A 144,179-nucleotide genomic window follows, 5' to 3' on the forward strand; every position below is an offset into this window, starting at 1 on the left:
CGTTTGGATTTATCGATGGTCCCGGATTCAAACCCTGCCCGCTCCCATCCCCCGTCGTTCTGCGGGAGGTTTGGACTAGGAAGTAAACAATCTTCAACTCTGAAGGAACATCCGAAACATGTAAAACAAAACATTTTACAAACAAAACAACTTCAAACTCTCTAATGACTTAAGTGTACACGATAAGCGAATTATTTTAATTAACAGCGTAATATATTTTTTGCACTTTAGCGCTATAGAAAAAAACAAACAAACCTCTTTTGCTTGAAGCACAAAGCAATTTTTATTATATAATTGTCCATAGAGCTCTTTCACTATGGCGTCCTTGACATTGTCGATTTTATCCATTTATTTCGAAGTCTTTCAAAATCTTTCGCTTTTTTTTCTTAGGCCTCTACTTTTTTTGTTTAGCTTACATGAGGACAAAACGCTGACTATCATGGGCGGACCGTGTGTTAAAATCGGCCCGGGCATTTCTAAACAATCCGGTCCACAAATTGTTTGCCATATGACGGGTATCCAATAATACCTGTCCTCAAAAACATTGTGTACAGTTTAACTAAGTATCGAAAGTAGTATGAATAATTTATTAGATGATAAGTTCTATTACTAAATGAATAAATTATACAATTTGGAAAGAAGAATCTCTATATGCGAAAAATTTCCTGCTACCATATACATTAACATAAACAATGTACTTGATATTCACATTCGAGGCATCTGAAGATCCCCCATCAACAAACAAATCTAATGCAAATGGACTTCAATTAACAAATACAACTCCTCATCCTCCATTACTGCCCATCTCATAAGCTCATAAGGGCGCAGTGGCAGAGTGGTTAAGCGCTTGGCTTTCGAATCCGGGTTTCTGGGATCCTGAGTTCGAATATCGGTGAAGACTCAAACGGGTACCCGACTATAGTTGGGAAAAGGCGGTTGGTCGTTGTGTTAGCCACGTGACATAAATCGCAAGGTCTGAAATGGGAACCTTACTCACAAGGTCATAAACTGCTTTCTCAATAACTTGAAAACCTAGTTTGACTGTCTGCATCTTCATATTTTAGTAAAGCGTCTTTGACTTAATTCTATATATTTTTCATCTTGGCATTAATGTTTCATATGGCGTTGAGCGTGTTCTTAAATGCTGTCATTATAAGGTTGGTGAATCTCTGGTGCTTGCGAGGAAACATCAATAATTTACTACATTTATTTCCATCAATAGTTGCTTTTTATCTTTTTCTCTGCTCCTTCTTTTTCGATTCTTTTGCATTTTGATTCCAATAATAATAATAAATCAACGCATTGCTGCAGTGTCCAAGAGAATGATTGTGATTGTAGCGGGGCCAACTCGAGATCACGCGACAACTCCACCAAACCAATTAGAATTCCTATGTGACTGGACATGTCATCTTGTTTTTGGTCCTTTTATAGATTCATCCGAATTTATTCACTACATATACACTGACGTCGATTACTATAAGAAATACATGCCTAAAGTTTCTTGTTTATCGTTTAGTATGTAGGCCTAAACATAAAGTCACAGTGCTCTATTATGTTTGAGATCGGATTAAAATTTCGCAATTTTTTTCTCTATTTTTTTTTTTACATTCCTGTGCGAAGCCCTCACCAATTGGAGGTTCTAGGCGGCTGCTTAGTTTGCCTATGCCTAATCCGGCCCTGTCACCACAGAAGGATTTCTTAAATCTTAAAATTATGTAGACCTACTGAATTAACCAGCGTATAATTTTAATATCATGGAGTTTCAATTAGTGGCGTAGCTAAGGTGGAGAAAAGGGGCCCGGGGATCCAAAATCGAAAGGCCACCGGGCCCTCACTAGAGGGTGGTCCTCAAATGAATGTCCTAAATTTATTTTTACATTAAATATTAAATATTACTCCACTGTCACATAATCTAGCTATTCACGTGTAGTACAAAATACTAGACTGATGATTTAAAATCTAGATGATGTTATAGATGACCTTTGCTGCACAGAAAGCACGACGTGAGGCGATATGAATTGAGATTTGTCACTTGTGCATTATCTTTTGCCAATAAACAACAGCATTATTCATTAAAAGATTCTTAATGATTTTTTAAAAAATTCTTATATACTGTACCAATTGGAATTTAGACATATATTTATTAAGCAGTGGCGTAGCAAGGCACCCGTGGGCCCGGGTTCAAAAATATGTTTATGCTCCCCCCCCCCAACGTATGACAAATATTTTGTGTGACAAAGAAATTCAGTAGTTTTTATGTATCGGTACATTTACTAAAAGACATTCCAATGCAAGTTCATGAGCACAGCTGACAGAATCATTGAAGACCATGTTTAAGTACTGTTTAGCACAGTGAACATAATGCGTAAGATGCCGCTCTTGTTGAAACAATACCTTATGGCTACTGTCCGCTCATATTGAAAAATCATCATTGCCTTGGCATCGTAAGTCATTACTTAAGAGTGTTTAGTCAATCCTGCAGACTCCTGATTCTCACAAATATAAAAAAAAACAACAACCTACAAATGACTCTCTGGTTGCAATTCTTTTGTGTGTCTCAACACCGGAGCTCACAAAAGAATTCCAGAAAATAATGTTAATTTAATCAACTTTTTGAGTGCTGTCAACCATGATTGAGAAAAATGGCGCAGATTGGATCTCCTTTAGTATTTTTGCTAAAATTTCATTGCCCAACAGGCCTATTATCTCGTTTTGAATCTGTGGGTCGAGCTAAAGGGTTGTGTTTTTTTTTTCAAGAATGTATCTTATCTTATCTTTTATAATACAGACGTTACATCAAAAAAGAAGATGATTACCTCCTACGCGTCATGCATTTAGTCATGCATATTAACCAAGTCACTGGTTTTCCTGTCTAGCTCAGGCAACCCATTCCATGCTCTACTAGCACTAGGGAAGAAGGAGTATTTGTACAAATTTGTCCTAGCATATGGAACGAGGAATGTGCCTTTATCTTTGTGTCTTTCAGAGTATTTTATTAAATTTTGTTTTTGTATTTGAAGATTACGGTTCAGTTTTTTTATAGAACATTGTCGTAGTTACTTGTGTCGCCTAAACTCTTCGCACTGACCACTAAATGAAAGGCTGTTGCAGTCTAAAGTTAAAACTAACATTCACTAGGCGATGAATTACTTTCAGTCAGTAATTGTCAACTTTTTCAATGTGCTCCTTATTTTACACCATCCACCGTTCTCAGTTGTACATGTTATCTGTATGTTTGGTGTAATGAAACAACAAATACTAGTCTACCAATCACATGGCTTTATTCGACAAAATTAGACTACAGTAAACAGTGAATGAAACCAGCACGTCTCGCATAACACTGATGCAGTACTATACACACACACACACACTGGACATGAAACACACACACTGGACATGACCTTCTGACACGTTAGACGCACGCAGAAAATCAACTCAGTTACACTACATTTGGCAAGCTTAAGTAATTAGTAGGCCTATCTTTTTTTGTTTACCAATTTCTTTAAAAACAAACAACATTTGTACTATGTTCTGTGTCAGTGTATAAGCCCGAGACCACGGAAACCATCTGAACGACTTTCCAGTTAACATACCAGACGACAAAGCAGCCATTCAAGTAAAAGACATCGTTCTATCTTTAAATTTTTGTTACAAACTTCCTGCCTATTCAGTCACGAAAATTAGCTAAAAAGTCTTGAACGTTTCCATAAGTAACGGAGTACGATGATTCTTTTGCTTGTTTAATATCTAATTTTAAGTCTAAATCTAGGTTTCTGGTAATAGAAAAATGAAAAAAAAAATAGCTTACTTAAAAAAAAAAGCAGAAAAAAAGGTAATACTATCAAAGGTTTAATTAATGCACTTCTCCTCTGAATAATCTTCTCACTTCCGCTATTCAGAGTGTTTTGTGTTCTTTTCTCATTTCACTCACACAATTTTCATTAAATAATCTGGTTAGAAGAGGTTTATCATTCTCAGGTAGGGCACGAAGATAGGCTGTCCATAGAGACGCTGTCCATAGAGAAGCTGGCTGGACAATGTACAATAATGGAACTGGCCTCTCTCTTGATATCCTGCGACCTGCTAAGTAGGCCCTACAGGTGTTGACGGAGAAAAAAGGAGGTTGAGCGAACTGTTACAGCACCCTTCGACGAAAGTCAAGGGACAAATAAAATGATGATCATTATTTTCAAGGCTGGAATTGTTAGTAGCTCTAAGTGCTTGCATAAGAAGTCTACCTTCTGGATTCTTGCCAGTCAGGCAATATTTTTATTTTTCGACCATCACATGTAGGCCTCCAAATATCAATATAACTTATATTACATACGTTACCTCAAAAAATAAATAATTACGTCCCACGATTTCATGAATCAACCTAGTCATGTTTGTTAATCACTTAAACTCTGCTAAGTCGTTGGTTTTCCCGACTGATTCAGGCGATTCTCTCAGCCTATCGCTTGATTAATAATGTAATCATTAACACAGATGAATCAATTTCTCTTGTAGTAGCCAATGTCAACTAAATATGCACACAGAAGTAGATCTTCTAGCTCAGTGATGCCCAACAAAGTTTGACCTGCGGGCCAATTTAATTTCCGACACTTGTGTCGAGGGCCACATTACCAAAAAGGTGCAAAAACGAAATAAAATAGAAACCTGTAGATCTAGTAGGGGAGGGGGGGGGGGCTACTTACATTAATAAATCTGATATCTGAAAGTTATCTTTTTTTAGGCGTCAAAAATGGCTTCATTTCTGTACTTGAAATGTAAGCAACATTGTAGTTAGCTTTACCACCGAATTATTTTCTAGACGTCTCTTAAATCCTCCTATCACTTTGTGTAGTTTAACAATCTTTTATTCTCGTCTCGAATGCCGCCATATTTGTTTCATTAGGCCGTTTATGTGTCGTTGTTTAAACAGTCACACTTTCTTTATTACAAAAATATGGTGGCTTATTATCAAGTTCCACAAAAAGGTAAAGATCTTCTCACTTCTCCTGGTAGATTCTAAATTCAGAGTCCGCTTGTAGTTTCTTCGGTTCTCCCAATTAAAACGTCATAGTATCAATCCATCAGAGAAAAAGTCAGGGTCCTTACGTAGATAAGATACATTTTTCAACGATTTTATTTTTTTTTTAGCAAAAAAAAAGGGGGGGGGGGGGATTTTTTACAATTTGTGCCAACGTTTTGGCGGGCCGGATGGAACCACGACGTGGGCCTGATCCGGCCCGTGGGACGTATTTTGGGCATCCCTGTTCTAGCTGGTCCTGCGACATCTGTACATTCACTCATTAGCAATGCAACTTCGTTACATAAATAAAGACAGTAAATGAATTCTTAATCTATTCAAGTACAAATATCTATACATAGTAATACCTTAGCCTTATAATATGGCCTGTACATTATATAGGCTCGAACCTGTAGTTGTCTTCTAGTTTTGGTATTTCTGTTAAAATGTCTTGTCTTCTGGCTCAGTATAAAAGACAGATGCACTCAGTATTAACCTGTTGTTCTCTAGTTGAAAAGTGATTCCGGTATCTTAACATTACTTTCCTCATATTGTTAAATACGTATTTGTCTGTTGCACCCTATCGGGTGTCACCCGGTGCGGCCAGCACCCTGCACCTCCCTAGGGACGCCACTGATACTAAACAATAAACAAGAAACTTAAGGTTTATTGCGATCGACGTAAGTGTGAATATATTTGAATGAATCTATAAAGGGACCAACAACAACGTTCCAAGTCATATAGATGACATGTCCAGTCACATACGAATTCTTATTAGTTTGGCGGAGTCACATGATCTCTAGTTGGCCCCGCTACGAAGTCCTTTACAAATCACAATTATAATCTTGAACGGTGTATGTAGTAAAATTATTCATGTTTTCTCACAAGCACTATAGATTCATCAACTTTATGATGAGCATTCTTGAATGAACGGTTTCAAAAGAAACAGTAATACCAAGACTACAAAGATATATAGACTTATGTCAAAATACAAAGAGGCTTTGCTAAAATATGAAACAATCTTGACAGAATCTGTTTTACTTAAAGTAAGGATATAAAATTACCTTTAAACAAGTGTTCTGTTGTTTTTTTTAGTCTCTGAAAGACACAAAGATAAAGGCACATTCCTCGTCCCATATGCTAGGACAAATTTTGTACAAATACTCCTTCTTCCCTAGTGCTATTAGAGCATGGAATGGGTTGCCTGAGCAAGCCAGGAAAACCAGTGACTTGGCAGAATTTAAGTCATTGGTTAATGTGCATGACTAAATGCATGAAGCGTAGGACGTAATCATCATCTTTTTTTTTTTTTGAAGTAACGTCTGTATTATATAAGATAAGATAAGAAGATAAGATAATATGCAGACAGCCAAACTAAGTTTGCAAGTTATTGAGAAAGCAGTATTATATGATTTAAAGTAAAGTTCCCCTTTCAGACCTAGCGTTCTACAGGACAGATGATGTTAAGGTCATATGTTTCTTCGGTTAACAAGCATGGTGTCACGCGGCCAGCACAACGACTAATTACCTTTTACTTTCCCCATCTAAAGTTAGGAACCCGTTAGACTTGAATGGACTAAGGGGAGCCCTAAAATTCCCGAGACTCAAAATCCAATTCTTCATCGAGATCCGAACCCAACACCCAAGGTTCGGAATCCAAGCTCCCGTGACATTGTGAGATGGGCAGTTCAATAATGGAAGACGAAGAGTTGTATTTGTAAATTGAAGTCCATATGCCTGAGAAAATGGCGAGGTGATACTTTGCCAAGTACAATAAGTTCGTTGATGGATCTTCATGTAGCCTAATTGTTTATGTTAATGTATATGGTAGCAGGAATTTGTTTACATTAAGAGATTCCTGATCCCAATTGTTATGCTTTATTCATTTTGTTATAGCGTTTAGGCCTATCGGATAGTTTTAAAATCCTCTAATAAATTATTAGTTATTCATATTGCTAACTTCTTTCGAAACGTTATTTAACTTTACACAATGCTCTTGAGGACAAATATCCAAATGAAATAACAAAACTCTGGGTTTTTTTTTTAGATCATTTTCTCATATTTGAACTCTCGTGTTATGTTATCACAGCACCTTGAGCCTACATTGTGTTTGTTGACAAATGTACGCCCCTTGACTTTTGCGGGTTCAACTTTCACTTACCACGGTGTTGTGTTTGTCGTTGAGTATGAGTGTCACTCTTAACTTATGCCCCTGTTCAGATCCAGTTCAGATCGCATAACACACGCATAATACACGTTGCGCATGGCAATACCTGGTCGTATGGTTTGCGCGTTTGGATTTATCTTATCTTATATAATACAGACATTACTTCAAAATAGAAGATAATTACGTCATATGCGTCATGCATCTAGTCATGCATGTTAGCCATTGACTTAAATTCTGCAAAGTCACTGTTTTCCTGGCTGGCTCAGGCAACACATTCCATGCTCTAATAGCACTAGGAAAGAAGGAGTATTTGTGCAAATTTGTCCTAGCATATGGAACGAGAAATATACCTTCGTCTTTGTGTCTTTCTGAGTATTTTATTATTATTTTTTTGTATTTGAAGATTATAGTTCAGTGTTTTATGAATAATTGCTACTTTACTTTTGAGTCTTCTCTCCTGAAGGTTTTATCGATATTTTTAACACATTTATGCAAACGGTTTTAGATTTTTTGTCAAATTTTTTTTTTTTTTACATTTGTATTGCTAACGGGACGGACGTACAGACATTCCACACAAAACTAGTAGTACTAGTAGCGTCTTTTTTTTTCCCTTTCGGAGGCCGCTAAAAAAAACAACCTCAGACCACTGACCAATGCAAGAGACAATATATATATATATATATATAGGTCTGTGTAAAAAGCTTTTTTGTCTCTCTTTTAACAGGGGGGACTACTCTACGAATGCTTATCTAGCCTAACAACAATAATAGTCAACAGATGTAGATCTACATTAGCTCTAGTCTAGATCATCAACATCATTATTAAAATATAACATTTATCGTAAGCATGCTATCGCGATTCAAAGGTTGCCTTGTTGGTGCAGTGGTCGGTGACTGTATTGGGGCTATTTATGAAGGACATTATGCTAAAATTCAAACCAGTTTAATAATAGAGAAACTCAAGAAATTAGACAAAGGTAAGTAACTTCGTAATATTAATATTCATCGGTGTCTTGAGTAGAACTAGTCTACATCTAAGACTTGATGACACTGTCACACTGTGACAGACTGAGACTCTTGAGATAAAAAATAAAAAAAAATAGATATCTATAAAGACTAGAGATCTAGATTTTATGTGAATGGAGTTGAATGAGCTAGATCTAGATCTAGATCTATTTTTAGTATAATAAAATATTCTGAAAGTGAAAGTAGTGAAAAATTATTGAAATATAAATAATATAATTTATAATATACAATTTTTAATATACATCTATATTCTATATATAGTCTAGATTTAGAGTCGAGATTCTAAATCTATATCTAAGTTGACCAAGTTTTACGTCAAATTTAAACATTAACATTAGTTATAAATAATAAATGTTATTATTATTCAATTTAGTCTAGTCATTGCATAATGAATGATAATGAAAAGGATCTCGACTCATTTGGTAGATGATGTTGAGTAGCTCAGTTACTTCAAATGAGAAGATAATCATGTCCTATGCATGTCCATGTGTTTATCTAGATCTAGTGGCATTCTAATCACTGAATTTTATTAACAAATATTTACAATCTTTCAATGTCATTGTAGAAATATTCTATATCGTATATAAAAAATATCAAAAGATGTAAAAAAAATATGTCCACTTAAAAACTTCTGTTCTCAGCCTTGAGTATTCATATGTCTCTGTCCCTTTTTCATTAGCCCTCTAGATTACATGCTGTCAGTCCTTCTAATAAGTACATCTGCCAATACACATATTGCACACACACTCCATGGCAGTAGTTTTAGACTAATTAGTTATAGCTTAGAACTGAATGTAGAGCTCAATCAAGAATTAATTTAAAAAAAAAGAGCTAAGAATAAGATAAAACATACCATATTTTTGCGCATATACCCTGCACAAATAACAAAAGATTGTACAACCCTTATATACCCACGTGTGAATTGTCAATCTATGACCAAACTGCTGCTCCCAACATGCTTTGCTTTTTGGAAGAAGACAGTGAATAGGATACAATTTTCAATAGCTTAACTCAGTGATGCCCAAAATACGGCTGGCCCGCGACGTGGTTCCATCTGGCCCGACGAAATGTCAGCACAAAGCGTATAAAATCCGCTAAACCCCCCCCCCCCCCCCCCCCCCAATCCTAAAGAAAACATTTGTGCGTTTATGAGATTGGACTCTTGATGTAGAATTTATGAAAAAAAAATAGAACCTTTACTTTTTGGCAGAACATGATAATAAGCCAATATATTTGAGTTGTAAATAAAGTGTTTTTGTTTTTTTAAAAGAAACGCAATTATAAAACAAATTTGACATCATTTGAATAAAAAGATTGTCAAACTACGTCTAGAGATTGGAAGATTAATGTTAATATTTACCAAAAAGAGTCAAGAAATGAGTCGTTGGTAAAGCTAGCTACACTGTTGCTCATATTTTTAGTAGAGAAATAAAGCCTTTTTCTGAAACATGAAAAAAAAAAGATAATAATATCCCATTAATGAATGTAAGTGCTAGATCCATGGGTTTCTAATCAAATAGTTTCAGGTCAATTTCATTTCGTTTTTGTACCTTTCCTTTATGTGGCCTGCGACACCAGTGTCGGAAATTTAAAAGGCCCACAGGTTGATTTATGTTGGCATCTCTGGCTTAAATATAGTGAGGACAGTGACATTAGTGAGACTGGCAACTGCAGATGTATTGCATGTCTGCACCCATTGTAGTCTATACCTTTTGACATAACTGGTATTATCTTGAGGTTTAGAATGAGAAGCTTTCCAATGGACATTTCACAATCACACAGCGAACTAGAGGAGGTACAAAGACCCACCTGTATGTCCATAGTTTCCGTTATGCTATGTTTATGAGTAAAATAAATTTTGTAAACCCTGCACCTTTGTATACCCTGCACAGCTGTTTCTAAGAAAAAGTAAAACCCGTGGGTTATATCTGCAAAATCACAGTAATGTCGTTATTTTATGCTTCCATGCTTGATTTGTATCAGCCATGTTACCACGTTACTGGGTGGTGAATGAAGGGCCATTTAACATTGTTAATGGGATATATATATAAATATATATATATTTGACCTTTGTGGTGTGCATATTGTCATTTAATTAATTGCCATACTTCAAACATTTTCAGCTAGAGAAAATTTAAAAGAAGGTGATGAGAAACCATTGTCATATACTGATGACACTGCCATGACTCAAAGTGTTGCTTTGTCACTCATTCAAAAAGGGTCATTTGATGCAGCAGACATGGCAAAGAGGTATTATTTTATCTTCTTATCTTATAGATTACAGATGTTATTTTAAAAGAAAAGATAATTACGTCCTACACATTTCATGTGTCAATCTGTCATCGCATTTAAAAAAAGAATACACACATATTATTATATGAAATAATGGATACTTATTGCTCCTTATATTTCATGGTAATTAGCCCTTTTTTCAACTATAGATGTTTTACTTAGTTTATATTTTTTCATTATTTACACACAAAACTTTAACTGTTTGTTATAGTTTTACAAAACATATATCAACTCACTCTGACTCCCATTTCCCATTCTCGGATCAAGGTAAAACTTTGCTCAACTATTCATTAAACCTGACAAGACACGAGTCAATAAAAAAAAATTAAACAATAAGTTAATTAATTTTTGTTTCATTTTAAAATAAGGGAAATAAATGGGAGATGTGGATACCCGGTATATATTTATGGATTTAGTCCCCTTGTTACATTTTAACGTTTTTTCTCCCACTTCCCATTCTCGGATCAAGATGAAATTTTGTATAATCATTAATAGTCAATGACAATTCACGAATCAATCCAAAAATTAACCAATTTGTTAATCATTTGGTACTAATTAGTTAATTTTTTTATATACCAGAAAGGGAGATAGCCCCCATAATTTTCACATAAATGGCAGTACTAAACGGTTAATGGCAGTATTAAATGTTACTTCCCTTCTGAAAATATGAAGGCCACAACAACCTCTGAGGGTGTCTCATTGTGTTGTTTGCGTTTTGGGATGTTGTCACTCTGGTTCTGAGTTTGAACCCTGCTTGGTGCTACCTCTGCTGCTGTCTTGCAGGTGGTTTGAGCTAGGCATAATAATCTTCATTTCTGAAAGAACATCTTAAACTTTTACAACTTGAAAAAGACTCTTTTATTAAAGTTCATGCAAGTATAAAATTCAAATTAAGAATTTTTTTATTTTGTCCTATTTTTCTTTTGATAAAAAAAAAATTATATTATCAATCTCCTACAGGTTTGCTGAAAAGTTCTTTAAAGAACCTAATCGAGGATATGGAGGAAATATCTATAAGGTTTTTCAGGAACTCGAAGATATTGATCCTGAGGATGTCTTTAAACCAGCAGCCAAACAATTTAATGGATCTGGTTCCTATGGCAACGGAGGAGCAATGAGAATATCTCCTGCACCACTTTTTGCTTTCAATGAAAACAATGATACAAAACTACAGGTAATACCTCTAGTGTTTTCAGTGAGGAATTAATAGGTGGAGGCATTTCTTTACTAAAAGCAAATCTTACAACACTATGCTTATTATTCTGTTTCTACCAAGTGACACATGGGAAGATGTAGCAGACAGTCTGTCACTGAGTGTGAGGCAAGATAAAGTGTGAGTATTGGAATAAAGATTGATCTCACTAGCCTGATATTTGAAAAGAAATAATAGAAAGCTTTGGTAGCAAATCTAGCTAAACACTATATCTTCATCTCCAGTAGGGGTTATATCAGATTTTAAATGTCACCAAAAGTTTGAGATTGATAAGGATGTTTATTTACTCACATCTTTGGCATTTCTGAATCTGTGATATGATGATGTAGGTATACAAGCATACAAAAGATTGTAAGATGTTATCTTTGTCATGGCTGCCTGGTCAAGTGGTATTTGTCCTGTAACTGCTGATGGATTGTTAGGGGATTATTAATATTTCTTTCACAAGTTTTCATCATCTATATTGATTCTTTGTTTTTCTTTCCAAGTCTACTAAGGACAAACTTATTAATCCCTTTTTCAACATTACTTTTGTTATTCTTTCACCTAGTACTGTGCTTTGTAGGATTTTTTTTTTATGAGAGACTGCTAGATCTTGTTTGCATATACAAATTACGTAACCCACTTATTTAAAAATGCTGAACATCAGAAGGACCAACTACATTTATTATTTTTCCCTGTAAGAAAAAGGTTTAGAAGTTTACCGAAACATCCTTGTTCTGCAAAGAAGAGGGTATCCACCAGTAGATCTCATAGAGCTTGTGTTCCTTTACTTGTAAGTCTTCCATCATAAAGTTGTTGTTTCTTCATGATGGTACTATATTCTGTTTACTAGACATTTTTCATTGCCTGCTATATCAGGACATCCAAACATAAGGTTGGGATTATTTCAAGCCATTTTTAACTGATCTAATATGGCTGATAATGAATCTTGAAAGATTGTCCCCTTTTACTTTGACTGTACCTCTTTAAGGACTAGAGGAAAAGACAGAACATCTTAGCACAGCATTATAAGTGCATCAACTACAATAGCATGCCTGATTTGTAGCAGAACATTCCGGGTCTCACCAGCCTCATGTGAAGACACAGCAATGCAGTGTAAGCTCTCAGGATGATAGAAGGGGTCATCATCAACTAGAATGAGCTAATTTTACAAACCTGACATATTCTAAAAGTTGAAGATTTTTTGTTATACAAACACCATTGTACATTAACTGGAAGTACTAGCAGACACACCAAATTCTTCAATGGCTGCCTAGCCATGAGGTATGCAGTTTGGACATGATGGTCCTAAGTTTAAACCCTGCCACATCACATCCTCTGCCATCAAACTGGTTTGGGCTAGGATGTAATAATCTTTTCTGAAGTTATGTTCAAAACTTTCTAAAACAAAACAAATTAGGTTTTTGGAAAAGAATACCAAATGTAATTGTAAGGATGATAATGTCTATTAGATGTCATGAAGACTCTATACATTAGCATTGTTTTACCCTAGGAACTAGTATGTCGTAGAGACTATACATTACCATTGTTTTACTTTAGAAACTAGTATGTCATGGAGACTCTATACATTAGCATTATTTTATTCCAGGAACTAGTCACCTCTATCACTAGACTGACTCATACCCATCACCTTGCTATACATGGAGCCATCCTTGTCGCCCACGCCATAGATCAGAGCTTACGATGTGACGCAGAGGTAGATGTCAATAAATTCATTGATGATTTGATAACAAAATTGAAACCCTTGGAGGAGAAATATGTTGCCAGCAGCCAGGATGAGCCACCAACTAAGAAATCTGTCAAGAGGTAAAAGTATTTTTTTCTAGCCCTATAAGTTGCACTAAGTAATTGTAATCCAAAAATAAAAATAAAAAAAAAAAAAATAATTAAATTATTTGGAGAGTAAGGTTTCTTGTAGATTTTTACATACTGGTATTTTTTAAAATTATTATTGCAAGGATTTAAAAAGATTTGATTGCCATGTATCACATGTATCATTACTTTCACTGCTAGCATTGATTTTGAATTCCTTATATAATAAATACTGGTGGAAAACTGTGGTTTTAATTCTCAAACTTTTCATCTAGATCTCTAGATGAAGAAGAAACTCCATACTGTGCTAAACTAGCTAGGATGAAAGAAATGTTGCAAGATGAATCATTACAGAAATCCACAATAATTCATGACCTTGGTTAGTATTGCCATATAGTAATTAAAGTGGTTTATGGTAACCCCGCTAACTTTTGAAGCATCATTTTTTACTCTCTTGAGCACTTGCACAGTCTGAGCCTCTTATCTATTCTACACTAACATAGAGTTTTGTCTAGATTAATCAGCTAGAGGCTTTGAGAAAGATTTGATTATTTACAGCACCAGTAGACTCAAGACATTATTATTTTTCCTTTTGTGTTTTTTTTATACAAGGGACACTTCATATGTCTCAATATGTATTACATTTTTGGGGAGCTGCCAATGATCTAATTTGGCCCATTTCTCTGTTTTTTTTTTTAATCTCATCCTTTACCTGTTTTGAAGTGGAGCTGTGAAAGTGAGCTTTCCAGTTCATGAGGTCAAAGGTCACCAGGAGCCAAAGTTCAGCCTTTTTTTTTCTAGGGACTGGGACTGCTTTCTCTAAACAAAGTGGAAGGATAATTTCAGATTAGTACTACTTATCTCACAATAACTATCTAGTTTTGATCTCTTCACAATATTGAGGGCTCATATTCTTAGTCTGCTGTATTGTAGATCTGTGACATTCATTCATTTCACATCTATCGAATGCTTATAACCTTTTGTTGCATTTACTCTCAAAGGCTTAATGTGTCTCTCAGTGTCAGTCAAAATTTTGTTGATTTAAAAGATTATAGAAACTTTCAGTGATGAGGAGTTGTATTAAGATTGTACAGCTGTTCATCATCATCATCATCATCAAACTCCATTTGAGTGAGGGCTTGAGAGGCTCAAATCCTCTCTTGCAAAAGCCCTGGACAGAAACCCTGCTGTCTTGCATAGTGCATAAATGTCGCCTTACAGGTCGAGAATTTTTGGTTTCCCAGACCTTAAACCCTGTACAGCTGCTAGTGCTGTTATTGTCCTGTTTTGAGAGAATGGAATGGGGCGCATTGTTTCTGCTGAAGAAGATTGTTTATAACCAAAATGTTTTTGAAGCTCTTCATGAGCAGAAGCCAACACACGACTTTGTAAATAAAGTTTTATGTAAGCAACTACAATAATCTTGTATTAGGTGAAAACAAAATCAGTTATTGTAGCAATTTAACAGTTGCATCAAAACCAAACTACAAAACGTTTGAGAAAACAAATGTATTTAGCTTCACTTTTGATACTGGTATGTGGTTAAGATCATTAGAAATGAAATATATAGCCCATGGTATGTATATTTGCACATTTATTTGTTGTTGTTCCAGGGCATGATGTTGCAGCAGTCAGCTCAGTCCCAGCAGCTGTTTTAAGTTTTCTGATAGCAACTCAAAAGATTCCGAAACTCAAAGTGAGTTTTGCAGCATTAGAATATATGTTTTTTTTAAAAAATAGAACCATGTTTTAAGCTCTGTCCTAGTATCCCTAATAACAATGTATCTATTCTCCTGTTAAACGTATCTGTTGAAAGTTTAAAGAAATGCATTTTTAAGTAAGTGCCAATCATTCAAAAATTATTTTTTTTTACATAGGACTTAAACCAATTTGAACAGACAATCATCTATGCAATATCACTTGGCGGTGACACTGACACTATTGCCACAATGGCAGGAGCCATGGCTGGGGCTCTGTACGGGATAGAAAGCATTCCTGAAACTTGGCGAGCTTGCTGTGAAAGTGTGAACAAAGCTGAAAAAATGGCAGAGGATCTTTTCAACCTAAATAATAGGTCCTCTTCATCTTAAGTTACTTGCTACTTTGTGTTACATTTATTGATTTCTCTTTTGTTTATTTTATGCATTTCAAGAAAAGTCAAAACAGTTCACTAATAAAAAGATCATTGATCCGTGTTGGCACAGAGCAGAAATTAATAGATTTCTTGACTTTTACTGTATTTAATTATGTATTTATTTCTTGTATATGTACTGAGCAACATAAAAGTGTTTTGCTATTTATAATGTGTTATTTTTTTTTCATTTATTTTTATTTATTTTTGTTCATTACTGTGAGTCAACTTGCATTCTTACACAGGGGACTGATCATTTAGGTCTACCTATCAAAAACTCACCCTCTTAAATTAATTTTTTTTTTATGTACAAATGCCTCAATTTTATTTGAAAGTTGTGTTGTTCACACTATCAATGAGACTTTTATCTCTCATAGTAAAGCAAAAGCTGCAGGATTGAAAGTGACTATTAAATGCAGTGTTTAAATTGATCCAGATGCATTGGACAAGACACCAACAATTTTTTTTTAAAAACAGCTTTTCAGATTTGAAACTTTATTTAAAATGACTAAATATAGAAAATCACGCTCCCTCGCTCATTAATCAAACACACAAAGTCAGTGCATTTAAAAGGTACTCAGCTATATGCTTTGCAAAAGTTACATGGAGTTTGATGATGCAAGAGAGAAGGAAAAAAATACATTTTATCATCAACTATGCTTTGCAAAAGTTACATGGAGTTTGTTGATGCAAGAGAGAAGGAAAAAAATACATTTTATCATCAACTATGCTTTGCAAAAGTTACATGGAGTTTGATGATGCAAGAGAGAAGGAAAAAAAATACATTTTATCATCAACTTAAATGAGAACAGTTTTTTTTTTTTGTCATTTGAAGCCTAGCCAACCAAAATCTCCAGGATAAAGAAACCATGACAGTCTGCATAGGGTTAAACTGAAGGAATGAAGAGAAACACAGCCAAACAAAACCATGTTATCTTTCAAATCTTTTCTGGTAAATAATTTAAACCACAAGAAACTGATCTCAAAAACTTTATTTCCCTTAAAATAATGACTAATTTCTATACAATGAAACATGTGATGAAGTGAGCTTAGTCTGAATCGGAATCTGATGAACTGCTTTCAGAACTTGATGAAGTACTTTCAGATATTGTTTTTGATGGAGCACTTCGAGCTAATCCTTCTAAGTACATTCTGCAAATAAAAAGCCATTAATTAATTTACTAGTTATTAAGTGAATCATTTAGTCACATTATTTTAAATTTCTACGTGTGCTTAAAGTTAATAAAACAAATGAAATCTAATTAACTTTCTGCTTCTGCATGAACACTTAGATCTCTGTCGTCTAATACTTATGAAATTATTATACGTTGTTTTTTTTGCTTTACACGTTGCAGATGTTCCTTCAGATTATTACTTCCTATCCCAAACCTCCCACAGGATGATGGGGGATGGCAGTGGGCAGGGACCATAGAGACGACATGACCATGTTATGTAGAACAAATAAATAAGTTGCTTTTGGTAATATTTTTAAATACACTGCTTACTAATTTAATAAGCTGCTAGGGCGTGATAATAATGTGTTTCAGAAATAACAGCTTGTTGTCTTGTTCTCTTAAAGTGTAAATTTGAGTTGTCACAGGAACATTACAATAATGACGACAATGAATAAGCCAAATACTAGTACAAAGTCATGAGTTAAAGGTACAAACAATACATAATTAACAAATGTGTTTGGTCTATACAGAATTTTAAAAAAGAAGTAAAAATGAAGGCCTACCTTTCTTCTTCTGGTAGTGCTAACAAGTCTAAGCATGTCTCAACCAAGTCTGGGATACCTTCATAATCCAATGCTAACATTGTTGTCATTACATTCTAACAAATAGAATAAATACAAATGTTGAAAGAAAAAAAGTCAAAAAAACTTAAAACTTATTAAACATTTGTATAACGTTTAGTGCTAAGTTTGAAATTCTACCAGGCCCTTCAATATTCTTTCAATCTAACATTGTCAAGTCACTTCTATTACTCATAATAAGGAAAACACAGAAAGATTTCCATTATGGAATAAGCACTTCTACAATAGAACCAGATCTGATCCTGTTGAAATGATCATTTTCGATGTTTATGGTGAGGCTACACTTTTTTTTTTTAAAACCCTCCACTCATAACCATTAAATCACAACTATCTCCACTCATAGCCACCATACAATCACACAAGTTGGAATAAAATATACTAGTATATGTGCACCAAATTTATTTTTTGCTTACAACTAATTAGAGGAGTGGAAGTGTGAGGTGGCTACACACACATAGACATCAATGAAAGACCAAGGAGAAATGGGAAATTAAAAAGGCAGGGGCTGGGGAAGTCCAAGTCTTATACCAGTGGCAGGCTGTGTGAGTGTCTCCAACCAGTACTCAAGACTGATTTAGACATTTCTGAGACCAGAGTCAGTGACTTCAATCATCCCAATTTTCATTCTTTAAATGTGTTGAAATAGTGTAATGTATGATTGAAATATACCACTATTCTCACACTGCACAACAGAAAGTGGTCTAAAGCTCCTCCTGCCCCCCCCCCCCCCCCCAATTAATTTATGAATGATGACCATAGCCTCATTTTTGACTTATCACTTTGAATAATAAAGGATTAAAATAATCAAAGCAAAGAATGTTTAGTACACAAGACGACTGAGATGCTGAACAAAGCAAGACAGCTAATGAGACTAACCTTTGCAGCATTGTAATCAGGCACAGAGATTAATTTTTTGGCCAGCTTGCTCAATGACAGTGCACTAAGAAAAAAAAAAAGATTTAAAATCTTTATTTTTTTTTTATGCATTTTTAAAATTACAATATGAAATTAAAAAAAGTGAGACAGTTTTGAAAACAAAATTTTCGGTTAATGCACCAAATAGTTTTTAAGTCCAGCAGCAAAAAAAATAAATAAATAAAATCATAAGTATGGAGTAAAATGTCATTAGAATAAGAATAATTTGAACTAGATAAACAAATAGATATGTGAAGGATATTTTCTTCTTTTTATGCAGCTCTTTTTCTGGCTGTAAATTGTAAGACAATGTAAAAATTGAGATTCCTTGAATGTGTCATTGAAAATGGGTTGTCTTACCTTGGACTTGTTTTCCTTAGGCTTCTTGTGTGTTTGTATAGCTCAAATAATTCACTGAGAAATAGATTTGAATGCTTTTAAATAAACATTGATTAAACAACTTCAGAAAATTGGTCGAATGGGGGAAGGGAAATCTACAAACTTTTAATAAAAGGACATTTCAATTTAAAGGACTGCTAACGACATGCTCTATAAATATAAAAATATGAGTAACATATAAATATTTTATACCAGTATAGAAAAACATTTCTTATCCTATCTTATAAGATACAGATAGTACTTCAAAAAAGAAGATGATTCCGTTCTATGCATGTTTTCCTAGGTCAATCTAGTCATGCAAATTAACCAATGACTTAAATTCTGCCAAGTCATTGGTTTTCCTGGCTAGCTCAGGCATCCCAAACCCCATTCCATGCTCTAATAGCCCATAAGTTAAATTAGCTTGTCATATCTGTTTTTAAATATCTTTCAGCATCTACTTTAATGACAAATCTTAAACCAGAATCTCATTTTTAAAGTTTGTTACGTTCCAACAAAACATTCTTTTTAATCTAAATAAGAAACATCCTCTTGGTGAAGTTAATGTGAAATTGTTTTTTAGAAACGCAGGCTGAATAATTTAGCAGTAAGGACTGGATCAGGCTAGCAGAACCATCAAGGAAACATTCAAACTTGTTGTTTTGACAGATTATATGAAGCACAATGAAGTAAAAATGTATCAACCGAAAATAACTCCAAAATATGTAGTCAAAGCCAAATAATCAATCAGACCACATTGAGATATGATCGTTTTGATCCTAACAACCAGCTGGTCTGCATAACCAGATGTGACTGAATAGGCAAGTACATTCAGGTAAAATCTTTAAATGAAGCAGAATGAAAATTTAAAAAAAAATGTATCAACCCAAAAAAAACAACAACCCTCTCACTATTAGTCAAATACAGATAATCTGACCACATTTAAATGTGATTGTTTTGGTACTAATAACCGATTAACCATTGTGACTATTTATGGAAGTAGAATTAGATAAAAACTTTAAAAAGGAAAGCAAGTACATACCAAGCTTTGACATGATCATCATTGTTTAGGTGGATGATAATCATTTCTCCTATGACATCCCCATCAATGCTAGGAATTGAAAACACAAGTATATATATATACACAATAAAAACAGATACATGCAAATTCTTTTACAAAAAATATATAGAACAAAGTAAATCTGAAGCTTAATCTAGAGAGGAAAGAACAATTCCCTCGATGGGGTTTCACTTACGCTGGAAGTTGATGCATCTTTTCTTGTTTTAGTTTCCAAACCGCCAACAAAGACTGAACAATATCACACAGTTGTCCTTGAAGCTGTAAGGAAATAGATAAAACAAACTATCAAACTGTTGAGTAACAAACTATTGTAACAAAAATAACTAGCTCTGAAACTGTAGAGTAACAAACTACTTAACAAAAATAACTAGCTCTGAAACTGTTGAGTAACAAACTACTGTAACAAAAATAACTAGCTCTGAAACTGTAGAGTAACAAACTATTGTAACAAAAATAACTAGCTCTGAAACTGTAGAGTAACAAATTACAACAATACAAAAATTCTAGCTTGGAAACTTGTAATTACAACAGTAAAACAATGTAAATGACAAGCTCTCGATATCTCTATACTGACTTGTATAACATCAGACTGTAATTCACTATCCGCTTCATTCACAAAAAATTTATACAAGGGTAAGCAACTATTAACTTTCTCTTCAATGTTCCTCTCGATGATTTGAACCTGTTATTTCGGTCAGATTAACCCATTGTGGATGCTTTAAAACTCTTTTTTTTTCATTTTCTTTTTTCCATAAATGTTTTTCATTGCTTAAAACTTTATGTTGAATAGTTTTCCTTAGCTAAACATCCAAAATTATTTCCCCTTTAACAAATTTTGACAGTCTACAATTTCTATAAAAGCAGGTTGCTTAAATATTCTATTTTTATTTAACATGGTAGTAACATGGGATAACAAACTAAAGCTCTCCATTTTATGTGTTTTTACATTGTTATTAGCTTTAAGTGAGTAAATGGACATATATATATATATATTCATTCAATTTGGATCATAAAGTTTTTCCAAGATCTAGGCGTCTTGTCCACAAGTCAGTTAGTTTTCCTTTCTATTTTCATAATCAAAATTCAAATAATTTTTTCTTTTATACAAATAAAGATCTACTATATAAAAAGGGCATGCTCCTCGCTTTAATTGTATACTAAAAGTTACATTTTAAAATTTGGTCTCTTTGTATAAATAACAAATACAAAAAAAAGGGGTTACTTTCAGAAGACCAAAAGTAACCATAGCACCTAAACTTAGTAAGCCACAGAATATGGTGAAATCAGGTTGTCAATAGCTTTTCTAGATTTTGAGATCTAAATGTCACAGACAGACCACACAAATGAACAGCGGCTTTTCCTTTGATGGGAGCAGCCAAAAACACAAGAGGTGAGTAAAAAAAACAACTAGACAAACCGTTGGTTCATGTTTGTGTTGGGCAAGTGTTTTGAAAAATGTCAGGGCAAAGTTCTTGTCAACAAAATAGTTGCCTCTTTGAATGTCTGCAACACATTTGAAAAAAAAACAACAACATTCTTATTAACGATTGACATAAACTGGAAAGAAGTCACGACAAGTGATAAACAAAAATATTGTTTTTTGTTTTTTTTAAAGATTAAAACTATTTCTACTATACAATATAACTAAATAAATAAATATTAGCTTTTTATATAGTGCTACTTTCATGCTTATAGCATGCTCAGAGCGCTATGTTCCAATCTCATGTGTGGACCAATGGTTTTCCATGCTTTAAGGCGCTCAGTAAACACAACTCTGCTCGAGTCGGGTTAGCTCGAGCCCCCTTCATAGGTAACCAAGCCAAAATCAAGTCTCTTGACCACGTTTCACACAATATCTTGACAAATTATTAATGAATTAGAAAAACTTTTTTTTTTGACGTGGATAAATAATAATGAGCTAGATAATTTTTAAAATTTTTCTAAGAAAATACCATGTATAATATTATGTCAATTTTTAACTAATTGAATGATTTTATATTTGTCTTTACATGTAAAAAAATAATTAAAATCACTTCCAGAAAAAAAATACATGCAATTGAAAATCCTATTCTCTGAACTTTAATACACCATCATAAAAAAGAAAGAAAGAAATATAAAAACAAACAGCAACAAAAAAACAAAACAAACCAACCTGTATATATTACTGGTATGTACTGGAAAGTGTTGTACAGTGAAATATTCTCCAATATCATTAAGTAGATATCAGATGTTGGGTAGAATATCTAGACCAAAATAGAAAACAAATATACAAAAGATTCCATAACTATTAATTTAAAAAAAGTACAACAAAATTACAATGATCTATTGACAAAGAGACATAGACAATACATGTAACCAATGATAAATTGGCCATTCTACAAATTCTAGAAGGTACACAGTTATAGTACTTCATCTTGTGTCAGTTTCAGGGACATACTTAATAAATGAGCTTCTTTAAACACACACTTAACCTATATATCAATTACCTTTCATTGATTTGTATTTAATTTAAACTTAATAAAACCAGTTTTAAATTTATTAAATCTTTCCATACAAGTGTTCTATAAAACCTAGCATCGAAGGACTGTAGTATTCCATAGCACATCTTTGAGTCTTTAACAAACACAAAGTTATGTACAGTAGCACATTATTGCTATGTACACTCTTAGATACAAAACTTGATTTTTTATTCAGTCTGACAAGCACATAGCATTATATAGCACATGATTCAGTCTCTGTCATGGACATGGCACTACATAGCACATGATTCAGTCTCTGTCATGGACATGGCATTACATAGCACATGATTCAGTCTCTGTCATGGACATGGCATTACATAGCACATCATTCAGTCTCTGTCATGGACATGGCATTACATAGCGCATCATTCAGTCTCTGTCATGGACATGGCATTACATAGCACATTATTCAGTCTCTGTCATGGATATGGCATTACATAGCGCATCATTCAGTCTCTGTCATGGACATGACATTACATAGCACATGATTCAGTCTTTGTCATGGACATGGCATTACATAGCACATTATTCACTCTCTGTCATGGATATGGCATTTCACAGCACATCATTCAGTCTCTGTCATGGATATGGCATTACATAGCACATTCATACAGTCTCTGTCATGGACATGGCATTACATAGCACATTCATTCAGTCTCTGTCATGGACATGGCATTACATAGCACATTCATTCAGTCTCTGTCATGGACATGACATTACATAGCACATTCATTCAGTCTCTTGTCATGGACATGGCATTACATAGCACATTCATTCAGTCTCTGTCATGGACATGGCATTACATAGCACATTCATTCAGTCTCTGTCATGGACACGGCATTACATAGCACATTCATTCAGTCTCTGTCATGGACATGGCATTACATAGCACATTCATTCAGTCTCTGTCATGGACACGGCATTACATAGCACATTCATTCAGTCTCTGTCATGGACATGGCATTACATAGCACATTCATTCAGTCTCTGTCATGGACATGGCATTACATAGCACATTCATTCAGTCTCTGTCATGGACACGGCATTACATAGCACATTCATTCAGTCTCTGTCATGGACATGGCATTACATAGCACATTCATTCAGTCTCTGTCATGGACATGGCATTACATAGCACATTCATTCAGTCTCTGTCATGGACATGGCATTACATAGCACATTCATTCAGTCTCTGTCATGGACATGGCATTACATAGCACATTCATTCAGTCTCTGTCATGGACATTGCATTACATAGCACATTCATTCAGTCTCTGTCATGGACATGGCATTACATAGCAAATAAGTTCGTATCAAACTATTGAGACAGATCCTAGAAAAAAAAAAATAACAAGGTATAGAGCTTAAGGTACATGTCATGGACATGGCATTACATAGCACATTCATTCAGTCTCTGTCATGGACATGACATTACATAGCACATTCATTCAGTCTCTTGTCATGGACATGGCATTACATAGCACATTCATTCAGTCTCTGTCATGGACATGGCATTACATAGCACATTCATTCAGTCTCTGTCATGGACATGGCATTACATAGCAAATAAGTTTGTATCAAACTATTGAGACAGATCCTAGAAAAAAAAAATAACAAGGTATAGAGCTTAAGGTACCCCCCCCCCCCCCATATTTCTACTTACAAAAGGACAAACTGACTGGTATAGGTTCATGACAACATCTGTGTGCTCTAGCTGGGCGATTAGTGAGATCAAGTCTAAACTGCAGATGAATTACAATGCTTGGTTAAAGAGTAAGTTGTAAGCAAATCATACATTGGACCAAAGAATATGAAAACAATTAAAAAAAAATATATTATTTATATATTTTTCAAGTTTTTAAACCTTATATTTTTATTTAACAAAACTTTAGTTTCTCTCATTTCTGCTAAATTAAAAATTTGTAACAAACAATAGTGTTTATGATATGATCATGCGTATGAGCACTTTATGATGAATCTATAACCTGTGGAGTCTGGGAGGGCATGAGGTGCTCTGACCGCACTTCCCCGTGGTGGAGGCTGTCCAGGCCTGAGCAAGCTAATATAGCACAATGCAGGACTGGTCCCTATGGCCTAATTTTGACTCATGTGCCCCAGATTTGCTAATCTCCATCTTGACAGGTCTGGGACCTGGATGATAACATGTATGCATTATGCATAACAGCAGGGTTTCTCTCCAGGGCTTTAACAAGAGAGGATTTCAGTCTCTCAAGCCCTAACTCAAATGGAGTTTGATGATGATGATGAGGGATGTTAAAAATTCCCCTGGCATGTAATATCATCCTAAAAGAGTTAATAACTTATTTTTTAACCTGAATGTTTATGAATTGTTCTCCAGCTTTTGTGTCTGTTGATTTGAATTTTTATGTGCACCACTATTATGTACAAACACTTTAGCAAGTTACATTTATTTTAGTAGGATAGTATATTTAAACTGACCCACAAAAAATAGTTTTGAGTAAAAACCAAGTTATTCTAAAAAAAAAAAAAAAGAAAATGAATTGATGTTTAATAACTTAATGTTAACTTCATGTACTTACTAATAGGTGAATTGTAATTGTCTGTGTCCAACCAAATCACTATTTTTGCCAGTTTTAAAAATCGTGTGTAACCGCAGAGCAATCTTGGCATCAGGAAGATGTGTCGTAATCTTAAAAAATACAAAACAAAACCTTCTAAGTGCTTAAAACTGTATATGATATATGCAATGTTTCAGGTAAATAAAATGAAAGAAAACAAGACAAACATAAATACTAGGCCAATCAAACTCACAATTATAAAAAGTTCTAAATAAACACCCACAGCTTATTAAAATCTTGCTTTGACTTTAAGTGCACACACTATGCATGCTTAGTTTATTAAAGCAAAGGGACACAGTTTCAAACCACTTAGAAACACATGAAGGAGATATTACCTTGGTTTGAGAAATATCAAAACTTTACATATTTGTGTTACACAATTACAGAAGAATAAATGATTGTTTCTTTCCCGTTACATTCCCTAAATCGCTTTTACTATAACTATATAAGTATTCTAATTCTTGTAAATGAATAAAAAACAGTTTGCAGTTTTCATTTGAACTCTGCAGTTTTCATTTGAACTCTGCAAGAGATTACTTTCATAACCAAAACTTGAGTAAGATATTTGTCACAACTGATGATCTTGGAGGAGATAGGAACTTATTGAACATGGTAATGTTTGAGACTTTTGATTTAAAATGACAATATTATATAATTTCTACAATTACACAATTTTTAGTTAAAAACAAGCTAAACATAAAAAAATATGTTTTAAAAACCTCTCTTTTATTGATTCAAATGGCAACAATTATTTTGAATCAATCATAACTGTACAAAATTGCATCTGTTACTCTCCTGGTCTTGCATCTCTCATTATTGCAACGCTTATCTTCCATTAGCTTAGTACTTTTTCCATTTTAAAAAATTAATTAATTAATTAATTACAATGACTTATAACTTACAATTAATTATAATGACTAATTGGTTAATTTTTTTATTGATTCATGTGTTGTCATCAACAAGAAATAATTGTGCCAAGTTTCAACTGCAACAGAAAAAGGAAGTGGGAGAAATAACATGTCAAATAATTTTGACCAGACAGACAGACCAAATGAGTTGATATAAGCTCTGTAAAAATACCTTAGCAATGTATATATAAAGACTACTAAAAATCAACAGAACTATAGATCTAATATATTTTTTCAGCTCTAGATGGATCTCATTTAGAGTCTTATTCAAGAGTGAATTAAACACTGATGTGGACATTATACAATTAATACTGGCTAAAAATATTGAACTTACCACTCTCATTGCCATTCTGAAAAACAGCACTGTGGAAAGTGAAGAATAGTGTTAAGTAAAATCACAGCTGAAGTGAAGGAGCACAGTTCATAAAGAAAAGAAAAAAATTAGCCAAATAAACCAACAGATGTATGTACTGATAGCCAAATAAACCAACAGATGTATGCACTGATAGCCAAATAAACCAACAGATGTATGTACTGATAGCCAAATAAACCAACAGATGTATGTACTGATAGCCAAATAAACCAACAGATGTATGTACTGATAGCCAAATAAACCAACAGATGTATGTACTGATAGCCAAATAAACCAACAGATGTATGTACTGATAGTCAAATAAACCAACAGATGTATGCACTGATAAAATGTTGAATACATGGTGATGTTTTTGTTGGGCCATATGCATGCTACTTCACATGACAAACCTTTCATCATTCCTTGTATGGTTTATCAAGTCTGACTTTATGCTCTATTAAATCATCTTATTTCAAAAGCAAGGTAACCAATGTATAATTTTTCACCCCGGAACCAGACACAACAGAAAAGTTTTACTGAAATATTCCCCTGTGGAGTGACACCTGAGAATGCCAACCATGTCCTTTAAAACTGCATTCTTCACTGAGAGGCCCCAATAAAGAAAAAAAAAAAAAGTCTTATAGAAGAAAAGCTATACTGCCTGTGACATAAAGTGAACACGGTCTTTCAACAAAGATATCATGGCGGAAAGAAGACACAACAGACATGCACTCTCACCTTTGTTGCCAAAACATTTTTTCTTTTTGCATTTATTTAAAAAAAGACATAAAAAAAAATTTGAAAACCAATACAAATATATGAAATACTGATTGACTAATAGAACTGTTAGCATAAAGAGATTATTTTATCCTGGGGAATAAGTTTAAAGTCTTTAATATGTGGACAAACATAATAATCCTCCCTCATCCTTTAGGAAGCACCTATAAAAGCAAACACATACACACAAATATAAGGGTAAAAAAATGAAATATAACTTTCCAGATGTACTTTCATCTATTAAGTAATGTCCACTAAGAAAAAATAATAAATAGTTGATAAGAGTTTCTGCAAAGAAAACTCAAATTTTAAGTCATGTCCACGAACATTCTACTTACAGTCATTCTCGCAAGTCAACTGGTATTCTTTACTTTCCATGTTGTTGAGTATATCAAGAAACAAATCTGCATTTTTGGTTTTGGGTGATTTGTCTAGGTAAAAAAAATATATACACAAATACATTTAAAGAGGGGAAATTAAAAAAAACAACATAATAATAAAATGGTTATATTGTTATTCTAATTCTGATGTACAACAGCAAAATAATAAATAAAATAGAAAATAGGAGAGCATAATGAAATGTAGAACATTTTAATTTGGACTGACCAATTCAATGAAATAGTTCATTTATCAGAATATTTTTGGGCCTACACTTTGATAGTGCTGGAATTTCCACTAAGTTAGAAAATTTTTATTTTTTTTTAAATTTAACAATCAATTTTAACATCCTATGGTCTGATTTAAAGAAATTATTTCTGTTATCACTGGCCACTGCACACCACCATCAAAAGTGCAGAAGGAACTTTCATATACACAAACAAAACACAAAATGTTTTGGTGTATTGATGCATTCTACCCAAGTATTAAAACAGAAGAAAGAGAGCTGAGTGGTAACAGTTGACCACTGTGTGTGCTTGTTGGCTGTCATCCCATCTTTCTCATTAGTGACTAGACATCCTCACCCAGCCTAAAACCCTTAAATCCAAGTACACACATTTATATCACTTATTGCACAATCACTTAGAAACAATAAGACAAATTTCAACTCAATGCTACTTTTACCACAAGTAAGGCTTCACTCAGTAAATAGTTACAAACCTTTGATATCATAGAAAATTTTCAGCATCTGGAGGTAGGTGGCTAGCGTTGGTTCTGTTGACGAATCAAACGGATTCACATTTAGAGATTATAAACACTTGTCATGATCATTCACCAAAAAGAAAGTGACACAAGAAATTAAAATGTGTAAATGTGACATGAGATTCAATAAAATAAATAAATAATGCTCAAAGAAATTATTATCATAAAAACAAACAAACTATGACATAACATTAGAATGGGTCATGACAGCTATATCTATGGAAAACCAGAATGGTAAAAAGAAGACATCATAGTTCATTTTTGAACAGCTAGACAGAAACAAATATTTGTTAACAAGTAAATAGGTTGCTTTATTTGATCAATGAATTCCCCCCCCCCCTCCTTTCTTTTCATTATAATTCTCCTCCTAATTAAAATTCATCTTGCCAACATGTGTGCTGTTCAGTTACATTAAAGTTTATAATATAACAAAGTATATACAGAAATCATAAACTTTTTTTGTGTTTCACTTCTGCTTTTCAGTTATAACCTTAATGTCAAGGATTTCATTTAAAAAAAAAATGTTTATAAGTGATTATTCAGTTTACTTCCTATAGGTTGGTAGTTCAGTAGACAAATTCCTTTCAATAATAATGAGAAAAAATATAGTAGCCCTCAATGTATGTTTCAAGCTGGGGTAATAAACTCTGTAGCCAGCTACAAATGTTTAATTTACTTTCTGCTCAGTCTGACTATAAAATTTACAAGGAGAAATTAACCTAGTCTCTCATTAGCATGTACCACTGGGTTAACACATGAATATGCCTAACATGTAATTAAGCTTCTTTGAAGGAATGTCTGTAGCTCGATAAGACCAACCAATAATAATTCCTTTTTCCTTCCATTTTTTAATTCAATATTTAATTCTGACCTTAAGAATCACAGGTGTGAAAACAGATTAAAATTAAATAAAAATGTTTTCTAATCAAATTTATTTTTCAGTCATAAAAGAAATTTATTTTTTTAAAGATTAAAATTCTGTTAGTTTAATCCGAAAATGTCTCATCATTTACCGAGTTCAAGTGCTTTCATTTCCGACATCACAGACAATGCAAACTTCTTGCACCCTGACCAGCGAGATACTCTGTTACAGCTGAAGAGAACTGAGTTGAAAGTCTGGACATTGGGCTTGACATTGCTGGCAGCCATGTCTTTCAGAAGAGTCTAAAGTAAACATCATCAAGACAATAATGAAGTGAACAAATAACCAGGATACATACAGAAAAAAAATTTGTTGACATGGACGTGTCTCTATAGATCAAGAATTTAATTTGATTAAGATAGTTTGAGGACAAACATGCAACTACTCAGAGACCTAACAAAAAAAAGTCACTGTTACAGTCAGTGCGCAGAGTAGTGTGAATGTGGAAAGGTGTGAATGTATGTGGAAAGGTGTGAATGCGTGTGGAAAGAGGAAGTAAAGAAATAAAGTTCACTTTACTTTTAACAGTACTATTTTGTTAATGTGTTTCTAATACACTATATCACTGACTATATCTGTGATATGCAAGTGAAGACCCACGGGTAATATCTGGCTAGTATATATATCATATATATAAAAACCACATTTTTTTTCACTTTTGAAAAGATGTGCTTCGACAAATATATCAGTGTGTAAAGGGTGTTTTCGATATAGCTACCCTGTATCTTAATTTATACAGTCTAAGCTGCTTTAAATTTATCGTATGTAAAGGAAATCTAGTACCTCTATTTCCAAAATGACTTCTTCCATGGTTTCTAGATCAAGAGAGGCCACAGACAATAAATCATTGTAGGTCAGAACATCCGCTGTAGTCCAGGAACAATAAGGACAAACAATTAGCTTTACATAATGCCAAAAGGCAAAGAATGCAGGAAAACAGAGCATAGGATAACTAGAAAATGTGTGTAGACTAGCAGATGCCTTTGAAAATGAAACTATAATAGGTCCAATCTCCTACCTCCCATAGCTTGACTAACACTGATTAATGTAGCAGCAAGTCTACAATTAAAAGTGTGCTCCTTTAACAGTATAACATAGTATCATTATCTTTGTACTGAAATTTTATCATTATCTTGAAAATCACATGGCAAGAGATAGTGTGCAGTTCTAAAATCCTTGCACCAACAGGTCTTCCCAGCATTGTCCCAATCCTCAGACAGCAACACCTGCGCTGGCTCTGTCATGTTTACCAGATGGAGAACAATCGCATTCCAAAAGTAATTCTTTATGGGTACTCTAACATCTTGCTGAAGAAAAACTGGTCACCCCAAGCTCCTTTATGTGTATGTAATCAAACAGGACCTTAAAACAGTGAACATTGATACTACCATTGGGAAGACAGCACTAGACTGCACTAGGTGAGAGTGATGGTGACCAAAAAGTCAAAATAGCCAAAAGTCTTAAATTTAAAACCAACTACAAAAATTACTTTTTTGTGACTAAATGAACAATGTTGAAAGATGATCCTATAACAGTATCAATTTTTGTTTTAACAAGTGACTGAAATTTTATCCTAAGAATTAAAAAATTAGCCACTTCATCAAATTATTGTTTCATCTAAACATGCCTGAGTGAGACAGCAAAGATATATTATTTATTAAACTATACAATGGACTGTTTACAATTTCCTGTCCAAAAGCAGTAGGAAGTTTAAAAAAAAGAATTTTGTATATATAATAAAAGGTGCCGAAATATAAGGCTTGAAATACCTGTCAAATTAGCAGCTCTCATTTCACGGAACAAACTCATTGCACCATTTTTGTTAAAGTACTGAAATAAAACAAGAACATAGTAAAGCACATAATAATAAAAAAGTTCAATCGACATGTACAACCAAATCTTTAAAAAAAAAAAGACTAAACATATATACTTACTGTAGCCATCCCTCGTATCAAATAACAGTAAGCCGCTGTGGTTTTAACTGGTAAATCTCTAAACACTTGTTCAGCCAGGCTTTCTTTTCTATAATAACATGAAAATTGTATTATGGGGCATTCATAATGATATCCCTAAATAAATAAATGAGCTCAAGCTTGTACCATTAGTGGAGAAAGTACATTAATACCAATTAGACTTTCATTACTAAACAAAAATGTTGCACTCACTGCCATGTAACAGCAGGAAAGGGAGCATCTTTGATAAACGATGGAGGTTCTATAAACTGTTGGACATCACTGGGAATCTCTGGACTCTGATTGTTGAATACGCACAAAAGTTCCAAAAATTTTTCAATTGTCTCTTGACTTAATTGCGATTCTGAAATTAAATTTGAATAATTTTTTATTTACATTTTCAGACAAGCATTATAATATGACAAATTTGCATTTGTGTAATGTTGTTCCGCATGGTTGTCATTGCCGGAAGTGGTAATGGATGTTAGCACTCCACTACCTATAAAAGGCTTCCTAATGGCATGCATCTCAAATAGCCTGACAACCAGTCCAACTCCTGGCCTTCACATGTGGCTCAGATATTGAGTCAGGCGGAACTTGTTCTCACTAACAGAAGAAGGGGCAAAGGCGAATAACTGGTGCCTAAACCAGTAAGCTTCAGGGAGGAGGGGCTCGTTAGCCATGGCTGGCTACCCACCTAGGAGAAGGAAAACTCTGAATTCAAACCTCTGTTGCCTTGCAGCTATACCCAATCATGGGAAAGGCTTCGGGAGTCAACCCTGAGGAAAAATCATCAGGAGCTGGCGACCCTAAGGCAGTTTGCAGCACCCAGTGCTACACTTTGGCAGAACCTGCGATGCCACTGACCCCAAACTGTATCAGCACTGCCGTTCCTTTGGATACAACAGCTGCATGGAGAGGGGGGAACTGTTGTTCCGACCACAGCCAATGCCCAGGCATTCATCTCATTTCCATGAGATGATCCATAGTCGTATTGCGGTGGAAGGAGGCCATAGAATGTCGTTCTTTAAACAAACAAGTTTTTTTCTATTCAAAAGGCACATTAAAAGACTAAAGAGATATGTTCTGACAAAACTGACTGCAGCAGTGAATTTTTTTCCCCATTTTTTTGATGTAGAAAATAATTACCTAGACCAAGAGTTAAAGGGAGGGTATAAGCTTCACCTAATTACAGGGTTGCTGTTTTTTTCCCTAAATTTATTTATGAACCAGATTTGTTGTATACGTATAACACAGAAGACGCTCATTTAAATTTAAAATAGACTCCTGTATTCTTAGGGAAATTTAAATAAGCATATTTCCTTCTCTACAAGTCAAGCTGCCAGATGTTAAAAGCAAGGACTTATGCTTGCAAAATATTTATATACATTATTAGCGGAGATAATAATTTATAATAAAATGATCAGTTATGAATCAATTTTTTTTCAAAGTAAAATACTGATGATAATATAATCTTAACATCAATATAAAAGTCAATTTACTTGGATTAACTGCTTCATAAACTTGAATGGCATCAGAAACTTTTCTCTTTGCAATCCTCTCCAACAGAGCAGCTTCACTTGGCTCCTTGTGGACATAGCCTTGAACAATGTCTCGCCAGACCTGCACACAAAGGATGAGTGGATAACTGACTCGTCTTTTATATTGGCAAGAAAAAATAATTTATTTGGCCCCTACCTGTCTTTAGAATGACTTTAATGTTAACAATTTATTAAATTTTTTTTTGTTTATTTCTGTGATTGAATTTTTTTTTCTTCTCAACATTGAGAATATCACACAATCTGGCTGTTTATTTTTTTTTTAGCACTGATGGGCATTGTCATGCCTGACCCCACTCAATGCTGCCTACCATTGCTCATGAAAACTGACCAGATATTTCACATTGTCTATGTGTAAAGAACCATTCTTTTTTTTTAATGTTAGTCCAGATTTTTGGAAGACCTTGAAAAGATATTGATGTAAAAGAGTCACAGAAAAGGGTCAATGAATTATTTAACTATCTAAAAAGTTGTTTTTTTTAAAGGAAAGGAAAGCTATCTATCAGGGTTCAGTGGTCATTATCTTTAGTTATTGATCGTCAGTATTTTCACTGTGTTTCATTTACTCAACAATATCATATGTCAGTCAGGTTATTATTCTAATTGTACAAGAGAATGTATTTTGTGTGACTTGGTTCAGAACTGGATTACTAGTTTTGTAATAAAAAAATATTCCACACAGTGTTTCTTCAGTGAGTTTAAATATATGTACAGAGTTCAGACAGAAATGTCTTTCAATGAATTTGAAAACTAAATAGAGGACATCAGTCCTTTGGAATGAGTGAGAAAGATATTTTTGAAATCAATTACAAAAGAGAATATATATTAGCAAATTCATTTTGGAAGGTACCTCCCTTGCTTATTAAATATTTCAAAAACTAAAATAGGTAATTTTTTTGTTTGTTTTTTTTTTGGTAAAAGGACGATGAATAAATTATAGAAATTGGCATCTATGTAGTAAAAAAAATAAATTTTGTTGAACTAACTTCTGGTAGAGGTTCTTCCCAGATTTGGGTAATGTATTCAGGATACATTGACATCATCATTCTGGCAGTCTTACGCCCACTGTCCTTGGCAGCCATATTATTTTTCTGTATAGAGAAAAAAAAAAAACACACAGCATTTTTACATATTAATATGTTTTTATAAGAAATATTTGTGAGTCCAGAATGTTCTCTTCTGCCAGTGATGTTCTCTAGTCTTCTGTAATTTTATGATAGTTTTCACAGTGTGATGCCATGAAGCTCTATCATGTGCTTCTAACTACCAGGTGGCAGGTCGAGGGATGCTTTGAGGGTGTCCTTGAATCATTTTCTTCTTCCACCTTGAGAATGCTACCAAGAAAACAACTAACAGATATATATTCAATATCTCCTGTAGTCTCTCAAAAGGGTTAAATTATTGAACTGTGGTAAAATTATTTTTGTCAGTTAACACTGGAAGAATAAAAAAATCAAGATCTGTTTGCACCTTTGGAGAATCTAAAGGCTAGTTTCACAAAGCCCGCTGTGGTCATGGAGATCAAGCTATAAAAATAGTGCATTACTGAGATTATAAAGTAGGATGTACTGATTAAGACTGGCAGGTTTTCAAAGAAAAAGTGTTTTTATTTAGCATAATTTTCTTTTTAGGTCATCAAAAATAGTTTTGAATGTTTTGAAGAATCCATTACTTTCATGGCACTGGAGGCCACAGTAAATGAAGGTCCCGGGATGCATGGCAGAAAACAACACAGAAGCAGCTAATAAATATGCAATTCTTTTGTAAAACCTGTCACATCAAGGCCAATAGCCTTTAGCATTCAATATTATTGAGCAAGTGGGCTATTGGATGATACAAAAAAGAAAAAAAAAAGATAAATACCTTGAGAAAGTCTGAGTTGCAGTAAAGATATGGATCATCGATCGAGCTGTACATCGGCTGGTTAATGTCCTGTGAACAAAAAGAAATTTCTTCTATATTGTTTTATCTCAAATACAATAGCAAATCATTTCAGATTGATAGCCCTAAGAGAGTAATCTACTGGGTATTCTAATATAAGATATAAGAAAATATACTTACATTTCGCACTGTTGAGGCTAGAGCTTCTAAGATGGCAGTAGGGCTCCTAAACAAAAATAAATAATTCTTAGAAATTTGCTAATTTCATGTAAAATAAGATTTAATAGTAGCATAATAAGTGTCATTCTGTACATTAGTCCTATAATTTAATTTTTAAATCCCTCACAAAATGTATATCTCTAATAGTCACACACCAAGCTGGAAAGAAACTAATTATCTCTAATAGTAAACACCAAACTGGGGGAAAGAGCCATTTCTCGATTCATGTATCTCTAACTGGATTGGTAAGTAGGGAGATAAAAATAATAAGAATATCTGGATCTGGGTTTTTCTAGACCTAAACTTAAATCGAAAAGTATAAATAAGGAAGACAATCATTGTATAAAGCATTACTTCATAGTGGATTTATTATTTCCATTCATCATTCATGTGTATATTGTTCCATTAAATATACTATTAGTGCTTTTTGTTGTCTACAAATCCAAATTTGCGATATAGTTAATTATCTTATTCAAAATTCTAAATTAGATTCAGGTTCAGTAAACACCAGCGCACATAAAAATTAATAATTTAAGAAAAATTGGTAATAAAGTACACTTCATATAACAGTAAAGTTACCCTTTCAGACCTTGTGGTCTATACAGCAGATAATGTAAAAAAAATCATCTTTTTCTGTGGCCTACAGTTAACGAGGGTGTCATGTGGCCAGCACAATGACCAACCACATTTACTTTTCCCCAACTAATGTCAGGTATCCAGTAAAGCTGGTTGAACTCAGAGATGCCAGAAGATCATGAAATTAATAATCCCAGTCTTCACCAAGATTTAAATCCTGGACCATAGTACGGAAGCCAATCGCTTTACCGCTCATCCACCGTGACTCACAACTCACACTTTAGATTTATCATTTATGGCATTGAATATAATATATATGTCAATATTCTAACATTCCTACAGACCCTCATTTCTCTCACCTTTCAATTTTGTCTGGAATAACTATTGGCTGGAGTTCAGCTGAGGAGAAAAAAAAGGTGACAATTATTGGTTTTATTGATTTTATTGGTATTAAAGTTATTATTTATATATAAATCTTGCCAGTGAGTGACATTCACTTTCAGTTACTGAGAGTTACTCTAATTCTTAACTCTAAATTTTAAGGTGTGAAAAAAAATACTAACAAACCTTCTGGAGTCTTGTCTATTTTAATAGGATGCTCCACAGGAATAAAATCTTTCTTTTTCTTAGCTTTGTCATAAATGAACCAAGTGTTACCAAGTAAGCTTTGCCCAACTGTAAAATGTCTAGGGAAAAAGTCCAAGTCAAGTCAGTCAAGACATTAATTTAATAATTAATTATTTAATAAATTTCAAATGAACACATTTTTAATTTTAGATCTAGACAAGTACTATTATTACTAATAGACTTAAATAGACCTAGTCTAGTAAATCACCTCAGGTTCTGTTCAATAAATTTAGCTCGCGACAAAATAACCTTCGAATGTTTTCTGATGGCGGCTGCCATTTTTTTTTAATAATTATAAAAGTTGGAGTTTTTCTATGTTCTTCGTTTTGCAAAACAGTCATGACCTGTATATATATTATTTGTCGGATATCGTAGGAAATGTTGACTTGTTAGATTTTAGAATAATTTAAGATCATGGTTAGATGAACCGGATTTGCAGCAGTGCCCAGAAGTAGGGCAGAAGCCATCCACAAACTCCAAAAATTATAAAATACATATTTATCGAAAAATAAGTAAAATGAAATGAAATTATTTTTTTTTACAAATAGGCCTATGACTTGCTTTTATATGTATTTAATAATTGAGGGCGTTATGTTTTTATTTGAAGTTTTCAATAAACGTTAGATAAACAAATATCCTAGACAGGACCTCGACTTACTTAAATCCGACACTGAGGTAGTGTCTCTGCATTTCTCTCTGTGACATTCGGGCAAAGCGATCCAAACATCGTGTGTGGTTAGGCATATATAGCCTACTATAGGCCTAATTCGTTGGTATTGGCACAAACCATTCTCATATTAGGCCTATGCTATAGTTTCTTCCATAACTGTTTCTTTTACATTTCTATTTTAACAGGTGAGATCTGACACTGGTATTTTAACGCTGGGTAAAAAGTTGGATTTCAGAAGAATGCCATTTGTTTCAGTGTTTGTATAATACATCTGGATTCCTTAATCAATGCGATATTTTATCATATGGCTATAACCTATAGGGTGGCTGCCTGGTTCGACAGCGTTAGGTCGTCTCGATGGTCCGGGGTTCATACCCTGCTCCTGCCATCCCCCATCGTCCAGTAGGAGGTTTGGACTAGGAAATAGATTTTCTTCAACTCTGAAGGAAAATCCTAAACATGTAAACATTGTAAGGGGCCTACAAACAAACATCCTTGAAGATTCTTAAAAACAAAATAAAGAAGGCATTTATACGTTACACGCGTATTTATGCGTTGATGTAGCATGTTAATACACGACTGAAACACTGCTAAGAAATTTGTTTTTCCTGGCTGATTCAGGCAACTGGTTTTGGCTATGTAAAAAATGTGCCTTTTATCTTTGTGTCTTTCGTTAAGGAAGTTGAGTTTTTCCATTTGCGAATTATGGTTCAGTTTTATGTATTATTGCTATTTTACTTTTTAGTCTTTTGTCTTGATGTATCTATGTGTTAAGTGATTTAACTAATGCTGTGTTCCTGAATTAATGCATTTGGGTAGGCGGTAGGTCATTTGCGTTAATTAAAGACAGTAGTGGGCCTATAATAAGTAAGATTGTTCATTGAAGTACATCTGAGTTAACTATTGGTTTTGATTTTAAACCATTTATTATAACAGTTTGTTCTCTTCCTATCATGTTATCATGCTGGTGTAATGGACCTTCACTAATGCCAAAATATTTTAATTGTGTAACTATTTAACTAGGGCGATAATAATGCCTTAAAGAGTTCCCCCTTTCCGACCATTAGTTCTGTAGGGCAGATGATGCGGTCCAGGGTTAACGAGGGTGTCATGTGGCCAGCACAACGATCAACTGCCTTTACTAATTGGTAATGTCAGGTACCCCAAATAGAGCTGAGTGGAATCAGGGGCGCGCTAAAGATCCCGAAACTAAAAGCATAGTCTTCATCAGGATTCAAACCCAGGATCCTCCGGTTCGGAGGCCAAGCGCGTTACCACTCAGCCACTGCGCCTCCATGCATCAGAGAAAAAAATTACATTTAATAAATCTTCAATTTAATCTATTAGTTTCACTTTCACTTTGAATTTCTTAAAGACATAGTGGTATAAAGTATAGATATCTGGTATACAGTAGAGATATTATCTGGTATAAACTAGTAGAGATATTAGGCCTATCTGGCTTTATTGTTTCTTCAATGTAGTTTATTGAGCTTATCCGTACATTAGTCATTATATATGTCTACCCGATATTCTCGAAGTAATGTATTCAACAGACAATAATAAAGCTCCCCTTTCAGACCTTGCGATTTGCTCCCCTTTCAGATCTTGCGATTTATCTTATCTTATACTATACAGACGTTACTTCATTTAGTCATGCATGTTAACCACTGACTTAAATTCTGCCAAGTCACTGGTTTTCCTGGCTGGCTCAGGTAACCCATTCCATGCTCTAATAGCACCAGGGAAGAAGGAGCATTTGTACAAAGTTGTCCTAGCATATTAAACGAGGAATGTGTCTTTAGAGACAGATGACCTTAAAACATCATCTGCCCTGTAGATCAACAGACAACAGGAAAAAAATTTGCTAACATATTTGTTTTTTTATTCGTCTAAAATGTATTTTTTTTTTAAAATTCTTTGTATGTGCTATTAGCTTTAACATTTCCTATAGTATAGGCCTATGTCACATTGGTTTCTGAAAGTCACAGAATCACATTAACTTTGATAAGCTTGATGTACAAATTCACGTAATTTCAAAGCATTTTGAGCATTTTGTGGGAAGCGTGGTCGAGAGGCCAAGTACGCTTGGCTTGGCTACATAGAACGGGGCTCGAGGTTCGACACCCGACTCGGGCAGAGTGGTGTTAACTGAGCGCCTGGAGGCAGCACGGAAAACCAACTCCTAGATACCCGCTCCCCCCCACTGGTCCACCCAATTTTTTTTTGACCAAAAGCGCTCTGAGCATGCTGTAAGCATGAAAGTAGCGCTATATAAAAAGCTATAATAATAACTTAAGCGTACTTCTTTACTCAATTATGCTATTATAGTTCAATTTCACTGTAGTCTCGAAAAACAAGGATCACTCCTGCCTTTTTTCAAGTACTGGTCTTAATTATCAGGCATAGTAGGTTTCTTAATATGGTATTCACAAAAAGTGGTTCCAGGGCATACAACATAGAAGAGCTCAACAGTTACTTGAAGAAACACGTGAAGAAAAACTGGACAGCTGCTGACCAGGAGAGTGGTCACAACACCCTACAACTCCAAGTGACTGATAGAACTGATGATGACGATGAAACGAGGAGGGGGGATATACTCCTTTCAGTTTCGACATCAGACGCTATAGTGTGTCTTTTTTTTGTTCTAAATTGTTATTAGGGATGTTTTTGAAAAAAAAAATAGAATACCTTGTCATGTATTTGTTGCGCAAATAACTGTCTAAAAAAGGTGTTCTGGCTCCCCTTTGTGTCTGGTGGCAACGATGGGAAAAAGAAAAACGAGGGAACGCAAAAGGGACCTGTTCTTGAAAGGACAGCATTCTCCCGTCCCGAGCAGGCGCTGGCCTACGAAGGCAAGCGCTGTGACCGTAATAAGCAAGTCGGCCGCCGGCCGGCGACGATGGTAGCTATCTGGTTGATCCTGCCAGTATTTAGATAAAAGTACAAAATTCTCAATAACAAAAAAACAACAACATAAGCAAATAAATAAAGAACAAGATAAAAACAGTGTTGAAATGATTTTATTTATGTCTGTATGGGACAAAACCCTGACATGCTAGAAAATGGCGTTTATGCATAATAATGATCGTACAGTAGACTCTGCTAATAAAGGTCCCTATACTTTCTACTTTAAGACATATATAGGCCCTGTAACTTACATGTACATCTAACTAGGCATCCAAATGAAATACGAACAATTGCAGCCCTAGGAAAAACACTAAACTAAATGACATTTTGTATACCGGTTGTAGAAAAAACAACAGAAAAGAGAAGAGTCACAAGCGTTCTGAATTATGAGGCTAATGACGATGATACTTATTGACATACGGTATGATGAATCATTGGCAGGCTCGCCCTGCAAATGTGGTCTCTTATTATGGGGACAGTAATGAAACATTTGAAATATTAACAGTTCAGTCAGACCAAATAATGGCACCCAAACCGAGACCGCTCATCACAATAGCCCTGTACCCTGACCTGTGACGTGGCAACAAGCTATGGGTCTAAAATGACGTCGCAGGTCAGAGTTCAGGCCTGCTAAAACGATTGGTCTCTATACAACTCAATTAGGCACAAGAGAGTAATTGTCATGAACTGCTTTGACAAATGTCAGTTAACGGAAACCAAATAATATTGATCATGGTAGCGAGACAAAATACGTAACAAAACAAAAATAATTTGGCAAATAAATAAACAAAACGTAATAAGCAGAAGTGTAGAACGTAAATGAAATTGAGACATAAAAGTTTCACTATTTAAATCGTTTACAAATAAGTGAAAATAAAATGTAAATGAAAAAAAAAAACTTCATTTCAAATAATAATAAAACTGTAAAGCAACAGGAAGTTTACAGTAAAATAGAGAATACAAATGAATATTTGTTCTTACGTTTCCACAACAAATAGCATTTATTTCCGATTTCTCAGTTTTCGTTAAACACAGCTAAACTTCTGCATAGTTAAATCAACTCAAACCCTGTTACATTTTGACGACAGCATGCGAATGTTATCCATACGGTCCATTCAACACAATTAGGGTTCAGAAAATCATATTAGCGAGTATTGTAACAGTTGCACTGTAGCCAACAGTATAACATTAAGGTGCACAGGTGAATAAGATTGCATGTTAGCCAATACCAATTTTAAAACATCAACATACTTATAGTATTAAAAGTGGCCTTATCAGCACAGCATTGGCAACACAGAACATGTTCATATTAATAATTTTAATAATATCCAAACAAATAATGACTATTGGTTGTTGATACCATTTCCACCATTGGGCACTACTAATCAATCTATAGAAGTCTTAATAAATACTTTGGAAAATGAACAGCTTTAACATAGACTAAAAGATATAATTTTAATGCATTTTCATTTGTGGTTCAGTCCTAGGTGCCCCAACAAATACTGAATTACTCGGGGGGAAAACTCACTGGAAGGAACAGAAGTAATGATAAAACTCACATAGGTACAGTCATTTAGACCAGTGTTTCTCAAACGTTTCATGTGATGCTCCCAAGACACACAAAAATAAATATAATGCAAAAGCATCCCCTTAACCCGTGAGGTTCATGGGCTTATCGGCAACAAGCATTTTCTTGCAATCTGAAATTCTTTCTCTTGTTGTCTACAACGCACAATTTCTCTGAATAAGAAGAGCGTATGTAAAAAAAAAAGTTTTGTTAAAAAGGAATGAAACGAACCGATACTTAGGTACAAGAGACATTCGAGGCAGTAGAGTTTATACGTCTGAAATAAGCTTGATTTATGTGTTTACATATCTTCAAACGGGCCTATTTTGATCACGAGAAGACGTCAATAGATAGATGGTACGTCACTCGGGAGAAATAGGAGCAATGTGACACAAGAAAGACAACTCGTAGAGCCTTGTTGCTTTGGTCTCTCGCGAAAATAGTATGAAAAGTCTTACTTAGGCGGAAAAATCAGATATATAATTTAATGATTTAATGTGTTAAACATACGTGTCATTTTTTTTAATAATTAAATTATCCGGATTTATAAATATACAATGTGATTACAACAGATTTGCGTCTCCCTGTAAAAGAAAAGAGAGGCTTCACTCCCCCTTATTCTCACACAACAGTTTTAGAATCGCTGATCGAGACAATGCATATTTGTGCCACTTTTGGAGATCAATGCAGGGCACCCAGAGCACATTTGGACATTTTGTGTTTCTTGGTACAAACTAAAAAAAACTAAATCAGATGTTTATGTCGAATATGGATTCCCAGATTTGTAGGATTCTTGTGGCTGAAGGCTTTCTGCAGAAGGAGCTCTGCCTCCTGGCTGGTCATGCCATCCACAGATGTACCGTCGATACTTGTTATCTCAACACCAGGCTGTAAAGAAATATAAGAATTTAAGAAACACAGCTCCGTCCTAGTCATTCTTTTCTGAACATGGTTATTAATGCCTGTGTTTGCATAGTTCTACTTTAAAAGCAAACATTGTTAGTATATTTCTACTTTAAAGGAGGCGAGGTGGCTGAGTGGTTAAGCGCTTGGCTTCCGAACCGAGGTCTCGGGTTCAAAGTCTGATAAAGACTGGGATTTTTAATTCCTAGATCTATGGGCACCTCTAGGTCCACCCAGCTCTAATGGGTACCTGGCATTAATTGGGGAACGTAAAGGCGGGTGGTCTATGTGCTGACCACATGATACCTTCGTTAACCGTGGGCCACAGAAACAGATGACCTATACATAATCTGCCCTATAGATTGCAATGTCTGAAAGGGGAACATTACATTATTTGGATGTTTTTTTTCTATAATATACTTTTGAATACTTAATATAATAAATATAATAGACAGCGGTAGATTCAAGGTGGTATAGAATGATTCTACAAAGACCGCATAACAAATGAGAAAATCTAAAACAAGTTCACAATGGTGATTGGTTTAAGACATAAGACCATATCTCGCCTAGACCTTTCTGCAGGGAACAGTACCAGGAAAAAAAAAGGAGAGGCAGAAAGAGGAAGAGACGGGAAGACATCAAGGAGTTTGGGTATGTGAAGAGACTTTAATCTTGGCAAAACCGAAAAGAAATACGCTTTAAATTGTACAAAGTTAGTTAAGTTTTTTTTATGTAAGAGTCGGGTAAACTGTTTTAGAAATTCAGAGTAAATTCACCTGCAGTCTTTGATCGTCTGCTGCAGCGCCGTTGCTTCGAACATTTTGAATTTTAATCGCTTTATCGTCTGGATGGTTGCGCCCTCCAGTGAGTTCAAGTCCTGTGAAATGAAAAAAAAACAAACGGACGATATGCCAATAATAATCATTTTAACGAAACAATTTTGTATTTCAGTCACACTTTCATGTACACAACCATCCCAACTCAGTCTTTAACACACACACACACACGAAAACAAACGTATGCTTACAAACATAGCCTTTACTTATTGGAAATCTACACGGCTAACCAGCTTTCAAGAGAATGACCATAATCTATGAAGCCAAATAATTTTAAATTTTTTAACAGAATGACCAATCTATGTAGATTAAGAAGGCTTTTTAAAATCTTCTAAAACTAAAATCAATGTAGCTGCGTTCAAGCAAGGAACAAAAAACAACAAAAATTACAAAAAAAAACAAAAAACAACAAAAATTACAAAAAAAAAAACAAAAAACAACAAAAATTACAAAAAAAAAACAAAAAACAACAAAAATTACAAAAAAACAAAAAACAACAAAAATTACAAAAAAAACAACAAAAAACAACAAAAATTACAAAAAAACAAAAAACAACAAAAATTACAAAAAAACAAAAAACAACAAAAATTACAAAAAAAAAACAAAAAACAACAAAAATTACAAAAAAAAAAAAAAAAAAAAAATTACAAAAAACAAAAAAAAAAAAAAAAAAAATTACAAAAAACAAAAAAAAAACAAACAAAAGAAACAGGAGATGATTTTCTTACCAAGTATCATTTTATGTTTTGATATGTACACAACTTCCTCATCTTCTTTGATCACTGGGTTTCCTCTCGGCCTGCTCGTATCTTCTGATAATACACTGAAAACGAAAATATATTACCCGGAGACTTGTAAGTATTCATGCATCATTTGTTCTAATACAGCGGTTCTCAACCTTTTAAGCTTGGCGACCCCTTTTTACAATCCCCCACTCTGCCGTGACCCCCCCCCCGACACACACATACAATAGTAGAAGAGTAGACAATAACAATCCATAATTTCGATGGTCTTAAGCGACCCATGGCAAATGGTCAATCGACCCCAAGTGTGGTCGCGACCCACAAGTTGAGAACACCTGTTCTAATACATTAAATAAGTTGTAAAACTAAATACTCTCAAATAGTCTTACATATTTTTAAAAAAAATCCATTTTGTTATACATAATATACCACTTCGTATAGATTAAATCATAAGGTGATTTTCATAAATTTGTTTTATTTATTTCCTCATCATTGTATTACATTTCCAAATTTATTTTTACCCCCAAGGATCAAAATTTTTGATATTCCATTAGAGAAGTGAGAGTCGGGAAGAGTCCTACCTTATCACAGGTCAAACTGATCTAATTCTAACACTGGTAGAGGCTACGATCGACCACTGGTACAGTGGTGAGCTTATTGGGATCAAACTCTTTAAGGAGACTAATTCAAATTCTATAACACTATTGCAAGATATCGTCTGCCACAGCTACCGCCATGCTTCTGACCTACTTTGTATAACCAAAAGCTGCTAAATTGTGCTCTATTATATTCTGATCAGTTGGGACAGTTATATTTCAGCTCTATTAACAAACGCAAAGAGTAGACATAGGCCTGATCTTTACATAATTTTAACATTTGCAACACATTTTTGGGCCCTAGATTACATTAAGAATTCAGAAAAATACTCAGTACCGTAGTGACCTAGTTTAGTTAGAGAGTATGTTAGGTTTGTGGATAAATATATTGTGCATTGTTTGCTAGCGACGGTAAAAGTTGTGACGTAGTCTGACAGACGAATGACATAGTCAGACAGACGAATGACGTAGCATAATAGGCGAACACGAAGAACAAAATGGCGATAGCTTAGAGGAGGTTGAGTGTTAGAGACGGATAAGTAACCACGGATAAGTGGAGACAAGCATCCCATTTCTGAATAAATCCATCATTTAAAGTAGCATGAAGGATTGACTTCTTTTATCTTGTTAATTGTAATATTCTTAGCTAGTTTGAACTAAATGACAAAATAGTATTGGATTTGCACAGCACACAAGATACTGACCAGAACAGTATATAAGAATAATAAGCAGATTTAGATCTACTAATAGGCTACTACAACAATTGTTGTGGCTAACCATACCCACACATCAATTATGCAAATCCTATTATATGATGACACATCTACTCACACATTTAATTGTTTGTTTCTAAAGTCATCAGTAGTAAAGGACAGCGTTCTACTCGACGGGGATGTTCTGGATAGCTCCGTCAGATCGTACGTTCCAGTTTTTCCATTCATCTGATTAGCTGGCTTTGACCTGGCTGGTTTAGGAGGCTTGTTACCTGATTTTTCACCTTAAAACAGAAATCCAAGCTTGAATCATTTATCAAAAAGAAAATCTTTTGGCAAGGTTTTGACAGTGAGAGGCAGTATCGTATGGCTGCATGGTCGTGAGGTATGCGCGCTGGACTGTCGTTCGGTTGTCTCGATGATCAAAGGTTCATACCTTGCCAGCTGCCATACCCCGTAGTCCTGCGGGAAGTTTGGACTAGGAAGTAAATTATCTTCAAATCTGAAGGAACATCCGAAACATGTACAACATTTTACAAAACAAACATCGTCACATATCTTAAAGATATACTGAATAAACAAGGTTGTAATTCACCTTTAAAACAATGTTTTCAAATCTCTTATCTTATCTTTTCTTATACATTAAAGACGTTTCTTTAAAACAGGAGATAAGTACGTCCAACACGTCTCCTTGTGTTACTATATGTATGCACGTTAATTAGAGACTTCACAAAGTCTTTGGTTTTCCTGGCTGATTCAGGCAACCCGTTCCATGCTCTAATCAAATCAGGGAGAAAGGAGCACATAAATACACATTTGTTCTAGAATATGAAATAAGAGATGCGCCTTTCTTTTTGTGTCTTTCTGTTAGGATGTTTTAAGATAAGATAACTTTTATTGATCCAATACATTCAAAGTGAAAGTCTATTTAGATAGTTGGCAATATTTCTAGTAAGTGGTTCAAATAGTCAAGATTTACGACTAAAATATCATGAAAACACTACCATTGATATTTTGCGATGACTCTGACTGTCTGGCAACTAGCTGCACACGGTTTGTCTCTAGGAGAGTATCAAATTGATTGAGGTGACCAGGGGAGACAACATTTCTGCAAAATATATGAAAAGAAAAAAGACATCAAGGAATGAACGGGCCTGCTAATGAAAGAAACTTTAATACTGGCAAAGAGAGAAATGGATAGAGACGGTTGACAGATCATGAGTGGTGCCTCAATGGCCTAAAAAAAAGTCAGTAAGGAACAGAAACAAACAACATTTAACTCTTTCTCTCCATAATTATTTACCACATTCTGATGGAATCAATGTTGGTATCATCAGTTATCTTATCTTATATAATACAGTTAGGAGAGAAAGAGTTAAAAAATTATCAATTTATAGTATTACTAAATGTAGCCTATAAAAGTATATGTTACATAGACTACAATTTATAGTATTACTAAATGTAGCCTATAAAAGTATATGTTACATAGACTACAATTTATAGTATTACTAAATGTAGCCTATAAAAGTATATGTTACATAGACTACAATTTATAGTATTACTAAATGTAGCCTATAAAAGTATATGTTACATAGACTATAATTTATAGTATTACTAAATGTAGCCTATAAAAGTATATGTCACATAGACTACGATTTATAGTATTACTAAATGTAGCCTATAAAAGTATATGTCACATAGACTACAATTTATAGTATTACTAAATGTAGCCTATAAAAGTATATGTCACATAGACTACAATTTATAGTATTACTAAATGTAGCCTATAAAAGAATATGTCACATAGACTACAATTTACAGTATTACTAAATGTAGCCTATAAAAGTATATGTCACATAGACTACAATTTATAGTATTACTAAATGTAGCCTATAAAAGTATATGTCACATTGACTACGAAGTGCGTACATTTTGTATCCATTACCTGACGTCTGCTAACAGCGTTCTCTTTTCAGGTCTGTCAAGGATTGTGAGCAAGAGGCGAACAAATCTTTCCAAATCTTTGTCGCTTTGATACTGAAAATAATTGGAGTATTACTTGTGATATGAATCCTCAATAAAAAATTGAATGTTTATTGTTTATTTTAAATGTTAGATTGCAATAGATGGAAGTGAATTAGTAGAACTTAATGAAATCAGACATTAGGAGCCACCCAAAAGTGAATTAGTAGAACTTAATGAAATCAGACATTAGGAGCCACCCAAAAGTGAATTAGTAGAACTTAATGAAATCAGACATTAGGAGCCACCCAAAAGTAATATCGAATGAGTCGTTAAATGAAAAAAATTAAAATTGCCATTAGATGGAAGTGAATTAGAAAAGTGCAAACTTTCATTAACAGCTGCCTACGTAGAATCTTTCACAACCGTTGGTCAGACACCATCAGTACCTCTTGCAAAGTACTACTACTACTACCACTACTACTGTAACTACTACTACTTCTAATAATAATAATCTTTATTGTCCGTATGGAAAATTTGTCTTACAATTGGTGCATTACACTAAGCAAAAAACATTATAACTATAAGAAACTAAAAGGTACATTCACACCAGACTCACTCATAATTTACATGTGATAAAGTTTATATCAGATTGTTCCTAATTAATGATTTGATTGCCAGGGGAACAAAAGAGTGTTTGTGTTTGTTTGTCTTTGCTATCGGTGTCTTGTATCTCTTTTGTGATGGTAAAATCACAAAATCCTAACACAAAGGGTCAAACCAAACCCATGCAGAAGAAGGCAGAAAGAGAAGATGAGGCTGGATTGGAAACACTCTGCGCATAGCAATAACTGCCACTAAACTAGCATCACAAGGCAGGCATTAAAGTGGAACCCACAGGGCAAGAGAGAGGGCGCCAGAGAATCACCTGGCGACGCGAACTAGAGGCTGACACTTTAAAGTTTGTTTACACCTGAAACAAGATCGAAAGGATGGTCCAGAACAGGGGACTATGGAGAAAGTTTGGTTACACCTGGAACAAGATGGAAAGGATGGTCCAGAACAGGGGACTATGGAGAAAGTTTGGTTACACCTGGAACAAGATCGAAAGGATGGTCCAGAACAGGGGACTATGGAGAAAGTTTGGTCACACCTGGAACAAGATCGAAAGGATGGTCCAGAACAGGGGACTATGGAGAAAGTTTGGTCACACCTGGAACAAGATCGAAAGGATGGTCCAGAACAGGGGACTATGGAGAAAGTTTGGTCACACCTGGAACAAGATCGAAAGGATGGTCCAGAACAGGGGACTATGGAGAAAGTTTGGTCACACCTGAAACAAGATCGAAAGGATGGTCCAGAACAGGGGACTATGGAGAAAGTTTGGTCACACCTGGAACAAGATCGAAAGGATGGCTCAGAACAGGGGACTATGGAAAAAGTTTGGTTACAACTGGAACAAGATCGAAAGGATGGTCCAGAACAGGGGACTATGGAGAAAGTTTGGTCACACCTGGAACAAGATCGAAAGGATGGCTCAGAACAGGGGACTATGGAAAAAGTTTGGTTACACCTGGAACAAGATCGAAAGGATGGCCCAGAACAGGGGACTATGGAAAAGGTTTGGTTACAACTGGAACAAGATCGAAAGGATGGCTCAGAACAGGGGACTATGGAAAAAGTTTGGTTACACCTGAAACAAGATCGAAAGGATGGCTCAGAACAGGGGACTATGGAGCTCTGTTGTTGGTGGCCCATACTGCAATAGGGGTGACGTAAGTAAGTCCTTAAATGAAACATGAAAAAATAAATTTTCAGTCTACAAAAAGTAGAAAAACAAAAAGTTGCCCTTTCAGACATTCCGATCTATGGGGCAGAGGATGTAAGGCTCATGTTTCTATGGGTTGACGGTAAATGATGGTGTCAGGAGGCAGCGACCAACCATCCTTACTTCCCCAAAGTAAGTCAGGTACTCATTAGAGTTGGGTGGACACAGGGGTGTCATGTCAGGTACTCAGAGTTGGGTGGACACAGGGGAGTCATGTCAGGTACTCATTAGAGTTGGGTGGACACAGGGGCGTCATATCAGGTACTCATTAGAGTTGGGTGGACACAGGGGTGTCATGTCAGGTACTCATTAGAGTTGGGTGGACACAGGGGTGTCATGTCAGGTACTCATTAGAGTTGGGTGGAATCAGGGGCGTCATGTCAGGTACTCATTAGAGTTGGGTGGACTCAGGGGCGTCATGTCAGGTACTCATTAGAGTTGGGTGTACGCAGGGGTGTCATGTCAGGTACTCATTAGAGTTGGGTGGACTCAGGGGCGTCATGTCAGGTACTCATTAGAGTTGGGTGGACACAGGGGCGTCATGGCAGCTAATCATTAGAGTTTGGTGGACTCAGGGGCGTCATGTCAGGTACTCATTAGAGTTGGGTGGACACAGGGGTGTCATGTCAGGTACTCATTAGAGTTGGGTGTACGCAGGGGTGTCATGTCAGGTACTCATTAGAGTTGGGTGGACTCAGGGGCGTCATGTCAGGTACTCATTAGAGTTGGGTGGACACTGGGGCGTCATGGCAGCTAATCATTAGAGTTTGGTGGACTCAGGGGCGTCATGTCAGGTACTCATTAGAGTTGGGTGGACACAGGGGCGTCATGGCAGCTAATCATTAGAGTTTGGTGGACTCAGGGGCGTCATGTCAGGTACTCATTAGAGTTGGGTGGACACAGGGGTGTCATGTCAGGTACTCATTAGAGTTTGCTGGACACATGGGTGTCCTAAAAATCCAGAAATTCAATATCTCAGTCTTCACCGAGATTTGAACCTGATTGAGACGCCTCGGTTAGGATTGAGACGCCTCGGTTAGGAACCCAATCATTTAATAATCAACATAAAAAATTCCAATGTTTTAACTTTCCATAAATACACTTTGTTATAAATGATATTCATCTAATTGCATAAAATATTTATTTTACAGAAAATCAAAATAAGATATTGGATGACTTAAAACCATTAGAAACTCCTTAAATATTAAACTAATATCATTGCTACTTCTTAGGTTAGCTTACTGTATGATAATGTCTAATGACAGCTTTATATTCATCTTCAGGCAACAGCAATCTGGCACGGTCCTCAAATATTCCCATCAAATTGTAACGCTCGCTGGTCGGCGTATTGAGAATCTGTGAGCCAAAGCTGCGTTCAAATATTCCTTTTTGGCGCATTGAGCCCATAGGAGATTCTTATCATAAAAAAATAAAAAAAATAAGAGTTTGAATTTCAAATTGCATACTAGATCTAGTAAGTTTTGTTAAAAAAAAAAGACAAACTTTGAAATGAAAAAAAAAAATATTTCTTTACCTTCATTGCGAGATATCTGAGATCTTTTCTCTGTAATAAAATCGTAACACAACAGATTTTAAACAGCATTAAAACGATTTCACTAGTACATTTATTTATTTTTTGAAGATAATTCAAAGAAGCCAATAAAGCCAAAGGAAACAGGTCAAGTTTATGGCCACGCGACACAAATATAGGTAGAGAAAATGCCAAGTATATAAACCTGTCAAACTGATATCCAATCTAGGTGGCATTTTATAATTTGTACAAATATGTAGATGTCTATTATCAGTGACGAAAGCTGAGCTGGTTTGGAAATAGAGTAAGACATGACTCACTGTCAGAAGTCATCCTTCAAGGTACAGGGGAGGGAGCATGAAAGAAGGGTCGTCCAAAGAAAAGCTGGTTGGATAACATAAACGAATAGACCAGCGGTTCTCAACCTTTTAAGCACGGCGACCCCTTTTTACAATCTCACACTCTGCCGCGACCCCACCTCACACACATACAACAATAGAAGAATAGACAATAACAATCCATATTTTTGATGGTCTCAGGCGACCTCCGGCAAAATCGTAAATCAACCCCAAAAGGGCTCGCGATCTACAGGTTGAGAACCCCTGGAATAGACTGACTTCTCTCTTGATATCCTGCTTTGAACAGCTGCTGACTGGGAAAAGTGGTGGAGGGATTTGGTTACACGAACTGACTCAGCTCCCTTACGACGAAAGCCAAGAGACAGATGATAATGATGTTGATTATTATCAACAACAGGATTACCAAAATTAACATTTTGATCGTTAAAATATTATTATTTTAGGATGGGTAGACTCAATCAAAACTTGATTATCAAAATTTGTAATCAAATCTGATATTAAGCGGTATTGATAATTGATACCAATCATTGTACCGGTATTCAATTGGGCAATGTGACATTATTTTTTTTTTTACACTTTCTTGACCTATTTAAGGAAGGTCTGGTACTTTTTGTTGCATGATTTAAAAACTGGCATTAATTATTGAATCAATCTTACTGTGTGCTGATCCTTTAATTCTGATGCTGCCAATTTTTTTCTTCAGAGAATTCCAAGTTCCGAATTTGTTTTTATCAGAGCCGTTTGAAGAGATCACAGACACATCTAAACAATGAAATGTTAAAACAAAAGTAACACAAAAGTAATACAAAAATAATACAAAAATAACAAAAAAATAACACAAAAGTAATACAAAAGTAACACAAAAATAACACAAAAGTAATACAAAAGTAACACAAAAGTAATACAAAAATAACACAAAATAACACAAAAGTAACACAATATTAATTTAGAATGTTTAAGAAAACTACTTTTGTGTTTTACATATTTCTGATGTTTCTACAGGATCAAGTCACCAAGGGGGGTAGTTGCGGTTCTTATCTTATCTTATCTTATATTATACAGACGTTACTTCAAAAAAGAAGATGATTTCGTCCTACGCGTCATGCATTTAGTCATGCATTTAAACAATGACTTAAATTCTGCCAAGTCACTAGTTTTCCTGGCTGGCTCAGGCAACCCATTCCATGCTCTAATAGCGCTAGGGAAGAAGGAGCATTTGTACAAATTTGTCCTAGCATATGGGACGATGAATGTGCCTTTATCTTTGTATTTTTCTGAGTATTTTATTAAATTTTGTTTCTGTATTTGAAGATTATGGTTCAGTGTTTTATGTATAATTGCTACTTAACTTTTGAGTCTTCAAACCTGGTTCAAACCCGGTATCATCGTCGTTCAGACGACAAATCGTTCATTGACAATGCCATCACCGAAAAATTGTTCACAGAGAAATCGTTCACTGGATAGTAACATATTGTTAATATTATATATTCTGTCTACCTTAAAACTTTTATAGTTATTATTTTAAAAAAAAATTAATCCGAGTTTCTGTGTTAATTTTTTTTTTGTTAATGCTTTATTCATTGTTTACTTCATAGTGAAAATGTCCAATAATGTATGTTAAGTTTGGTGAAAAAAATGTAAACAAATAAATAAATAAATATAAATAAATAAAAAAATATTTTTCAAATACTCAAAGATAAAAAAAATTCACTAATATTTTGCAAACGCGTAGATGAATGTAAAAAAAAACAACAACCATTTCTCCTTTTATAAGTAATGATTCCCTGTCCGATAAAGTTGTATTACTTCTAGAGCCGCCATTCAGTCCAGCATTCAACTAGGTGTTAACTAGAGTATCCAGCTGAATGGGTAGATAAAAAAAAATGGGGGGGGGGTGGTATAGGTATAGGAAGGCCCCAAAAAGTGTTGACCATAACGGCCTGATGGAACAGGTTTGGGTTAGGGTTGTCAATTAAATATCTGGACCGCTATTAAGAAGATAAGCCAATGTGGGTGGAGCGAACAAGACTACATGACGGACATGAGTGTAAAAGAAGGTCTACATGATGAAAGTAAAAAAGTTGCCTATAGTTTAGTGAGGGCCCATTTAAATCTTTTCAGCTAGCTTGTTGTTAGATCACAGTTTTTAAGTATAATTTTTATCATATATTGTTGTCAGTGAGCGATATGTTGGGTGAACGAGTAGTCGCGTGGACGAATTGTCGGGTGAACGAATTGTCGGTGAACGAATTGTCGGTGAACGAATTGTCGGTGAACGAAATGTCAGTGAACGAATTGTCGTGTCCCCACCATCGTCATCATCAAACGACAATTAGAGTACATACCATACGACCAGGCAGCCATCCATTGTAATTGTCTCGTATTTTTAGAAAGTTTATATCAACTCACTCTGGCTGCCTGTCTGTCAGTGCCAAAAGTTAGAACACGCTATTACTCCCATACCCCTTCTGTGATCAAGTGGAAACTTTACACATTGATATCTTGTACATAACAAAACATGGATCGGCACGGCATAGCTTAAATTGTGCCAATGTGTCACTTCTAAAATATAGTTTCAACAACAACAATTACATCTAATACTTGAATGACAATTTAAAAGTAGAATGTATAGTTACCTCTTTCAGACTTTACAATCTATTGGGCAGATGATGTTAAGGGCCAACTGTTTCTTTGGCCAACGGTTAACGAGCAGGGTCTCATTTGGCCAGCACAACAACCAACCGCCTTTACTTTCTCCATCTTAAGTTAGGTACCCGTTGGGTGGACTCAGGGGCGCCCTAAAAATCCCGAAATTCAAAAAAGTCCAGTCGTCACCGAGATTCGAACCCAGGACCCCAGGTTAGGAGACCAAGTGTTTAACCACGCAGCCACCTCTCCCTCTCAATGACAGTTTAGTGTTATGCTACATATCAGATATTGTAAGATTAACGTCCTTTAGCACAGAGAGTCAGACTGACATGAAATCATTTATTTTATCATCATCTCATCTCTGCCTTTGATCCCGTCTGGGGCACGGGCCACCAGCCAGCTTCCTCCAGGTGTCCCGGTTCCGGGCAAGTCTCTATAATTGTCTTCACGTCCTGCCCATCTGCTTAGCACCTGTTTTCGAATATCTGCCGTATGCATACCTAAGTCGTCCTCTCTTTTTTCTTACAGTACATTTAAAATGTTGACTAAACCAATGGATTTCAACTTTTGACAAGCAATAGAAAAAAAAAGAATACTTTTTAAAAACAACTATTATCTAAGAGAAAGAACCGCTAATTACTGCCCTTTGTCTGAAAATTACAGGGCTTAGCTTACTTTCTGCTATATCAAAAAAAATCAATTAGTACAAAATGATTAACTAATTGGTTAAATTTTGGATTGATTCGTGTATTTTCATCGATTATGAATAATTATGCAAATTTCAACTTGATCCGAGAACGGAAAGTAGGAGAAAAAACGTTTCAAAATGTAATAAGGGCATTTAATCCATATATACAGTCATATATCTCATTAAGTAGCATTTATTTCCATTATTTCGACATCAAACAAAATAATCAATCTTCAACAATTAATTCACTAATTAGTAAATTTTTTGATTGATTTTTCTCTTGCCAGGTTCAAAGAATAATTGTGCAAAGTTTTAACTTGATCAGAGAATGGGACATTGGAGAAAAAACATGTTTTAGCAGACAGACAGACAGACAAATTGAGTTGATATAAGCTTTTTGAAAATAATTGACATTTTAAAAAACGTGTCAGTCAAAAGATTCAAGCGAATGTATTGATACAAAATTACAGCGATACATTTATTTTGTACTTACTGTCAGATGAAGGCGGAGATTCCCCAGCTACTTTAGAAATCTCCCATGTGCTAAGATTAGATTGTCTCTCTTGCAGTCTCTCGAGCTGAGATTTGAAAATCTCCTCTGAAATTTCATCCCTGCCGCCATTGTTTTTGTTAACCATTTTATGAACAGAGGCGTAAACCGGAGACGAGCTAGCGCTGGAGGAGTCGATGCTGTTAGTCTGGTGGTACACCTCTATGGGCGGCCTACCCGTCAGGTCATTCACCTGGGAGTAGATGCCTTCAGTGGTGGTCACCCTTTCCCTGCTGAAAGAGTCCATCTCTGCATAGTGGGAATGCTGAGGCGAAGACGGCTTTGATGTTTTAGGGGACCCGAAGGAGGTGAGGGCTTGACTAGGAAGTACGGCCACACGATGTTCGGGCGATCTGGGAGACATTGAGAAGTCAGTGACAGACTCTTCCACAAACGTTTCGATCACGGGCTCGTGGTGGATCTCCACGCTGCTCATCTCTTGGGAGGCAGACTTCCTTCCTTCGAGCTTAGCCCGCAGAGCAGATTGTTCCAGGAATGTCGTATAGTCCAGTTGGTCGCTTAGGTCCGAGTCTTGCCTCCTGTGGTTGCTACTAGAGTTATTGTTGATCCACGAGCTGGTCATGTCCTCCTCTTCTCTGGTGAAATTTTCCTTTATGCTTTCAATGTCCTGCCATGAATCCTCATAATGTCGTCTGAACTTGATATCACTTTCTTCTGGGTATATCAGTTTAGACTGGAAACAAAAATTTAAAAAAATACAATTTGTAAATACCAATAACGCAATAATTAACAGAATTAATGACATTTTGTACATCTGTAAATAGACATAATACCATGATTCCTTTTTAGCAAGTCAAGAAGTTTTGGAATGACATGTCTAACCAACAGCCCTAAGGTACCATTAGCCCTAGCACAACTTGCCTATAAATGAAACTTGCTATTTGGTTTAATAACTACAGACAATAATTTTAAATATGTTAACATGTTTAGTGCGTTAAAAATCACAAATACAGATACACAAACTTCCTCCTTCTCTCTCTCTCTGACTATCTCTATGTCCCATGAAATATACATTATTACATAATTATATTGATATCGATTGGTCTAGTCATTTCCACCTTTACAAAAACACTAACACCATTCACATTTCTATTTTTTTCTGGCATTTATTTGTTAAACACATTTGATTACTTTTATGTGTGAAACAATATCATATTTATGTCTTTGTTTCGTCCTTAACAGAAACAGTATCAGCTAGAAAAGAGCATCTACTATGACGTAGCCACGTAGTCTGCAAAAATATACCTCATCCTCCAGAGCCTGGTCCAGATCTTCAATTGCTTGGATGTTATCTAGATCAGTGTCGTCAAATTGTTGCACCTCGCCAGTCTGACTAAAGCCGTAGGGAGTTTGATCAATGCTGCTCTCCCTTGTGCGAGCTCTGTGAATGTGTCTCTTTCCCTCGTTTTTGGGCCCTGGGACTGAAAGATAACAAAGTTGATCTTACATAGATTTAGAATATAGTGCAAATACTAATCATAATTCAAATATGAAAATATCATAACATTGAAGCCATTTGAAGCACATTTAGTAAAGCTATCTCTTTGACAAGGTCTGCAGCACTTTTAGGAGTACTAGTTGAAAACCATTTCCAACAATGCTTGGCAATTAGTTGCCTCTGCCATAGTTGCATGTGAGCAGCCTCGCTAAATGGGTAATTGGAGACGGATAGTGCTGGTAGAGTGTTAGTGCTGGTAGATTGTGTGTGTGTTGATAGATTGTGTGTATGTGTGTTGATAGATTGTGTGTATGTGTGTTGGTAGATTGCGTGTGTGTCGGTGTGTGTGTGTTGGTGGATTGTGTGTGTGTTGGTGGATTGTGTCTGTGTTGGTAGATTGTGTGTGTGTTGGTAGATTGTGTGTGTGTTGGTAGATTGTGTGTGTGTTGGTAGATTGTGTCTGTGTTGGTAGATTGTGTCTGTGTTGGTAGATTGTGTGTGTGTTGGTGGGTTGTGTGTGTGTTGGTGGATTGTGTGTGTGTTGGTGGATTGTGTGTGTGTTGGTGGATTGTTTGTGTGTTGGTAGACTGTGTGTGTGTTGTTAGATTGTGTGTGTGTTGGTGGATTATGTGTGTGTTGGTGGATTATGTGTGTGTTGGTGGATTATGTGTGTGTTGGTGGATTATGTGTGTGTTGGTAGACTGTGTGTGTGTTGTTAGACTATGTGTGTGTTGTTAGATTATGTGTGTGTTGGTGGATTATGTGTGTGTTGGTGGATTGTGTGTGTGCTGGTAGATTGTGTCTGTGTTGGTAGACTGTGTGGGTATATGTGTTGGTAGATTACGTGTGTGCTGGTAGGTAGTAAGTGTGTGCTGGCGGATCGCATGTATATGTTGGTAGTGTGCGTGTGTTGATAGATTTTGTGTTTATGTGCTAGCAGATTGTAGGCCTATGTGTGCGTTGTAAATTGTATGAGCTGGTAGATTTTTAGATGGTATATTGTGTTGTTTTTTTATTTTGCTTGTTCAATTTACTAAATTTTATTTACATGTTGCCTCAAACATTAACGCGTTATAAATTATTGTCAGGATGAAAATGCATTAACATTATTCCTTGCAGTTATCTTCAAAATTTATAAATTTATTCACAAAAATATACGCTACAGTTGCCAAATATAATGGGCTCTCTTCAAACATGTATAGATATTGATAATATCTTAAAGATGACAACTTATTACTATTAAGAAGCTGGTACTTATGTATTTGTATACCGTGGACTGCTTTGAACCCAGAGATGTTGCTGGTATTGTAGTAGGTACCGTCACTCCAAGTGTACTCGGCACACAGTTCTTTATACACCGGATACTTCCCGACAGACTGTGAAACAGAAGTAGACCAACATTATATTACCTACACAGGTTCAAGTTCATGTATGGACGCCATTCTGGTTGACACATGAATTATCCAACTGTAAGACGGAAATGTCTATATATCTATTTCTCTTCTTTCGTTCTACTGTAAACACGTGATCTGCTCAAATAATAAGCAACAGTAACTCAGCTGAATGTCTTCCACCTCCGATGCGGATCTTTAAAATAAGGGGGCAAGATAAGATTACCAATGAGGAAGTGCTACGAAGAGCAGGATGCCAGGACATCTTCTCTGTTATCAGCAGCAGACGCCTTGGCTGCCTTGGCCACGTTCGTAGAATGCCAGTAGGTCGACTTCAACAAGACATTCTGTATGGCGATCTAATAGAAGGCAGGAGAGCCGCTGGTCGCACACTTTTATTACGTAATACGGATGTATGCAAACGCGACATGAAGCTCTTCAAAATCGACTCTAGCAACTGGAAAAAAAGTAGCACTGGATAGATCCACATGGAGAGAGAGAGCATAAAGGAAGGGTCACGGATTGCAGATGTCATACACAACAGAAGCAGAAAGAAGGGTGAAAATGCAACGGCGCCTGGTGATCACATATGCCCGACCTGCGATCGCAGCTGTGTATCAAGGATTGGCCTCTTTAGTCACACAAGAAGTTGCAAAGGGAAAAGATCGTCTCTCGTGACGTATAATGCCACAGTAACTCAGTAATAGATACTGTGAGCTAAGTTAATAATACGGATAGTGAATAAAAGTGCATTAAATACATACATACATGAAGATGTTAAGCTAGAGAGATTCGCTTGGACCATTATAACACTTAGGCTTAACACAAAACAAGCTGGAGTACAAATAACACATAGGCCTATCACAATACGTTCACTCGTGTCTAATAAAGAAAAGTAGTAAATAATATTCCGAGCCTCTTTTATGTGGAACAGGTGTCAAAGAGCCACATGCGGCTCGAGAGCCTCAGTTTGCGACTACTTGTCTAGGTCAGTCATATATACAATTACATGACAGATCCAAACTAATTGATACGATTAGCCTACACTTAATTTAACACTCTTTTTTTTATAAAGATTTTAAAATGTTTTTCTTGTTTTTATAATAAAGTCGTTGTCATAACAACCTAACATCTATTGTACTGTTACAACACACAACAACTTAGCAGCATTTCCTTCTTTGTATGCCACTCTTTACGGATGCATGCAGCGCGGTAAGTATAAATCCCAGCCGAGATCAATGAATACAGAGGTCCCTATAACTGTAAGTAAAGTAAAGTTCCCCTTTCAGACCATCATCTATAGGGCAGATGATGTAAAGGTCATCTGTTTCTGTGGCCTACGGTTAACTTTCCCTAACTAATGTCAGGTACCCATTAGAGCTGGGTGGACTCAGAGGCGCCCGAAGATCCCGAAATTAAAAATCCCAGTCTTCACCAGGATTCGAACCCCGGTCCTCGGTTAGGAAGCCAAGCTCTGAGCTTTACCGCTCAGCCACCGCGCCTCCCCCCTATAACTGTACAATGTAGAATTACAATCAGTGGCGTAGCGAGGGGGTTTCGTCAAGCACGGACCCAAACTGGCCCTTGTAAAGGAAAAATGTGTTAACTATTTCGATAATTCAAGTTATTACATTATTTAACTTAAATTATAAATCTGTTTTAGTAGTTATATTTCTAGTGTCAGAGTGAAATTACTAATCGATGTCAGTCTTATGACTGTAGTATGAACTCTATATAAGGAACGTAACTCTAAAATTGTCGGCAGAGAATTTCATTAAGATGGAAAGTGTTAAGATTTTTAATACTACTACTAATAATTCCTCAGTGGAAACTGTCAAAGGGACTACGATGAATTTTCTTTCTCTTCAACGAAACTCGACCCTGGCAGAGCCAGAGAAGGAACACTCGTTGGTTTTTGACATAATAATAATAATAATTTGTAAGCGATGTAAAAGTGCATGATAATATAAAATTATGTATGTTTTTGATTTCGTTTTATTGTTATTTATTTTCTTATTAGGATATACACTCACTAGTTTTATTACATGTATTAATAGTATGAGATCACATTAAAGTCACTGTTCCTCCTATCGGCCACCGAAATTGTGTCATCTATATAAACAATTTAGGATGATTAGTGTGATTGCACATCATCCTGCGAATTATCAATCTTTTAATTGCCTCACCCGAAAGTAGATACAGATTTTTTCAATTACTCAAATTAATTAAGAAATTTTGCCTATGAGAACTGAGCAAGTTAATGAAGGACCAATGATACCGACTTTTCGAAAGACACGAACCTTGAGGACCTCGTTCTCGTTTACCCCATGCGGAACGTGTGTACCTTGTGTGTTGTCTGTCGTATGTCTAGTTTTCTTGGACGTGTGTACGTTGTGTGTTGTTTGTCGTATGTCTTGTTTTCCTGGACGTGTGTACCTTGTGTTTTGTCTGTCGTATGTCTTGTTTTCTTGGACGTGTGTACGTTGTGTGTTGTCTGTCGTATGTCTTGTTTTCCTGGACGTGTGTACCTTGTGTTTTGTCTGTCATATGTCTTGTTTTCCTGGACGTGTGTACCTTGTGTGTTGTCTGTCGTATGTCTTGTTTTCCTTGGACGTGTACTCCTTAAGGCTCTAACATAAGATGCAGTATTCCTCAATATGGGCTCAGTCACACTCAACTTACTGGAAGGGTCCCAAAGTCATATACCTGTACCCGGGCCCACGGATATCTTGTTACGCCACTGCCTAAAAATTATTGTCCTGACTACTATATACTACCGTATTTTATAAGATAAGATACACGACGATGATAGTATTTAGTCTTAAAACAAGATATCTATTATTCTTTTCTCTTATCTTATAAACTAGAAGATAAGATAATCATGTCCTACATGTATTCCTATGTCAATCTATTCACACATGCTAATAAGAGACTGAAACTCTGTTACGTGATTGGTTTTATTGGCAACTGTTCCACACTCTAGGGCAGGGGTTCTCAACCCGCGGGTCGCGACTCCCTTGGGGGTCGATTGACGATTTTCCAGGGGTCTCCTAAGACCATCAAAAATAAGGATGGTTATTGTCTATTCTTCTATTGCTGTTAGGGGGGGGGGGGGTCGCGGCAGAGTGGTATATTGTAAAAAGGGGTCGCCGAGCTTAAAAGGTCTAGGGAGTAACGCAATAGGAAAGAAAGAGCAATTGTATGAGTTCGTCCTAGCAAATCGAATAAGAAATGTGCCATTTATCTTTTTTTTCTTTCTGAGTATTTTATGTTGTGTTTTTTTTGTAGTTGCATTTAGTGTTTTATGTATTATTGATACTTTGGTATTTAGGCATGTGACCCGAAATGTCTTTAGTTTAGGAATTATACTATTAGTGTTACTCAAGTCAAGTGGGAATATTTGTTTGTTATAAATATCACAGCTCTATTTTGTGTCTGTTTTATTTTCTTTATGTTTTCCCCAAAGAAAATCAAAGTATTATATTAAATATTATTAACAAAATGAACCAATAGTTAGGAATCGTTACAGTCATTTTATGGCTTAGGATACATCGTAATTTACTTTAAGACAGTGTGGCTTCACAAATGTGTTATGTTCACTTTGTGGACAAATAAAAGCTCCAAGTTATCTGAAGTTATATGCCCTATTATAATATTATAACCCTCGGTTATTCTATGGGGCATTGACCTCTGACCTTCAAGTGTTGAAAATTTAATTTTACGCTCGTTTAATTTTGCGGTCAAGTTAAATGAATGGATGTCAGAGTACAGACAAGTGCCTTCACACTCTTCAACCTTAGTGTACCGTTGAATTGTAAGAACGTCTCTACGTACATTGTAATGGGACATAACCAGTAAGGAAAAGGTAGTAAAGACAATGTTATTTCCCCTTAACAAGAGAACAATACATTTCCTTTATTGCGATTCCTCTTATCAGCTTATTCATCTAGTCTCTCTATCTCTCTCACACACACGCACACACATACAAACGCACAGAACCTAGGTTGTTGGGTGGAGACGGATTTCGAAAACGGCTCTAACTATTTTCCAAGAAGTTTTACAGTTTATGTATATCTTTGGGAAAAGAGATACTACCTAATTAAACTACACGGGAAAACTCCTGTTTGACCATTATGATTTTTCCAAATATAATAATCTTTAAAATTAAATTTAGTCTGGTCTAGACTGACTCGGGAAGACAATCTATATCTTATCAGAGGTCATCAGGCATTTCCAAATGTATGCATTAAATTTAAATTAATAGACTTTCAGTAACATTTTGCGCACCATCTTTTAAGTCTGGATCATAGACTTATATATACTATATCTAGACTGGCCATGGAGACTTTCTAAAACTACAAAAAATGTCGTGAAAAAGTTGTAGAAAGTTGGATCAAGGTGTTGTTTTGTAAAGTGGTTAAAAGAAGTAAAGTTGTTTTTTTCTAGAAAGATACAGGTAATAAATATATTTAAATGTACATAAGATGATTTAAATCAGCATCTATTATTTCGATCTGGGATTTTTGAAACATTATCTCAATGGAAACAAACAGGAAATGGCTTGGTTTCATATATTTGCTTGAATATCCGAGAAATGATTTTGCATTATTTCTAAACTTTGAAAACTAAAGATCATTACTTTTCTAAGACAGAAAAGATTGATTGGGGCGACTCCCCTTACTTAAAAAAGAGTTTACGTACATAAAAATCTCTCTCTATATATATATATATAGGTCTGTGAATCGATCAGTCGCGGATTAGGATTTATTTCCGGTTTCCAATCTAGATATAATATATAAGCCTATGATCTGGATCTTTTCCCCTATCATTAGAAATGTATATACTAATATACTCCCAAATAGATTTATATAGTCGCTGAACCAAGAATTTATTTCAGGGGGAGGGGGAGAATTGGGGCGAGGTAAAATTGTTTTTTTTTTAAATCTATTATTCATTGAGATTGAAAAAATCGCTTTTACGAAAAGTCGTCAGCTTGATAAAGGCGAATTTTCTGTAAGAAAAATAATTTAAAAAAACTGACTAGTTTAACCAATAAAAGGTCATGTGGTACTTTGTTTCAAAGTTTATAAATGGAAAGGGTTAGGTTTAAGGGCAAGGAAAAAAGGTCGTATCTATGCCAGTGATGACCTATAATGTGACCTACCCGTATTGTTATGATGAGATGTGTACTTGATCTCAAAATGTCCACAGCGTCAGTGTGTGTGATACTCTTGAAATCTGTGTCGTTGACTCGAACTACCTGATCCCCTGGTGACAGACCAACACGGGCAGCTTGACCACCAGGGTCCACCCTGCACAATTAACCAAAGTGTCATTGTTAGATATATGCGAATATATGAAAACAAAATTTAACACTACATAACACATACGATTACAAACACTATTTCCAAATAAATCCAGCGCAAATGTACTTCTAGAGAAAATATACTTGTCAGCATGAAAAATATTATCTTTTTACAACTCACTCGGTCTGTCTGGTAAAAAGTTTGTATACGTTATTTTTCACATACCAATTCTTAGATCAATTTGAATCTTTTCGCAATTATTCATTGGCGAAGAAAATACAAATACAGGAATCAATGAACAAAATTAGTCAATTAATTACTGGTAATTAATTATTTTAACACCAACCCTTTAATATTCACAGATAAGACTAAATATGTAAGGTTTTGTGGGGTTTTGTCCCCTAGATATTTGTACACGTTATTTCTCCCACACCCATTCTCGGAACTTTGAGCAACTAATAACTGTGCCTAACAAAAACTGTATCGATGAAAAACAAAACAGTTGGTCAATTTAATTATTGGTAATTAATTATTTTGTTCCACATTAAAAAGAGAAAATTATTCTACATTATTGAGAGATATTGTTGTAAGTGTTGTGGTCTTCCCCTTAGATAAGTTTTGTTTTTGTTTTTAAAGTATTTGTATATTTCGCTTGTTGAACGTATTCTTTTTTGAAAGAGCAGAGACAAAAACAAGACGCTACATGGTGGCCGCTAAGACTATCAGTGTAAAATATAAAAAAAAAAACGTGAGTTCAGGGCTTCTCAACCTAAGTAATGTGCATTTTTTGGGAGTTGCATGGTAAGATCTGATGAGAAAATCAAAATAAAGTTCAGTATATGTCAGCCAAGGCATATAAACAAATAATAACAATCAAAATCATGCACATCAAATTGCTAGAAAAGTTGTCCCACTTGGTCAAATTAACAGTTCCAGCGTTTGAAATCTCTTCCAATCTTCCATCAACCCACTCCTACCCCACCCCCACTTGATTCATGCTTGGGTAGCCGAACTTTCTAAGGCAAATAAAAGTCAATTAATATAAAGATTTTGAGGGTGATTCTTCCTTTCCACCTTTCTGATGCATCGAATTAGCGAAATAAAGGTAATATCTCCCTAATACAATGGACCTCATTCGCCAATCGTAAACAGACAACATTTAGCCACGTGATAATAATGATAAAACAATGAAAAAAAAACTGTAACGTGACAGCCTTTATGGATTACGTAATTTGTATAGAAGAGATAGAGAATCACGTGGCTAAATGTTGTTTTGTTTACGGTGGGTGAATGAGGTCCATTATATGCATTACTTAGTTTCAGTCCTTTTGTCAGTGCGTGAGCATCTTACCTTGATATATACACTCCAATACCGTACTCGCTACCTCCTCGTATGTTGAGTCCTATGAAATCAGCTACGTCCGTCAGGTTGATGACAACTTTTCTCTCGACCAGCACCCTGGGCAGAGAACTGGGGGAACGCCTTTCTGTGATTGGTGGACTGGAAACAACCCTCCCCTGGGCAACGTCAAACCTGGAACACATGAACAGATTATATAAGTTATATATATATATATATATATATGTTATTGTTAACATCTAGTCAATTATTTTTTATTTATTACGCAAGACGCTTCCTGATGTATCATGTGCCGCTGAACCACATAGTGCCTACTTAACATATGGACTCTGTACTAGATCTATGTTCACATATTCAGGGTGTTTGCTTGCTGGTTTACCATTAACTCCTTCACGCATCTCTTCTTTGTATTTACTTCATCCTGCAATTACACGCATAAGTGCTTCGATTCTGAACTCGTCTCTTGGCTCAATGCACAATCTCCACACCACTGATATGTCCTCATCCTATATCTACTTTTTTTTCATGATCAACATCTGCAATTTTTTCTTCGCTCTTTCTTCAGAATGGATATATCCCTGGAGTCTTTAACAAAATCCGAAAGCATATCTCCTACATACATCTAGAATAATTTGAGTTTCTTGCAGTGATTAACTTGTTTTATGAAGTTCACCCAGAAAGTAACTCCAAAAAAATAGAACATCAGCATAAATTCCAATCATACATTATATTTAAGACGTTTTCGGTTTAATTTCTTGTTTTTGTCTATCTCTATAGTATCAATACGTAGAATGTACATATAAAGTACCCTGCACTTCTTCAATCATGCAAGATCGAGTCCCTTACTTTTTGTGCCATAAATTGGCTAAAGTCGTTATATATTGTTTTAGAAAGATGAGATGCGACACCCGATCCCTTATGTTGAATTTTTGTATATGGCTTGCAGCTTGCTTAAAAAAAATATTTTGATATTAATTTTAGAAATGCAAGGAAATAGTTTTTTTTTTTTTGTTTTTGCATTTTACATGTTTGGATGACCGTACGGTGTGGAGGAGGGTGTGGCGGCTGGCAGGGTTTGAACCCGGGCTCATCATGATGGTCATTTCAGTGGTAGACCTATACAATCGAATCCGTTTTATTGGCTATTCGAACACGCCGCTTATTCCGACCAAATCCTAATGTATCAAAACAATTCCGGTTATTCGGAACATAGGGTTGTAAGGTCCCAAAATATCGCGTCTCAATGTATTGCCTGTAAAATAGCTTGTCTTTTTCGAAAACATTTTTCTTTTAATTTATTATTATGCAAAAACATTAAATCCTTCTCACTATTTTGGTACAGCCACTCATCCATTTTACAGATCTATCTCAAGAATTTTACCTGGTAATGAACATTTAATACACAACAAAACCAAAGAATCATACACAACACTTAAAAAAGCTGTTACAGGAAAGCCTAGTGAATAGGATTAAGTGGGGGAGAGTTCTTGGGGTGACAGAATTCAAGGACACATTCATAAACCTACACAGCAAACATATTACACCAAAAGCTTGAGGTATAACTTATAGGCTTATCTTTGGGATGACCCCCCAAATATTCAAAAAAGGGCAAATGACCGTGAAAGTAAATTATGCCATCTTGAAAATGTTGATAACGAGAAACATATGTATTTGGAATGTCCATTATTCCTTAATTTAAAAGTACTGTAAGGGACTTGTAGGTAACAAACTTTATAAAACAAACTTGATTAATTGCTACTAATTAATTAACTAATCGTTTTTTTTTTTGGTCGATTGATTATGAATAATTATGCAATATTTTAAATTAATCTGAGAATGGGAAGTGGGAGGAAAAAAAAAGAGAAAACGGGCAATGAATCCATGAATGCATCTACATCTTTCATTAACTAGTATTTATTTCCATTATTTCGATATCAAACCAAAAAATTAATTAGGAATAATTTATTAACTAACCGGCTTAAGTTTTCGATTGATGCATACCTGTTCAGGTACATTGAATAATTGTACAAAGTTTCCATTTGATTTGAGAATGGAAAATGTGAGAAAGGAGAAACAGGTTCAAACTTTTCCCCAGACAGACAGAGTGAATTGATGGTTTGTAAAAATAACAAACTTAATTATTAAGCATGATGGAAGATTCGGGGCATGGGTTAAATCAATCCAGAGATATCGGTTAGCATGATGTCGCAAACACCGTAAACGCCGAGTTAAAAGAAAGAGTTTAAGACAATTTAGTTATCAAAGATTCGAACAGATATTGTAGAGTTAGTTAAAGGCAACACACACACACAACACAGAAACACAGAATTTTAAAAGTTGTTTGTTTTATGGGAGGTTAACGTTTGAATTTCCAGAATAAGTTTAACCTTCTTCTTCTTCCTCGTTCTCATTTTTATGTTGGAATGTTCAGATGACCAGACCAATATATGAGATGAACTGTGCAGTTTCCAAATCAGCTCTCCATATAGTTTTCTTTCTATTGGGGTGTTTTGGGGCCAGTGTCTTGTACGGGTATAACCTTGACCTTCCAGATAACCCCAAGTACAAGGACGTTGTGGGCTCTAGGTCAAAACGTTTTTCAACTCGTATTTTAAACTAGCCGGATATGACCTGCGGCCTGCGGGCCTTCGTTTGGGTATTGCTGATCTACCCGAATTTAGATCTAAGTTAAACATGGATAATGTTCCCTTCATATTTTTTTTTATTTGCCACGAAAATAAAAGTAGAGTGTGAAAATGGTCATCCGACATATTCATACCCAATATACAAATACTGTGAAAATGAATTTACCCGATTTGTTAAAAAGTTTCGTTCTTTAATAGATATGCAAGTAGTTACTTTTTGTGGCTGTGGAAGGAGCATTATACATACACTAAGGTCTCCTCCATGATCTAAGGTACTTTGTTGCCAAATGTATCAAGAATGGTCTAACGGTTTTGTTTTTTTATTCGGGACATAAATTTATACATACATACTGGAGCACAGTGGCTGAGCGGTAAAACGCATGACTTTCAAACCGCGGGTCCCGGGTTCAAATCCTGGCGAAGACTGGGATTTTCAATTTCGGGATCTTTGGGCGCCTTTGAGTACACCCAGCTCTAATGGGTACCTGACATTAGATGGGTAAAGGTAAAGAAACTTGGAGAGTCCCTAAAACAAATATGGAAAAGCTCCAGACCTTTGTTAACAGATGCCTACGCCGGATATTAGAAATTAGGTGGCCAGAAAAGATAACTACTATCGATTTGTGGGAGAGAACTAGACGAAAGCCCATAGCCCAAGACATCACAAAACAAAAATGGAGCTGGATAGGACACACCCTGCGAAAATCAGCTACCAATGTTGCAAGGCAGGCACTTGACTGGAACCCACAAGGAAAGGGCAGACCCAAGCAAACCTGGAAGAGGTCAGTCATCAGTGAAGCTGAGGGTACTGGAATGACTTGGGAGCAGATGAAGAAAGCTGCTCAGAACCGAGTTCGGTCGAGAGGTGTGGTTGCGGACCTATGCTCGCCTGGGAGTGCACAGGATTAAGTAAGTAAGTAAAGGCGGCTGGTCTTTGTGCTGGCCACAGAAACAGATGACCCTTACATCATCTACCCTATAGACCACAAGTTCTGAAAGGGAATCTTTACTTTACTTTAACATACATACTCCTTACTTTCTGCTTTATACACCAGATGATTGATTGCACGACGACCTCATTTTTCTGTACTCCGAGGAGGAATTTCTCGATACTATGTTTCGTAAATTGTTTTGTTAAATTCTCGTTTATATATATATATGTATTCTCTTTAAAGAGTTTGGCGTCCTTTGTCATATGTCAGATAAGTATACGATAACATCACAAGGCCCTCAAAGCATGCTAAGTAAGAGTGCCAGTAATTTAACAAGAGGAAGTGAGGTAGGAGAAAGATGGCAGGAAATAGGAATGGAGGGCGCTGTGCAGGATCACATGTGGTGCTCCGAAATTAATTTCCCGTCAGATATAGGGGCAGGTGAAGGGGAAGGTGGGAGGCGCGGTGGCTGAGTGGAATCGCCTTTACTCTCCCTAACTAAAGTCAGAGCATGGTGGACTCAGGGGGCGCCTTAAGAATCCGAATTTTAAAATCCTAGTCTTCGCCGAGATTCGAACCCAGGAATACACAGGTTCGAAAGCCAAGCGCTAAACCACTCAGCCACTGTGAATGTGGAAGGCACGCGGGCTGAGAGGTTAAGCAAGGTCTCGGGTTCAAATGCTGGTGAAGACTGGGATTTTCAATTCCGAGATCTCTAGGGTGCCTCTGAGTCCACCCAGCTATGGGTACCTCATATTGTTAGGGAAAAGTAAAGGTGGTTGGGCGTTGTGCTGGCCTCGTTAACCGTGGGCCACAGAAACAGATCACCTTTACATCATCTGCCCTATACATCGCAAGATCTTAAAAGGGGGAGGGGAACGGTCAGTGTTTAGTGTTTAGACAAGGGCGTAGCTAGAAAATGGCCATCATTTTGGGTCCGGGGGATTCGACCTCTCTGGGGGCCCCTACATTTTCATTAATATTTAATATTTAATGTAAAAAAAAACTTATTTGGAGGCCCACTAAAGTGGGGGCCCGGTGATTAACAAATTCTCCCACTCCCTTCCTCCACCATAGCTACGCCACTGCGCGTAGATCGCTAAAAGAAAGCGAACAAAAATAAAATCCTTTGTGACATTAAATATAATGTTAATTATCATGCAGTAAATACATCAATTAATAGTATCCCATGTACAGCACGCCAAATACTCCCAGTTAAAACACAAAATGTGACTGAACTTTCATTGACAGACCTAGTTGAAAAGTTGTATGCTTTAGACTTACCATAACACTCTCTCCCTGGCCACCTTCCATTCAGGAACCTTCCCGCGATGAATCACCACAAGGTTGAGCAGGGCGGAGCTGGACAGGACTTTGACCGCCCCGCTGTTGGCCACACACCTCAGGTCTACGCCGTTGGCTCTGATGATGTGGTCGCCCACCTCAAGTCCAGCTTCAGCTGTAGAACAAACAAATAGGCTTATGGGACTAGTGACCACATTTTGCCTTTCTTCTATAGTACCACTGAGGCGCCAACTGCAGAGCAGAGGATAAAAAAAAGAGAAGCCTGTAGGTTTAGAACAGTGATGGACAGACTACGGCCCGCGGGTCAATTCATGCCCACAGAAAGGTTTAATCCGGCCAGACACACGTTTTGTAAAAATATTTAAAGATAAAAATGTCTTTTATAACTGACCAGGCTAGTCTTCCCCTAGCCCCCCCCCTCCTACTCTTTGTTAGTGAGGGAAAAAAACGCTATCCGAGCTACTTTTTTAAATGGACGTATGTCACGTGATTTTAAATGACAAAATGCAGATTCGGCTTTTCCCCCCCCCCCCCCTCCTTTTAACAATTAATAAAAATTGGATGCTAAAAACAAACAGCAATAACAGAAAAAACATATAAAATTCCCACACCAAAGCACAATTTTAATCCACGAAAATACACAATGAAATGGGCAATACCATAAAATTCCAACGTTAGGGTTGAAAAAAAATAGCCTTTACTTCTTTTAAGTACTTTACAAAACAACGCCTTGATCCAACTTTCTAAAACTTTTTCACGTTTTTTGTAGTGTTAAAAAGTCTCCATGTCCAGTCTAGATAAAGTATATATAAGTCTATGGTTCCAACGTATTTCTGTAATTAACTGTGTTTAAGTTAGAATTATTAATCACTAGCTCTAGAACAAAATGTTACTCCCTATGAGCCTGGACACATTAGCTAATCATGTTTCCACACAGCTCTTGATTACACACTTTGTCACACAAAAACTTTCAGACTGGTCTCATATCTGGTCATAATAAACCATTTTAATCTTTAACCTAAATATACTCGTATACCCTAACCCACATTATAATTTATACGAGCTATAACCATTACTTCACATTATATAGCAATATAAAAGAAATTCAAAACCTGATTACACCCCTTCGTATATAATTAGTGCCTCGAGATTTGTTTCCCCTTGTAACAGGGGACGATAATTGTTTGCCTTCAATGACAAAAAAAAAGTTGCAGCCGAATGCGAAACAAAGTTTTTTTTTAAAATGTTACAATTGCTAGTTGAATAAAAAACACAAACCCTAAAAGAACGGAAACGAAGTACAATAAACCATCAGGAGACTCTATTTACTTTACTGTAGCGATCAGAAAAGCCTGCATTCTATATCCCAATGCTGACATAAAAGGTTTATTATGTAACCGTTGGGAACGAAGATGTGACTGGAGCCTTCAGAAATAGACTTGTGATGGATTTGAGATACAGAAATTCACAAAAAGGTTTCTTATGCAACTTAAAATATATGGCAGGATTTCATGGTCTAGGCTTCTTTATCTATCTATCTATCTATCTATCTATCTATCTATCTATCTATCTATCTATCTATCTATCTATCTATCTATCTATCTATCTATTCTATTCATCCATCTATCTGTCCGTCCGTCCGTCCGTCCGTCCGTCCATCCATTCATCCATCCATCCATCCATCCATCCATCTATCTATCTATCTATCTATCTATCTATCTATCTATCTATCTATCTATCTATCTATCTATCTATCTATCTATCTATCTATCTATCTATCTATCTATCTATCTATCTATCTATCTATCTATCTATCTATCTATCTATCTATCCTTTAATATGGTATACTATGGACAGCCCTTTAAAAAAGTCTGCGCCAAAGCTACTTCTGGAATGGCTTGCATAAGCATCACAAGATGTTGACTTTGATGGCGGTGACAAATGATACATTTTTGTTGTTTCCATGAGTGCTAAGAATAAAAAAAGGAACAGATGGCATTTTCAAAAACGCCATTTATTCCACATGACTTACGACAGAGAAGTTATGAATCGAGAATAACGTTACACAGAGCCATAAAAAAAAATGCTAGTATTTTTACAATCGTATATCAACTCTGACTGTCTGTCTGTCTGGTAAAAAGTTTGTACACGTTATTTCTCCTATACCCAATCTCGGATCAAGCTGAAATTTCGCACAATTATTAGTTTTACCTGGCAATAATCAGACAATCAATAAAAAAGTTATCTATTAGTTAATTAGCTATTGATAATTTATTATTTTGTTTGGTATCTCGAACAAGGGAAAGCTGTGGTGGATGATAAGTTAGTCCCCTTTATAGGTCGTCGCTCTAAATTGCAATGAACAAAATATAACTAACCTCAATAGCAGAGTGATTAGCATGTCTGCCCGAGGAGGCGTGATTTCGAATTCCTGTCGTTCCCCCCTTTAAAATATGCTTTTAAAAACCTATTACGGGAAAATCCACCCAGATATCCCTTTCTTTCTCCCCCCCCCCCCCCCCATTTGTTTTAAAAACTGGTCCAGATTATTGATGGGATCGTAGTGTATTGAGAAAGATGTAGATATAGAAAGATATAGAGATTGACTTTAAAGATGTAGATATAAAAAGATACAGAGATTGACTTTAAAGATGTAGAAATGGCGCTTGGGTTGATCTTAATAGCGCTTACGGGGGCAATAGAAATAGAACTCACAATCTTAACTTTAATTAATGAAACCCACTGCAGCAATTTATTCATAATTACTCAAGTATAAATTCATCTCAAATTTTTGAATTAAATTCAAAAGCTCATCCAATATTTAAGGTGTTAAAAGCCATACATAAAGTGAACCCTATTCGGCCGCGGACCATTTTAAATTCCAATGATGGTGTCGCGGGCCACATGAACAAACCAAAAAAAATAGCTAAAAAGTTTTATTAGAAAAACGTGAACCTAGTACTTCAATGTATACATGAGAAATTTATCTTAAACCTACTTTTAAAATTTTGAAACAGACGAGACATCAAATCGTATCGCCGAGTCTAGAATTTTAGATATTCGACCAAGAGAAGATCATGTAACATGAATTTCGCATGATTCATCACTGAAAAGGCTTGTCCTCACAAATAAGTGCTTGTAATTATTGTGATTGGAGGCGCGGTGGCTGAGCGGTAAAGTGCTTGACTTCCGAGGCGGGAGTCCCGGGTTCGAATCCTGGTGAAGACTGGGATATTTTTACTTTCGGGATCCCCTGAGTCCACCCATCCCTAATGGGTACCTGACATTTGTTGGGGAAAAGTAAAGGTTGTTGGTCTTTGTGCTGGCCATAGAAACAGATTACCTTTATATCATCTGCCCTATAGATGACAAGGTCTGAAAGGGGAACTGTACTTTTTTAAAACTATTGCATCCCTTGAAATTTGTCAAGCTAGTATGTCTAGCTTTGTAAGTCAATCAGTTCCACTTGCAGCTTTTTCTGGGCACTTGGTACATTGGCCGCAGATGGATTTTCGAAATAACAAACAATTAAAACACGATCCCCCTCACGTGGTCCAGACCAAACTCCTTGCCACATAGATTTTGTTGGTCAATAATTCAATGACGCCAAAGAGGCTCGCCTCCATTGGACTGAACAACTTTTGTTTAAATAGACTTGCAGTCAACTTTTCCACTAATTTCTCCAAGTGAACGACAAATCCTCTGTCATGGTTGAAACTTTTTTGACAGGGCTCAGTGGTGGTCCCATGAATGCACCTCATAGCTACTAGCCCTCACTGATTTCAAAACTACTGTTTGTATCGCGAATAAATACAAAGATTTTGAGCGGTATCAGATATGTGGGTAAACTCTTCAGCGGCAATAGAAAACATTTCCAAATCTGCTTTGCCTGTTGGTTTTAAATGAGGATATTTACAAATATTTTTCACTCGCCTTGTAATTGTCATAAGTAAGGTTGACAGCTTCAACAGCATTCTTCTTTTCAGGACACATTTTGTCCATCTCTGCTAGCAAACCCTTTTTTCATGCATTCTAAGTCGGAAACTGGCTTCGGCGGGCAGGATGGAATTACGTCAGGCCCGCGGGCCGTATTATGGGCATCACTGCTAAAACATTTAATTCTTTTGACTATTTTATCGTACAAAAATAATACTCTCCCCTCTCTTGTATTTTTTTTTACGAAAGTAAAAATTAAAAGTACTAGTATATTGAACAGTACATTTTATTATGTCAATTATTTTAGATAACTCATACGCGCATATCACACCTCAGCTGTATAGAATATCAACAGTATATGATCGATCACTAAAATCCTTAGGTGTAAAATTTAAATGTCTAAAACTATTTAAATCTATTATTGATTTGCCATCACACAAATCAAAATAGAAAATGTAACATTTGAAAAAAAAAAATCAATAAATATTTTGCCTCAAACCCAAGAAAAAAAACTAGATCTATACCATTTATTCCCCTTTAATCTGAAATCAGTCTCAGGAAATGACGACATTATGTGTCACATTTTTTTTTTTTTAAATCTATTCAGACTTTGTGAAAATAAACACAACACGACAGTTGGTCAAACATTCTTGAGTAGGCTACCGGCCCTCCCCTCTCCCTCATGGCTCACCTATAACGGTGACAGACACACCAGCACACAAGGAAACACACACTATCTATAAATCGATACCATTGATTGAAACCACGAAATGAGACGGGACAGCTGGTACGGCTAAACATGCGATCAAGCTTTTTAAAAAGAGTGAACCAGTTATGTATTCATTAGGCTAGTGTGGAGATACAAATAACAATAACTCAACTTTTTCTTTTAAATGAAAAGTTGTAGGAAATAGGAATATCGAGAAATGATGAATGGCCCTTGAAGAAATTAAGAAAAGGGGCGGTAATAAAGCCTTTATTTAAGTCTGGGTGGCTCCCCCTTGGTGAAGACGTTTGAGACGCTAGCTTATGTATGTGTAGACATAGCGACCTATTTGTACAGTATTTAGATGTCTATTTGCTAAGCTGTTTTAAAAGGCATGTTCGGGGCCTACTCGAGATATGAACGATATCCGAGAATAGATTTTGCATTGCGGGTAAGAAGGACACGTTATGTTGAAATAAGTGGTTCATTCATTCTACAGTGTGTTCGCTCAACAAGAATTCGTGTGTGCCCGTGTGCTGTAAGCGCTGTGTGTGTGTGTTTGTGAGTTGTGCTTGTATTCTGGGGCGTAGATGCTTTAGTGTCTGTATGTGTATGTAAATGTGAGCGTGTGTGTGCTTCTGTATGAGATCAAGAGAGTAAGAAGAGAAATTAAGAGGAGGGCTACCAATAGACTCTATATTTAAATATTCAGAGGGACCTCTTATGGTCCGACAGCTACGCTGGACAGGGCATGCACACGGTATACAGCATGGGGGACGAACTTATGCCAAAAGTAGTCTTTGTAAAAGACCTTCAGCTGTCTCGTTCTGAAGCCCCATGCAACCAGGTGCTCTCTTCTATGTCAGCTATGACTGGCAACACAATTGCAGACTCTTTGGCCCACCAGGGAGGGCAAATTCCACCCACTGATGAGGCTGTAAGCTTTCATCAAGCCCTGGCTATAATACAAAAAACAGAAATGGAAAAGTGGTTTGAGTGCTGGGACAAGTCACAAAAATCCCGTGGAGTCTGGGAGCGCATGAGGCGCCCTGACCGCACTTCCCCGTGGTGGAGGTTGTCCAGGCCTGAGCAAGCTATTATAGCACAGTGCAGGACAGGCCACTGTCATGTTGGCTCATATTTCTCGCGGCTATGGCCATATTTTGATTCACGGTGCCCCCGCTGCGGGGAAGAAGATGAAACCGTGCCTCATATTCTGTTTGACTGCCCCAGATTTGCTGATCTCCGTCTCGACAGGTCCGGGAAACCCTAAATTCTCGACCTGTATGGCGACATTTATGCACTACGCAAGACAGCAGGGTTTCTGTCCAGGGCTTTTGCAAGAGAGGATTTGAGCCTCTCAAGCCCTCACTCTAATGGAGTTTGATGATGATGATGATGATGATGTCAGCTAAGGAAAGTTGGCGCCTAAGCTGGTCTTAAAAGCGTTTCCGTTGGGCACCTCTGTTACGTCGACCCCTATTAGCTCACAAAAAAAAGACTGCTTAAAAGTAATTGGCCACTAAATCCCGTATATCTAATGAATAACACAAACTTCCGAGTACATCTTGTTTTAAAAAATGGTTAAAGGCTCTTGCATACCTTGTGCATACTTAATGTAACAATATAAAGGGCACGCTTTCAAAATACCATAAATACCACAATTACCCGTAGCATTTAGGAGCATAGCTTGAGTACAATAACCAATATGGTAGCGAGCGGGGAGGGGGGGGGGTCTTAAAAGAACAAGATACGCAGAAGTGCCGGATGTTACTTAATGTTAAAAAGTGGCGGCTCTGGGCAGGATTTTTTAATGTTACTTAATGTTAAAAAGTGGCGGCTCTGGGCAGGATTTTTGTGGATGCCTCTACCGTCTTCAAGCTTCAATGTAAATGGACGTATGAATATTAACAAATCTAAAGGCGGGTCACACTTGTGTAGAAAGAATTCGAGTAACTGTTTAGTTTAATGTCATTTCATTATTTTCTTATTGTCTATAAGCATCATGGGCGTAGCCAGGATTTTTTTTCGGGGGGGGGTTTGGGGGGGGGGATTTTTTCTTCCCCCCCCCGACCCCCCCCCCCGAGATTTTTTTTTTTATATGTATTTATGTGTGTGTGTGTGTGTGTGTGTGTGTGTAAATAATCTTTATTGCATTCTGACCATTCATTCTTTCGGAAGACGTTTATTGTGCCCTAGAATAGGTTCTTCCGTGAGTTAGTGGAAAAGTTGTAGATTCCCCGCCAATACTAGCAAGGAGGTCTGGGGGAGCGCTAGGAGCTCCCCCAGCGCGGGGCGAAGCCCCGCCGCCAAGCACTATTTCTGATATTGAAAGCCAACAAAATGCATATTCTGAGGTATCTACAGTGCATTTTCCTGCTAAATTAAAAAGTTTTATTTCAAATACCTAATGTGCTATTCTTACTGACTTAGACCCTCCCGCGACGTTTGGCGCATCTGCCGTCAAGCTGTTTCCATAAAATTGTAGATTCCCAGCCATTACTAGCAATGGGGTCTGGGGAGCGCTAGCGCGGGGCGAAGCCCCCCCCGCCAAGCACTATTTCTGGTATTGAAAGCCAACAAAATGCATATTCTGAGGCATCTACAGTGCATTTTCCTGCTATTAAAAAGTTTTATTTCAAAAACCTAATGTGCTATTCTTACTGACTTAGACCCTACCGCGCCGTTCGGAGCATTTGACGTCAAGCTGTTTCCATAAAAATCTGTCACTGGTAATGTCTGAAGCCTCTTCCCACCTGCCATGAGGACCTCAATGAATGAGTGGCGTCAAGTTGTACTAGGATATCATTGCAACTCTTCTTATGCGTAATTCATTTTGTCGGAGAACATGTCCCGCAAACCTCATGCGTCGCTCTCTCACAATCTTACTAAAGGTTCGACTCCCAGTTCGGCATAGGATTTCCTTGATTTAAACCCGATCTCTATAACTGACTACTAAAATCTGTCTTAGCCATCTTTGTTGAGCCACATTTAGTGTTTTTCAATTTCGGCAGATGACTATTCACTACAGTTTATTAAAGGAGCCCCTGGTAAAATGTGTAACCACTCTTGAATACGCTCTTGGAATTAAGTGACTGTAGTTTGCTTTAGATTTTATATTGAAAAGAGAAGTTTTATCGTCAAAATCATCTGTTGGGGGTTTTCCACCTCAAAATGCTCTGTAGGGGGATCTTAAAATCAAAACCATCTGGAGGGGTTTTAAACTTTAAACAAACGCCATCTGTAGAAGAGGGGTTTAAACTCAAAACCCCCGATTGGATTGGCTACGCTCAAATAATTTTAGTGTGTAATTTGCTTTTTTTTTTATATATTGAAGAGGTATTTTTAGCATTAAACCCCTCTGAATGGGGGTTTAAACTCAAAACCCCTTTTGGCAACGCTCATAGCATTTTGAGTGCGTAATTTGCTTTTTTTCTTACACTGAAGATGTATTTTTTAGCTTCAAACCCCCCCTGGCGGGGGGTTTAAACTCAAAACCCCTTTGGCTGCGTTCATAGATTTTAGTGTGAGTAATTTGCTTTTATTTATATTGAAGAGGTACTTTTTAGCTTCAAACTCCACTGGAGGGGAGTTTAAGCTCAAAACCCCTTTGACTACACTCAAAACATTTTGAGTGTATAATTTGCTTTGTTTTTTTATTATTAAAGAGGTATTTTTTTACCTTCAAACCCCGCTGAAGTGGGGTTTAAACTAAAAACTAAGTCAAAACCCATTTAGCTACGCTCATAACATTTTGAGTGCGTAATTAACTTTTTATATATTGAAGAGGGGGTTTATCGTAAATTTTGGAGGGGGTTTTAAAATCAAAATCTCCCTTAACTGTGCTCTTGGAATTTTCGTTTGCATTTTTGTTTTGTTTTGTTTTATAGAAGAGAGGGGGTAACTGCAAAAACCCCAAATAGGGGGTTTAAAATTCAAAACCCCTAGTAGGGGGTTTTAAACACAAAACCCCTAGTAGGGGTTTTTAAACTCGGACCCCCCTGGTAGGGGGTTTTAAACTCAAAACCACCTGGTAAGGGGTTTTAAACTCCAAACCCCATTGGTTGTACTGGGGCAATTGATGGTTTAGTATTAAAATCTCAACTTAAATAAACAAAATCAAAGCAAAAAATCATTCACTAAATTCCGATCCCCCCCCCAAGGGGGGGGGGATTTCATTTCGGGGGGGGTTTGAACCCCAAAACCCCCCCCCTGGCTACGCCCATGATAAGCATAGTTAGTTAGAAATTTGTTGAAATGTGGAGATCTCCTTCAAGGTTGAGGCCCTAAGCTGCTGCACAGTCGAGTGCTATCATAAAACAAGCAATAGAAAAAAGGTTACTTGAACAAAAATCAAAGCTTATATAAGGGAAAGAACCGCTAAATATTGCCATTTATCTGAAATGGGCATTAATTAGCTCCCCTTCTGTTATATAAAACAAAATTAATTAATTAGTGCTAATTGATAAACTAATTGGTTAACTTTTGAATTGATTCGTGCAATGTCATCGACTATAAATAACTATAACTAAATTTCAATTTGATCCGAGAAAGGGAAGTGGGAGAAAAAAAACGTGTAATAAGGAGAATAAATAAATATATACACCAATATCTCTCATCAAGCAGCATTTATTTTCTTTATCAAACACCAATAATTAATTAACTAATTGATCAATTTTTTTTATTGATTCATGTCTTGTCAGGTTCAACGAATAATTGTGCAAAGTTTTAACTTGATCCTAGAACGGAAAGTGGAAGGGAAAATGTGTAAAAGAATCCGCCCGGACGGACAGACAGACAGACAGAATGAGTTGATATAAAATTTGTAAAATAAATAAATAACAGAGAATCAAACTCTAGAAACATACAAAATGTCCAAAACAACAAGACCTGCTGTATTCTATCTCAAGATCTTGGCGGTGTTCCTAATTCAAAGACATTATTTCATAGTGAATAGAAACAACATTCTGAAGGATGCACTCTACAAAGGATTTATTTTGTCAAAAGGGGCTACTATTTTGTCTAGGTTGAAGAGGCGGGGGGGGGGCGGAAGTCTGTAGATAATTCTTTTCAAGAGGAAAGTTGTTTCGGGAGGGGATGTTTTCCTATTGATTCCGTGCAGTTTATCAAGAAACTCGTTGATGCGGAACCTGCATTCACCCCGTACATTTGTGTAACGTCACGTGTTATGAGTTAAGAGTAGTGATTTCGTTCTTAGCGTTAATGAATTCAACTTGCTCTGTGTTTGTGCCGGAATGAAGGTGTGTGTATGGATATGTGTTGTGTGTGCATGTGTTGTGTGTGTGTGTGTCTTTGTGTGTAAGATAAAGCGATAGTACTGTAATGAACAATGGAAAAAAACAACAAAGGAAGTGCATTATTTCTAACTAGATCTAAATGAAGATTTGAAGTACGTATAGTAATTGAAGTTCCCCTTTCAGGCCGTGCGATTTACAGGGCATATGATGTTAGGGTAATCTATTTCTTTGGCCAACGGTTAACGAGCAGGGTGTCATGTGGCCAGCACCATGACCAACCGCCTTTACTTTCTCCCAGCTTAAGTCATGTACCCATTAGAGTTGGGTGGACTCAGATGCGCCCTAAAAATCCCGAAATTCTAAATGCCTGTCTTCACCGAGATTCAAACCCAGGACACCAGGTTCGGAAGCCAAGCGTTTAACCACTCACCCACCAATTTTGAAAAAAAAATAATTTTAAATGTACGAGTGGTCAAGAAATTTGACATCTTTTTGTGTGAAAATCTGGCAGGATTCTATGGCATGCAAAGTGAAATAATTTTCATAATTCGCGTATAGAAAAAGTAACAAACACATCGATAGAAGTATTGGAAAGAAAAAGTTGTTTAAAAAAAAAGACAAAAGAAAAGGTAGCCCCCACCCCCCCACGCCAACAAATAAAAGGATGAAAGAAGGTGGTGTGATACACATAAACCTCGATATGATCGCCCGAAACTCCATGTGTGTGGAGTGCTCACTATCCTAAATATACCATTTTGTTTGTGGACTCAGTGCATCACCGAGTAAGTCCTAAGGCGTGGCTCCAGTGAGCATAGGTCATGTGACGTCACAGTCGTGATAACAATGAAAAGTCTCTACTAATCAATAAAGTCGTACGAGCCCTACAGAAAGAAATCCTGAAATGTGCAGCTAAGTTCTGAAACAATGAATGACGCAATGATGCATGGATATTACATTTGTAATTGAAGAACTAGGAATACTATTTTTAAAGGCAGAAAATGATTCATTAAATTTAGATAAATAATGGTCAGTCCTGGTCAGTCCTGATCAGTCCTGATCAGGGGTCATGTGCCCCAAGACAGAGCTCGCTGACCTCTGGTTGGTATAATACAGGACTGTTGATGACTATCATGCTGCTAAACGGCGTTAGTCGGAGAGTACGTGGCTGGAGTCCTAAACAGAGTGTCGCGTTAGCAAAAGTGAACTAGGCAACCGCCTGAGGCCTCCGTTTGGAGGAAGCTCTCGCTTCTTAGAGAAACAATTGCGAAACAGGGAACAAATTTCTAGCAAAGCGGAACTCTAAGGCTCTATTCTTCCTAGCCTACTACGATTCAAGATTTATTGGCAATTGTTGATATCTACTTGTTCGATAATATATGAAAGATGACCATTGTTTCTTCCTTTTGGTGAAATATCGAAACGTTAATTCTGGTCTGGTGATCATGTTTCGTCCATCAAGCACATTCGTGCTATCGGTGCTATATGAATTTAACTTATTTGTTAATTTGTTCTATATCATATATGTTTGTTTTTCGTGATTCTAAGACTTGGACAGTCCCTCAAGGTTCTGCTCTACATCAATTTCAGCATTGCGACTATGTTGTCATATTAGATGACCTAACAGTTATAAGCATACATGGTATTTAATACATTATATAGGACTATATAGCAGTAAGAATATTAAGACCCGTGCTTTACGATATCATATTCTACACATATTAAAAAAATACATATAATGTCTCTACCTTACTGCAATAACACTTTTGATTCAATATCCCAATGCAGAACTGAATATTAAGTCAGATATGATTGAATACAAGCACGCGTTGAATCTATTTTTATCCCACACACATGCTCTTGATAAGCTATGCACACACAGTATTAACTACCGCCTAATACCTCGCGACAACATATAGAAGTATATCTATACAGATCTAATAGAGATAAACAAATAAGACTCGGTTTCACTTACGTTGTTGGAAAGCCTTAAACCAACTTTCGAAAGTTATTCTGGCATTATATCCAATCTCTACAGCATTTTAATGGTTTGTAGTGTGAACAAATTTGGTAAAAAAAAAATAAAAAAATCTAACAGTTATAACACAACGGCGTCACGGCTGAATGGTTAGGATTGTGTGCTGTCAGTCAGCGGTGTCTCACGGTAATATGTCAGTTGGCGCACAACTAATGGAGATTTATTTCTACCGTTCTCTCGAAGTCTGACCCACGTTTCGATTCAGACGTATCCTGCTTTGCCCCTTTCCCCCAAACGCCTGCACACTTCATGGTTTCTTTTATCAATTGTCATACACCTGACAATCTTCACCAAGTAAAGCGTAGATGGTTTACTCAGAAACGAATATTGTTTTTTTTTAACACCTTTAGGACTTAGTTTACATTAATTGGTAAATAAGTTATGTATAGCACTCATATAAATGTCTGAAGTTACCCGTGTAATAGATCAAAAGAAAAAGAAATATAAAAAACATTTTTTTTCAAAAACAAAGCTTATACTAAGCGTAGTTGTATCAATTAGTTTGAATCTGTCATGTAGGCCTAATTAAATTTGTAGTAGAGCTAGACTAGCACATCTGTGAGATTTGAAATATTTGTACTTAGCTTATAGCAACTCACTCTGTCTGTCTGTTTGTCTCTCTGTGTGTCAGTCTGTCTGGCCAAAAGTTAACACACGTTATTTCTCCGACACCCTATTCAGCTTATACCACCACAAGAGTCAAGTACAATTTTTTCCCTTGTTCGATACCAAACAAAAAATTAATTATCAATAGTTAATTTACAAATTGGTTATTTTCTTTTTATTGATTATTGTTTTGTCAGGTAAAAGAAATAATTGTGCAAAATTTCAGCTTGATCCGAGGTTGGGTGCCGGAGTAATAACATGTACACATTTTTTACCAGACAGACAGACAGACAGTGTGAATTGATATACGTGTTTTAAAAATGGCAACTAAAAAATAAGAAACCGAGATATTGTTCCTAAATGATAAATAGACGATAAATTACATGTAAATATGATGTAAATCATATTCCCCGGCAGTGACTTGAGATGACTTTAATATGAGACCGTGCTTAATTAAAATGGCAAAATGGGCACGCTCTCGCAAGACCTTCAGTGGTCGGTCGTTGCAACCATGAATTGATTATAAACACGATAAACACATGATAACTAATTCGAATTTTCAATGGTACAATGTGTACCAACAGAAAGACAGATAGACAACAGAAACACAATAATGCCTTTTTTTTCTGCTGGGGGCCTCTACATGGCAAAAATCAACAAAAAGGACAGAAGAAGAAAGAAATAGCACTTCCAAATTTTCTAGTGCAATTATTTCTATTCAGAAAATGATCTAAAACTCAATTATGAAATATTTTCAGTCACGCAATACAGTTGTGCAGTGCTAGAGCAGCTTTGAGTAGAACGTGGATCCTGGTTCAAAACCTGCTACGCTAATAAAATTTTCTTTTTTTTTTTTTCTTCATGGGAACAGCACCACTCTGTTGGATACGTACAGGAGAAAGCGAAGAGTTCATCTCACATCTTATAGAACGTAGCCAAGAAATGAAAGTACCACCAGTGGCGTAGCTAGGATGGGGGGAGAATTTGAAAATCCCCCCGGGTCCCTACTTGAGGGGGGGGGGACAAATGAATATTTGTTACATTAAATTACGCAAAAATGCAGGGACCCCCAAACGATGGAAAATTATTAGCTACGCTCCTGAGTACCACATTGATGGAAATAGCATTTTGAAAAGACATATCCTAAACAAGAATACAAACAAAAGAACAAGAAAGAAAAAAAAAAAACATCAAAATTACTTTAAAAAAATTACGACATTGTAGGCCTTATATGAAACAAATAAATATTTCGTGGGGCCTCTATGAAACAACATAATACGTTGTAGGGTCTATATGAAACAACTTAATACACTGTAGTTCTATATGGAACAAGTAATTACAACGCATGCTTCATTTTCCTATTGTCTTGGCGACATAATCACCTGATACTTTTTGCTCTCTTCATTCGGTTCTTCATCTCTTTCACTAACTTTTGTGTTGTCCTATGTCCAACCTGTCAACCTGTGCCCACCACTCCACCCCCCTCCCTCCCATATTTTACCTGCTTCCTGGAAAGTAAACTACATTTGTTCCACTCCCATTCACACTCGTGTTTCGTTCCAATGTTGGATAAAAATAGATGTCTTGAGCTTTTCAGTGATTCTCAAAATTCTGAAGTTTCCCCCGTCCTCTGCCCCGAGTCTACGGTTGTGTTGTTTGTTTGTAAAATGTTTTACATGTTTCGGATGTTCCTTCAGAGTTGAAGATAAGTACTTCCTAGTCCAAACCTCCCGCAGGACGACGGGGGATGGCAGCGGGCAGGGTTTGAACCCGGGACCATCGATAAATCTGAACGACAGTCCAGCGCGCAAACCGCACGACCAGGCAGCCATCATTAGATCTGGTCAATTTAAATGTTTCAGAGAAAGCTTTATCACAAGAACGTTGATTTCACTACATTTCTTTCTATTCTCACTTTGTTTCGGGACTGTACGTAGAATGCCGGGCTTTGGGTCTGATTTACAAAAATTCTACAATAAAAACAAATATAAACATAAAAGTTATCATTGATACCTAAGTTTGAGAATGATTGTATTCCGCTTCCATGGCACAATGGTGACGCTTTTCAATTTAGGTCGAACTATTGTGCTCTGTTATGGTTGTAGGAAAAAAAAAACTTTTAAACTTATAAGTCAAATAATATTTTCTGCAGAAGAAGCATTTTAGTTTCCTGATCTGTTCAGGTTACCTCCCCTTTTCGATCTCGTTTTGGTGTAAAATACTTCCCATAAAACTTGTAGATAAAGAAAACAAAAAACTAAAATAATGTACAGATATGAATGGAGTCCTTCCCCTCCCTTACTCACATGAATCAAAATGTGATGTAATAACAACATCTACAACAACAGGAACAACAGCAACAAAAGCAACAACAAAACAAAAACAAAAATCCCAAAAATTTAGAAGTTGAGAATCTCATCACAGATGAACAAGTGTCTTTGTTCGAGTAGTTTTTGGCACATTTTATTCAAGCAGGAATGTGGGCAGTAAAACTTTAAAAAAAAAAATGCGCTAAATATTAAACAAATATTAACAAATAAAAATTGACAACCAAAGGTAGGCCAGACGTGTTTCTGTGTAGGTTTATCATCACCCCCACTGGTACGAGCTAGTTAGAAGACAGACAGACAAAATTTGATTTGACAAAGTTCAAAGGTTATGGTTTGGTGTACTTGTTCTACCGGTCGTAAATTGTGTGTGTTTGTGTATGTGTGTGTGTGTGTCTAGTTCGACTTGAATTAAAAACATACAGAAGCCAAACTTAGTTGTCACGTCTCTTTCGGGATAGACATTCCCGTATTCATCTATTCAACAAGTGAATTGAATCAATTAGATAAGTATCTTACGTGTTACCTGTCACTGCACATTTTCTCTGTCTCTTTTTTTCTCTCTCTCTTTCTCTTTCATTCTCTCACTCTCTCTTTCTCTCTCTCTTTCTCTTTCATTCTCTCACTCTCTCTTTCTCTTCCCGTCTCTCTCTCTCTCTCACACTCTTCTTGTCTCTCTTTCACTTTCTCTCTCTCCCCCTCTCTCTCTTCATCTCTTTCTCTTTATCTCTCTCTTCCTGTCTCTCTCTTTCTGACTTTTTCTCTTTCTCTTCCCGTCTCTCTTCATGTCTCTACCTTTCTCTTTCTCTCTCTTTTCTTTCTCTCTTCCTGTCTCTACCTTTCTCTTTCTCTCTCTTTTCTTACTCTCTTCCTGTATCTTCCTTTTTCTTTCTCTCTTCCTGTCTCTAGCTCTCTCTTTCTGTCTCTCTCTTCTCCTTATATTCTTCTAACATGTTTTAAGAACCTGACGATAAGGAACAAGCAGCAGATAAAAAAATATATACCATAAGAAATAAGAAAAGAGTGAAAACAAGAGAGAGAGAGGGAGAGAAAGAGAGAGAGAGAGAGAGAGTTGAATAGACAGAGAGGGAGACAGAGAGAGTCAGAGGGAGACAATTGATTGCTGCTTGGAGCCAACTAAAAATGTCAGAAAGTTTGACAGAAATCTTGGAGCCTAAAATTGAAAGTCCTGGTGTCATTGGTTTGTGCCAATCTTCCTGACGGACACTTACAGAGCGACTCAGGACTCGGGGGATCCATTCTCTAGATATGAACAATTTGCCCAATCTTCCTGACGGACACTTACAGAGTGACTCAGGACTCGGGGGATCCATTCTCTAGATATGAACAATTTGCCCAATCTTCCTGACGGACACTTACAGAGCGACTCAGGACTCGGGGATCCATTCTCTAGATATGAACTACTTCCCTAATCGACTTTACATTTTACACAAAGAACAGATAACCAATTAAGAATTCAGTAAAAGAAAAATTGGTCATAAACATAATTTGTCCTTTTGAATTTTATATAAGGCTCTTCAGAAATAAAGACGGTCAACGGTCTAGTCCAAACCTCACTGCAAAACGGCAAAGGGATAACGACGGATAGGGTTCGAATCCTAAACTACCAACGCGACTACACATTGAAAAGCATTGTAAAACGGACAATAAATACTAGTCTTTTTTACAAGATCCAGCGGTCCTACAAATGATATCCTAAGATGCAAGTGCAAGACAAAATAAGGAGAAAACAATATAAATTCGGTGCATGTCATAAAGAAACAGTCAAGACAATCCTTCGCAGATTTGCTGTTGATAAAAAGCTGTGAACCGAGGCTGTGAACCGAAACTATGAACCGAGTCTGTGAAACGAGACAAATGAGGAAATAAATAGTGCACGATACTAGGAAATTCTAAATGTTCACAGTAGGCTTATCTATTCTATTTGTAAAATAAAACTATTGAGCCTAGGAATTTGGCTTGCTAACACACATGTGGTTGACACAATTTGTATGACCTCTTGTTAAAACCAGTCAAACAGAAAGGGAATTAAGAAATATATGGGGCGTGGCGAAAGTATTCAGAGAACTAGACGGTACTAGATAAGTAGCATCCTTATTGTTAGTATAGGATGGATTGTAGATTATATACTTTTAGTTTGAACCACTACAATCTTGTATCTCATAACTTGGTTATAACAATCTTGTTATGTACTCTCTAATAACTTTAGTAGAGATTTTTTTTTCTTTTCACCAACGACAGCCATCTTTTTTTTTATTTTTTTTAATTTTAAGCCAAGCCTCTGTTTTTTTAGGTTATACTTGGAAATGATAAAATTATATTTTTGTTTCTTTGGTTAACAAAATGTAATTGTATGTGAATAGGTGACTGAAAAGGGTTACTGGCTACTGGTTACTTGGCTACTGGTTACTGGCTACTAGCTACTGGTTACTGTTTACTGACTACTGGTTATTTTCTTCTGGTTACTGGCTACTGGTTACTGGCTACTTAGCTACTGGTTACTGGCTACTGGATACTAGTTAATGGCTACTTGGCTACTGGATACGTAGCTACTGGTTACTGGCTAATAGCTACTGGTTACTTGTTACTGGCTACTTAACTACTGGTTACTGGCTACTGGATACTAGTTAATGGCTACTTGGCTACTGGATACGTAGCTACTGGTTACTGGCTAATAGCTACTGGTTACTTGTTACTGGCTACTTAACTACTGGTTACTGAATACTTGCTAATTGGCACTGGTTACTGGCTACTTGGATACTGGTTACTGGCTACTTGGATACTGGTTACTGGCTACCTGGATACTGGTTACTGGCTACTTAACTACTGGTTACTGAATACTTGCTAATTGGCACTGGTTAATGGCTACTTGGCACTGGTTACTGGCTACTTGGCACTGGTTACTGGCTACTTGGCACTGGTTACTGGCTACTTGGCTACTTGGATACTGGTTACTGGCTACTTGGATACTGGTTACTGGCTACTTGGCACTGGTTACTGGCTACTTGGCTACTGGTTACTGGCTACTTGGCACTGGTTACTGGCTACTTGGATACTGGTTACTGGCTACTTGGCACTGGTTACTGGCTACTTGGCACTGGTTGCTGGCTACTTGGATACTGGTTACTGGCTACTTGGATACTGGTTACTGGCTACTTGGCTACTGGTTACTGGCTACTGGCGGTGTATCGAATATTTTGTTTTTGTTCCGAATGCTCCTTCAGATTTGGAGATCCCTACATCCTAACCCAAACTTCTAGTGGATAGTGGTGGGAAGGTTCAAACTCTGGATCACCATGAACATCAAACAACAGTTCAGAGCGCATACCAACAAAAAAAAAAAGAGGGGAGGGGATCATTGTAAATTCGAGAAATGACGTAGTGACGTCTTCTGATTGAGAACGACTCATCCTCATCTTTTTTTCTCTAGATTTTTAAACATTTTTTTTCTTTTCTAACGACGCGGCCAGAATCCAACATTTCATTTTTTTTTGGCTCTAACGGATATTCGTGCAGCCATGAACAGATCAAGAAAATATAATCTCCAGGGAGTGGCTTCCATACAGTGACACTGCAGGTTTAGCCTGGCTTCGATCCAACACGTGATCAAGTCAATAAGAGCACCTAGCATATGACATTCAATACTGGCATGACGTTAGGCAACCACCACAATGAGGACATGACGTGTTTTAGTTTACACTTTCACTACTGTTATTTGTTTTTAATAATAAGGAATTTCATATTTAACTCTTTCTATTTGTAATATATGTCTGTACTAGTTCCGATGCACTTATTCATCTCGCTCATTTGTGTTTCACTTCCCTGTTATGATTGAACTTCAATAACTTTTGTGTATGTATTCAGGAAATGTTATATTGGCCAATATTGGGTATATAATTATAGAAGAATACATGCTCTTTTTATATAACACAAATTAAAGTTTATATAACCAAAAATTAATTTAATGTAATGGGGTCAAATCAACGTTGGTATCGTCAGTTAGGAGAGAAAGAGTTAAGTGAATCAGAGTGATCTCCTCTTTGTTTACGTTTTGATTTTACCATCCAGTTGATATTCCTTAGAGATAAATTGACAGTAAGAAAAAAGACAAGTCGATATTGGGAACTTTATGGATGGGGGATATAAGAAGAATCAATAGAAAATGAAAAGAGAAAAACCGACTCAGATTTTGAAATAGTCAAACTAAATAATGTAAAGAACGCCTTATTTGAAAATCTCCATTTGAATCAAATCAAACAATATTCTTAGTGTTCAAAGCAAGATTGGTACGACATTTGATTCTGCATGGCGAAAATAGTAATACAAAAAATACGTATTATATTAGATAGTTTATTAATACTTGCGTATTTTGTACCTTGATGATAATAATAATAATAAAGATAATATTTATAGCTTTTAAATAGCGCTACTTTTATGCTTATAGCATTCTCAAAGCGCTAAGGTCCTATCTCATTTGTGAACCAGTTGGGGGGTGGGTGTATCTGGTTTTTCGTGCTGCCTTTGGGCGCCCAGTATACACAACTCTGCTCGAGTCGGGTGTCGAACCTCGAGCCCCCTTCATAGCCAAGCCAAGTTCAAGCATACCATGATTACCTCCTCCTCCCCCCCCCCCCAAAAGCACTGGCGTCCTTCCTTCTTTGGGGCCCACTAGCTATCCTCGATTCAATGGTCAAAAAAATCTCACAGAAAAAAAAATAATTTAGCTCTAGCACACACAAGATAATGAAATAAAAGCTCATTATCATCTGTTACAATAATCGCGATATTTTCTTAGTGTTCTGTTATTGGTTATAGAGATGTATAGCTTAAGGCGACAAAGAAATGAAAAAAAAAAATTATGCACTGATCGATATATCAATAAAAAGTGTATGCAAAGTGACGTCCTCGTCTCAGTAACGGCTTCCTACACGTGGCTTATTTATTCGGTTGCCTGTCTAGGCCTACATGCATTCAGAATTAGTCAGACACTATACTCAGATGTTTTGTCTACAAACTTAAACCATCTATCTCCTTTTCACAAACAGATGTGTTTTCTTGAGATTTTCAATGAATACTATTTCCCAGAATAAATAAATATTTCTTACAATAAAAATTTACATAATAATTTCAATATAAAAAATACTTAAAAAAAAATATAGCGTATATTGAGTGAAATTGTATCAATTACTTTAATGAATTATGTAGTCAATTTTTGATGACTCGAAATTTAAATATTAATTATATACATTCAATATCATATTGATTTGTTGTTCAAAAAAGGACAAATCGTTTGATCTCTTAATCGATCTTACCTCTGCCAGTGCGTAAAGGTTATACGACGAGGCAACAAGCTATTGGTCTCAACTGCCCACAGGTCGCGACGTCGCAGGCCAGCGTTGAGGCCCTCTTTGTTCTTGGCGCGATGTGAGAGTTCTATTAGACTTTGTAAAGTCAGTGTATGTACTTTGCCATCTAATTTTGGTTGACCTTTATTTTCGATAGAATCTTTTGAGATATACCTACTGATACTGTACTGTCTGTACAGTGTACACAATTTCACTGGCCTACTGATACTGTACTGTCTGTACAGTGTACACAATTTCACTGGCCTATTGATGATACTATACTGTCTGTACAGTGTACACAATTTCACTGGCCTACTGATACTGTACTGTCTGTACAGTGTACACAATTTCACTGGCCTATTGATACTGTACTGTCTGTACAGTGTACACAATTTCACTGGCCTATTGATACTGTACTGTCTTTACAGTGTACACAATTTCACTGGCCTATTGATACTGTACTGTCTGTACAGTGTACACAATTTCACTGGCCTATTGATACTGTACTGTCTGTACAGTGTGCACAATTTCACTGGCCTATTGATGATACTATACTGTCTGTACAGTGTGCGCAATTTCACTGGCCTATTGATACTGTACTGTCTGTACAGTGTACACAATTTCACTGGCCTATTGATACTGTACTGTCTGTACAGTGTACACAATTTCACTGGCCTATTGATACTGTACTGTCTGTACAGTGTACACAATTTCACTGGCCTATTGATACTGTACTGTCTGTACAGTGTGCACAATTTCACTGGCCTATTGATGATACTATACTGTCTGTACAGTGTGCGCAATTTCACTGGCCTATTGATACTGTACTGTCTGTACAGTGTACACAATTTCACTGGCCTATTGATACTGTACTGTCTGTACAGTGTACACAATTTCACTGGCCTATTGATACTGTACAGTGTACACAATTTCACTGGCCTACTGATACTGTACTGTCTGTACAGTGTACACAATTTCACTGGCTTACTGATACTGTACAGTGTACACAATTTCACTGGCCTACTGATACTGTTCTCTCTGTACAGTGTACACAATTTCACTGGCCTACTGATACTGTACAGTGTACACACTTGTGTAAGTTAATCTCCTGGTCTTGCTACCTGTACGCGTCTGTTATCGTGCCTGTTGACCAGACTCCCATTCGCTTTTGTTATAAACGAGGTAAAAGAAAAAGGAAATTTGATATCGAGCCTCCATGTTGGAAGGCCGACGTGTTTTGCCACTCAGCCATTTAAATATTTATAAAAAAAAAAGGTTATTTTAGTTTATTGTTAGTTAAATATTTTTTAACGAACGACCTGATTCTTTACATTTTTGTGTGTTTATTTCCAAGGATTACCTATCGCTGATCTAGTACACTTCTCCCTTAAAAAACTATAATAATTGATTTTATGTTTAATGTTTGTTTGATTTAAACCGGAAATGAATAATTGTGCGAAAAAAATTTGTAGAAGAATATGCGTGAATCACAAAAAGTATTTATTATTATTTGCTTGTTAGTCCATAAGCCAAGTTAAAATAACTTACCGGCACACGATCCTGGCTTGACGTGGCTTACGTAGATTCCAAGCCCCACCTCAGATCCTCCTCTGATGGAGAATCCCATGGAGTCACCACGGGAACCATAGATCGTGACGTAACGTTCTTTGGAAGTGGCGCTGCTGGGTGGTGTGGCAATCCGACCTGAAAAAGCAGGTAGTATTTAAGTAGTATTTAGGTAGTATTTAGGTAGTATTTAAGTAGAATTTAAGTAGTATTTAGGTAGTATTTAAGTAGTATTTAGGTAGTATTTAGGTAGTATTTAAGTAGAATTTAAGTAGTATTTAGGTAGTATTTAAGTAGTATTTAAGTAATATTTAGGTAAAATTTAGGCTGAAACAACAACGGGATGACAACAACAAAAACAGATACTTTTTCTGTGCAAAAAACTTTTAATTTGACTTTGCAAAGTCTAATAGAGCTCTCAATTCACACAGAGAAAATTAAATATAGAAGGCCTCAACACTGTTAAACAACCTCGTTGACCACAACAAAAACATTGCTAAACAACCTCGTTGACCACAACAAAAACATCGTAGTAACAACCTCGTTGACCACAACAAAATCATCGTAGTAACAACCTCGTTGACCACAACAAAAACATCGTAGTAACAACCTCGTTGACCACAACAAAAACATCGTAGTAACAACCTCGTTGACCACAACAAAAACATTGCTAAACAACCTCGTTGACCACAACAAAAACATCGTAGTAACAACCTCGTTGACCACAACAAAAACATCGTAGTAACAACCTCGTTGACCACAACAAAAACATCGTAGTAACAACCTCGTTGACCACAACAAAAACATTGCTAAACAACCTCGTTGACCACAACAAAAACATTGTAACAACCTCGTAGACCACAACGAAAACATCGTAACAACCTCGTAGACCACAACAAAAACATCGTAGTAACAACCTCGTTGACCACAACAAAAACATCGTAGTAACAACCTCGTTGACCACAACAAAAACATTGCTAAACAACCTCGTTGACCATAACAAAAACATTGTAACAACCTCGTAGACCACAACAAAAACATCTTAACAACCTCGTAGACCACAACAAAAACCTCGTAACAACCTCGTTGACCACAACAAAAACATTGCTAAACAACCTCGTTGACCACAACAAAAACATCGTAGTAACAACCTCGTTGACCACAACAAAAACATCGTAGTAACAACCTCGTTGACCACAACAAAAACATCGTAGTAACAACCTCGTTGACCACAACAAAAACATCGTAGTAACAACCTCGTTGACCACAACAAAAACATTGCTAAACAACCTCGTTGACCACAACAAAAACATCGTAGTAACAACCTCGTTGACCACAACAAAAACATTGCTAAACAACCTCGTTGACCACAACAAAAACATTGTAACAACCTCGTAGACCACAACAAAAACATCGTAACAACCTCGTAGACCACAACAAAAACCTCGTAACAACCTCGTTGACCACAACAAAAACATTGCTAAACAACCTCGTTGACCACAACAAAAACATTGTAACAACCTCGTAGACCACAACAAAAACATCGTAACAACCTCGTAGACCACAACAAAAACCTCGTAACAACCTCGTTGACCACAACAAAAACATTGCTAAACAACCTCGTAGACCACAACAAAAACATCGTAACAACCTCGTAGACCACAACAAAAACCTCGTAACAACCTCGTTGACCACAACAAAAACATCGTAGTAACAACCTCATAGACCACAACAAAAACCTCGTAACAACCTCGTTGACCACAACAAAAACATCTTAACAACCTCGTTGACCACAACAAAAACATCGTAACAACCTCGTTGACCACAACAAAAACATCGTAACAACCTCGTAGACCACAACAAAAACATCGTAACAACCTCGTTGACTACAACAAAATCATTGTAATATAATCTCGTTGATAACAACAAAAACATTGCAATAACGATCAGTCTAGTTAGTAAGTCAAGATATTTAAGTCAGTTATCTTAGAAGTGATCTTAAAAGTCATGTAGACAGAAGTCAGGTAGACAGAAGTCAGTAAATTAGTATACAGTCGACTTGAAAGTTGACCGGAGATGAAAGTTGGTTACTACGCAGTCAATCTAAGAGTCATGCAAGAGAGCAGTCACATTATTATGTGATTAAATGCTTGGTGGTATTTCATTGTGCATTTTAAGACATGGGGTCTAAGTTATTATTATGTCTCATCTATTGTATTATGTTAAAATTTGAGGTCATCAAGCAACATTGCTACTATTTCATCCTATGTATATTTATGCAACGCATAATGTGCATCTCCTGGAGGGATCATGTCTCCAACCAGGACGCTCTGAAACGGGCCAATATGCACAGCATCTATGTTCTTCTTACACAGAGAAGACTGGCTCGGTCATGTCACTCGCATGCCAGATGGAAGACTCCCTAAAGACATCCTTTACGCTGAGTTTGCAGAGGGCCGCCAAAGACTAACCTACAGAGATGACTGCAAGCGAGATATGAGAACCATGGGCATCGAAAAAAGTGGGAGAGGATAGCCCAAGACCGGACAGCATGGAGACAGACTGTACGTGCTGGTACGAACTTCGCCGAGTGCAAAAGAAACGAAGCTGCATCAGTCGAGAGAAAGAAGAATAAAGCTGCCCTGTCGGCTAGCCCTTAAACAGATGCATATACATGCACGAACTGTGGGAAACTCTGCAGCTCCAGAATAGGCTCAGTCACTCCAGATTCTGTCCCGTGTTAAGACGAAACCAAAGCCAGTGACTCACCTGGGCGCATCCATTGTCTTCTGAGACAGAAGGTGCCAAGGTCTTATTAGAAGATGAAACGACACATGATATTTTAATTTTTAAACATTGGTAATTATGTAATTTTAATAATATTCAGACATGGATTAATGACTATTAATTAATATATTAGTACACAAAGAGAACACCATATCTTTAACACATTTATGCAATTGGTTTTAAGAATTTTTGTTAACAAATATTTTTTTAACATTTGTATTGCTACGTTATGCAATTTCTGTCCGACTAACTACTACATTTACCTAAAAATAATGCTTACTTTTTTAAAGAGAAAAAAATATATTTAGTATGCATATAAGTTGGACATAATTTACAACAACAATTAATAAGTAGGTTTTCATATTATGGCGTAATGGTGTAATTTTAATAATATTCAGACATGGATTAATGACTATTAATTAATATATTAGTACACAAAGAGAACACCATATCTTTAACACATTTATGCAATTGGTTTTAAGAATTTTTGTTAACAAATATTTTTTTAACATTTGTATTGCTACGTTATGCAATTTCTGTCCGACTAACTACTACATTTACCTAAAAATAATGCTTACTTTTTTAAAGAGAAAAAAATATATTTAGTATGCATATAAGTTGGACATAATTTACAACAACAATTAATAAGTAGGTTTTCATATTATGGCGTGAACTGCAGTGCCACACTACAAACATAAAACGCATAACAAAAGGACATTTTGTTTTACGGAAACGTTTTTTTCTGTTCTTGAGGATTTGAATAAAAGATTGACCCTTTAAAAAAAACAATTGGATCAATTAGATATTCATTTTAAGACATCAGTTAGTCCAGGTTCGCAATTAACTTTACATTCACTTTCACCTATCCTTTGGACTGCTGGACCACTGGGGCACCGCACAAGATCTGTCAACCTTCTTTCTCCATTCTTCTCTGTCATTTGTCTTTGATAGAATTAAATTCTGATGTTCTTTCTGAAAATATTGATACCCGCCTTTTTACCTGCCTGAGTAGACCTCTTCGGGAACCGATTTTCAGTGTGTTTGCACACAAACTGTCTTTGTAACCTTGTTTGTAAAAAGATAGGTGCCGGTACTCAGTGATGGATTGCCTAACTTTCAAGTACTAATAAATTAATAATAAACGTGAACATGCAAGAAAAGTAACAATTTTTCCCCACATTGAAAAAGGTGCCGGTACGCCGTACCGGTGCGTAACGTCACAAAAAATTTCACTAGATATATATATATATATATATATGGCGTGTATATATATACCATTATTATTATTTATTCAAAAGCACACATATCACTTCAATTATAAACCACACATTAAACACCATTATACCTATTTTATAACAATGAAAATGTTTATATTAAACACAGTAAATAAAATTTTTATATTAAGAAATTAGTTTAGTATGTTAAATAAAAAAGTTCTGCTGATTTTGAAGTGTATCATTAAAGCCAACCAACCCTGTTAGATTATTAAACGTATTCCTATTAGCAATTCTTTAAAGAGGATATACCACGGGAGTCGTTGATGTGTCAACAATGGAACTCAAAAACAGCCACGCCCACAGCCTCACTACTGACACTCAGAAACACAATTTTTCGAGATTTCTTGGATTTTTATTTCACAACCGTACTAAACCAATGGAATTTAGAATTCTTCGTCTCTTGTGAAGTTGTGGTCAAGAAAACTGATCGGAAGTCCCCATCTCATTACCTTTGCTGTGTTCTGTGTGGGAACGGGATACAAATAAAAACACAAGAGTACCGAATTTCTTCTTCATTACACTCCGAATAGAAGATCCTATACATGGAGGCATGCCAGTGGCATAGCTAGGGTGAGGGGAGGAGGGGGGGGAGAATTTGAAAATCCCCCCCGGGCCCACACTTGAGGGGGGGCCCCCAAATGAGTGCTTTTTACATAAATAAAATAAATTAAATATTACGCAAAACGCAGGGGCCTCCAAAGTGGTAAAGCCCCCCCCCTCCCCGGGCCCCCAAACGATAGGAAATTCGTAGCTACGCCTACGAGGCATACCCATAAAAGCAAGCAAAGTATTTTAATAAATCTTTTTTCCCTTTTTCAGCTTTGCAGAATGTAATAAGCTCTTATGCTTTTAGAAAAAAAAAAGTAATAACAAAGCTTCTATGCGCTCAGTCTGTCTGTCTGGTACAATGTTTGTACACATTATTTCTCCCACACCCAATCTCGGATCAGCTTGAAATACACATTTATTCATTACACCTAACAAAAAATAAATCTATTTTATTTGGTATCGAAAAAATAAGTTGTTTTTTTTTAAAGATTATTTTGTTTATTTTATATTTCCTTTGACATAGAGATAGTCGATCAAGTTAAATGTATTGTGGTATAAAAAGTTTGACAAGTAGTTAATAAGGTTAATAAGAGAGTGTAATTATAGTCTCAAAACTTGGCAGACTTGTAATCAATCAAGAGAATGGGAAGTAGTTACTATAAGATATATTTGTCACATACTATGGTTCCTTAACTCTCTTATTAGCGTACAACTTATTATTGATTATGTTAAAAAAAATATGTAGGTTATCGATTAAAAATGTTTATTATAAGCCTGTTCTTAAATTTGGGGAAGGCTGTTTTACAATTTTCCTTGTCAGCTGTTATTTTTAAAAATTTTGTTGTATAGTTTTTAGATATCCTTTTTAATGTGAAAAATCAAACAAAGACTATTCAAATCTAGACTGGCAATCGATCCTTTGATCACTTACCTAAATATTCGGTTTTATCCACAAGTTCGTCCTGAGACATAGCCATGTTATCTTCACCGTGGATTCCCCAGTATTGATCAAACCTGCGCCTCTCGGCTTTTCCCATGGGCGCCCTGATGTACGCCAGGAGTCTGCTACGTTCAGGCGTGTCGAGTATTTCCTTGGTGCCTTTGGCCAGTCTGGCGGTGTCTCTGGTACGCTGGAAATGCTGCAGACACTTGTGAAGAGCGATCTGCTCTCGCTCGGTGAGAAGCGTCGCCGAAAGGTTTTGAAACTGGCGAATGTCTTCCTTAGAAACCATTTTGTGAGCGATCTCCTCAAAACATTGGCTTCAATGTCTTTGAGCAAACCAAATGCTTTGATAAACTCGATTTGAAGATGATCTCAAAACATTGGCTTCAATGTCTTTCAGCAAACCGAATGCTTTGGTAAACTCGATTGTAAGATGATCTCAAAACATTGGCTTCAATGTCTTTCAGCAAACCGAATGCTTTGATAAACTCGATTTGAAGATGATCTTACAAGATTGCAAAAGATAGAACTCTCGGAAACTGCGTCTTTTAACAGCTTGAATGATTTTTTACTACATGTGTACGAAGTGTGTGTATCCCTGTTCTCTCTCTTCACTTACCACTATGTCTTAGTCACTAAGTCGATGATAACAATAAACAAACAAGAAAACATCTCAAAGTGGCCCAGCTGTCGTTTCATTTTGACGTCTGCTCAAATTGATCGTTTGGAGTCACGTGACGAAGACGCACACACACACACACGCGCTCACCAAAACACATATTCTCTAGGGAAAAAAAGGACACGTTTTTCGAAAACTTTTGGAAATTATCCTCTCTGATGAGAAACTTCTACTTTCTTTCTATCACTTAGCAGGACACAGTTTTTAAACGGCCTATTGACACTTTGGTGTAAACAAAAACGCACGCAGGTGAGTTGGCGTGTACACGCGTGTTGAAGTCATGCACCAGGGGAGAGAGAAACGAGTGAGTCGTCCCTCTCGCGACACACACGTGCACGAGGTCTCTTGACACGCACCTGGCCCAGGCGGTGCTCAAAATGAAATGCATAATAGATGTCCTGCAGTACTCATCTTACGAAACTCATTCGTTCACTGTCGAATACGTTGATTCAACTTACACAGGTGTCTTGTAGATATCTTGTCATCAACAACATTCGTATTTCTATATCCATCTATTTAAACGATTATACAGTTGTTATAATGAAACTTAAGTACGATCATTAAAAGCAAGAGTAATGCTGAATTATATATAAGAATTAATGTGCTATAACTATACATTGTAATTGAATACGGTAGTTATAATAATATGTCAATTGTGTTGTCTGTGCCCGCATTTACTATTTTACCAACTATAAATATTTACACGACATCAAATAAACTTAAAAAAGGTAAACTCCTATTGGACTAGCCACATAATACTCTTATAAATCGTTGATAGAAAAAAAAACGCACTAGAATTCCGTTTCGCATTAATTTTATTATTAGCTCACCACTTATCGGTCTTGTTTAAAAAGTTTGAATACTATAACACAGGGCTTAAATTTAGATACCAATCGAAATCAATTGTTTCAAAATAAAACCACCACGTGACTCTCGTCAATAATTTAACAGAGCAGGAGCTATATATAATTTATTGACACGTTCAACAACACACTGCCGTAAACAAACTTGAAACCATTAATAGTACTATCTATATTTTTAGCTATGACAAGGGAAAAACTTGTTTACTGTGCGATATGTATTATAAGGACACTGCATTTTAATGTAGTTCTAAAGACTCTGTTAGAATATCGCAAAGGGAAAACACAAAATTTTCAAGATCTATGTAAGTTTGTTATGCATGGTCTGGTTTCCCGCTAAAAATGAAGTAAATAGAGCACCGGAAATAAGATTATGGTTCTTACGTTTTAATAAGGCATGAATTGGAGTCGGAAGATTTATGAGGAATGCCATATTTCCAGTCGATACGCAGCCCCAGCTGCGACCTACATATTTAGCCACGATAGACAGAACCATTTTTTTTGGCAGTTGGTCGATTTAGATTTTCGCCGTCTTTGTCTGTCCTGGGCAGTGGGCTTTCCTTCTGACCTCAAATGTGTATCCCGCAGCCTTTGTGACTTAGTGAACTGATCTTTGTTTTTTTTTGTTGTCTCCCTTGAATCGTGAACGAAGTCGGACTGGGTCTCGAAATCGGCCCTGGCATAACCCTACCAACCGGCCTACAAGTTACGTGTCATGTGATTTACTTCTAATCTTACCTGCTACCTGCCCCATGGGCGTAGTCAGGAAATTTTTTCTGGGGGGGGGGGAGGTTGAACCCCAAGAACCCCCACTGGCTACGCCCATGACCTGCCCTCATAATAGATAAATTTTGATAGGCATGAATGGAAACGAGGTTTTTGCGTTACGTACTAGGCTATATTTCTATATGTGGGTAGACTTAGAGGCTATAATGAGACCTCAATTGTGTACACACACACACACAAATCATCTACCATACAATCTCAACCTTAATTATTTTAATTGTATACCTCATTACATACTTTTACAACATTTCGTTTTTACTAAAATAGTGATACATACCGTCTGTTCACTTCTACTGCATGGACGTAGCCAAAGCCCAACCCCCCCCTCTTCCCCCGAAATGACATCTTCCCTCCGCAGGGGGGGGGGGAAGTGAAACTTTGTGACTGATTTTTTGCTTTAATTTTGTTTATTTAAGGTGAGATTTTAATATTAAATCATCACTTCCCTAGCGAAAAAAAAATCCTGGCTACGCCCATGTTCTACTGTATACATTAACATGTCCACATTCACGGCATAAGGTCACCCATTTACAAATCACGTTAACAGGAATTGCTGTCATTTAAAGTGGCCAATTAGGGTATCAGCCCACCCGGGCATTTGCCCTAATGCCCATATAGCCAGTCCGCCCCTGATCGTGAACCATGCCGTCGAGTTGACATGTTTATCTTTCCTTGAAACGACTTATGCTACCATGGCGTCATACTCCTACAGAGTCAGATCTATCTTATCTTATCTTATCTTATAAATCACATACGTTTCTTAAAAAAAATACTTTCTACACATTTCATGTGTCAATGTGGTAATGTATGTCAATCAGTGACTTAAACTCTGTTGAGTCATTAATTTTCCTCACAGACACATTGTTTCTTTACTCACACTAAACAAAAAAAAAAAGTTAAAATTTCATTGATTTATTTGATAACGAAAGTAGATTCTATACCACGTGATCAACAATTTCACAAAATTATATTTTAATGAGAATTGTTTTGGATTTGGAATACACACGTGACCCCAATACGTTTGAGAATTGCAGACACAAAAAATTAAGACTGTTATAAATTTAAAAAAAAAACCATCAACAACCAGGGATGGATTATTGATTGGCTGAAACATTGAGTCTAGAGTTACAATAGCTGAGTGGAGAGTGTAGCATATAATCCTTATAGTGTAAGGGTTTTTTCTATTACCTTTGTATAATGACTAAAGTGTAGTGTTACCTTTGCTTGGATCCGAGTAGGCTTTCCCTGGAGCAGGCAAATATAAGACTTGAGTCTTTTTTCGTTTTTTGTGTTAATGGTAAGGTTAAAGTCTGAGCATGCACTTGAGAAGTCATTGACGATGCTCTCCAGATCATTTTCAGAGCAGGCATTTAGGGCACAGTCGTCAGCTAATAGCAAAGAGCATCATGGCGTCGCGCTGTGAAAACTGGCGCACATGTTGCTGAGGAAAAGAGAACAACGCTGGCAGAAGAAAAACGCCAGAGAAGAAAAGGTTCACTACACTAGCTTCAGCTGGAATAACCTGCCCAGTGTGCAGACGAACATTCCGGGCTCACAAAGGTCTCACCAGTCACATGAGGAGGCACAAAACCCCAGCGCAAAGCCCTTAGCCCCCTGGATGACAAAAGTGGTCATCATCGAACCATGATGGACGAACTATATAAAAGTGTTACCTTTATGAGAGGAAATTTGTTATATCCGTTAAATGTATTGTTATAATAACATTAAGTTATATGTGTGTGTTCTTATAAGATCACGTTGAGATAAATATTTTATGATCGTAAAATTTCATTAACTACACTTGGCCTTTCTTATTGGTCGCACACCCCCACCCCTCCCCATTTTCCAATTGGTTTTCTGGCACCTATCTATATCTACAAAAACAAAAGAAACAAAAAATTATAAATTCAGTTAGTGAGAGAATTCAATGTTTAAGATAAACAAAGCACATTTAAATAATGAGATTCTTTTTTTTTAAAGTGAAAAGATAGAGAGGGTTAGAGAGGAAAGACAGAGAGAGAGAGAGAATAGAGAGAGTTAGAGAGAAAAAAGAATTAGAGAGAGTTTAAAAGAAAAAAGAGAGTTAAAGAGAAGAGAGAGAGAGTGAAAAGAGAGCGATAAGGAGAAAAGAAAGTTAGAGAGACAAGAGAGAGAAAAAGGGGGAGAAAGAGATTAGGGAGAGAGTGGGAGAAAGAAAGAGAGCGATAGAGAGGAGTTAGAGACAGAAAGAGAAAGAGAGAGAGAGAGAGAAAAAAAAAGAGAGAGAGCTAGAGAGTTGGAGAGTTAGGAAAAAAGAGGAAACTAAAACCAGCTTATAGCAGTGTAAACAGACAAAGGTATGACCAGCTTCACTAGTGGCTCAAAATGTAAGTCGTAGCTAAATGTACACAGCCAAACTTATTTTTTTTTACCATGCTTATATCAGCTCGCTTCGTCAGTGAGGCCAAGAATCTTGCACACGTTTTTTCCCCACTTCCCGATATCGGATCAATCAATGGATCAATTTGAAACTTTGCACAATTATTCCTTGTAGATGACAACATATGAAACAATCCAAAAATTAACCTATTAGTTAATCAATTTAAAAAAAAAAAGTAAAGCTCCCCTTTAAGACCTTCCCGATCTATAGGGCAGATGCTGTAAAGGTTACCTGTTTCTGTGTCCCACGGTTAACGAGGGTATCATGTGGCCAGCACAATGACCAACCAACTTTACTTTTCCCCAACTAATGTCAGGTACCCATTAGGTACCCATTAGAGTTGGTTGAACTCAGGGGCGCCCAAAGATCCGAAAATGAAAAACCACTGTCTTCACCAGGATTCGAACCCGGGACCCCCAGTTCGGAAGCCAAGCGCTTTACCGCTCAGGCATCGCGCCTACAGTTAATCAATTAGTCATAATTAATTAATTTTGTTTTATATGGACAATGTACTAAGGTAACGGGAGATAAACCTTGCAATAATGAGAGATGTGGCAGCGATTACATGGTGCTCTTCTCCTAAAGCGAGACAATATATACTGTATTGCATGTATTTGGTTAAATTTCGAGTCATTAAAAATTAATTAAACTGGGGGAACTTGTGTCCCGGAAACTCAATGCAAGTGAATCCACTCCTCCCCTTTTACCAACATCGGACTGCCGGAAATGCTGTTCTGCCTGGGCGGGGTCCAGTCAGATGTAAGTTTGCTTCATTCCTACTTCCGATGGATTTCTGTCCCAAAAAACGCTGAGGCTAGAGTGGAGACAGAACTTCAATCAAACCCGCGGTACTCCTCTATATTCCTTCTCAGTACCACATCAGACTTAACGGTGTCCGACATAAAACGGCCACGTGTGTGAATAGTGACATGAGAGTTGGGGCTCTATTACATCCCCCCCCCCCCAGTTTAATAGATTTGGTTCTTAGGCCCCCAACGTGTATGTGTGTGTGTGTGTGTGGGGGGGGGGGTTCTGTTTTGCTTTCTAATAGACCTAACCATCTCTTCTTAGAACCATGTGGCCCTAGGTGTAAACTTGAGAAGCGTTGCCCGGACTCCTTACTTCCTAATTCTCTAATTCGTCAATAAATCAAGGGCGCATAAGAATTTTAAACAAAATAATGCACATGGAAAAATTAAGGATGTCCCTCTTTCAATTTTATTAAACATAGAAATGGAACACACTCACACATAAAAGCACACACACACGCACACACACACATGGAAAACAATATTTAAAAATGATTTAAAAAGATTGATATGTATCTTTATATTTAAAAAAAAAAATTCGAGAAGGGAGACAAACACAATATATTTTTAATTTTTTTAAATTGTTTGGTTACTTCCCTTAATAAGTTAATTTGAGTAGTCAATTCTAAGATGTGCTTAGCGGGCTAGTAGTTATTTATTTGTAAAATATTTCCGATAAGATACGTATCAAAGAGAATGCAGTTGAAAAAGGAAAAAAAAAACGTGGACGTAATGAAAGTATACGCCTCGCATTGCGTCATGATGGTACTGAGTTTGAGCTCGAACCATAGTGTTAGGATATAGGCTAAATAGGCAATAGCTTAGGGCACAATTAAATTACAGGTTTAATTAATGATTATTGTTCATTTCAAATATAGGAACCAGTACAAATTATCCTAAAGGGCTCAGGATATAAAACGAAAATCATAAAACAAAAAACATAAAAAGTTCTGAAGACTTCCCACAGCTCAATTGCCATCATCTTCATAGGAGACAAAAGCAGCTTTGTTAAAAATTCCGACATATCCTACTCTATAGAAAGTTAATTGTAATCTCGAGTTCAGCTACCGAATAGAAAATACTAACACAGATTGGGAGATTCATCTTCATATTGGAAATATTAAAATATAAATTCGACATTTCATGTAGTAACGTGTATGGCCATCCAATATTTATAAGTGCTAATTTAATGCAAAAATGCCAATTATAATTATCACCCCATGATATCTACCCCGCTGATTGGACCATAGCAAACTTAGCATGTTATAAGCACGAAAGATACGCTATATAAAACAATGTTTAAAAAAATCAAAGATATAGAAAGAGAAAGAAACCTCTTAACAGTCGTGAGAATGATTAAAAGCGAAAACCACAGATCCAGGCAGTTTAGCCAAATTAGGAAAAAAAAACATCCTCCCCCCCCCCCCCAAACACACCGAAGCTTTTTTCCATTTGGTATTATTGGTGCATAAATTCAAGTTTAACACGTGTTGTATTACATGTAAAAAAACAAGACACACCTCTGGAAGTCAAATAATAACAACACTTCAGTTACTTTCTCTCAGTCACATCAGCACTCGTCCCAGGAGCATTGGATGATACAAACAAGGCTCCACTCTTCTTTTTGGGCAGAGGCCAGCCGCGTGTCGAGGCACGAGCCAGATTCATTGCTTCAATGTGTTTAGCTCTTCATGTGATGGCCTTTTTTACTGCACCCTAAAAAGTATTTAAAGAATAGCCTGGACAAATTATTTGACAGTTACAATCTGTTTAAAATATATAGAACAGCAGTTGAATCTGAAGACACAAAGATATGTTTACAGTAAATCAGAGTCTAAGGTTAGCATATGTTAAAAATATAAACTAAAGGAAACACTATCTTTTATCAATTCATCGACAAAGTATTTTGACTTAGCAATATGTTATGCAAAAAGGGGAAACTTCTCAATACTGTGAAGAGACGAAAGCTGAGCTGGTTTGGTCATATTGTAAGACATGTTTGTAAAATGTTTTACATGTTTCGATTGTTCCTTCAGAGTTGAAGATAATTTACTTCCTAGTCCAAATCTCCCTCAGGACGACGGGGGATGGGAGCGGGCTGGGTTTGAACCCTCGACCATCGATAAGTCCAAACGACAGTCCAGCGCGCAAAAACGTACGACCAGGCACTCATCCATGACTCACTGTCAAAAGTCATCCTTCAAGCTACAGTGGAGGGAGCACTGAGAAAGGGTCGTCCAAAGAAAATCTGGCTCGACAAACTAAGAGAATGGACCGGACTCTCTCTGCTAAGAAGTTTAGAGCAGCTTCTGACCAGGAAAAAATGGAAGGATTTGGTTACTCGAACTGTCATAGCACCCTTACGACGAAATTAAAGGGAGAGATGATGATGATGGATATGTTATGTAGACATGGTAAGCAAACGGTAAGTTGGTGTGGTAACCAACAATGTTTATTTTATTGTTAAACGCAACGTATTCTTATAACCATATTCGCGACGCAAAAAGGGTTACCTCTTTCTCTCCGTAATTATTTACCACATTCTGGTGAAATCAACGTTGGTATCGTCATTTAGGAGAGAAAGAGTTAACTGTGTGTGATCAGCTGACATTTGTGACACAGGCCAGAAATACAGTTTAGCGTGCTATATTGAAAGGCAAGGGACAGTACTGGCATGAACTTAGCACGTGAATAGCGCCCGTATTATGGTCATCTGACCATAAGCCTGCGCAGACCAGAGACACAGTGTGTTGGAAAGCGGCAGTTCAAGACCGGAGAGCGTTGGGACCGGGACTGTTAGTCAGCCATGAAGTCGGCCCTGGTGCAGTCCTCCAGTGAAACGTACGAGTCCAGGAAGAGACAGTAGAGTTAATGAGTTTAGTACAGTGATATACAGTCTAACGTTGTAGTGTTGCCAATTGTGTCGTATTGGCTGTTTTATTTGACCCTTATTAAAGTACCTGAGATGAACTCCTATTGAAAAATCAGAGCAGGAAAGACTAGTCCTCCCGTAGTGCTCTGGCAAGAAACTTAGCCGTCCGGCGTAGTGCCTCATAGCTACCATACAAGTCGAGTGACTGCACAGGCAAGTCCCCCCTTAGTTCGCGGAGCTGGGGACACTCGTACAAGACATGCGACACTGTTTCGACGCTCTCTCCACAGTGACGGCATCGGGAGTCAAAGTTAGTGCGGAACCGGGCTTATTAAAGTACCAGATTATTGTGGAGCCTTTTTGTCAAGCTCTTGATGTGTTGTGTTGTGTGTTTAGAAATGTTTACAGAAGGCCTGATTAGGAGAGATCGTAACAGTATTTTGGATTGGTAGCCACAGCCTCTGTTAGCACAGTTTAAAGAGACATTTTACTTATAAAAAAAACCAATTCCAATCTGAGTACCCACCAACAGATGTGCTGTTCTATGATACACATTTGAAATGTTAATGATCGTGCACATTTAACTTCGCTCTTTCAATTCAATGTTAATTTAGTACATGCGAATCAATATAGTGGTTAAGCGCTTGGCGTACGAACCTGGGGTCCTGGGTTCGAATCTCATTGAAGAGTGGGGATTTTGAATTTCGGGATTTTTAGGTTTGCAACTTAGTCCACCCCACTGTAATGGGTGCCTGACTTTAGGAGGGAAAAGTAAAGGCGGTTTGACGTTATGCTGGTCACATGACAGCCTGCTCGTTAACAGTTGGCCAGAGAAACAGATTACCTTAACATCTTCTCCAGTATATATTGCAAGATCTGAAAGGAGAACTTAACTTATTTTACATTGGCAATTGTAATATCATATGCAGACATTATTAATACATTAGTGTCACGTGTTCCTCTGAGTATGAAAGTAAATTAGTCGAGGGGGAATCGTTTTATTTTATTTAAATAATTCTTGTGAAGATTTAAAAAAAAAATCATTTCCTGTCCAGCAGCTGACTAATTGATAAATTTTTAAGATTTGTAAATAAACGCTAAGGTCGACGAGAAAGTAATTCAGTATCTCCTAGCTAGAGTTGTCTCTCTTTACTGTTTCTATTTTTAAACAAAAATCTTTGGAGGTGTTTTAAACGACCACCAATCTTGAGTACATCTGGTAGCATTGTGGGTACATGACTCAAACCTTCTTCACCCTACTCTCTTACCAACAGTTTTGTCAGCTTTCACCCTACTCTCTTACCAACAGTTTTGTCAGCTTTCACCCTACTCTCTAACCAACAGTTTTGTCAGCTTTCACCCTACTCTCTAAAAAACAGTTTTGTCAGCTTTCACCCTACTCTCTAATCAACAGTTTTCTCAGCTTTCACCCTACTCTCTAGCCAACAGTTTTGTCAGCTTTCACCCTACTCTCTAGGCAACAGTTTTGTCAGCTTTCACCCTACTCTCTAGCCAACAGTTTTCTCAGCTTTGTCTCCATGTTACTTCAGGGTTTTGTATTTTTTTCAAATGTATAGAAAAAACAACAACAAAAAAAACCATTGAACACTTTTATATTCTTCTGACAAGCTAATTATTTCGAATCATGACATTTTACTTATCTATTAATTTAAAATTGAACTAATCTAAGACAGAAAGGAGTGGGTACTTTTTGTTGCTGCTTTATGTGTTGAGATAAAAAAAATAGTTAGTCGTCAATTAACATTTCTTATTCCATACACCAGAACGAATTCGTACAAGTTCTCCTTCTTCTCTTGTGACTTTAGAGATTGGAATGGGTTGCCTGATTCTGCCAGGAAAACGAACAACTTGGCAGAGCTTAAGTCATTGAATAAAATGCATGACTAAATTAACACATGAAACTTGTTGGACATAATTATTTTCTTTTTTTGAAGTAACGTCTGTAATATATAAGAAACTAGACAAGAGTAAAACTAAAGTATGTCTTCATTTTATTAAGCCTTTCTCTTTTTCAGTTATTTTTGCATTTTACTTTTTTTAAATTTCTATTTTAATTTTATCTACAGAATTAAATTTTATTTCTATTTTAAAAATTCTATTTTGCCCATCGCTTCACTTCAGCTGTCAAAATTCTTTATTGAGTAACAAATTTAAACGAAATCAAAACGTAACGATAATAAAAGTAACAACAAAATGTGTCAAAACAAACAAAAAATACACGTGTTGAATACATCGACCTTATTATATATTAATATTACATCGTTATATCATTATATTATTTAAAAACCTTATTGTCTTAGTTTAAAAGATAAAACATGTTGCTCTAATGTATACTTGACATTAGTTTGGGAAAAGTATTGGCGGCTAGTTGTTGTGTTGGCTACAGGACACCCTAGTTAACCATGGGCCACAGAAACAGATGACCTTTAAAGTCATCTACCTTATTGATCACAAGGTCTGAAAGGGAATCTGACTTGAAAACATATGATAATTTCTATAATAAACAATTGGGGCGAAAAAAAAAATCAATTTTTTTAAAATTCAGACCTGAAAAGATGGCCTCATTGTATGCACTTGAGTGCCAGATTTTTACAAATCTTCTAAACATTTAGTTACAGGTGATAGAAGTGAAATGTCTTGGGCTTTTGATATACTTCTCTGCAAGTATTTGTCACTGATACAGAACTATAAATACTCCCATATTGAAACACATTTCTGGCTTCTATTTTAAACTTCTAAGCATGTTCCACTTATTCATTATATGATGAGGATAAATGAACTGGCTAAATGAATACATTCAACTCCCAAAGGAGGCCAGAAGACGACCTGAACTATTTCGCAATGTTTGGATTAGTCAAAGCTTGTGCATTTCATATTTTAAAAGACGTTTTTTTTTCTTATTTCTTGAACACGTTCCTGCATACCAAACGTCTTGAAGAAGATTTCACTTAGCAGACGTGTGTAACCCACTCTTCAACATACACACACACACACGCAAAGTCTAGAATGAGGAACCGTGATACCCACCTCCACAAACAAACACATACGTAACACAAACACTCACACATGTTTAGAGACTAGGATAAGGACCGTATACCACAAACACACGCACGTACAAACACACGAGTAGAGATTAGGGATAAGGACCGTGATATCACCACATACAAACACACACATGCAAACACACGCGTAGAGAATAGGATAGGAACCGTGATGTCACGCACACGCGCGCTTAAATAAATTAAGTATTTATCGAGTGAAATTGCATCAATTATTTTGAATCAGTCATGTGATTTATTTTTTTCTAGATTAACACTAAAAATAAATGTGTGCGATTGGAAACATTTGTCTTAATGGTCTGTCTTTAGTTCCTACTGTCACGCTTGTAACATGCTCAGTTCCCTCTGGTCCAATCACTTTTGTGGACCAGTTTGGGGGAGGAACTATCTGGGAGGTTTCTGTGCTGATCACTCCATATATCCCTCAGAGAGCCCTGTGCTCAATGGACTCAACGCTTCTAGATAGTGCCACGTTTCTCCCCCAAAAGTTACTGTCTGCGGGCTTTTTCAGTTCACGGACCAAAGGGTTGGAACTCACTCCCCATTGATCTCAAACAGACAACATGCTACACTACATTCAAGAAAAACATTAAGGCCTACCTGTTTAAAACCTTTTTAGATTAGTTTGTCCTTTTAGCTCTCGTGTTTGTGTTTGTAATGTTATCACAGTGCCTTGAGCTTACATTTTGTTTGTTAACAGTGCTTTATAAATAAAATTATTATTATTATTAATTTTCAAAAGGCAATTTAAAAAAAAAAGTAGTTTCTCAAGTTTGAAGTTCGAAGATGAGGTCTCGAGCAGAGCCGGCCTTAGATAATTGGAGGCCCTAGACGAAGAGTATTGGGTGGCTCCAAATGAAATAGAGAAAAAAAATAATTAAATAGCGAATAAATACAATTAAGCAAAATATTTCAAACCTAGTGTACTCCATCAATAACATTGGGCACAAGTTTCGCTATGCCTAAGGCCGGCCCTGTTCAAGCCTCAGTGATTGAAAGTCGACTTGCTAGCTACTGGACTATTGAAGTACTGATTAAATTAGAAGGTTTTATAGTATAATGTTTGTTAATAATTTTTTGGCGAATGACCTAATTCTCTACACAAGGCTTATCTCTTCTTAGATTAGTACATTTTCTGCATCGAAACAAAATTAATTAATTACAACTAATTGATTAGCTAATTGGTTTTTTTTTTTTATTGAATTATGTATTGTCATTGACAATGAATAATTGTGTAACGTTTCAACTTGAAGACAGGCATATAAACAAAGAGAGTGAGTTGATAGAAGTTGATAGAAGTTGATAGAAGCTTTGTGAACACAAACTCAATCGAATAAATCAACAGCAAAGATCAAAGAGGTAAAACAACAAAACAACTTCTAATTAAATCCAAAAGGAAACTAGAACAGCAGCAATAATGACGTCGACTTGAAAAGAAAACTGACAGGAGCGAACAACAACAAAATACTTGCGAAAATCAAAGCTACATTTGTGGGTGTAGATCTGAGTTTGTATTTGCGTGTTTGTGTATAGGGGGTTTGTGTGAGTGTGTGTGTGTGAGCATGTGCCTGGGCTAATGAGTGTTTATATCTGTGTGTGTATGTGGGATGGTGCATCTGGGATTATGTTTATCTGTGTTTGGAGCAGTGTGTTAGCAAATAATGGTAGAAAAAAATAACACTTTTTAGTCTTCTTATCTTATATGATAGAGACGTTACTTCAAAAAAGAAGATGGTTACGTCCAACGCGTCATGCATTTAGTCATGCATATTAACCAATGACTTAAATTCTGCCAAGTCACTGGTTTTCCTGGCTAGCTCAGGCAACCCATTCCATGCTCTAATAGCACTAGGGAAGAAGGAGTATTTGTACAAATTTGTCCTAGCATATGGGACGAGGAATGTACCTTTATCTTTGTGTCTTTCTAAGTATTTTATTAAATTTTTTTTTTGTATTTGAAGATTATGGTTCAGTGTTTTATGTATAATTGCTAATTAACTTTTGAGTCTTCTGTCCTAAAGGCTTTCTAAATTTAGTGATTTTACTAAAGGTGTTACTCTAGTCAAATGTGAATATTCGTTTGTTATGAATCTCATTGCTCTATTTTGTGTCTGTTCCAGTTTCTTAATGTTTTCTTGAGTTGAGGGGTCCCAAACAGAGGATGCATATTCTACTATTGGCCTAACCAAGGTTAAATAATATTTTAGTTTTATGTTCTTATTTGATTTATAGAAATTTCTTCTAGTAAACCCTAATGCTTTGTTTGATTTTTTTGATAGTTTCATCAATATGGGGATTCCATTACAGTTTTTCATTTATTATAACACCTAGGTATTTTGCGTTTTTTAGTCTGTGTTACTGGTTTACCATGAATAAGATAAGTGGAATTAATTTGTTTTAGTTTTTTTGTTACTCTTAACAACTGACATTTTTCTGGGTGGAAAGACATGCTCCAATTTGATTTCCATTGCTGTAATTCATCTAATTCTCTTTGTAAAATATCTGTGTCTTGTGTTGTTTTTATTGTTCTATATATTATGCAATCGTCTGCAAATAATCTGACTTTTGCTCCTAAACTAATGGAATTTGGTAAATCATGTATGTAAATTAAAAATAGTAGTGGACCTAAGACAGTTCCTTGAGGTACACCTGAGTTTACTGTTATCGGTGTTGATTTAGAGCCATTTATTATTACAATTTGTTCTCTCCCTATCAGAAAATCTTTAATCCACTGATGCGATGGACCATTAATGCCCAAATATTTTATTTTTTAAAGCAAACTATGGTGGTGAACTTTGTCAAAAGCCTTGGAAAAATCTAGTAAGATAGCATCTATTTGTTCACTATTATCTAAACCTTTTGAAAAATCATCAATTAGTCCTATTAGTTGTGTTTCACATGATCTATATTTCCTAAAGCCATGTTGGTATGGGGTGAGGACATTATGTTTGTATAAGTGATTTATGATGTAGCTACATATTATGTGTTCTAGGATTTTACATGTGATGCTGGTAAGTGATACTGGTCTGTAGTTTCTTGGGTCAGATTTTTCTCCTGTAGTAAATAGGGGGTTGACCATTAGCTTCTTTCTAGTTCCTTGGCACTCTGCACTGGTTAAGAGATGTCTGAAAAAATATTTTGAATGCTGGTGCTAGCTCATTGCTTAGTTCTTTGAGTAATTTAGCTGGAATACCATCAGGTCCAGATACTTTATTCGGTTTGATGTTGGCTAATAGTTTTTGAATTTCATTTTCTTGTACTACTATATCTCCTATGTTGTCTACTTGGTTCAATTAAGTAATATGTCTTTGTCTCCTGGGGCTGAGAATGCTGATGCAAAGTATTTGTTTAGGATGTTAGATCTGAAGTTATATTCTAATTAAGATCGTTGAAGAGTCTAGATCTAGAATTTCTAGGTCTAGTTAGACTGATATAGACTAGATCAATATATAGAATTTCAATTTCTAGATTCTAGAATTAAAGTGTAGATTTTGATTTCCAAACGTCTGGATCAATATTGCAATGCTATAATATACTGAAACTATTCTACTATTTTTAAATTTAATGTTGCATTCAGTCTATTGATAGATTATCTAGGATTTTTTTTCTCGTAAATCTAATCTAAATTACATCTAAATTATTCCAAATTTACCTTATAGATCTAGATCTAGTAGATATAGATCTTAAGAGTGCTAAATCAGAAGTTCTTGAGGGTGTTGCTACTTTCTCAATGATTGGAGGGTCGGCTTGTATCTGTCTCAACTGTTTGTTGGCTGTCTCGTAGGCTCTGCAAATGTCTCTGCACCTTTCCAATGTGAGACTACTATCTTGTAACAATTTCATTTTGAGGCATTCATGTCTAACACCAAGAACTACTATGAGTCCAATCAAGCTATCTTCCAGGCGTTCAAACCTACACGTTTTTTGCTAGTCTTCTCAGATTTGTTATGTACTTTTCAATGTCCTCATCTTCTTGCTGCTCACGAGTATTGAAAACATAGCGCTCATAAGTTTCATTCGTTTTTCCAATGCAACAACTTTCAAATTTGTTCACTATTTCTTCCATCTTTCTTTCTTTTCCCTTCTCAATTTCAAGACCTTCATATATGTCCATCGCTTTTGTCCCTATAATTGTTAGAAAAGTGGCCACTCTGACCTTCTCTGATTCATCCGCCAATTTAGTGGCTAACTCATAGTTTCGACAGCTCTGGTGAAACTTTTGCCAATTCACGGCCATGTTACCTTCTACCTCGAGCGGCTTGGGTACAGGAAGGAAATTTCTAGCTGCCATTGCACGGCGTAGCCCTGTAATTGTTGCCTATTTATTATTGCAAACAATAAACCTTTATATACTTATTAATGATTACCTCTGATCATTAATACACCGCTGCCACCATGTTAATTAAGATCTAGGTTAACAGTCAGCAATAAACAAACAACAATCATTACTGTCATGGCGGAGAACAATACTTTATTATATTGAACGCGTGCACCTTTACGCATCATATCAACACAGGTCTACATCCTTAGCCAATATAGCTCTGTTGATAGCCATTCTGAGACATCAAAGTACCAGCACGTTATATCAATGCTGAGAGATTATCTAAAATCGCTTGTCTGATATATTGTACATATCCGGTAGAGATGACATGCCTTAATGTGTAATATATCTCTTTATCATTAGTTTGTAACCAGTTTGTTATTCAGTTAAGAGCAATGCCTGGTCGAGCGGTTAGCGTGCTGAACTGATTATCTCGACGGTCTCGGGTTGTTTGTTTGTTTGTTTTCATGTTTCGGATGTTCCTTCAGAGTTGAAGATAGTTTACGGGACGACGGAGGATGGGAGCGGGCAGGGTTTGAACCAGGGACCATCGATAAATCCGACCGACAGTCCAGCGCGCAAACTGCACGACCAGGCAGGGTTATATCCTGCTCGCCGCCATCCACCGTCGTCAAGCAGGAAGTAAATTTTTTAAAAATCCAAACATCCGAAACATGTAAAACAGAAAAAAAATATTTTTTTTTTCAGAGGCAAATGGATCTTTGAAACATTATTACTTTTGATAAACAAAATTAAATATCGTCTTGAATATTTATTGCGAATAGGCGGATCCGACAGGGATCCGACTCCGACTCTCTTTGTAATCTTGTTTATTCTTTAAAAAAATCTTTATTCTACATAAATAACACAAATGGCATATAACAATAAACATTTCACAAGTTCCTATATTACAAAAAAAAAATGTTGAAGAATTAAAGTATGATCTGGAGGTAAAGATTATTAAGAAAACTTTTGTTGATATGAAAAGAATACCTACCATTAAAAAAAAACCAGAAAAACAATAGCACATTTTGTCATTTATAAAAAAAAGTTAAATAATTATATTTATACTTTATATGAATAATTTTATATGAAAAGAATTATTTCTTTTTATGTACATAATAAATACCATAATTGTCTCAAAAGACATTATTACTAATAAACCAAATAATATTAATTTCAGCTTGTAATTGTTCTGTAGTTGATATCCTTGTAGACAAAATTGTCTAAGGAGAATTCCTATACATTCGTATTTGTATTGAAACCCTCGTTAACTGCAGTACACTGAAAGAGATGACTCTTACGTCCACTATCCTATAGACCGCAACCTCTGAAAGGAAAACTTTATTATGTGTATACTTCTATGAACCTCCCACAAAAGAGTTCAGAGTAGGCTTTGTAAGACATGAGTCAACGTAGTGGAAAAGCAAACCTAGGGAAAAGAGACCCAGTTTTGCAAAGCTCAAAAGCAGGGATAGTTGCTCGCAAACATGTCTATTATTATTTCCTTTGCACAGCTACGCCCCTGAATACTTTTCGTTCGATTCGACAAACAAAGCAACATAGGCAAATAGTTTTTTTTTCTTTTTTTGTTAAATCTATTGTTTACCATTGGGCAACAGGGGCGATAAAGGCGCGAGGGAGGTGCATGCAATTCTTGCGTGAGTTATTATCTCCTCTAAAGTGTCTAAAGAGGAACTGTAAAAGTGGTTACCTTCAGAGATTTAAACAAATCTGGTAAAATGTAATTCAAGCTGGTCTACTGCTTACATTTGATTTAAGAAAGAATTTAGGACATAACAAATAACCAAAACAAAAAAATGTGTTTGTTTTTATTTATGTAATTACAATTTGTTGTTTTAATGAGGGAGTTTCTCCTCAGCTTGTTGCACCCCCCCCCCCCTAACTACGTGATGCCCCGTGCGGCACGCACCACCCGCAAATTGCTAGCTACGCCACTGCTGTCATCTTAAGGTGGGTGAATCTCTTGTGTTTGTGATGAAAAGTGGATAATTTTAGTACATTTTCTTTTTTGCAAAGGATTCCAGCAATAGCTGCTTTTTATCTGACTTATTCTTTGCTGATTCTTTTTTTTTTGACTCTTTTGCATTTTGATTCAAATTAACGCATTGATATTCTGTTCAAGTTAATTGTGATTTTTGAAGGATTCCGTGGCGGGACCAACTCGAGATCATACGACATATGACATACGACCGAACAAATGAGAATTCCTATGTGACTGGAAATGTCATGTCTATGGCTTGGAACCATTTTGTTGGTCCCTTCATAGATACATCCGAATATATTCACACTAACGTGGATCTCTAGAAGAAATAAAGGCCTTGAGTTTCTCGTTTATTGTTTAGTACAGTGTTTCCCAAACTGTGTTCCGCGGAACCCTAATGTTCCAGGAGGCCTGAAAAGGTGTTCCAAAAACTACTGGAATACCTTAATTAACTAGCAGACTACCACGTGAATTAATCTCTGTAAAATACAAGCAAGGTGTTAAGCTAAATATTCAGACTAGGCGAAGTGTTTCGTTAAAGAAAAGTTTGGGAACCACTGGTTTAGTATGTATTTGTATAAGGAAATGACGTCTACTAGAAGCATAATATACGGATGTAGGGTATTAACGACAATGCTTTAGATTAGTATTAGACTTTGAAGTGTATAAGATGGTGTTGTTGTTGTTTTAAATCACAACGCTCAAAGTGCTGCTTTTAAAGTGAATAATATAAAATCATAAACAAAATTACTGGCATTCATGCGGCTCTTTCGATGGCCCTACCGGCCCAATTGGGTATCGGCCCACAGGGCATTTGCCCGAATTCCCAATCCCCCATATAGCCAGTCCGCCCCTGGATGTATATAGCTCCTCCTTTGTGGTCGAAGATGAGCACATTTCTCATTTCCTATGACCTCGAAGATGACTGTAGAGTCCAATCCTCGCTTTAAAAAGCCGACCTCATTCGTGGCATGGGTGGGTTAGGTCATTTGCAGATAGGCAAATAGGCAGATAGCCCCTGGATGTAAGCACGTGTAGGATGTCTGATGACTTTCACGTCTCTACAGCAGTAAAATAGGACAACCAAATGAGTTTACGATCTATGAACACTTTCTGAAAAAAAAAAAAAAAAAATCCCATTACTTGTTCGGAGACCATGAAACCTGTTCTGTTTGTTTCGTGTGTTTTTGGCAATGTCATCTTTTGGAATTACTGAATTAGAAAAAAAAAATCTGAAGCATTTCTATGAAATATTTAGGTGCAATAAAAAAATAAATTCAAAATGTATTTAAAAAATATTGTTATTTTTTCTTTTCTTAAAGAAACCATGTAACATAATGATTCAGGATCACAATATGAGCCCCTTCTATTTTCCCCAGTCTCCTCCTTTCTCCCTCATTCGTTTGAATATTTGTTTTGTATTTCGTTAGAACCAGTTTCTCCATTGTTTAGAGAATTACACAGTCATTTGGCGAAGGTGAGAGCCAAGAACCTGCCACAGGTAAAAACTCTTGATTGATTTATACGTCTTCTGTTGTGTCTCTCTGCACCGCTGAATCTTTCAATGCCACTCCGAAGTAGAACTTCATTAAGCTAACCAATATAGATGCATGCATTTTTGTTTTCTATTTCATTTCTCAGCGATGGGGTTGCCTCGAGCTCTAGTTCAAGACATATAATATTACAACACACGCTCTGGACTATAGCCATATTAAAAGGTCTTCGGGGCTCGCAAAAACCTTCTTTTAGGGAACAGTACCAGGAAAAAGGAGAGGCAGACAGAGAAAGCAATGGGAAGACAGCATAAAAGAATGGAAGGACCTTCCATTGAAAGAGGTTCATTCCAGGGCAAAAGACAGGGAGGAATGGAGAAAGACGGTCAACAAATCTTACGTGGTGCCCCCAACGGTCCAACAGACTAAGGGATAGGTAAAGGTGAAGAATACATACACGTGTTCAAAATTTTTAAAACTAAATTCACTTAATCCTTTTGGCTCTCAGTAAGGACAAGGCCTTAACAACTCTTCGTCATCGGCCATGTTCTGTACACCCTCAGTTGGGCCAGCACTTCGTCACCGGCCATGTTCTGTACACCTTCAGTTGGGCCAGCACTTCGTCATCGGCCATGTTCTGTACACCTTCAGTTGGGCCAGCACTTCGTCATCGGCCATGTTCTGTACACCGTCAGTTGGGCCAGCACTTCGTCACCGGCCATGTTCTGTACACCCTCAGTTGGGCCAGCACTTCGTCATCGGCCATGTTCTGTACACCCTCAGTTGGGCCAGCACTTTGTCACCGGCCATGTTCTGTACACCGTCAGTTGGGCCAGCACTTCGTCACCGGCCATGTTCTGTACACCGTCAGTTGGGCCAGCACTTCGTCATCGGCCATGTTCTGTACACCGTCAGTTGGGCCAGCACTTCGTCACCGGCCATGTTCTGTACACCGTCAGTTGGGCCAGCACTTCGTCACCGGCCATGTTCTGTCCACCCTCAGTTGGGCCAGCACTTCGTCATCGGCCATGTTCTGTCCACCTTCAGTTGGGCCAGCACTTTGTCACCGGCCATGTTCTGTACATCCTCAGTTGGGCCAGCACTTTGTCACCGGCCATGTTCTGTCCACCCTCAGTTGGGCCAGCACTTTGTCACCGGCCATGTTCTGTCCACCCTCAGTTGGGCCAGCACTTTGTCACCGGCCATTTTCTGTACATCCTCAGATGGGGCCAGTACTTCGTCACCGGCCATGTTCTGTACATCCTCAGATGGGGCCAGTACTTTGTCACCGGCCATGTTCTGTCCACCCTCAGTTGGGCCAGCACTTTGTCACCGGCCATGTTCTGTACATCCTCAGTTGGGCCAGCACTTTGTCACCGGCCATGTTCTGTACACCCTCAGTTGGGCCAGCACTTCGTCATCGGCCATGTTCTGTACACCCTCAGTTGGGCCAGCACTTTGTCACCGGCCATGTTCTGTACACCCTCAGTTGGGCCAGCACTTTGTCACCGGCCATGTTCTGTACATCCTCAGTTGGGCCAGCACTTTGTCACCGGCCATGTTCTGTACACCCTCAGTTGGGCCAGCACTTCGTCATCGGCCATGTTCTGTACACCCTCAGTTGGGCCAGCACTTTGTCACCGGCCATGTTCTGTACACCCTCAGTTGGGCCAGCACTTTGTCACCGGCCATGTTCTGTACATCCTCAGTTGGGCCAGCACTTTGTCATCGGCCATGTTCTGTACACCCTCAGTTGGGCCAGCACTTCGTCATCGGCCATGTTCTGTACACCCTCAGTTGGGCCAGCACTTTGTCACCGGCCATGTTCTGTACACCCTCAGTTGGGCCAGCACTTCGTCACCGGCCATGTTCTGTACACCGTCAGTTGGTCCAGCACTTCGTCACCGGCCATGTTCTGTCCACCCTCAGTTGGGCCAGCACTTTGTCACCGGCCATGTTCTGTACACCCTCAGTTGGGCCAGCACTTTGTCACCGGCCATGTTCTGTACACCCTCAGATGGGGCCAGCACTTTGTCACCGGCCATGTTCTGTACACCCTCAGTTGGGCCAGCACTTCGTCACCGGCCATGTTCTGTACACCCTCAGTTGGGCCAGCACTTCGTCACCGGCCATGTTCTGTACATCCTCAGTTGGGCCAGCACTTTGTCACCGGCCATGTTCTGTCCACCCTCAGTTGGGCCAGCACTTTGTCACCGGCCATGTTCTGTCCACCCTCAGTTGGGCCAGCACTTCGTCACCGGCCATGTTCTGTACATCCTCAGATGGGGCCAGTACTTTGTCACCGGCCATGTTCTGTCCACCCTCAGTTGGGCCAGCACTTTGTCACCGGCCATGTTCTGTACATCCTCAGTTGGGCCAGCACTTTGTCACCGGCCATGTTCTGTACACCCTCAGTTGGGCCAGCACTTCGTCATCGGCCATGTTCTGTACACCCTCAGTTGGGCCAGCACTTTGTCACCGGCCATGTTCTGTACACCCTCAGTTGGGCCAGCACTTTGTCACCGGCCATGTTCTGTACATCCTCAGTTGGGACAGCACTTTGTCATCGGCCATGTTCTGTACACCCTCAGTTGGGCCAGCACTTCGTCATCGGCCATGTTCTGTACACCCTCAGTTGGGCCAGCACTTCGTCATCGGCCATGTTCTGTACACCCTCAGTTGGGCCAGCACTTTGTCACCGGCCATGTTCTGTACACCCTCAGTTGGGCCAGCACTTCGTCACCGGCCATGTTCTGTCCACCCTCAGTTGGGCCAGCACTTTGTCACCGGCCATGTTCTGTACATCCTCAGTTGGGCCAGCACTTCGTCACCGGCCATGTTCTGTACACCCTCAGTTGGGCCAGCACTTTGTCACCGGCCATGTTCTGTACACCCTCAGTTGGGCCAGCACTTCGTCACCGGCCATGTTCTGTACACCCTCAGTTGGGCCAGCACTTCGTCACCGGCCATGTTCTGTACACCGTCAGTTGGTCCAGCACTTCGTCACCGGCCATGTTCTGTCCACCCTCAGTTGGGCCAGCACTTTGTCACCGGCCATGTTCTGTACACCCTCAGTTGGGCCAGCACTTTGTCACCGGCCATGTTCTGTACACCCTCAGATGGGGCCAGCACTTTGTCACCGGCCATGTTCTGTACACCCTCAGTTGGGCCAGCACTTCGTCACCGGCCATGTTCTGTACACCCTCAGTTGGGCCAGCACTTCGTCACCGGCCATGTTCTGTACATCCTCAGTTGGGCCAGCACTTTGTCACCGGCCATGTTCTGTCCACCCTCAGTTGGGCCAGCACTTTGTCACCGGCCATGTTCTGTCCACCCTCAGTTGGGCCAGCACTTCGTCACCGGCCATGTTCTGTACATCCTCAGATGGGGCCAGTACTTTGTCACCGGCCATGTTCTGTCCACCCTCAGTTGGGCCAGCACTTTGTCACCGGCCATGTTCTGTACATCCTCAGTTGGGCCAGCACTTTGTCACCGGCCATGTTCTGTACACCCTCAGTTGGGCCAGCACTTCGTCATCGGCCATGTTCTGTACACCCTCAGTTGGGCCAGCACTTTGTCACCGGCCATGTTCTGTACACCCTCAGTTGGGCCAGCACTTTGTCACCGGCCATGTTCTGTACATCCTCAGTTGGGCCAGCACTTTGTCATCGGCCATGTTCTGTACACCCTCAGTTGGGCCAGCACTTCGTCATCGGCCATGTTCTGTACACCCTCAGTTGGGCCAGCACTTCGTCATCGGCCATGTTCTGTACACCCTCAGTTGGGCCAGCACTTTGTCACCGGCCATGTTCTGTACACCCTCAGTTGGGCCAGCACTTCGTCACCGGCCATGTTCTGTCCACCCTCAGTTGGGCCAGCACTTTGTCACCGGCCATGTTCTGTACATCCTCAGTTGGGCCAGCACTTCGTCACCGGCCATGTTCTGTACACCCTCAGTTGGGCCAGCACTTTGTCACCGGCCATGTTCTGTACACCCTCAGTTGGGCCAGCACTTCGTCACCGGCCATGTTCTGTACACCGTCAGTTGGGCCAGCACTTCGTCACCGGCCATGTTCTGTCCACCCTCAGTTGGGCCAGCACTTTGTCACCGGCCATGTTCTGTACACCCTCAGTTGGGCCAGCACTTCGTCACCGGCCATGTTCTGTACACCCTCAGTTGGGCCAGCACTTTGTCACCGGCCATGTTCTGTACACCCTCAGATGGGGCCAGCACTTTGTCACCGGCCATGTTCTGTACACCCTCAGTTGGGCCAGCACTTCGTCACCGGCCATGTTCTGTACACCCTCAGTTGGGCCAGCACTTTGTCACCGGCCATGTTCTGTACACCCTCAGTTGGGCCAGCACTTTGTCATCGGCCATGTTCTGTACACCCTCAGTTGGGCCAGCACTTTGTCACCGGCCATGTTCTGTACACCCTCAGTTGGGCCAGCACTTCGTCACCGGCCATGTTCTGTACACCCTCAGTTGGGCCAGCACTTTGTCACCGGCCATGTTCTGTACACCCTCAGATGGGGCCAGCACTTTGTCACCGGCCATGTTCTGTACACCCTCAGTTGGGCCAGCACTTCGTCACCGGCCATGTTCTGTCCACCCTCAGTTGGGCCAGCACTTTGTCACCGGCCATGTTCTGTCCACCCTCAGTTGGACTCAGTTTCCGTCTCCACTTCTTAGTCTACTTAGGGGGAGGGAAATCATGGGAGACCAAAACATTAATATAGATAAGTGAGCTAACGGCAGTGATATATGCGAAACTTTACAGCGCTTCTAAAAATAACTCTTCGTTCTAAGTGCTGCACGGTCATTTTTCAAATTATTTCAGAAAAAGATCAGTGATAGCGGATATCTTTACGAGTCTGATCGCACGGGGGTGTATTTGTATCAGGTTTTTTTTATTTTTACTTTACTGCGTTGTTAACTTTACGAAAATGCTGATTCTTTACTTTTTTTTCTTTCTAATCTCTCGTTGGAAACTAAAATCAGTTAATTCGACTTTACCTAGATGAATAACATCTACAGTTCGTCTTGGGAAAACGTTTTCTAGATTTACTGTTATAAGGTGTAAATGTGTAAATTTTAAAAATGGTTTTGACATGTACAGGGCCTGGGCAGCCTCACAGTTTTGCACTGTCTTATATCCGGCCCTGATGAGACGTTCACACCAGAGTGTCAAAATTTTATTACAGATACACAATAACGTAAATAAATAAGTTAATTATTAAGTTACAAACTGGCAGGTGTGAAACAGTCTAACCCAGTGGTCTTCAACCTATTTTGGCCTACCGCCCCCTTTTCAATTTTTTTCTTTAAAAAAAATCCGCCAGCGCCCCCCTCTAAGAAAAACAGTTATAAAGAAGCGTGAGAAGGCAAATTTGAACAAAATATCATCTATTTATTAATGTTGTCAATATCCCGCTTGAGAGACGACCGCATGCCAAAAGCGATTGTTGTAAACTCATTGGCCTATGACTGACGAGCTTTAAGAAGAACTGAGTTACAGAGGTGCCCCCTCCCCCGTGAGCGCTATAAAGATTTATTCAGGCGCTATTTCGCTCTCACTGGCATAGAGGAAAGTACCTGGCAGCATTCTCTGGCAGCAGATAATCTCTGAGAGAAACAGTTCGAGAGCTCTAACAAAAACTGCGGGACAAACATTTGATACTCAAAGAAACGCCATTATTGAAGACAGGCGCAAAAGACGGAAAGAAAACTTAAATAGAACACCAGCATACAACGGCTTTGTCTGCATAAAATTCGGGAAAATATGTAGGTCGCAGTTGAGTTTGCGTAGATATGTGAAACACTGGACTCAGTCGTAATCTTCGGAATTAAAGGCAAAAACAGCCAATATTATCATTATACAAAAAATTATGTCAAATAATTTTCAGTGATTACACACAAAAATTAATTGTAAAGACTTACTTTCAAATCCTAAGAATAGTCTCCGTTTAAATTTTTGAATATTAGGGCCTACTGTTTTTTGGTTTAATTGTAAATTTAGTTTCATTTTTTAATATAAATATTATTATTGCTGAATTCACTACAAAATGAAATTAAGCTAATGGGAACCTTGTGCCCCATGCAGTCTGACAATATTAGAAATTTCAAGCTTTAAATTAGCCAAAGCAAGGCGAAGGTCTCCTCTAGTGGCAACATCCAGTCTATTTCTTTGCTTATTCATTAAGTTTGTTAAGCACTGAATCTAGGTTAACAATGTATGTTTACTGAAAAGCTAAAACATAAGCCAATTTCGACCACAGTTTTGGAATTTTACTGAAACATTTCAATGCAGCCACATCTCTGATGTGCCTCCAGGGACGTAGCTAGGAATTTCCATCGTTTGGGGGGGGGGGGGGGGCCAGGGGGCTTGACATCTTTGGGGGCCGCTGCATTTTGCGTAATATTTAATTTAATTAATTAAAAAAGCACTAATTTGCCCCTCCCCCCCCCTTGAATGGGGACCCGGGGGATTTTCAAATCCCCCCTCCCCCCACCCTAGCTCCGCCACTGTGTGCCTCCTATGTTTACATTCTTTTTACTGAAGACATAGTTTTGTAAATCTATTTTTTCATGAAACTCAATTTAAACATCAGTAACAGATGTTTAATAATTGTCATTTAAATATACATATTTTAAATTTTAGAAGCGTATCTTAATTTCTTCATAGAGCATTGTTATGTGAATTGCATAGATATCGGTGTCCTTGGGCAGTAATTTATTTGTCAACAAACAAGTTATGTGAGATTCTAAAACTCTGTAAAATAGATTTAATATCTCGATAAAAGAGAAAATGATATTATCAATAAAAGTTAATCTCTTTCCTAGCAGTCGAAGGTTCGTTTCATTCATTTGTGTTAGATGCCTTCCATTTAAAACATTTTTTTTAGCCTTCTTTCTTTAAGTCATCGCCAATCGTTGAATCTTCCAGTTTCTCAAAAACAAAAATTCTTTAAGAGTTAAAAAAAACGAGCCATAACAAATAACAAACCCCTTTCGAAATCCAGCGAACTTCAGTTTACAACAAGAGTCTAACACCTTTTTCATCATTTGTTTCACAAAACTGTTGAAAGATGCGCTTATTTTAGGCATGGGTTTGTATTTTATTTACAGTTTTATAATGATTCAAATAGAAATGAAATTGCGGGCTAAACTTTTCTTGTGTATCATAACTCACAAGGTGAATAGTGAATAGATTTGTTCTTTATTCTATATTACCTATGAAGTCATTGTAGCGTCCAACCACTGATGGTTTCCTATATGCCCTAATAAGCTACATAACTAGACAATTTTGAAATAATATTTCATCTCTAACAGAAAAAAAGTCTTTTTGTGTTACATATGTTTTAAAATAAATTTAGTTTTAATCAATTTTTCAACAATATCACAAGTATTTTAAAAAAAGCTATGCATTTTTCTAAGAAGCCATTAAAACATATCCTGCTTTGCCGTTTTTTGTTTTTAATATTGTTTTAATTGTAGATTTTTATAATTGTTCATGAATATTCTTAAATTATTTTTGGAAATCGCTATATGTTCGTGTAGCGGACTTGGTTTCATAACCTCATCTTAAAATGCCATCAAATTAGAACTTACTTTTTTTCTAGTAGCAATTCAATAAATCTCAAGGAAATATTACATGACATAGGCTACCAGTGAGTTTTCGTAACAACATTTTAGCAATGTTTTTTTGTTTTTAAAAAGTTAAAATATTCTTTGAAATGTTACCTTTAATGTTTTTTTTTGCAATTATTATTTACATATCAATATATTAACATATCTAGATAAAATAAACTAGAATAAAAAAGGCGTATTACCTACTTTATCAAATCTTAAACATTTATACGCGAGAGATCCAAGGACAATAGATACTCTCTGATCATGGCAAAAGAATAAGAATTTAAAAATAGAAAATGGGATTCCCGAACTCAATTTCTAACGCTGTTTCTGTTCTTAAATTAGAAGCAAGTTAACTATAATTTGTCTATTTTTAGTTTCCCAGCTTTAATGTTGAAGAATTTTTAAATTTGTTTTGTTTCAGAGCACCTTTAGTTTCTTCTTTCCACCTTTATGCCCAGCGCCCCCCTTACCGCCCCATTTTGTGCCCAGCGCCCCCCTACCGCCCCTTTAGCTCTCAGCGCCCCCCAAAGTCTCGAAAACGCCCCCTAGGGGGCGATATCGCCCCCGTTGAAGACCACTGGTCTAACCCTACAATTTATTTAGTCTGTGTGTCGAAACACAAGCCAGATAACTTTCACATCTTTAACAAAATTTCCTTAAAATATTTTTTTTTTTTTTAAAAGTAGAAACTCTTTAAGTTTCAAACTAACAAAATTTAAAGTTTGAATTTCCTGGACCAATTTTTACTTTCGTATGCGTCAGACAGCACCTGTACTATCCCATAGCACCTGTACCATCCCATAGCACCTGTGTGACGCTGGTATGAATTTTAATTAAATTAATTGGGTATTTAATTAGAAATGGCCCTGTTTAACAATAACCCATAGACCAACCAACTTCTAAGGACTGGGAAACAGTCACGTTGGTGAAGGAATCATGCAAATGAGAAAGGACCTCATTCATCAATCGTAAACAAACAACATTTTGCCACGTGGTTCTCTATATCTTCTATACAAATTACGCAATCCATAAAGGCTGTCACGTGATACGTAATTTTCATTGTTTTATCAATATTATCACGAGACTAAATGCTGTTTGTTTACGATTGGTGAATGAGGTCCATTTCTCTAGTTTGTAATATGTAAATAATAATATGTATTCTACTATGTATGTTTCTGTTTTTGTTGTCTGTATATGAGAAAAGAGTCCTTGTAATCAAAACAAATTTCCATAAGGATCAATAAAGCAGTCTTAGTCTTAGTAAAAGATTTAATAATTGAAAACTTTAAAAAAGGGGATAGGATGACTGTATGACATTAGCGGGAGAAACCAGGGGCGGACTGGGTGTCAATATGGGCCCGGGCATTTCTATAAAATTCGGCCCACAAATTCTCTATCATGTGATGGGCATCCTTTTCTAGGTGTATCGGTCCATAAAAATCATTGTTACGTTTGATAATGTATTGATATGCATGCATACAGTGAACTCTATATCTTAATAAGCAATATAGCGTCTTTTTAAATCAGCAATTATGTAGGCCCTAAAAGGATGAAGCCTACTAGTAGCACTGTCTACATTCTACATTTAATTTTCGGAAAATGTGTTTGATTAAAAGAGTATTACACTGTAATGTCTGTGAAAGACTTTTTGTTTAAACACGACGCTCAGAGGGCTTTTTATAATAATAATAAGAACATAATAAGGACATTATAAAACCTTTAACAACTTGATATGTGCCATAGTGACTTCGATCAGGCCATTTCGGTGGCCCTACTGGCCCATTTGGGTACCGGCCCACCGGGCATTTGCCCGAATGCCCATATAGCCAGTCCGCCCCTGGGAGAAACTATAATGAATTACAATAATATACATGCATGTATTCCTAATGTGTCTTGTGCTGATAGTGTAGGTCATAGTGACCCTAATGTTTCTTTCATCCCGCCATGTTGTTCCAGTGCCCAGTGGACTCTATACTAGGGATAGTCCCTTCAGTCCCTTCTTCCCTAGTGCTATTAGAGCATGGAATGGGTTGCCTGAGCTAGCCAGGAAAACCAGTGACTTGGCAGAATTTAAGTCATTGGTTAATATGCATGACTAAATGCATGAAGCGTAGGACGTAATCATCTTCTTTTTTTGAAGTAACGTCTGTATTATATAAGATAAGATAAGTCTAGAATCGGTGCTGTAGGCTTGCCAAGCTCTTATCGTGAGTCTAAGTTTTGGAAGGAGTCAATGATGATGACTCGGGCTTCAACTTAATTACATTTTGCCCAGTGAGATGTAAACTATCCCTGTAACTGAGCAGTACTGAACACTCGCCAGTTATTATAGTCTCTCGTGTGATGAAGGTACTGAGACGAGCGATGTTTTCGCCTCGTAATTGAGCGAGGTGGTGAAAGTTAATGATTTCACCTAGAGGTGCAGTTCTTAATACTGGGATACAATTTTAGCAGCAGATCTAGAAGAGACCAGGGATTAGTTGGTGCATAAAGATCTAGAAGAGACCAGGGATTAGTTGGTGCATAAAGATCTAGAAGAGACCAGGGATTAGTTGGTGCATAAAGATCTAGAAGAGACCAGGGATTAGTTGGTGCATAAAGATCTAGAAGAGACCGGGGATTAGTTGGTGCATAAAGATCTAGAAGAGACCAGGGATTAGTTGGTGCATAAAGATCTAGAAGAGACCAGGGATTAGTTGGTGCATAAAGATCTACAAGAGACCAGGGATTAGTTGGTGCATTAAGATCTAGAAGAGAACAGGGATTAGTTGGTGCATAAAGATCTAGAAGAGACCAGGGATTAGTTGGTGCATAAAGATCTAGAAGAGACCAGGGATTAGTTGGTGCATAAAGATCTAGAAGAGACCAGGGATTAGTTGGTGCATAAAGATCTAGAAATGCATTCCTCCCGTCTCGGAAGTTGGCGATTTATTTTCCAGATGCGCGAGGGAGGTGCATGCAATTCTTGCGTGAGTTATTATCTCCTCTAAAGTGTCTAAAGAGGAACTGTAAAAGTGGTTACCTTCAGAGATTTAAACAAATCTGGTAAAATGTAATTCAAGCTGGTCTACTGCTTACATTTGATTTAAGAAAGAATTTAGGACATAACAAATAACCAAAACAAAAAAATGTGTTTGTTTTTATTTATGTAATTACAATTTGTTGTTTTAATGAGGGAGTTTCTCCTCAGCTTGTTGCACCCCCCCCCCTAACTACGTGATGCCCCGTGCGGCACGCACCACCCGCAAATTGCTAGCTACGCCACTGCTGTCATCTTAAGGTGGGTGAATCTCTTGTGTTTGTGATGAAAAGTGGATAATTTTAGTACATTTTCTTTTTTGCAAAGGATTCCAGCAATAGCTGCTTTTTATCTGACTTATTCTTTGCTGATTCTTTTTTTTTTGACTCTTTTGCATTTTGATTCAAATTAACGCATTGATATTCTGTTCAAGTTAATTGTGATTTTTGAAGGATTCCGTGGCGGGACCAACTCGAGATCATACGACATATGACATACGACCGAACAAATGAGAATTCCTATGTGACTGGAAATGTCATGTCTATGGCTTGGAACCATTTTGTTGGTCCCTTCATAGATACATCCGAATATATTCACACTAACGTGGATCTCTAGAAGAAATAAAGGCCTTGAGTTTCTCGTTTATTGTTTAGTACAGTGTTTCCCAAACTGTGTTCCGCGGAACCCTAATGTTCCAGGAGGCCTGAAAAGGTGTTCCAAAAACTACTGGAATACCTTAATTAACTAGCAGACTACCACGTGAATTAATCTCTGTAAAATACAAGCAAGGTGTTAAGCTAAATATTCAGACTAGGCGAAGTGTTTCGTTAAAGAAAAGTTTGGGAACCACTGGTTTAGTATGTATTTGTATAAGGAAATGACGTCTACTAGAAGCATAATATACGGATGTAGGGTATTAACGACAATGCTTTAGATTAGTATTAGACTTTGAAGTGTATAAGATGGTGTTGTTGTTGTTTTAAATCACAACGCTCAAAGTGCTGCTTTTAAAGTGAATAATATAAAATCATAAACAAAATTACTGGCATTCATGCGGCTCTTTCGATGGCCCTACCGGCCCAATTGGGTATCGGCCCACAGGGCATTTGCCCGAATTCCCAATCCCCCATATAGCCAGTCCGCCCCTGGATGTATATAGCTCCTCCTTTGTGGTCGAAGATGAGCACATTTCTCATTTCCTATGACCTCGAAGATGACTGTAGAGTCCAATCCTCGCTTTAAAAAGCCGACCTCATTCGTGGCATGGGTGGGTTAGGTCATTTGCAGATAGGCAAATAGGCAGATAGCCCCTGGATGTAAGCACGTGTAGGATGTCTGATGACTTTCACGTCTCTACAGCAGTAAAATAGGACAACCAAATGAGTTTACGATCTATGAACACTTTCTGAAAAAAAAAAAAAAAAAATCCCATTACTTGTTCGGAGACCATGAAACCTGTTCTGTTTGTTTCGTGTGTTTTTGGCAATGTCATCTTTTGGAATTACTGAATTAGAAAAAAAAAATCTGAAGCATTTCTATGAAATATTTAGGTGCAATAAAAAAATAAATTCAAAATGTATTTAAAAAATATTGTTATTTTTTCTTTTCTTAAAGAAACCATGTAACATAATGATTCAGGATCACAATATGAGCCCCTTCTATTTTCCCCAGTCTCCTCCTTTCTCCCTCATTCGTTTGAATATTTGTTTTGTATTTCGTTAGAACCAGTTTCTCCATTGTTTAGAGAATTACACAGTCATTTGGCGAAGGTGAGAGCCAAGAACCTGCCACAGGTAAAAACTCTTGATTGATTTATACGTCTTCTGTTGTGTCTCTCTGCACCGCTGAATCTTTCAATGCCACTCCGAAGTAGAACTTCATTAAGCTAACCAATATAGATGCATGCATTTTTGTTTTCTATTTCATTTCTCAGCGATGGGGTTGCCTCGAGCTCTAGTTCAAGACATATAATATTACAACACACGCTCTGGACTATAGCCATATTAAAAGGTCTTCGGGGCTCGCAAAAACCTTCTTTTAGGGAACAGTACCAGGAAAAAGGAGAGGCAGACAGAGAAAGCAATGGGAAGACAGCATAAAAGAATGGAAGGACCTTCCATTGAAAGAGGTTCATTCCAGGGCAAAAGACAGGGAGGAATGGAGAAAGACGGTCAACAAATCTTACGTGGTGCCCCCAACGGTCCAACAGACTAAGGGATAGGTAAAGGTGAAGAATACATACACGTGTTCAAAATTTTTAAAACTAAATTCACTTAATCCTTTTGGCTCTCAGTAAGGACAAGGCCTTAACAACTCTTCGTCATCGGCCATGTTCTGTACACCCTCAGTTGGGCCAGCACTTCGTCACCGGCCATGTTCTGTACACCTTCAGTTGGGCCAGCACTTCGTCATCGGCCATGTTCTGTACACCTTCAGTTGGGCCAGCACTTCGTCATCGGCCATGTTCTGTACACCGTCAGTTGGGCCAGCACTTCGTCACCGGCCATGTTCTGTACACCCTCAGTTGGGCCAGCACTTCGTCATCGGCCATGTTCTGTACACCCTCAGTTGGGCCAGCACTTTGTCACCGGCCATGTTCTGTACACCGTCAGTTGGGCCAGCACTTCGTCACCGGCCATGTTCTGTACACCGTCAGTTGGGCCAGCACTTCGTCATCGGCCATGTTCTGTACACCGTCAGTTGGGCCAGCACTTCGTCACCGGCCATGTTCTGTACACCGTCAGTTGGGCCAGCACTTCGTCACCGGCCATGTTCTGTCCACCCTCAGTTGGGCCAGCACTTCGTCATCGGCCATGTTCTGTCCACCTTCAGTTGGGCCAGCACTTTGTCACCGGCCATGTTCTGTACATCCTCAGTTGGGCCAGCACTTTGTCACCGGCCATGTTCTGTCCACCCTCAGTTGGGCCAGCACTTTGTCACCGGCCATGTTCTGTCCACCCTCAGTTGGGCCAGCACTTTGTCACCGGCCATTTTCTGTACATCCTCAGATGGGGCCAGTACTTCGTCACCGGCCATGTTCTGTACATCCTCAGATGGGGCCAGTACTTTGTCACCGGCCATGTTCTGTCCACCCTCAGTTGGGCCAGCACTTTGTCACCGGCCATGTTCTGTACATCCTCAGTTGGGCCAGCACTTTGTCACCGGCCATGTTCTGTACACCCTCAGTTGGGCCAGCACTTCGTCATCGGCCATGTTCTGTACACCCTCAGTTGGGCCAGCACTTTGTCACCGGCCATGTTCTGTACACCCTCAGTTGGGCCAGCACTTTGTCACCGGCCATGTTCTGTACATCCTCAGTTGGGCCAGCACTTTGTCACCGGCCATGTTCTGTACACCCTCAGTTGGGCCAGCACTTCGTCATCGGCCATGTTCTGTACACCCTCAGTTGGGCCAGCACTTTGTCACCGGCCATGTTCTGTACACCCTCAGTTGGGCCAGCACTTTGTCACCGGCCATGTTCTGTACATCCTCAGTTGGGCCAGCACTTTGTCATCGGCCATGTTCTGTACACCCTCAGTTGGGCCAGCACTTCGTCATCGGCCATGTTCTGTACACCCTCAGTTGGGCCAGCACTTTGTCACCGGCCATGTTCTGTACACCCTCAGTTGGGCCAGCACTTCGTCACCGGCCATGTTCTGTACACCGTCAGTTGGTCCAGCACTTCGTCACCGGCCATGTTCTGTCCACCCTCAGTTGGGCCAGCACTTTGTCACCGGCCATGTTCTGTACACCCTCAGTTGGGCCAGCACTTTGTCACCGGCCATGTTCTGTACACCCTCAGATGGGGCCAGCACTTTGTCACCGGCCATGTTCTGTACACCCTCAGTTGGGCCAGCACTTCGTCACCGGCCATGTTCTGTACACCCTCAGTTGGGCCAGCACTTCGTCACCGGCCATGTTCTGTACATCCTCAGTTGGGCCAGCACTTTGTCACCGGCCATGTTCTGTCCACCCTCAGTTGGGCCAGCACTTTGTCACCGGCCATGTTCTGTCCACCCTCAGTTGGGCCAGCACTTCGTCACCGGCCATGTTCTGTACATCCTCAGATGGGGCCAGTACTTTGTCACCGGCCATGTTCTGTCCACCCTCAGTTGGGCCAGCACTTTGTCACCGGCCATGTTCTGTACATCCTCAGTTGGGCCAGCACTTTGTCACCGGCCATGTTCTGTACACCCTCAGTTGGGCCAGCACTTCGTCATCGGCCATGTTCTGTACACCCTCAGTTGGGCCAGCACTTTGTCACCGGCCATGTTCTGTACACCCTCAGTTGGGCCAGCACTTTGTCACCGGCCATGTTCTGTACATCCTCAGTTGGGCCAGCACTTTGTCATCGGCCATGTTCTGTACACCCTCAGTTGGGCCAGCACTTCGTCATCGGCCATGTTCTGTACACCCTCAGTTGGGCCAGCACTTCGTCACCGGCCATGTTCTGTACACCCTCAGTTGGGCCAGCACTTTGTCACCGGCCATGTTCTGTACACCCTCAGTTGGGCCAGCACTTCGTCACCGGCCATGTTCTGTCCACCCTCAGTTGGGCCAGCACTTTGTCACCGGCCATGTTCTGTACATCCTCAGTTGGGCCAGCACTTCGTCACCGGCCATGTTCTGTACACCCTCAGTTGGGCCAGCACTTTGTCACCGGCCATGTTCTGTACACCCTCAGTTGGGCCAGCACTTCGTCACCGGCCATGTTCTGTACACCCTCAGTTGGGCCAGCACTTCGTCACCGGCCATGTTCTGTACACCGTCAGTTGGTCCAGCACTTCGTCACCGGCCATGTTCTGTCCACCCTCAGTTGGGCCAGCACTTTGTCACCGGCCATGTTCTGTACACCCTCAGTTGGGCCAGCACTTTGTCACCGGCCATGTTCTGTACACCCTCAGATGGGGCCAGCACTTTGTCACCGGCCATGTTCTGTACACCCTCAGTTGGGCCAGCACTTCGTCACCGGCCATGTTCTGTACACCCTCAGTTGGGCCAGCACTTCGTCACCGGCCATGTTCTGTACATCCTCAGTTGGGCCAGCACTTTGTCACCGGCCATGTTCTGTCCACCCTCAGTTGGGCCAGCACTTTGTCACCGGCCATGTTCTGTCCACCCTCAGTTGGGCCAGCACTTCGTCACCGGCCATGTTCTGTACATCCTCAGATGGGGCCAGTACTTTGTCACCGGCCATGTTCTGTCCACCCTCAGTTGGGCCAGCACTTTGTCACCGGCCATGTTCTGTACATCCTCAGTTGGGCCAGCACTTTGTCACCGGCCATGTTCTGTACACCCTCAGTTGGGCCAGCACTTCGTCATCGGCCATGTTCTGTACACCCTCAGTTGGGCCAGCACTTTGTCACCGGCCATGTTCTGTACACCCTCAGTTGGGCCAGCACTTTGTCACCGGCCATGTTCTGTACATCCTCAGTTGGGCCAGCACTTTGTCATCGGCCATGTTCTGTACACCCTCAGTTGGGCCAGCACTTCGTCATCGGCCATGTTCTGTACACCCTCAGTTGGGCCAGCACTTCGTCATCGGCCATGTTCTGTACACCCTCAGTTGGGCCAGCACTTTGTCACCGGCCATGTTCTGTACACCCTCAGTTGGGCCAGCACTTCGTCACCGGCCATGTTCTGTCCACCCTCAGTTGGGCCAGCACTTTGTCACCGGCCATGTTCTGTACATCCTCAGTTGGGCCAGCACTTCGTCACCGGCCATGTTCTGTACACCCTCAGTTGGGCCAGCACTTTGTCACCGGCCATGTTCTGTACACCCTCAGTTGGGCCAGCACTTCGTCACCGGCCATGTTCTGTACACCGTCAGTTGGGCCAGCACTTCGTCACCGGCCATGTTCTGTCCACCCTCAGTTGGGCCAGCACTTTGTCACCGGCCATGTTCTGTACACCCTCAGTTGGGCCAGCACTTCGTCACCGGCCATGTTCTGTACACCCTCAGTTGGGCCAGCACTTTGTCACCGGCCATGTTCTGTACACCCTCAGATGGGGCCAGCACTTTGTCACCGGCCATGTTCTGTACACCCTCAGTTGGGCCAGCACTTCGTCACCGGCCATGTTCTGTACACCCTCAGTTGGGCCAGCACTTTGTCACCGGCCATGTTCTGTACACCCTCAGTTGGGCCAGCACTTTGTCATCGGCCATGTTCTGTACACCCTCAGTTGGGCCAGCACTTTGTCACCGGCCATGTTCTGTACACCCTCAGTTGGGCCAGCACTTCGTCACCGGCCATGTTCTGTACACCCTCAGTTGGGCCAGCACTTTGTCACCGGCCATGTTCTGTACACCCTCAGATGGGGCCAGCACTTTGTCACCGGCCATGTTCTGTACACCCTCAGTTGGGCCAGCACTTCGTCACCGGCCATGTTCTGTCCACCCTCAGTTGGGCCAGCACTTTGTCACCGGCCATGTTCTGTCCACCCTCAGTTGGACTCAGTTTCCGTCTCCACTTCTTAGTCTACTTAGGGGGAGGGAAATCATGGGAGACCAAAACATTAATATAGATAAGTGAGCTAACGGCAGTGATATATGCGAAACTTTACAGCGCTTCTAAAAATAACTCTTCGTTCTAAGTGCTGCACGGTCATTTTTCAAATTATTTCAGAAAAAGATCAGTGATAGCGGATATCTTTACGAGTCTGATCGCACGGGGGTGTATTTGTATCAGGTTTTTTTTATTTTTACTTTACTGCGTTGTTAACTTTACGAAAATGCTGATTCTTTACTTTTTTTTCTTTCTAATCTCTCGTTGGAAACTAAAATCAGTTAATTCGACTTTACCTAGATGAATAACATCTACAGTTCGTCTTGGGAAAACGTTTTCTAGATTTACTGTTATAAGGTGTAAATGTGTAAATTTTAAAAATGGTTTTGACATGTACAGGGCCTGGGCAGCCTCACAGTTTTGCACTGTCTTATATCCGGCCCTGATGAGACGTTCACACCAGAGTGTCAAAATTTTATTACAGATACACAATAACGTAAATAAATAAGTTAATTATTAAGTTACAAACTGGCAGGTGTGAAACAGTCTAACCCAGTGGTCTTCAACCTATTTTGGCCTACCGCCCCCTTTTCAATTTTTTTCTTTAAAAAAAATCCGCCAGCGCCCCCCTCTAAGAAAAACAGTTATAAAGAAGCGTGAGAAGGCAAATTTGAACAAAATATCATCTATTTATTAATGTTGTCAATATCCCGCTTGAGAGACGACCGCATGCCAAAAGCGATTGTTGTAAACTCATTGGCCTATGACTGACGAGCTTTAAGAAGAACTGAGTTACAGAGGTGCCCCCTCCCCCGTGAGCGCTATAAAGATTTATTCAGGCGCTATTTCGCTCTCACTGGCATAGAGGAAAGTACCTGGCAGCATTCTCTGGCAGCAGATAATCTCTGAGAGAAACAGTTCGAGAGCTCTAACAAAAACTGCGGGACAAACATTTGATACTCAAAGAAACGCCATTATTGAAGACAGGCGCAAAAGACGGAAAGAAAACTTAAATAGAACACCAGCATACAACGGCTTTGTCTGCATAAAATTCGGGAAAATATGTAGGTCGCAGTTGAGTTTGCGTAGATATGTGAAACACTGGACTCAGTCGTAATCTTCGGAATTAAAGGCAAAAACAGCCAATATTATCATTATACAAAAAATTATGTCAAATAATTTTCAGTGATTACACACAAAAATTAATTGTAAAGACTTACTTTCAAATCCTAAGAATAGTCTCCGTTTAAATTTTTGAATATTAGGGCCTACTGTTTTTTGGTTTAATTGTAAATTTAGTTTCATTTTTTAATATAAATATTATTATTGCTGAATTCACTACAAAATGAAATTAAGCTAATGGGAACCTTGTGCCCCATGCAGTCTGACAATATTAGAAATTTCAAGCTTTAAATTAGCCAAAGCAAGGCGAAGGTCTCCTCTAGTGGCAACATCCAGTCTATTTCTTTGCTTATTCATTAAGTTTGTTAAGCACTGAATCTAGGTTAACAATGTATGTTTACTGAAAAGCTAAAACATAAGCCAATTTCGACCACAGTTTTGGAATTTTACTGAAACATTTCAATGCAGCCACATCTCTGATGTGCCTCCAGGGACGTAGCTAGGAATTTCCATCGTTTGGGGGGGGGGGGGGCCAGGGGGCTTGACATCTTTGGGGGCCGCTGCATTTTGCGTAATATTTAATTTAATTAATTAAAAAAGCACTAATTTGCCCCTCCCCCCCCCTTGAATGGGGACCCGGGGGATTTTCAAATCCCCCCTCCCCCCACCCTAGCTCCGCCACTGTGTGCCTCCTATGTTTACATTCTTTTTACTGAAGACATAGTTTTGTAAATCTATTTTTTCATGAAACTCAATTTAAACATCAGTAACAGATGTTTAATAATTGTCATTTAAATATACATATTTTAAATTTTAGAAGCGTATCTTAATTTCTTCATAGAGCATTGTTATGTGAATTGCATAGATATCGGTGTCCTTGGGCAGTAATTTATTTGTCAACAAACAAGTTATGTGAGATTCTAAAACTCTGTAAAATAGATTTAATATCTCGATAAAAGAGAAAATGATATTATCAATAAAAGTTAATCTCTTTCCTAGCAGTCGAAGGTTCGTTTCATTCATTTGTGTTAGATGCCTTCCATTTAAAACATTTTTTTTAGCCTTCTTTCTTTAAGTCATCGCCAATCGTTGAATCTTCCAGTTTCTCAAAAACAAAAATTCTTTAAGAGTTAAAAAAAACGAGCCATAACAAATAACAAACCCCTTTCGAAATCCAGCGAACTTCAGTTTACAACAAGAGTCTAACACCTTTTTCATCATTTGTTTCACAAAACTGTTGAAAGATGCGCTTATTTTAGGCATGGGTTTGTATTTTATTTACAGTTTTATAATGATTCAAATAGAAATGAAATTGCGGGCTAAACTTTTCTTGTGTATCATAACTCACAAGGTGAATAGTGAATAGATTTGTTCTTTATTCTATATTACCTATGAAGTCATTGTAGCGTCCAACCACTGATGGTTTCCTATATGCCCTAATAAGCTACATAACTAGACAATTTTGAAATAATATTTCATCTCTAACAGAAAAAAAGTCTTTTTGTGTTACATATGTTTTAAAATAAATTTAGTTTTAATCAATTTTTCAACAATATCACAAGTATTTTAAAAAAAGCTATGCATTTTTCTAAGAAGCCATTAAAACATATCCTGCTTTGCCGTTTTTTGTTTTTAATATTGTTTTAATTGTAGATTTTTATAATTGTTCATGAATATTCTTAAATTATTTTTGGAAATCGCTATATGTTCGTGTAGCGGACTTGGTTTCATAACCTCATCTTAAAATGCCATCAAATTAGAACTTACTTTTTTTCTAGTAGCAATTCAATAAATCTCAAGGAAATATTACATGACATAGGCTACCAGTGAGTTTTCGTAACAACATTTTAGCAATGTTTTTTTGTTTTTAAAAAGTTAAAATATTCTTTGAAATGTTACCTTTAATGTTTTTTTTTGCAATTATTATTTACATATCAATATATTAACATATCTAGATAAAATAAACTAGAATAAAAAAGGCGTATTACCTACTTTATCAAATCTTAAACATTTATACGCGAGAGATCCAAGGACAATAGATACTCTCTGATCATGGCAAAAGAATAAGAATTTAAAAATAGAAAATGGGATTCCCGAACTCAATTTCTAACGCTGTTTCTGTTCTTAAATTAGAAGCAAGTTAACTATAATTTGTCTATTTTTAGTTTCCCAGCTTTAATGTTGAAGAATTTTTAAATTTGTTTTGTTTCAGAGCACCTTTAGTTTCTTCTTTCCACCTTTATGCCCAGCGCCCCCCTTACCGCCCCATTTTGTGCCCAGCGCCCCCCTACCGCCCCTTTAGCTCTCAGCGCCCCCCAAAGTCTCGAAAACGCCCCCTAGGGGGCGATATCGCCCCCGTTGAAGACCACTGGTCTAACCCTACAATTTATTTAGTCTGTGTGTCGAAACACAAGCCAGATAACTTTCACATCTTTAACAAAATTTCCTTAAAATATTTTTTTTTTTTTTAAAAGTAGAAACTCTTTAAGTTTCAAACTAACAAAATTTAAAGTTTGAATTTCCTGGACCAATTTTTACTTTCGTATGCGTCAGACAGCACCTGTACTATCCCATAGCACCTGTACCATCCCATAGCACCTGTGTGACGCTGGTATGAATTTTAATTAAATTAATTGGGTATTTAATTAGAAATGGCCCTGTTTAACAGTAACCCATAGACCAACCAACTTCTAAGGACTGGGAAACAGTCACGTTGGTGAAGGAATCATGCAAATGAGAAAGGACCTCATTCATCAATCGTAAACAAACAACATTTTGCCACGTGGTTCTCTATATCTTCTATACAAATTACGCAATCCATAAAGGCTGTCACGTGATACGTAATTTTCATTGTTTTATCAATATTATCACGAGACTAAATGCTGTTTGTTTACGATTGGTGAATGAGGTCCATTTCTCTAGTTTGTAATATGTAAATAATAATATGTATTCTACTATGTATGTTTCTGTTTTTGTTGTCTGTATATGAGAAAAGAGTCCTTGTAATCAAAACAAATTTCCATAAGGATCAATAAAGCAGTCTTAGTCTTAGTAAAAGATTTAATAATTGAAAACTTTAAAAAAGGGGATAGGATGACTGTATGACATTAGCGGGAGAAACCAGGGGCGGACTGGGTGTCAATATGGGCCCGGGCATTTCTATAAAATTCGGCCCACAAATTCTCTATCATGTGATGGGCATCCTTTTCTAGGTGTATCGGTCCATAAAAATCATTGTTACGTTTGATAATGTATTGATATGCATGCATACAGTGAACTCTATATCTTAATAAGCAATATAGCGTCTTTTTAAATCAGCAATTATGTAGGCCCTAAAAGGATGAAGCCTACTAGTAGCACTGTCTACATTCTACATTTAATTTTCGGAAAATGTGTTTGATTAAAAGAGTATTACACTGTAATGTCTGTGAAAGACTTTTTGTTTAAACACGACGCTCAGAGGGCTTTTTATAATAATAATAAGAACATAATAAGGACATTATAAAACCTTTAACAACTTGATATGTGCCATAGTGACTTCGATCAGGCCATTTCGGTGGCCCTACTGCCCATTTAGGGTACCGGCCCACCGGGCATTTGCCCGAATGCCATATAGCCAGTCGCCCCTGGGAGAAACTATAATGAATTACAATAATATACATGCATGTATTCCTAATGTGTCTTGTGCTGATAGTGTAGGTCATAGTGACCCTAATGTTTTCTTTCATCCCGCCATGTTGTTCCAGTGCCCAGTGGACTCTATACTAGGGATAGTCCCTTCAGTCCCTTCTTCCCTAGTGCTATTAGAGCATGGAATGGGTTGCCTGAGCTAGCCAGGAAAACCAGTGACTTGGCAGAATTTAAGTCATTGGTTAATATGCATGACTAAATGCATGAAGCGTAGGACGTAATCATCTTCTTTTTTTGAAGTAACGTCTGTATTATATAAGATAAGATAAGTCTAGAATCGGTGCTGTAGGCTTGCCAAGCTCTTATCGTGAGTCTAAGTTTTGGAAGGAGTCAATGATGATGACTCGGGCTTCAACTTAATTACATTTTGCCCAGTGAGATGTAAACTATCCCTGTAACTGAGCAGTACTGAACACTCGCCAGTTATTATAGTCTCTCGTGTGATGAAGGTACTGAGACGAGCGATGTTTTCGCCTCGTAATTGAGCGAGGTGGTGAAAGTTAATGATTTCACCTAGAGGTGCAGTTCTTAATACTGGGATACAATTTTAGCAGCAGATCTAGAAGAGACCAGGGATTAGTTGGTGCATAAAGATCTAGAAGAGACCAGGGATTAGTTGGTGCATAAAGATCTAGAAGAGACCAGGGATTAGTTGGTGCATAAAGATCTAGAAGAGACCAGGGATTAGTTGGTGCATAAAGATCTAGAAGAGACCGGGGATTAGTTGGTGCATAAAGATCTAGAAGAGACCAGGGATTAGTTGGTGCATAAAGATCTAGAAGAGACCAGGGATTAGTTGGTGCATAAAGATCTAGAAGAGACCGGGGATTAGTTGGTGCATAAAGATCTAGAAGAGACCAGGGATTAGTTGGTGCATAAAGATCTAGAAGAGACCAGGGATTAGTTGGTGCATAAAGATCTAGAAGAGACCAGGGATTAGTTGGTGCATAAAGATCTACAAGAGACCAGGGATTAGTTGGTGCATTAAGATCTAGAAGAGAACAGGGATTAGTTGGTGCATAAAGATCTAGAAGAGACCAGGGATTAGTTGGTGCATAAAGATCTAGAAGAGACCAGGGATTAGTTGGTGCATAAAGATCTAGAAGAGACCAGGGATTAGTTGGTGCATAAAGATCTAGAAATGCATTCCTCCCGTCTCGGAAGTTGGCGATTTATTTTCCAGATGCATGTTCTAGAAGTCAGCCTTGGAGTCAGGTCAGTAGTTTAGGAAAATTTAACAGCTGTCTCGCCAGCAGGTGTCGGCATAATACCAGCTATGCAGGTACTGAAGTACAAAACTAGTAGAGTAATAATGAAGAAGGTACATGTGAAAGCACACTACATCTGATGGAAAGAACCACGCGATGGGAGACAGAAGAGTTTATAAAGCACCTGTACTATACCAGACATCACCTGGCACATATACCATCACACTGCATCAGTATCATCGCATAAAATCAGTACCATCACATAACATATGTACCATCTCATAGAACATGCACTATCACATAGCACATGTATCATAAGATAGCACATGTACCATCACATGGCATCAGCACCATCATATAGCATATAGCATTATGCAACATCACATAGCACATGTACTTTAAAATAAGACCTGTACCATCACATATCATCAGTACCAACACATAGCATAAAGCATCATGAACCATCATGTACCATCACACACAAGTCCATGTACTATCAAATAGTACTTGTACCATCACATAGCATCAGTACCATCAGTACCATCACATAACACATGTGCCATTACATAAAACCATCGCATACCATTCAGGGCTGGTCTTAGGCCACTGCAACCTATGCGGCCGCAGTGGGCCCCGCAATTTCATAGGCCCAGCGTGAATTTGTGTAGGTGTAAATTATTAAATTAAACCATTTTAAATTATTATTAAAGGGTTCCTGGAATTCTCCTGAAATTCTAAAATATACAAAAAAAGTCATGAAAATCTCTGGAAATCATTAAAATCTTCTGAAAACTCCTTAAAAACAGACTAAATAGTCATTTCGGGGGGTCATTAAATATGGACAACGCCAATCCTGCTCGCGATAAAATAAAACGGCAATGTCAGGTTTCATTGTAATAAAAATTATAATAATAGTGCGAATTTTAACCAAAACAAGAAGTTTAAATACTTAATTTACTTTTATAGTCCCTAGCATACAAATATAGATCTAAATCTATCTCGACCTCGTACAAAAAAAAAGATGACAAAAGCGATATTTTGCTAGTCGATAGTAAATCTAAAAGGCATGTACTATCACATAGCAGCTGTATCATCAGATAGCACCTGCACCATCACATTGCACCTGTACCATCAGATAACAATTTTACCATCACAAGGCACCTTAACCATCACATAGCATCAGTACCATTACATAACATATTCATCATCACATATCATCGCTACCATCACATAACACTTGTACCATCAGATAACAGTTGTACCATCATATAGCACATGCACCATCACATGGCATCAGTACCATCACATAGCACATAGAAGCATGTACCATCGCATAGCATCATTACCAACAGTCTCTATCCATTTTAATAACACACATCATGGGGGTACCACCGACCTCCTCGTCACAACAATGCAATGACAATAACACCAGTCTGCAGATCGAAAACAAACTTATTTACATGTCAGGCACCCTCCAACCTAACGGGATCAACAACCAGCACACTTTTATTTAATATCCGATGGGCACTAACACTACGGTACCCCCTTTACCCATTCATCTTTGCCTGACATCTCCGCCCCCTTCCGGTTTCCCGCGCTTTTACACCAGCGTAGCTCATTTCTTTTCTGCCTCGATAGAGAACAACATCGGACAGATAAGTTAACTTAAGACTATTTTGTGTTAATTGTTTTTTTTTTGGCGACTAATGAAGGCCTCGTGGCCCAAATGTTCTGGGTTACATATATGCATATTTTTCGTATTTTCTATACAGTCGTTTACACCCTGCAGCAGTAAATCTTTGTTTTTTTTAATCATTACCATCGCATTACACATTTACCGTCACATAACATTACTGTTCACAAAAACTTAAAACTAGCTGGCCTAACCCTTCGTGCAAGTAAAGGCCGCATGAGCCCCTTATCCTTATCCACTCACCCATTCCTTCCCCCTTTTCCTTGATTTTTTGATGACGTGTATTGGTGTCGTCGTGAAACGATGCGAGAACTATAAATAACTTCGTCTGACCTTATACGAAGGGAAGTAACTCATAAAATTCTCAAAAGAGCGCGAAGTAAGATGGAAACATGAACTCAAGGCAGACGGCAAGCAGGAAACGATGAAACTAACTCCAAAAGACAGGAAATTAGAATCACGATTCAACTCTTCATTAAATTGACGTTTAAAGGGAACTTTTAAAGTGGGTGCACGAGCTCAAAGATTTATATTTATGGGCCTATAAATTTCTAATACATAGCAGAATAGCAACAAGTATATTAACGAATATTCTGATTATAGTATACCTAAGTGGGAAAATGATTTTGACTGGTACAAATCAATCAATGAACTAAAATAATTTCAAAACAATAAGCACATAAAATAATCACAAAGGAATTGTCTTCCAGGTTGAGGATTAGGGATGAGTGCAGCATTTCGCGTGATTACACAGACCCAGTTTAGACATGCATATTTTGCCACGTGTAATTTAATGCAGGCAAAATCTCCGCCAATGACTTGTATATTGTGAGTTCTATTTTCGCCAAATGGGCCTGCTTCGGCAAGGGCTTTTCTCTGGGTTAAATGATTGAATGATAAATGATGCTTGTTCTATGAAGGACTGTGTTCAAGTCAAGAGCTTATGTTTGTATTTCTTCGAGTTGGTATTCTGTCTGTAATTATGTTTGTATTTAAAGAGGCCAACAGATTTTTAAAACAAATATACCCCACTGCTTCTCTCTGTCTAATCCTAGACTTATTTTGTAACAACCAAACAGATGGAAAAACCTTCAATCCTCTTTCTAGCCAGGTAATTTTACAAAACTTCTACCGTTCAGATGTAAACATGTATGCCAGGTTGCCCCGCAGTGGTTAATAATATTTATAAATGTGTTATAGATGAAAAAAAAACGTCTGCCTGTTTTACATGCTATTTACATCAACATATCATTGTGTATATAAAATCTGCTCTTCGGTTGCATACATTGGCTTCGTAAAAGAAAATATACACAAAATATTTACCGCACAGATATTAATTTAGAAGCCGACTATCAGTCACATTAACGATATCGCACTAGAAGAAAGTCACTTAAATCATACATTGTATTAGGAAACTTGTTCTACAAGATATGAAGTCCGACAACTTTATATATAGAAGATTTTCATACATGGCGACCAAACCATAAATAGCAAGTTGTTTGGGGTCTCCGGTGTTTCTGAGCACTATTGCTTGTAAGACAAAGTAATTTTGTATTATTTAATTAGCATCGGGAGTCTTTCAATGTACGACCTTGACATTTTTTAAATATATATTTCAAACTCTCTCCCAGTCTTTTTTTCAGGTTCCATTAAATCGCCGCCACATTTATTAATATCGCTTAATCTTCTTTGTCTCACTTACTGAATTGTATGGTGTAAACGTGATCTTAAATATCAAAATGTAAGCCATGAGCAGATTACTCTGGTTATCTTTCAGTGTGGACATTCACAGTAGCACAAAGTGCTAGATATTCTGGCCAAAGATTCCTATCTACCCGGAAGAAATGAAAAAAATGAATCAGCTCTCACACACATTAAAATAAAAAGTGATGCTTTTTACAAACTGACACTTCGCGGCCAACAAATATTTTTTCCCCTAACACGCGAACAAAACAGAATGAAAGAACATGTGTTCTGGAAGCTAACATTGAACACTAGCGAAGCTTTCTATTGTCCAGCATCACCAGAGAATGCCGACCTTGTCCTTCAAAGCTGTATTCTCTATCGAGAGACCCGAACAAGACTCTGGTTCCGAAACCCTCCAATAGAACAAAAACCATACGGTGAACTGCCTGAGCTAGAAACATCTCAGATATAGGATTGCTAATCTGAACCCTCCAAGATGTAAAATGAGAAAGAAGAAGAAATACCGAACTTTTACATTTTTATATTACCAAATTTTTATTAGCTTAATATAAAGCGAGACCTAGCAAAATAACCAAAGCTGAGAAATAGATATATGTAACATAAATAATAAATATATATATATATATATATATGAAAAAAAAAGAATAAAAAATGTAGCTTTGTGTGTGAACGATTGTAACTCTTAGATTTTGGCAATATTGCCTATGCTGGCATGCTGAATTGGAGCTAAATATAGAATCACTAATAGGAAAAAAAAAAGCTTTATTTCAAAGGTATATGAAAAAATAAACGACAAACATTTCTGCCAGTGATTAGTTGTGACGTTTGCCAAAGAACGAAAGACTTTAAAACCATCTGAATACCTGTAACTTAATGTATAAAATATATACAATGCTAGCGTCAGTATTTTTTGTTGCAAAAAATATATCAGACAATCTTTTATTAATGACAATTATTTTTGTAGGTTCTAGAATCTAGATGAAGCCCAAGTAGGCTTCAGGATCTAAGCAGGTATATAGACTTGATAAGGCCCTTTACTATTGTTGTAACCCTGCCTTGCACCAGTGCTTGAGGTGCGCACTAGCGCACTAGTAAACGTAAACAGGAAGACACTAGAATGGAGAGAAGAACAGTGCATCAGGGATTGTGAAGAGTCTGAATGTTTGGAAACTAAGAAGCCAGCTTTTGGTGCTGCCTGAAGGTTGTAGAAGGGACCTGGAGCGAAGCGGGGAAGGCTGTCGTTGGTCCACATTCGGGTTGCTGTCTAAAGGACTGGTAAATTAGTAGAAAGACTCTGAGGAAGCTGAAGGATGTTATGTGTTTGTCCTAGTGAATAAACACCTGTCTTTATTTCCTGTTACACTGTGTTGTGTTGCCTGCCTTTACGTTGAGTGCCTAACCTAGAGTTACAACACTATCTAAGATATGAAGCCTCTTGTCATCATTATAGAAGTAACCTCAATTTGTTCCATCTTCAAAATCATTGCAAATATCCCTGAAAGTATTTTTCAGGGGTCCCTAAGATACCGCATAGATTATGCCTAGATTATGTTGCTATAGGCTATAGGTAAATACAGCACTGGATATGAGAAGGGAAGGAGCTCGGGGCCAGCGTGACAAGTCAGAGCGCTAACCAGTATGCCAGGAGTCCCTCCGGATGTTTTAATAAAGCTACAAAACATTTTTAAAGAACTAAAAGAAAGAGTTATACCTCTTTGCTAATCGCAGTAGAATTTTATCTGGTGATCTAGAACTGAGTATTCATTGTTAGACTAATTCTACTGGATACGGAATCTGTTTTTAGGTAAAAATTGATGGTATGTTTATTTTAATATTAGTCTAACGCCCCCCCCCCCAATTTCTATTATTAACTAACACTTTCAACATTGTCAAAAAATTAATTAATTTATTTTGACATTATTTCGTTATCCTATTGAGCTGTAATTTATTATTAGTGGTATTAATTTGAGTAGACGCGCTGTGGGTCACGGTTTTTCATTTCCGTAAACACGTGAAATACTAATTTCGGGATACCCTTAGGGCACCTCTGAGTCCACCCAGCTCTAATGGGTACCTGACATTCGTGGGGGAAAAAGTAAATTGTGCTGGCCACATGGCATCCTGGTTAACCGTGGGCCACAGAAA

General features: G+C 37.6%; 3 protein-coding genes across 3 annotated transcripts; 1 reads left to right on the forward strand and 2 right to left on the reverse strand.

The window, feature by feature from the left end:
- Positions 1 to 7,908: 7,908 nt before the first annotated feature.
- On the forward strand, positions 7,909 to 15,726 carry LOC106060092 (ADP-ribosylhydrolase ARH3-like). The gene is made up of 7 exons (XM_056018234.1): positions 7,909 to 8,151; positions 10,324 to 10,450; positions 11,453 to 11,666; positions 13,297 to 13,514; positions 13,796 to 13,899; positions 15,134 to 15,216; positions 15,398 to 15,726. The coding sequence occupies exons 1-7, from the start codon at positions 8,022 to 8,024 to the stop codon at positions 15,608 to 15,610; spliced, it is 1,089 nt and encodes a 362-aa protein (XP_055874209.1). The 5' UTR covers positions 7,909 to 8,021; the 3' UTR covers positions 15,611 to 15,726.
- A 902-nt stretch (positions 15,727 to 16,628) lies between these two features.
- LOC106054606 (protein PTCD3 homolog, mitochondrial-like) lies at positions 16,629 to 36,212 on the reverse strand. The gene is made up of 25 exons (XM_056018232.1): positions 36,082 to 36,212; positions 35,814 to 35,932; positions 35,606 to 35,645; positions 34,632 to 34,677; positions 34,434 to 34,502; positions 33,557 to 33,661; positions 32,514 to 32,634; positions 31,225 to 31,375; positions 30,994 to 31,081; positions 30,829 to 30,889; positions 29,843 to 29,925; positions 29,151 to 29,301; positions 28,096 to 28,149; positions 27,336 to 27,428; positions 26,203 to 26,231; positions 24,922 to 25,031; positions 24,024 to 24,102; positions 21,994 to 22,084; positions 21,259 to 21,344; positions 20,017 to 20,099; positions 19,803 to 19,871; positions 18,743 to 18,796; positions 18,344 to 18,407; positions 17,390 to 17,484; positions 16,629 to 16,803 (listed from the first exon to the last, which is right to left on the reverse strand). The coding sequence occupies exons 1-25, from the start codon at positions 36,150 to 36,152 to the stop codon at positions 16,701 to 16,703; spliced, it is 2,115 nt and encodes a 704-aa protein (XP_055874207.1). The 5' UTR covers positions 36,153 to 36,212; the 3' UTR covers positions 16,629 to 16,700.
- A 3,333-nt stretch (positions 36,213 to 39,545) lies between these two features.
- LOC106076994 (uncharacterized) lies at positions 39,546 to 97,173 on the reverse strand. The gene is made up of 17 exons (XM_056018235.1): positions 96,118 to 97,173; positions 90,556 to 90,711; positions 68,753 to 68,927; positions 63,883 to 64,065; positions 62,390 to 62,537; positions 57,105 to 57,210; positions 55,642 to 55,817; positions 54,319 to 55,069; positions 51,146 to 51,250; positions 50,133 to 50,162; positions 49,841 to 50,013; positions 46,754 to 46,845; positions 45,813 to 45,916; positions 44,927 to 45,092; positions 43,485 to 43,579; positions 42,697 to 42,797; positions 39,546 to 41,905 (listed from the first exon to the last, which is right to left on the reverse strand). The coding sequence occupies exons 1-17, from the start codon at positions 96,416 to 96,418 to the stop codon at positions 41,762 to 41,764; spliced, it is 3,006 nt and encodes a 1,001-aa protein (XP_055874210.1). The 5' UTR covers positions 96,419 to 97,173; the 3' UTR covers positions 39,546 to 41,761.
- Between the last annotated feature and the right edge of the window lie 47,006 nt (positions 97,174 to 144,179).

Source organism: Biomphalaria glabrata, chromosome 1 (assembly GCF_947242115.1).
Source record: "Biomphalaria glabrata chromosome 1, xgBioGlab47.1, whole genome shotgun sequence".
Classification (NCBI taxonomy): Eukaryota; Metazoa; Mollusca; class Gastropoda; family Planorbidae; genus Biomphalaria; species Biomphalaria glabrata.

Coding starts and splice junctions, on each gene's coding strand:
- LOC106076994 (XM_056018235.1), bottom strand. CDS start 96,418: ATGGTTTCTAAGGAAGACATTCGCCAGTTTCAAAACCTTTCGGCGACG. Junction 90,712..96,117: donor GGATAAAACCGAATATTTAG/GTAAGTGATCAA, acceptor CTGCTTTTTCAG/GTCGGATTGCCACACCACCC. Junction 43,580..44,926: donor AGAAACAAACAATTAAATGT/GTGAGTAGATGT, acceptor TTTCGTTTTCAG/TGTATTATCAGAAGATACGA.
- LOC106054606 (XM_056018232.1), bottom strand. CDS start 36,152: ATGGCAGCCGCCATCAGAAAACATTCGAAGGTTATTTTGTCGCGAGCT. Junction 31,082..31,224: donor TTTCCTGCTGTTACATGGCA/GTGAGTGCAACA, acceptor ATGTTATTATAG/AAAAGAAAGCCTGGCTGAAC. Junction 21,345..21,993: donor CATACCAGTAATATATACAG/GTTGGTTTGTTT, acceptor AATGTGTTGCAG/ACATTCAAAGAGGCAACTAT.
- LOC106060092 (XM_056018234.1), top strand. CDS start 8,022: ATGCTATCGCGATTCAAAGGTTGCCTTGTTGGTGCAGTGGTCGGTGAC. Junction 10,451..11,452: donor GCAGCAGACATGGCAAAGAG/GTATTATTTTAT, acceptor AATCTCCTACAG/GTTTGCTGAAAAGTTCTTTA. Junction 11,667..13,296: donor ACAATGATACAAAACTACAG/GTAATACCTCTA, acceptor ATTTTATTCCAG/GAACTAGTCACCTCTATCAC.